The following is a 140289-nucleotide window of genomic DNA, read 5'->3' as shown; positions in this document are numbered from 1 at the left end:
TAATTTCTTCACGAAAGAAAATCTTGAAGGCTTGAGGGCTTCAGGTTCAGCTGCCTAATTTAAGGCAGGTACTACAGTAGTACGAGCAAGGAGGGGGTATAATTCTAAAAACTGGATAAAATGCACTTCATTGAGAACTAATTGACAAGTATGCATGCAAAATTGCAATATACTAACATTTGCTAACAATATACCAAGTACAGGACACAATGGATAATTTCTAGAGAAGAGAGTAACAGAAATTTGAAGGTTAAAAAAATACTAGTCTAGTTATGGGTGATGGGTCATCAGGGCGAGGTGTCTTGAGCAATGCAGAGTCTGCTAATGAGACAGTGAGCTCGTTTGAACCTTTAATTTTATATAAGCTACTTACCAAGTAATTACACAGCTATTAGCTTCTATTAACTGGCAGCTAGAATTTTGAAATTCGCACTAGCGCTACTTTTGTTTTGGCTATGCAAGTGACCCCGCCCACTTTCGGGGTAGGAGAGGAACCAGCTCAGCAAACGAGCTCAGTATTTTTCTGCCAGCTGATGGCTGTGGTTACAGTGATTGGCAGCAGCGGTTTTTTGGAATTTCTCTTCTCTTTTGATCTTGGAATCATTAGTGAAGTATTCTCCTTATGGTAGCCTTTTTCGACACAATTAGATACTGTCAGGTTTTCACAGGAAGACCAGTATTACCGATTTTGAGAATTTTTCAACTCGTGACTTGTCAACAATATCCGATTCAGGCTCTCAAAGTTTTAGGTATTGAAGTAAAGGCTGCAAAACGTCACTGACTAAAGCCTGCTGTGACCCTTATACTCTTTGTACATCTTACAGGGGTCAAATATGTTCTCCTGAATTGACTTGAGGAATGTGTTTCATGGGATCCTAAAATGTGGAAGACTTTGAGTAGTCATTTGACCAAATTAGACAGGGATAAAAAGAGGAAAGTAGCGGCTAGAGCTGGTAGTAAGAAGACTTTAGCTAGTCAGGTGTCTGCTAAATCTGTTTCTGATGAAAATTCTGATTCCTTGTCTGTTGTTCCACCTGATCCATTTTCTCAGTCTGTACCAATCACTCCACACCCTAGCTCCCTTACTCCCGATCCCGACTCCATTACCAGCCTTGAATCTAGGATTAACCTTAAGTTTGGATTATTAGTTAATACGATGGAGAAAATTGGTGCTTCTGTTAAGTCCTGATGGACAAGGTGAACATGAAAGGTGATGGTGAAGTGGTAATGGAGGAGGTGGCTGTCTGTCCCGCTGATTCTCTTAGACAAAGGTCCCTAGCAAATTCCCCTAAACCTGGGAGGAGCCAAACTGGCAGCCCAAAGGAGGTTGATGGGGTCTGCCCACAGGCAGTTGCCCCCTCAGTCATACCTGTTGCCGAGTCTCAGGTTACGACAAAGCGCCGCTGGAAAGGCTTCTCTATGGCAGTGGATCGTCTTTCATCTAGTGTTGCTAGCAGTGATTCTAGTCCTAGGCACCAATGGCGTTTTCAAGGTAAATCTCACCCTCTGAAGAGGCGCGTCCTGGGTGTATCTCAGCCTCCTGCAGTTCCTGTTAGGAGGGTTAAAGAAACATCTCCAGAACGTCTGCTGTCCTGTAGCTCTTGGGACAGTCTGGAACGTTTCTCCCAGGATCATCCGGAGTTAGTGGGACAATTTCCATCTACTAAGCGTGCTACTACTCGTAAGCACTCTTCTGCATATAGGACCTCGTCTTTTTCTAAGCGCCCATCCTCAGTTTCGGAGGACTTGTCTGGGCATATAGTGATGTGCCCAGCTCCTGTTCCTGTAGCTCCTGAACTATCAGCTTTACCTGAATCTTCTTTGGCTTCTGAGAAGCAGTCTTTGGCGCCAGTGCGCCCAGTGGCGCCAGAACTTCTTTTGCCAGTTGAGTGTGCTGCTCCTTGTTGTGTGGCTCTTTCTGAGTGCCCTTCGTCTTCTGTGTGCCCATTGGCTCCCGAGCACTCATCGGTGCCCGAGCCTTCGTTGACTCCCGAGTGCTCATTGGCTCCTGAGTGCCCATTGGCGCCAGTTCACCATTTGGCGCAAGATAGTCTGTTGGTGCCCAGGTCCATTTCTGCTTCCGAGCGCCCAATTTCGTCGGATCCTTCGGCAGCGCCCATGTCTTCTTTTGTGCTGCCTACTCCTGCTCTGTCAGTTGCAGCTTCACTCCCAGTTATGTCTTTTTCTTTTCTTCTGCAGGGCAGCAGGCACCCTCTATTATGGATCCTTCTTTTTAGTCGATCCAATGCGAATTGGATAATAACCTGGGCTTAATTAAGAAAGCACTATCGGCTCCCCAGTGTACTGCAGAACTATCGTCCATTTCTTCTTCTGAGGAGGAAGAAGTGGATCCTGTTACCCCTCCTTCGGCATATGCCTCTTTATTCAGGTTTCTGCTGGTGACTTTTCCAGACTTCTTCTCTCCTGCAGCTCTGGTGTACTTAATGGACAATCAGACAACTTCTTTGAGGTTACCCCCTCAGCTAAGAAAGCTCCCTGTGAAGTGGAAAGCTGGCTCTAGAGCAAAAGAGAGCAGGGAAGAGCCTCTTTTAGTTGTCCTCCGTCTAAATTGTCGCAGAGAAGATACCTTTCTTATGCATCTAGAGAGGCCCCATCCCTGGGAGCCTCTGCCTCCTCCCAGGGAGACTTCTCCGGGTTGATTGACTCCTCCAGAAAGTCGGTGTTCAATTCAGCTAAGATTTCGTTCTCAACCTCAGAACTGGACCACCTTATCAAACACTGTTTAAGGTCTTGGAAGTTCTCAGCTTTCTAGACTGGGCAGTAGGAGCTCTTGCCTGCAAATTAAAGGATTGCCCTCATATTCCAGAAGACTTCTCTTTGGATTTTTTGGGGGTCATCTCATGCCTAGACAAAGGTAATTGAGACAGTTCATTTGAATTATCCTCGCTATTTGTGATGGAAATTCTCTAGAAAATGCTTTGGTGTTCCTACACCACGAAGGTAGTAACACCTTCCCAGAAGTCCACACTCTTCTCTCCTCTTGACAAGAAGCACCTATTCCCTCAGGCGACTGTGCTGCAGATTGCTCCTGATCTGCAGAAAAAGTCCACTCAGGACTATCTTGCACAATCAGCGAGGCGACCTAGAGAGTCTCCGGCCTTCAACTCTAGGACAGTCTCTCCTGTATAACCTCAGCCCTTTCGGGGTGGAGGCAGACAAAGAGGCTTCCCCAGACCTCACAGACATGCCGGTTTCACCCCATTGGCAATCAAAAAGTCCTCTGATAAACCACCTGCATGTAAGTGAGGATCTAGTCCTCCAAACACCTGTGGGGACAAGACTCTTCCACTTTTGGGAGCATTGGGAAGTTGTAAGAGACCCATCCATCGCACTGATAGCGGTCTCTTTCGAGCACACGCGTGTGTGTGTTCGTGCGTCATATCTTCGGAGGGACCCAGACAAAGAGGGAACAAGAACATTCTGTTTTCTCTCAAGGAACGCAACTTCTACCATACAATATTTCCGTCTGTTTCTCCCTAACAATTGTTATCTTGATATATGTACAATCACCATTACTTGCATTGCCATGCAAGCATTCTAATCATGTACTCATAATGTTCCACCGAATCTTCTGTATCAAACTGTATGTTTCTGTTTGTGAAGACGCCAAACGTCTCGCCATTTCACATATGTTATGCTACTGCATTGTATTCATTAATCTGTCTTGAATCTCATGCAATTGGCCATATGTAGAATTTTCTGGCCTTTCCATTGATATATGTTTTATCACTGTACGTTTATTATGTCTCTCACAATCGCTCTGTTTGTCTGCCGACAAACACAGATGTCCGAAACATTACCTCTGTTTTGCTCTGTCTGTGTGTAGATGCTTCTTTGTGGCTCGCACAGGCCAATAACATCTTCGAAGATTCTGTACATTCATTCAGTAAGGAACCACCAATAAACCAGTCAACACCCAGCCAGTATGTCACTCAATCCCGTCCTTACAAAGTGAGAGGAGCAGAGAGTTGGGTTGTACAAGTCCTGAGAGAGGGCTATGCGATCCTGTCTCTGAAGAAACCCCCCTTAACCAACAAGCCCGTCTTATTGATGGCCTACTCGGCAGGCCTCCGAGAGGTTTTCAGCCCTCTCCCAAGAAGTGTTAGCACTCCTCGAAAAGAAGCAGTCGAACTAGTTGACGACACCTCCTCTCCAGGGTTCTACAATCGGCTATGTGTAGTCCCCAAAGCCTCGGGGGCTGGAGGCCAGTTCTGGAAGATTTGTCTGGAAGATTGGATGATTCGATAGACATGAAAGACGCCTGCTTCCATGTCCCAATTCATCGGGACTTGAGGAGGTTTTTAAGGTTTGTTTCCAGCACAAGGTGTACCAGTTCAGAGCCCTTTGCTTCAGCCTGCCTACGGCCCCGCAGGTATTCACACATGTACTAGCCCTAATAGCAAAATGGTTACACTTGATGCGGTCAACATTTTGCTGTATCTAGACAAGTGGATCATTTGCTCCCAGTCAAGGGAAAAATGTGCAGAGGACCTTCATAAGACCCTTCTTCTTGCCCGGGATTTGGGCCTCTTGATAAAATTCCCAAAGTCTCAACTGACTCCTTCTCAGGAGATAGCTAATTTGGGGATGAGAAACTCTCAGATTTTTCGGGTTTTTCCCTCCCCACAAAGGATAGACTCGTGCCTTCAGAAGGTAGACAAATTCCTTGCCATTCAGTCCTGTTCTGCGAACAGCTGGATGAGCCTTTTGGGGACACACTCGTCCATGGAACAGTTCATGTCCCTGGGAAGGCTGCACACGAGAAACTTAGAGTTCTTTCTGAAAATCAGCTGGAACAGAAAGAAATACCCGGATTCTTTAACTTTTCCAGTGATGAAGGAAATAAAAGAGGACCTTGTTTGGTGGAATTCAAGAAACAAGCTCTCTCAAGGAAAGTCACTCCTCCTTCTGAATCCCGACCTAGTGTTTTATTCAGACGCATCAGACCTAGGTTGGGGAGCCCTCCTGGGAGACAAGGAAGTTTCAGGCCTTCGGTCAATTCTTTCACATCATTGTGAAAGAATTGATGGCAGTTCACTGGGGATTGCAAGCATTTGCATCGGGGGTGTCCAGGAAGAGAGTCTTCCATGACTGGTGCAGGAGACACATCTCGTCTTCTAAGATATCTGTAGCGGAGATAGGTGATTTCCTTCTCTATTTAAAGTCTTCCAGGGTTCTGTCTACCTCAACCAATAAAGGCTACAGGGCAATGTCGAGCTCTGTATTCAGACATAGAGGTTTAGATCTCTCTGCTAATCAAGATCTTTCTGATCTCATCAAGTCATTTGACATGACCAAACAGAAAGAAGATAAGCTAGCAGCCTGGAATCTAGACATGGTTCTTAAGTGGCTGTCACAACCACGTTTTGAACCCCTGCAATCTGTCTCTTTGAGGGACCTAGCTAGGAAGACTGTGTTCCTAGTAGCGTTAGCTACTGCCAAGCAGGTAAGGGAGCTACACGCTTTTGATAAAAAGATTGGATTCTCTCAGGGTAACGCAATTTGCTCATTTGCCCTAGGATTCTTAGCTAAGAATGAGACCCCTTCCAATCCCTGGCCTTGCTCATTCATTAAAAGCTTAGTAGATATTCTAGGTCCGGAGGACATAGAAAGAACTCTTTGCCCTGTAAGGGCGTTGGAATACTATTTGCTTAGAACAGAAAAGATCCTTGGGTCTTCGGGCAACCTTTGGTGTTCAGTAAAGAATCTCTCGCTCTCTTTCAAAAAAGCTTTGGCATTTTTTATGAAGGATCTTATTCTAGAGGTGCACTCACAAATTGAGGAGGATGTGTTGCCATAGTGAAAGTTAAAAGCTCATGAAGTGAGGGCCGTAGCCACATCCCTGGCTTTTAGGCATGATTTGTCTATCACCTCTATTATACAAACAACGTTTTGGAAATGCAAATCAGTGTTTGCATCTCATTATTTGCGTGAAATTGAAACTGTCTATGAAAATTGCTGTACCTTGGGTCCTATTTCGGTGCTGGTATGGTGTTGGGAGGAGAGTAGGGAGTCTTCCTTCATCCTTCCTATTTTCTCACCTTGATTCATGGTGTCGAGTTGTAGGGGAGCTTGGGGGTACTTTGTATTAGGAGTGCTCACCAGTTTTTTGTCTATTGATGGTTGGGTAATGGTATTTTTTAACGTTTGGCAATAGGCGTTGTATTTTATTCTCTGTTCTTTTTCTTTTTTTGGTACTGTGCCCAGGGCAGAGGCAACTTTAATTCTTCGTGTGCAGTCGGACACTGCTTCGCAACAAAGAATCACGCTACACCACCACGCCGCTATATGTTGAGATGAGCGCCATCCATAGGCAATACTTTCCTGCAGCAGCTCTCTCAACAGGTAAGGAACCAGCAAGCATTTTTACCAATGCTAGCAATTCTTCTATTTCGTTTACATTACAGTTTTGATGTATTAGCATAGACAGTCCATGCATCCCACCTCCTACAATGTGGGATCAGCTATGTAATTACTTGTAAGAGACCGCATTGGCTGTCTTACGGGGGCACATGTGTGTGAATCATCCATCGGAGAAAACAAGACAAAGCATCCCGCTTTCTCTCTCTCCCTCCCTTGCGTCACCTGTAGGAGACCGCTCAAAGGAACGCAACTTCTACCATACATATTTCTGTCTGTTTCTCTCTAACTATTGTTGTCTCGATTCATGTACAATCACCACTACTTGCATTGTCATACAAGCATTTCAATCATGTACTCATAATGTTCCACCGAATCTTCTATGTCAAACTGTATGTATGTTTCTGTTTATGAAGACGCCAAACGTCTTGCCATTTCACATATATTATGGTACTGCATTGTATTCATTAATCTGTCCCGAATCTCATGCAAATGTCCATACGTGGAATTTTCTGGCCTTTCCATTGATATAATTATGTTTTATCATTGTACATTTATTATGTCTCTCACAATCGCCATCTGTTTCTGTCCACAAGCACAGATGTCCGAAGCATAACCTCTGTTTTGCCCTGTCTGTGTGTAGAAACTACTTTGCGGCTCGCACCAGCCAATAACAACTTCGAAGATTCTGTACATTCCTTCAGCAAGGAACCACCAATAAACTAGACAACACTCACCCAGTATGTCACTTTCTCTCTTGCCCCTTCACACGTTCCAGAGGACCTGCCTCCAACAGCCCCTTCTCCAAAACCACCCTTGAACCTACCTTTCATTTCTTCCACACTTTTCATCATTCCCTCCAACTTTTTATCCACCCTCTCTTCCATTCTCTCTTCTGACTCTTTCATCTCCCCTTTCATTTCTTCTTTCGCACTTCTTAGCATTCCTCCCATCTCCTCCAACTGACTCCTCAATCTCTCATTCTCACCCCTCAACCACGTATTCTCCTCTCTCAACCTCACCAGTTCCTCTTCCATCCTTCTCTTCAGTCACACTACCAGCCACCAATCTCAATTGCAGCTGCAATACCAGCTGCCCCACGTTGGGTGCCAAATATTATGTGGCGGGATTTTAAAACACAAAAAACAATACACAACACAGATACACCGAACATATAACCACATACAATACTCACTATGATCCTCGGTTGCTGGGAGATGGTTGAGGGTGTCCACGGTCGCCAACACAGTAGACAAAATTACACAAACAAAACCGGAAAACAGACTTCCAACCAAAAAAACGAGCAAAAAGAAAGAGACACATGCACAGACAACAATGACATCCAACAGAAAACACTCGACTCACGGAACATACAATAATCTACCATCAATGTCCGCCTTGCACAGAACTCAGCTCAAGACTAACTGCTTCCAAAACTGAAAAAATCCTCACATATATTCCACAGACAGACAGCGCCGTAAACAAACTAACGACCTCATCCCTCTTCCAACAACCGAAACACTCACTAACGACAATTACACTCTCTCTCTCTCTCTCTCTCTCTCTCTCTCTCTCTCTCTCTCTCTCTCTCTCTCTCTCACAAAATGTTGGGAAATGCTAAATAAAAACAAATTTATTCATCCCTCTATACCACGTACATTTTCTTTCATACAGTTACTATTCAAGCCGCCCCATTTTCTTGTAAAAGGAAAACATTGGTAGAGAGAGAGAGAGAGAGAGAGAGAGAGAGAGAGAGAGAGAGAGAGAGAGAGAGAGAGAGAGAGAGAGAGAGAGAGAGAGAGAGAGAGAGCAAAATATCTATGCACATAAAAAAAATTTAAAATTTAATACTACTGTACATACATATTAAGATTACATACGTAAATCATACAGGTACTCACCAGTGATGAATGCTGATTAAAGATGATGATGATGAAGTAGCTGTGCAGCCTGATGAATGATGATGAAGATATGACTGCACAGCAAAGCAGAGGAGTTACATCTCCTCTGAGGGTGCATCTCACCTAAAGGAGGCACTTCATCAGGGGTTTCGGAAGGCACTTCTTCAGGTGCTTGGGGAGTCACTACTTCTAGCGATTGGGGAGGCACTTCTTCAGGTGCTTCGAGAGACACTGCTTCAGGTGACTGGGGAGAAGCCCTTATTATCATGCACAGACTCCAGCAATGTGTTGGCTGATAATCAGCAAATGACCCAGCATCTCAGTTCACTGCTATCTCTTGGTTGTGCGTGTTTTGTGTATGGTACTACAGACTAAGCATAGTTTTTGGAATCGTGCCCTATGATGCCTCCTAAACACCCTGCTTTTTCTAAGGCTTCTGGCAAAGAGCCTAAGCGCCAGAGGAAGATCATGACACTCTAGAAGAAGGCAAACATTATTGCAATGTTACATTAAGGTAAAAGTCACAGAGAAGTAGCAGCTTGTTATGGCGTGACTTCAAGTGCAGTCGCCTTCATCGAGAAGGAGTATGAAGAGGGTAGAATACCTGGGAAAGCCATTGCTGGAGAAGAACTCGCTGCCCTTTCTATCCCACCAATGGATCAGGATTTTGAAGAATTTCATGGTCTGTACAAATTTCTTAAAGCCAGGCAGCTGCAGACAGTGATAAAGGCAAGGGGTGATAATGAAGAAGGGTCACAAATGTTTCCAATGTCATTAATGATCTCATGCAGCCCTACCATACCACCTTGATTGCCGTGTTCAAATACCTTAACATGACGGCGCCTCCCAAAACCCCTGACAAAGCACCTCCTGAAGAAGGTGAAGAGGTGCCCTCAGAGGAGATGTAGCTCCTCTACACTGCTGTGCAGTCATATCTTCATCATCATTCAACAGACTGCACAGCTAATTCATTGTCATCATCATTAATCAACAATCATTACCGGTGAGTACCCGTATGATTTAATATTATTATGTATTATTATTGCAGGTAGTACCCAGTGTATAGTATTACGTATTGTTTTTTAATCTTATTATTTAATATTACTGTACTATTATTATTTAATCTTATTAGGCTACTATTATGTACTGTAGTATTATTATTACTGTACATTATTATTTAAATTTTATTATACAGTAGATATGAAAATACAGAATATTGCTCTATGAAAAAAAGAAAAAATCCGCAAATAGCAAGTTTCCCACGAATAGTTTTAGGGATATGTTCCACAGAAAAACCCGCGAATGGGCGAGTTTTCCCACAAATAATTTTTAGATAGGTTCCACAAAAAATCCCGCAAGTCGCCGAGTCCATGAACTGTGAGAACCCAAATCCAGGAGGTTTACTGTATTATTCTTGTGGTTCGAAGGTGGCTTAACTAATATGTTGGGTCTGGCTGTGGGATTATTGCGCCTTCCCCAGCAATATCTCAGCATGACCACCACTCTCATGGCAATAGTGTCAGGAATTTTATATTTACGGTAAAGTCACAGGTTATCAACAGCTCCTTTATTCCAGATACCCATTTGGGTCTGGCAATAAGGACCAGGAGACACATGAACCTATAAATGCATTATCCATTGTAGTTCTACTGTGACTTATTGAATTGTCAGGTCTGGCTGCAGGATTATTGCGCCTTCACCAGTTCAGGAATACTGTCTCTAATTACCACTCCGTGCACTTGAAGACTTCTTCAAAGGAAACATTTCCAAAGAAAGTTAACGATGTACTCGCCTCTTGAATGTCATGCGACTTAGGAAAGGAATGAGGTTCTGCCTTTTTAATGAGGGCCACTAAAATAATTCTCAGCCCATGTAAAGAGAGTGGTTTGTTTGTGCTAAGGTGTAGGAAAAATAGAACCACCTGGGATGTTTGCCATGGCATCTAGATTAATCTTAAGTGCTTGAGCTGGGCATAATATTTTATATGAAATACTGAGCTCCTTTATCAAAACAGGGGATTTTCCCTTTAAAGAGGTCCTCATCTTGACCAGGAATGCTAGGCCAGAAAACAACAGCAATTGATGACTAGGTGTACTGTATATAAGTGGTGAAATATTGTCCTTGTCTAAGAGAGCCCAGTACGCTAATCAGAGCTTCTGTTGGCAAAGCAGTCAAGAAGACTGCCTTTTGCAGCATATGAGTAGTAGCTGTATTGGGCCCATGAATTGAGGGGATGATAGAAGTCTAAAAACCTTATTCAGAGACCAGATAATGGGAAACCTTGCAAGAACTGACCTTTGCAGTGCAACGACTGGAGAATGGAATTAACAATTTCTATATTAGAACAATTCCAAAACCATAAGGCAAGGTTTCCGCCAATGTTGCCTTGTATGCCATGATTGTTGGAATAGCAAGGTGCTTGACCTCAAAAGATAATCAAATGTAGAACTGTTTTAAAAGATTTCAACTGGGCTCTCAGTATGGAGGTAATCTAACCACATTTCCCATATGGACTGGTTAGGAAAATAATTTTCACAGTAGACTAGATTTAAAATTCCATGTGAAGGTCACGGCTCAGAAAGGAGGATGCGTAGATGACTTCCCCTCCTCCTGTCTGGGATAGAACAATGGACGGCAATGGAATCTATTCTTTTGCCTGTTGTGGAAAGAAATAACGAATGATTTACCGTTTGGCTAATTCAGGGCTACTAGGCAAGCAGTACCATTGAAAGCTAGTAGATTGTTCAAAGCTTTCGAAATCTGGGACAATATAGGAAAAAGGTATATAGTCCTCCATTTGCTCCAGTCTTGTAGGAATGCATCTCTTGCTATTACCTGAATGTTCAGGTTTAGAGACACATGCACTGAAAGGTGATGGTTCTCGCATGTGGCAGACCGGTCCACTTCTGGATTATGGAAGCATGTTAGAAATTACTGTCTTGAGAGGAGCTCAGCAAGAGCCTAACCTCTTAATGGAAGACATTGCAGTAATACTGTCTAGAATGAACAAAATGAGAGTCCCTTTTGGAGGTTTCAATTTTCTGAGATGGAAAGACAACCAATAGCCCCAGGAAGCTGGTATGACACTCCCTCCAAGCAGGTGACCATCTTCCCCCTAACTGATAATCTTCCCAATGACCTCCCCAACCTGTCAAGAAGGCATCCATATGTATTATCACTCTGTGGTGGTAGTATGAAAAAATGGGTTTGTGTGATTAAATATTTGTTTTTGTTTTTTTTTAATTATTTTATGTTTGTTAGTATATGATTGATTAATTTTTTTTTTTATTTTTTTACTTGGTTTGCTTGAGAGTGGTAGGGTAGAGTGGACTCCCCTTCACCTAGATGCCCATAGTTGAAGGCTTGCCCTGCTTCGCAGCAAGTATTAGCTATAAATTGCTGTTATGTGGTCATTAATTGGGTAACTGGGCACATGATGAATACTGGTGTTTTACCAAACATTTTTATTGGAAATATGGAAAACTTAGTATGCAAATCAGTTGTGTGAACTGTATTATAAATTGTCTTTAAATCAGTTGTGGGAAACTAGAGTCAGATTTATTCTAGTTCCAGTATGAATTGTTAATAGAAATCATATCAAGTGATTGTTGAAAGAGATATATTCCAAGGAAATCAAAACCATTGTTGGATGAATCAGTGTAAGTCAGGCTGCCAGTAAGGTTGTATACTAAATCAGTGCTGGAAAATTCCAAGTAGACTCGATAAAGATTTATCTTTTAACTATATGTACCAGACTATTAATCTGATATCTTTTGTATATACACTGTTTGTTTGATACCGTAAGCAGTTGAAGTATTTTGCTGTTTTTTTTTTTTTTGTGGTATTAAGATGGAATACAAGATAGGTTTTGATGAACTATAGTATTAAGTTAGGCTAAGTTAGGTATAGTTCTGTTTGAAGGTCTCAGACCACTGTAATATCAAGGTAATATATTAGGTTAAGGAAAGTCAGAGATTCATTTAATAACCTTCAAATTTGTTCCTAATATCTTGCTCCAATTGTGTAAGAAAAGAAACCCCCTACAACTCATACAAATGGAGGAGTCAGGTTGGCCTGTTTGCCAGAGACCCCTTCCAGGTCCATGGACAGAGTATTTTCCCAGTCTCAGATGAAGGTGATCACAAAGCCTTTTCCTGGCATGTGAGAGCCAGACTCTGTTAAATCCTACAGTCAATCTTGGGATTAGACCTACCATGGACCCAAACTAACAGGCCCTGACTTTGTTCCAGTTGTCATCTGGAAAAGCTGGGCTGTGCAAGGAATCTACTAAGCCCTTCCTTATTCTGGTTTGAGTGCCTCACAAAAAGTCTGCTGGATATAAGGTGGGACTTGTTCCCATTAAGAAACCTTTTGACTGAAGTCTGTCAACTACCAGTCTCAGGTTTCGTCAGCACTTTACTCTGGTGGCTCGCCAGATTAGCCAATCATCTAGGTAGGCCACCAGTCAAGATCCTTCATTCCTGAGCTCCCATAAAATAGGTACAGTACATATAAAAATTTATGCAAATATAGTTTGTTCAAATTTCATGAGTCAAGGATCACCCTGTTCGAAGGAGTGCTTCTTGAGGACGCTGAAGAGTAGTGACAAATAAAGCCATCTTTCTCTATGGTCCCCTTTTAAAAGGGGGTCTGGTTTTTGGAAAAAATTACTTTAGAGGAGGGGAAGGGTGAGACCATCTCTATCCTAGCCCAGTGTCAATTATACTGTGCCCCCAAAGAGGAGGACTTCCACTGCATGTTATGCTGTAGAAGACAACCCCAACCATGCAAGTCCTATGAGGCTCCACCTCTTCCCTTCCTTGTAATATTTAGCTTGACTCGTGTCAAGTGAGCGAAAGAACGCGTAGTTGAACGCAATTTCCAAAGGCACACCCTGGGGACTAGTGAACTCTTGGACAGACCAAAGAGTAATGGAAATGGCACCAACTTATCTGTGTAAGTAAAACAGAGCCTAGGCAGTCGTCTTACAACAAGAGAGAGCCCTCTATCCTGAGTCCTTTATATTCTGTCACTGTGCCAACAAGCACTATTCTGGTCAAGACCAACTATAAGAGAATTCTTTGTAATTGGCTGGTCTGTCTTTATGGAGCCCTGGGAGGACCATGAGAGTGTAACTCCTTTGAGGATGAACAGTGGCTATGCTATCAAAAAAATAAAGTTTTGTGACTGATTATGGGCCTTTTCCTGGATGACCTATTTACAGAAAACTAGACTAGCTTTCTCATCTGAAAAACAGGAATACCAGAAGGAATTAGATAAAGGAACCCAGAGTAAGTTCCAAGATCTCTCCTTAGTATGAGAATTCCTAAGGATGGTGTGTATTTCCAAGCCTATGGGATAGCCAATCTACTGTGCTTCATTATGGATAGGATTTTTTTTTTTGGAGAGGGGGGGGGGGGGCTTTTCATGCCAAATTAATCAATTGTTTGATGAAGCATGAGAAGCAAACAAAAATAAATGTATACTAAATAGAGTAATAAATCAGCTACCGATATACTGTATATTACTGTGATATACACGACACCCTTACGATTTTCCATGTTAAAGAGAGAGCTTGGAACTAAATCTGGCTTCACATAATCATCTCAAATAATTCCTTTTACATAGACGAGAAAGGTTGTTTTATCTCAACCTGAAATGTTTGAAAACATTCAAAATAGAGATAACAATAATGACATGTAATTTTTCAGTTGATTGAGTAACTAATAGGAAGGCATGAAAGCTCTAAATACATTTTAAGTTATCTGATCTGTAAATACTCTCTACTTCTAAAACTGCTGCTCATGGATGACATTTGCAATTTTGTATAAATTAGTTTTGTGCTACTAAAGAAAATCTGGATGATGATAATTTAACTGAAGCTACAAGTTGCTGCAGGAACACTAAGGATATTCAAACAAATACTCTAGTCAAAGTACATTACCAATTATTTTTAAAATATCACAGAACTACTAAACACACAATATACACACTAATTTCCAATCCATCAACAATATGTGAATAGACAAAAAATGGAACCAATCCTAAATGATACCATCTCATTTACTAGTTGACCACTGAACTAAAATCAAACCAAGTCTGTTTTTCCAGCTTCCTACCTAATGTATAAAACAGATACAAAATATATACACCTATATAATAGAAAACTATGCTTCATGAAACTACTTTTCTGGTTATTTTCCTCTTTCACATTAGCTATAAAATGGAAGAACATGAATGCAAGGTAAATGCTTGATGTTAAACAGACTACCAATTTACTTTCAAGTTTACAGGCACATAAACACCGATCATAAAAGTGAAGGGGTTGCTACTTTGAAAACAGTACCAATTATTAATTCCTAAAATGCAATACTCATTACCAGACTTTGAGACTTGAGGGGCCCCAAGTTCTAAAACTGAAAATAAATCAGATTAATTACCTATGCAACAAAAAATTATGGACCCCAACCATCAGAGTTCAATTTGACACTGAAATTGAAACAGTATATCTGGCAGTTAATTGTTTTCAACATTATCCTACTTCTATTTTATAACAAGTTGGTCAAGTAAACTAACTACAGCAAATTCTCATTGCACTGAACATACAGATGAACATTATGGGCCAACTATTCAACGATTAATAGTGCTTTTTAGGTAGAAAATTTAAGAGATTCTTAAAGATAAGTAACAGGTTAATCCAAAGTATGTATGTACTTTCTGACTCAAAAGTACTTACAAGCATCAAAAATAAATATTCAAAATACTACTTAAAACATAAAATATAAAGATATACTGTCCACAGAATTAAACTGTAAATAATCAAAACATAAATCCAAAATGACAGTGATAGACTAAAAAAATAGAATTAACCTACACTATACAAAATATGAAAAAATAAGCGTTGTACACAATGACTACAATAAGGAATATGCACTGCAGTATTAACAACTTGACTGCAACTAAAGTCAAGACGATATACACAACCTCTAAGAAAAACTGCATTAATATTTGATAATCAAGAGCTACAAAGCATTTAAATTTCATAGCTACTTTACATATCTTAGATTTTATTTACTTAACATTTCACACACACTAGATGTATAATGTGGTTTTACTTGGTTAATAATGCTACACACTACTTGGTTTGCACAAACATACTGAAATTTAGATTCAAAAATAAAAATCCAATAATTCTGATACAAATTAATTATACTGCAATTCACAACAAAGTTACAATTTACTCAATGTAATTTTATGGCAAAATCCATATTAGCTGGTAATCCTCTTCCTAGCTAACAAAAGATTACGACATTTTGGTCAATGTTTCTCTAAGGGCACAAAACAATCAAGAGGCAAACAAAAGATTGAGACATTTTGGTCAATGTATCTCTTAAGGGCACAAAACAACCAAGAAGCAAACACAAGATTGAGACATTTTGATCAACATTTCTCTAAGGGCACAAAACAATCAAGACCAAAGTACTGCAACAGGAAATATATGGGCATAAAATTCTTAAAAACAGTGTAACAAAAACTATAAAGCACAATAATATGTATACATAAATTACAAGGTCTTTTAATTTGTAAAAAGTTACTATAATTATTCATGAATATGTGATTCACTTCACTGAATTACATTTTGTCAAGTCACTACTATCACCCTCTGTAAGCTATCCATGCTGACCTTTTAAATATACTGTAATTACATCTGTGTTCTGATGTTCTATATTTGCAAGCTTACACTGTTCCATAATTATGGGATAACCCACATGTCATTATAAACAAAGGGGTAGACAAAAGGCACAGGGAAGGAAGAAAGTAGCAATTTAACCTTGCAGCATTAGACAAATAGTTGCTTCTGCCAATTTTTATGTGAAAATTCAAACAGCTCAACTTCTTATGAAAGTGAAACACAAATAATCCTATAATTTAAATATTAATAATCTGATTACACTTTTCACATTTCTACTAATGAATGGCTTCCAGACTTTTATGCTGTAGGAACCTATGACAAATGGTCCTAGAGAAATAAGTGTTTTCCATGGTAATGTGAATTTAAAGGATTATAGAACTGCTCAAACAGCTAGCCTTAAGATGCAGCACGTTATGTATGAGCATCAGCTGTCCAAAGGATTAGCAAAACAGTTTTGGCAGCTACATAACATTTACTAAATTAGCAAAGAAAGAAAATATACTGTGTAAAAGGAGAAAACTGCAGATCCCTTAAGACTATATATTGCACTAATGTGACTAATGTGTAGTTCAAGGTAAAGGCACAAGATTAATGTAATCAGTAGCATATAGTACTGATGACATGGGAAGACAGGAATTTTCCTATAAGAACTCTGGACACACAAGGAAATCTTATCAAATGACTTAAGAAAAATTATATCACCTTACTATCATTAACTATGGCTTTACCTCTAGCTCACACATATTTATGCTAATTTTTGTTGACAAAGATTCTGCACTACAGTACTTCATGATTAACTAGCTAGCAATGATAAAATCCAGCCTCATTGCACTTAACTTTCCAATTCAGAAAAATGTTTCTTCATAAGCTAACAGGGCTATTCAAGGTAAATTAGTGTATAATGTGCAGAATGCATCAGTCAAGTGTATAAGAGGTTCTTGTGACCTTGGCCAGTAATGGTAAGGACCCTGTAGCCTATATTCTGTTCTAAGAACAAGTAGAAGTTGCAGGTAAGGATGGTAAACCTATGCTCTGTACAATTTTGTGGCATACAGTATACAAGTAAGTAATCAAAGCCTTGGGGAAACTAAAGTTTTCAGGTTCACATATCTTTCAATATATGAAAACTGTTATTAAGCTAAAGAAATAAAGATATGAACTTCCAAATAAAAGTTTGCCAAAAGGAAAAAAGTCAAGAGGAATAAAGACTGATACCTGTACCATGAAATAATTTTTAAAATATACAATGCACTCAATTTCCTTCAGTAATTTGTGTGAGAGTTTGTTTATATATAATACACTGCATATTCTCTGAATGAAACTAATCTAGAAAAAGAAAGGAAGCTTGTCCCAGTACCTTGTACAATGCAGAATACAGTCATAATTGTCAGATAATTACACTCATTGTGTACTGGTTTGTGCCAGTGGCATAATGATATATAAAAATGGATATCCAGCTGCTTTCTGTAGTAACAGTTTTATCCCAGATCTACATCAATGCTCTTTTAAATAAAAAAGAGGGATCCAGCCATGTCAACTCCTTTTGGACAATTTTTTTTACATCACAAGAGTTTAAATCTATATTTGTAATAAGTGTGTGAAGTTAGTTTATGTGTGATGTGTGGAACAATGGTAATATACAGACAGCCAAGTGTAAAAATATATTAGCTTTTAAAGCACAACAAAATTTGCAAACACTATATACATTTACTTAGTGGAGTTTACTGTATAACAAAATCAATTAATGATTGTAAAATCTTGAGACATAAAGCACATTGAAGAACAAAATATAGGTTATCAAATACCTAATGCTGGATCAATTTGAAAAGGAAGACTGCACTGAAAACAAAACTGGTTAATGATGTTGATTAATAGAAGTGCACAACGTGAGTACAAAACTTTCACAAATACCTAAGTAGTAAGAGTTAGAGAATTTTTAATATTTACAACCTTATTTCTGATAAATACAGTAAGCCACAAGTAAATGCTTAGAGGTGCAAATATCTATAACTTAAGTATATGCTATGATAAACAAATTCCTGCCATTTGGAACTGATACATAGCACTAATATGAATAAGGAAGTTACGTTGTTGATTAAAAAAAATTTTCCTGAGTGACCAGATTCAATTACTTTGGTTTCCCACCCATACTTCAAATACACAGCTTATTTTTTTTTTTTAATGAAATAAGCAATTAATTAGAGAGCCGGTAATCACTTGTCCAGTGCAGTATAAGCAATCTCCACTGGTGTACCTCAGTGCAGTTGAGAACCTGTTTGTCATTACAATTTAAGTAGCTGAGAATTTCTTACTAAACTGTGCCAAAAAACTGTAAATTTCCCCATACCAAGGATGATAATTTGATAAAAAATTTTTGAAGCTTTAATTTCCTAGTTATTTCATACACCAATTGCAAAATGCAATCCCTCAGACCTAGTAAAAAAATTCATTATTAATTCATCACTTTAAAAAGCAAATTATTCAAATCCTTTTACTAGCATTCTATTTTATACTGAAAATTTAGAATCCCAAACAAATTTGTTTTAGACTTTTTTTTAATGTAAAATACACCTTTGCATGGTTTGTTATTCAAATTTTATCACTGCTATAACTTTCATCCTCAATAACTTATTCAAATTCTGGAATCCTATTCAACAGATTTTTTTCTCTGCAAATTAATTCAAGAAAACATAATAAAAGATAACTATGTTTCCAATTAATTTTCAAAGCTTCCACTAATAGGCAAAATGTACCGCATACAACTTGATATAATAAATCAACTAATATTGACTACTTTTATAAAACACAGTACCGTAATGCTTTTACCCTTTTCAATGGAAGTATTTTTGTTATACCATACATGATCACATGATGACACAAAAACCAAAATGGATAGCTTACAAAGAGATCTTTGTGCTATATACGGAGACATTAAGAACTTGCCTGTAAAATAAAATAAAAGTTTTTATCACATAAAACTAGTTTATCATACTAATCCATCAATCATATTACGGCCATATCTCAATATATGATGATCCCAGATTGCAACAAGGGTATAATAAGATTGACAATGTTGTTATAAAGTCAACTTTAAAGAACACTACATTAAACTGAGGAAATAACAAGAGTACATATTTCATTTCATAAACAGCTTTGAAACTGCAATTTTCTGGGGGGGGATCATAAATGGCAATGTTAGTTACCTGAGATGGTAATTCTACAAGTTAAGCTAGAAAAGTATTGTATAACTATTTACAACCAAACACTTAAATAACACTTTCAGATGACTTAAACATACCCAATCACCAGCACTATTCTTACCTAGAAATAAAGTAAAGAATTTACAACTTAAAACTAGGTTTTCATAAACTTACCAATCATGGCCACATTGTTGTCTGCAATTATTACAGACCACAATATGAGCATATCAACACTGGGTACAAACAATGTCAACTTTAAAATATACACTGAGAAGAAATAAGGAGATTACATATCTGACCGATACTTTCAATGCTGCATTATTTCTCAGTTACCTAAAAGTGGTATTCGACAAGTTACGGATGCTGGGAAAGTACACTATCTACATCCACATACCTCGATGAAATGAAACTTTCAGAATAGTCAAACAACTAGTCACCTACACTGTTCACAATGCACTCTACTCTTCAATACATCATCAACTCACCAAGAATCAAGCACAAATTACCAGCACAAGTGAACTCTCGACAGAAATTAAATTACTTATAAATCATCATTTATACTCGAGCACCTAAGAGATGCGAAAGTACATATATTATTACACAAGAAACCTCTTGCACCTTCTTTTTCAAGTAATGCTAACTGTCATAACTAAATTTTCTTTGCATTGTGATCAACCAGATTCCCAATAGTTTCCCACTTTGTCCTTGTGGTATCTAACAGGGTTAAACCCTACCTCAGAGAACCATCCCGACTCAGAGACATGCATCAGATCCCCTTCTTGACAGTCTAAATGAAGTAAATAGCAGTGTTTGCATCTGACAGCCATTCTTAGCACCTGTACTGACAATCTGCTTGTATTATCTACCACCCAAAAGTCTTCTCAAAGGCCATATAAGCTTTGCATCCTCACTGGAGTTGCTGTCCCCAAAAGTTATGCTTACTACTATCCACTGAATCTATCATTAGTTCATGACTCCTAGTTAGAGGGTACAAACAGGAATTTTGTTTCAAAAACCTCTATACTGCTTTAAGTATACCCACAAACTATCCTGCTTCTTAATTCTTTCCTGAATTAGAAAGTTAATGAACCATGGTCAGTAATGATTACGACATCAAGATGATCCAATCTCAAGCAACAACTCATTAACTCTGCAACCAGTCAGGTCGTTATCCAGAGTTTCCATCTCTAGTTTTCCAAAGAAACAAGCCGGTTTATACCAATTTTTCAATTGCCCTCACTTCTTAACTGCCCTGTGTACCAAAATGAACAAATGGGATTAATGGTATGAGAAGTCAAAATTATAATAAAATATTTGTGCAGTATCTAGGAATAATTACTCTTCTAGTTTTGTGTTCATGTGAATTGTAAACATCTTACTTTTACATAAACCAAATACAGTAGCTACTTAGAATGGAAGCAGTCAGTCGCCAATACACTTAACTGTTACTCACTCCTGAACTCAACTGCTTTTTACATCTGACTGGTAATCACTATGAAGCTGATATATGGCAGATGTGATATTCTGCTGAAAAACTCTGGCACAATGTCCTGAACCTACTCTACTGATATTTTTGGCAATTGGTCACTCCCACATAATATATACAATAAAGCAAATATTTAATGTCTGGCTGGCAACTCTTCAGCACTTGATTTCTCCCTTATACCACAAAAATAAGAATGTTTATAATCTTCATTAAACCTTAGGCATTTCTCATCAATATTACATGCTACAGAAAACATCAAGAGGAAGGAGTGATAATCATCAATGAACCCTGACGAAAAAATATAAAATGTTAAAAAGCCTTATGTTTAACAAAACCCCCCTTTTTTTTTTTTTTTTTTTAACAAAACCTTTTTTTTGTGTCCAAAAATTGCATACCAGCAGACAAACCAATAGGTGCTTAGAAGTGATGCAGTAATCAGATGATAATTGAACAATACCCACAGAGAAAGACTTCCATCTGTCCTATAAAAAGCTGTTGGCCATCGGTTCACCTTCAGGATCAGAAATATATACTGTACAAACAAAGTGGATGACATGAGGATACTTAATGTACATACTTACAGCAAGCAGTTTGTTGTAAAGAAGTAATTATTTTCAATCTTGCACACAGAATTATAAACTTCCTTATTTCTTATATAAAATCATTATTGAATAATTCTGACTCCCCTTGGTTGTGCTTATATTTATGCAACAATTCCTCCCTCCCTAAAAACCATGTTAACGTCCTTTCTTTCTTCATGATACAGTAATTTAAATAATCTCTTATAAGCATAAATCAGCAAATGGTGAAATTGTAAAACTATAGTATTTCCGTAGATACAGTAATTGTTATACAGAGCAGTGGATGCCTCTATGGTTAGCCATGCCACACAAACTGGTCCTTAGTTACATGACTAGCATGCAAATAATACTGTAAGCTACAGCCCAAATGCATAAACTTGACGCTAACATGCAGCAACAAAATTATAACCTCATTAAAGTTCTTACATCATTTACTTAACTACAGTGTTGTAAAATAATAAAACACTTACTTGCAACACAGAAAATCGTGCACTACAGAAAATGGGGCTTGCAATGAGCACTAAGAAAACATGTAAACTCTGCAAAAACCATGTCAAGAAATAAGAGAGTTTGACAAATCAGGAATCCAATTTCCATGACATGAACCTCACATTCAACTAATTCATTTGTTTTATATAATTATTCAGCACTCACTTTGTCTACCACAACTAAGGATTTAGGGATAAGTAAAAGTAATGTGATTTATAACCTGAATAAACACAGCAGTTTCGTGAACTTCTGGATACTATAACAGTTTCTGCCGCCAACATGTAAATCATTATTTACTTTAATTATGGGCCCAAGTATCATTAAACTGGAAATATACACCGTATTTTTTACAAAATAAAGTTCAAAATCTAAAAATGCAGTAGAAACTTGCTTCAACAGACTTCCCAATGATGGACTGAGATAGGTAATAAACCCAAATTGCTGCTGGGCTTCATTCCCTAATACAAAATGTGAATGTTAATATGAATGTTAATATTACTGCAAAACATACTAAATTAGCTTGGATTTACAGTCACTTGTAAAAATTGCACAACAAATAGTAACATCAGGAAAACCTACTTTATTCAGCTACAAAGTAATCATAATCTACATTTTATTTTTTGTAAGAAATACAATTGAATCAAACCCTTCAAAGTATATTGAAGCAGGGTACTACTACTGTTACCAGTTAGCAAAAAGCCCAGTTTGCATTAATATCATAATGTAAGCTCCATTATTAAAGAATTAGCCTTGAACCTTCGTTCAATATCACTATAAAGTGATAGAAAATCAGACAGTACGAGGATACTGTATATGCTGAACAAAAATTTTATGACTTGAATAAAACATATCACTAAAACTTACTATAGGTTATTGTAGACATTAGTAGATGAGATGATAAGTCTATAACCTTTGCAATAAGATTAACTTACCCAGACTGTAATCCTTGCTTTAAAAATTTAATTTCAGTTCTTCACCAGAAATTTAAAACAGATAAATATATTTCTAAATATCCAATAAATATTAGTGGTAAATTACTAAACCATAACAGGCCCAGCTTGGCATAACTGGGACATCTAATTAGGTTTGCAAAATTCCTCATGAAAATACCTTATGCCTCCAATCACAATGGGCTCACACTGATTCACTTGAACTGCACTTCAGTACTTTGAATATCCATAACTTTTAAGAAACTGTTATAAGAAACTGTTATAATATCTCAAGTTAACAGCCATGGAATGACAAAAATTCGTTTGTCAGATATTCTGGATTCAGTCGCCATATTCAATAGTGTATCAAAACAATCTTTTACGGAAAAATAGGCAAAGATCTATCTTTATACATAATCTTGTACATGTATATGTCACTTAAACTATGTATAATACTGCTTCACTTCATCTAATAATCTCTCAATATTATCCTCACTTATATCCACAAATTTCTTTTGTTGTCTACTAAAGTAATAAATGTCTCCTGTGTAAATATCAAACCACAAGGCATGAATGTACACTCGACCTCGTACTAAACCATCTCGCATGAAGTTATAGCTAGCAATATTCTGAAGCTGTTGGAGAGTATTAACTTGAGATAACTTATCTTCTTCACCAAATTTATTTTCTGGATCTATATAAGCTACAAAACGTCTCATCGGAGTTTCAGCCTGAAAGAAGATGGTTCTTTTTAGTGCAATAAACTTTATATGACAGCTGGTTCTTTTTAGTACAATAAACTTTATATGACATTTTTAACTAAGATCTGTTATGATACAGAGATGAAATTAGAAAAAAACAGGTTTTGACATAGGAAAAATCTATTTTTGGCAGCTGCTGTGAGTTCTCAAAGGAGTTACCCTTATGGTCCTGCCAGGGTTCTCCATAAGACAGACCAACCACCATCAAAGAATTCTCTCATAGTTGGTCTTGGACTGACTGTTGACAATGATAGAGCATAAATGGACTCAGAGCAGGAAGGCTCTTTTCTCTGCCTACAGCAATGACCACATTCTTTCCACTCACTCTTCTCATACAGATGTGGCAACAGTGCATGAGTTAGCCATGTTCACCACTGCTTGCCAAGTCTGTGAAAGAAAACACCCACCGCAAATTCTCATGCCTTTTGGTCAGGGAAAGCAAGTGGGTTTGAGGACTCATAGTGGCTACCAAAAATAGGTTTTTCCTACATCAAAACCTGTTTTTGATACCCAAGCCACTGTTCATCCTCAAAGGAATATATAAAAGAAACTGACAGGCAGCAAAATGGTCTAGATCCCTGATTAAGGAATTCCACCGACCCATGCAAAAAACCGGTCCAAGGTAGAGTCAAACAAGTGACAATCAACCTTCTATTATTCAGGATTACAATTCAGAATTAATAATGAAGAAGGATGGAGAAGGAACCTATATACTGTATGTGCTACATGTATGGTTCTAGGGTAGCATATTTGAATATGTCTGGGTGAGACGCAGGATAATCTTTCTGCCTTGACAATTAGCGTTAATGTAAAAATGGATGCTCTCGGAAAGTAGCTGACATCTAGATACCTGGATTGACCTGACCAGGCATAATGTTTCATTGTTAATATTAACCCTTAAACGCCGACTGGACGTATCATACGTCGACTAAAATTGTCTGTTGGATGCTGAGTGGACATACCGTACGTCGACTACAAAAAATGTCAACCTTCGGTCAACTTTGACTCGACCGAAATGGTCGAAAAACGCAATTGTAAGCTAAAACTCTTACATTCTAGTAATATTCAATCATGTACCTTCATTTTGCAACAAATTGGAAGTCTCTAGCACAATATTTCGATTTATGGTGAATATTTGAAAAAAACTTTTTCCGTACGCCCGCGCGGTAACTCAGCCGAAAATTTCAGAAATTCTTTCGTCATTTTGTCGTAAGTTTTGTACTGTTTTATATTAGCCGTTACATAAAGTTTTATATATGAAAATGTGCGCAATTTCATGTAAAATACAGCAACATACAACCCATGGTTGTAGCTTTTGTCAGTTTGGAAATATTTTCATATAAACCACGATAACTGCCAAAATTTCAACCTTCGGTCAACTTTGACTTGACCGAAATGGTCAAAAAACGCAATTGTAAGCTAAAACTCTTACATTCTAGTAATATTCAATCATTTACTTTCATTTTGCAACAAATTGGAAGTCTCTAGCACAATATTTCGATTTATGGTGAATTTTTGAAAAAAACTTTTTCCTTACGTCCGCGCCAGAAATTCTTTAAATCACGTCGTCGTCGTAATGTTTGCACCGTTTATATTAGTCGTTACATAAAGTTTTATATATGGAAATGTGCGCAGTTTCATGTAGAATACAACAGAAAATAACTCATGGTTGTAGCTTTTATCAGTTTTGAAATATCTTCATATAAATCATGATAACTGCCAAAATTTCAACCTTCGGTCAACTTTAACTCGACCGAAATGGTAAAAAAACGCAATTATAAGCTAAAACTCTTACATTCTAGTAATATTCAATCATGTACCTTCATTTTGCAACAAACTGGAAGTCTCTAGCACAAAATTTCGATTTATGGTGAATTTCTGAAAAAAAAAAAACTTTTTCCTTACGTCTGCGCGCGGTAACTTGGCCGATCATCTCAGAAATTCTTTAGTCACGTTGTCGTAATGTTTGCATCGTTTTACATTAGTCGTTACATAAACTTTTATATATGAAAATGTGCGCAATTTCATGTAGAATACAACAGAAAATAGCTCATGGTTGTAGCTTTTATCAGTTTTGAAATATTTTCACATAAATCACGATAACTGCCAAAATTTCAACCGGTCAACTTTAACTCGACCGAAATGGTAAAAACGCAATTGTAAGCTAAAACTCTTACATTCTAGTAATATTCAATCATTTACCTTCATTTTGCAATAAAATGGAAGTCTCTAGCACAATATTTCGATTTATGGTGAATTTTTGAAAAAAAACATTTTCCTTACGTCCGCTCGGTAACTCGGCCGAACATCTCAGAAATTCTTTCGTCACATTGTCGTAATGTTTGCACCGTTTTATATTAGTCATTACATAAACTTTTATATATGAAAATGTGCACAATTTCATGTAAAATACAACAGAAAATAACTCATGGTTGTAGCTTTTATCAGTTTTGAAATATTTTCATATAAATCATGATAAATAAAAAAATTCTACTTTCGGTCAACTTTAACTCGACCGAAATGGTCAAAAACTGCAATTGTAAGCTAAAACACTTACAGTCTAGTAATATTCAATTAATTAGCTTCATTTTTCATCAAACAGGAAGTCTCTAGCACAATATTTCGATTTATGGTGAATTTTTGAAAAAACATTTTTTTACGTCCGTCGTTATTTAATTCATGCATCATTTTGTGATAATATTTTCTTTGTGTTGCTTTGATCGTTTTACAATTTGTTATATACCAAAATCATCGCAATTTAGTGTACAATACAAAGAAAAAAAAATAACCCGTTAGCTTTAACCGTCTTGCTGACAGCGTGATTTGTATAAAATTATATATGAAAATTTTTTTTGTGCTGTCATATATTCCAATATTTATATATGATAATGATATTTTTTTCATTTCTAATGGTTGCATACTAAACTTCAGGCAATGACAAAAAAAGGAGCCAAAAATGAACTCTTAATCTTAAAAACTAAGCGTGCTGTGATTTTTTGAAAAAAACTTTTTTTCTGCTTCGGCGCTAACTCCCAAACGCCGCCGGCATACGGGAGACGTTTTTGTAAATAGAGGCTCGGCGTTTAAGGGTTAAATTCATGCAGTAGAATAGGGGATTTTCTCTTTAACAGGTCCCCATTCTTGGCCAAGAAGGTTGAGCCAAGGGACAATAGCAAAGATGGCTGGTGGTGTGAGTGATGAGGCTTTATTTATCTAAGAGAGCTGAGTTTGCTGACTCTGGCTCCTGGTGTGGTCTTTGCAGTGCAAAGGACCAGAGGGTGGTGCTCAAGATTTTAGTATTGGATTCTATGCCAAACTCATTGAGCAAGTGCTCACACAGCACAGCCTTGTGCATTATCATTGTGGTAATGGTATGTGCATGCCTCAAACATGTGGATCAGAAAAATTTAAAACTAATTGGATCACACTTTCCACCTGGCTCTGTGTGTGCAGGTAATCCAACACACCTGCCATACAAACTAGCATTGCCTGATATATAAAACCTGTAGTTTCTGCACCAAGTGTCTAATAATGCTAGATGCATAATTTTCACAGCAGACTAGCATCAGATAATCTACACATGAAGGACATTGCTCAGCATCGGGAATGGAGCAATGAAACTAATATCCTCATCTGTTGTTTTAGCAGAACAAACTAATAACTGATGGGCCATGGGGGGCCACTATGTAAGCAGTTCAATTAAAGGTTAACAGACTGTTCATCTCCAAAAAACTGGGACAATGGATGGAATAAGTAGATTACCCTCCATGTGTTTCAGTCCTGTAAAAATGTGTCTCTTGCTAATGCCTGAATGTCCAATTTGGGAGACATAAACTGGAAGCTCACAGTTCTCTTGTACAGCAAACAGGTCCACTTCTGGATGTGGAAGTAGGCTGGCAATCACTTGGACGGAGGGTTTGTTCAACATTCACTTGGTCGAAGATGCCATCTGCTTCAACAGTTGTCTGTTGTCACATTGAGTGATCCCGTGAGGTGGAATAATGGCAAATGACACTTCCTTGCCAAAGCCATCTGTAAGATAGACATTATGTCTGTACTGAAAGGAGCTGCACTTCCTGATACACACCATCTGTAACAAGTTGTCTAGGATCAACCAGATGTGGATCTTCCTTGGAGGCTTCAGTTTTCTGAGAAACAGGAAGAGAGCCATCAACTCTAGGAAACTGATGTGTCACCTCCTTAAGTTGACATCTAATGTCTAGCTTACCTACACCAAGGAGGCCCCCATGTGTTTAACTACCTGCCAAGCAGGGCAGTCAGAATGATCTGTTTGGCAAGAGCACCCCTCCAATTCACAGCAGGATGGAGGCTATTACAAAGCCTTATTCAGGTATTTGAGAGCCAGACTCCGATCATAATCCTGAGTTGCAGTTTGAGGAATAGGTTCACCACAGACTCAAACTGTAATAGGCCCAGGGTCTGTTCCAACTGCTGTGGGGGCACCATGGACTGGACCTTTCCTTATTCTGGCCTGACTCTAGCTGGAAAGTAACAACCAGCTAAAAAGCACATTCCAAAGAGGTCCCAGCCAAGCAAAATGCCAGTTGGGTGTGAGCAGGGACACATTTCAATTAATCAGGAAACCTATTGACAACACTATTGCTTCCTAGTCACAGGTTTTGTAAGCACTTCTCTCTGGTGGCTTCTTAAGTATGCCACAAGGTGAAATCCCTCTTGCTCAGCTCTGACAAGATTAGGATCATTCTTCATTTAGAGAAGTCCTTCTTGGGGATGCTGAAGAGATGTGCTTAATGACAAGTGAACACATCTTTCTCTATGGATCCGTTCAGGGGAGCCTTCTGTACATACTTCTCCAGGGGTGGGAGGGGAGAGTGGGACCATTGTCGCCCCAGACCATTGGAGATAACGCTATCCCCAAGGGGAGGAATTCCACTGCAAGAGGTTCTGTAGAAGGCAACCCCTAACCTAGCACATCCTATTGAACTTCATCTCTTCCTTAGCCCTTACTGGGCATTCCAGGAGTTGCTTCTCCTTTCCCTCAATAGGCATGTCAGTGTCTTCCTCTACAGGGGTGTTGTTGCTACAGTTGCTGCTCTCTTCTGAAGCTGGACATTACCCTAGGGATGACCAGAGGTCTATAAGGTTCAAGGTTGCACCAGGGCTTCTTGGGTTTAAGGGGAATGGGGTCAGGGTAGGTCTCCTCTGAATACAGCATCCCAGGTTTCTTCATACCAATAGAAGTGGGTATTATACAATTCTGTTGACGCTTGTCCAACGAGATCCATTGCAACCGTCATCAAAGAGATCATGCAGAAGGGAGAGGGATGTAACAGTAGGGGGACACTGGGGAGCAACATGACGGGGCCCACTAACGCTTCTTTTCATGCCTGGGGTACTACTCTATAAAACTGAAGAGCACCCCAAAAGGGTCCATATAAAGGTCTTTGCAACCGCAGCCTAAGCAGTGCTAGAAGACTTAGGAAGCTCTCTTATGGACACTTCCAGAAAATCAGACAAGGTTAGAACAGAAAGGAGATGGGGCCTTGAATGGAACTAAAAAGTGGCTGTCCCATCTGAGATTTTGCTCCCATGGGCACCAAACTCTTGGGTAGCCACACTGCGTGGTAGCTTTTTCCATTCAAAACGAAAGACAAGTGTTGTCCATCATTTTGTGGAGTTGTTTGATACCTGGATAGAAGAAATTTGTGGCTTTACTTTTGCTATTTTCTCATGAATCCTAGTAACTGCAAAGTTCTGAAATTCTACCTACATGTGATTAATCATTATAAGGCAGTTCCCGGTTATCAGTGGGCTCAGTTATCAGTGATCTGGTTTTTCGGCACTTGTCTAGCTATGAAAATCAGCAATTTTCGGAGCCGATACGCACCGATTTCCACTTAACAGCCCTGATAATTGCATATTGGTGCCAATGCATACCTAACAGAGGCACTGATAGCCAACAGTTGCCGAAAAAGCGCCGAAAATAACCAATTTTTGGTTATCGGCAATTTTAACGCCGTCAGAATGGAACCCCCACTGAAACCGGGAACTGTCTACTGTAGAAGTGCTAGGACAGAAAGCTGGTGCCACCCAAAGGGGGTAGTGGTTCTCCAGGAATGTTTTATGTACCATAATTTTTTTTAAACTAGAAAAAAGACTGCCTCAATGGCTTTAGTTGCCCTGCTAGCAGGGAGGATGACTATCTCGTTTGGTGATGTCTAAATTCCTATTGACAGAAGGGACCAAATGCCATTTCGTCATATAAAGCAATATCTCCCAAAAATTCCACCTAAATCATTGTTTTCCTTTTGTTTGATAAGGTATTTGCTATCTAGTGAAAGGACACACACTGCAGTGTCATGCCATGACTTATCACTACTGGTATTAGGGGCAGATACTGGTGTCACTGATCCTCCTGGCTTCAGGGGGGGTTTACAGTCCAAAATGGAACTGGAAATAGGAAGTTCATACCTCAGTAAGTTTTCTGACTCTCATTGGATCCAGACAACTGACTTGGCTTCTTTTTGGCCTTGGGTTTTTTGTTACCTTTCTCCCAGGACCTAAATTCTCTGCAAGAGAACCAACCTCAGCACTAGTGGCTTTTCAAAGCTTTCTAGTCTCTCCCTGGTGAACTTGAAAAGTCTCAGAGATAACATCCAACACAGTGTCCAGAGCTGTCTCGAATTCCCTTGGGGAATCCTCAACAGCATCTCTGATATAGTGGTACTCAGTTTTGAGGGCTTCCTTGATACTATGTATTATCACCTTCAGAAACTTTAATCTAGTCTCCGATGGAATCTCCTTATTGTGAATCACTGAGCAGATTGGGACAGGGCAACCATAATGTCACTGCCTGGCAAAGTTGTGGGAGTCTCTGATAAAGAACTATAATCCCTGTAAGGAACAAGAACTTCAGAGGGATGAGGGTGGGCCCTACCAGGGTCCTCTCAACATCAGGTTATTGCATAGGAGAGCCAAGGTTCTCTTTCAAAGGATCACCCCCCACCCACTCATGCAAAATCAAAGGCAGTGCCCCTGGGTCTTCTGGGTTCAGGAGGGAAAGCTCAGTGGCCAGGTCCACTTCATTGGGGGCTTCTATCCTAGTGAATGATTCTTGATCTCCATCAGAGGAATCATACAGGGTGATCTTGGATTCCAGTGTCCTGGCATATTGGCCAGGATATGGAATCTGCTTGGAAAGGGAGGGAAATGCTCTTTACTGGAACTCATCAGGAAGATGTACTCTCCATTGAAACCTTGGACCCAAATAGCTAGTCAAAATCAACCTTTTCCATCCAGGTTCACTGGCAAGGGCATGTTGATTAATTTGCACATTCCAATAACTAGTATGTCTGTGATGGATGGTACATGCTGTTCTCCTCTGGCAAACAGCAGATTATACAGTTTGCAGTGGGGCAAGCAAGCTGCATATAACCATCAGATAAGCAGAATGTGCACTAGTATGAAACAGACCAACACTCTTTTATGAGTACATGCCTTAGAACACCAACTAAGAGACAAACTTAGTGGGTGACATTTTTTAGGGGTAATATGTATAATCATTGGTGTCATCCCTTTAAATTATGATGAAACTAGAGGTATAGTACCATTACAAGGTTCAACTAGTTTAATATATTAACAATGCAGAAGAGAAATCTATTTTTCCAAGAAAAAACCATGCATATTTAAGAAATGGGTGTAACAAATGTGAGACCTAGGCATCTGAATATGCAACAAACACAAACGGCTGATATGCATGATCCTAGTTGTGTTGCAATAATAATATAGCCTCTTAATGACCTGGTAATCTATTAAGAGCTAGCCTAGCAAATTTGATTTAAAATACCACATATATGAACTTACATTGAGTGGTACTGTATTTTAAATAATTACCAACTACAGGTATCAGTGTTGTGGCAAATTATTTTTATTTATTTTTTCTTTTAATTTACAGAAGCATGTCCATACCTGTATGCTAGGATATTTTATATTGAAAGCTAACCTAGCATATCTAAATTAAAGTACCCCTACCACATATATAAACTATACTGGGTGCTACCATATTTTAAATTATCACAGACTATAAGTATGGTACAATTTTGAGTTTAAAGAGTATTTCTGATGCTTGTAGACTAGTATATTTTATAACGAAAGCTAACCTAACAAAAACTAAATTAAAATGCCAAATATATAAGCTATATTCAGTTACACTTTAAGCTGTTACACACAATCTGGCTAGTATTCAGCAAGTACTTGAAACCTGACTAAAAAATCAACACTAAAATACCGCCCATGTAAACTAAATTTGTTGGTACTAATTAAGCATTAGTCTTGCAAGTATTATGTGAGTATGGCTCCTATTTTTACACTGGTAACTCATGCATCATTGAAACTATTAGTTTAACCCTTACAGGCCGGGCTAAATATATTGTACATTAACAACACCATGGGACTAGGCAACTTTAAAGTTGGCCAGTTTAAAAAAAAAAAAAATCAATGGAAAGAGGAAGTTATGCAAATGCATATGGTATAAAAAAAAACTCTAACAAATTTTTTGTACCTTCCATAGGAAGTTGAAAGTGAATTTTCCAACCCTGTGTGGGCCCTCTTTTACAAGACACTCAAAAAAATATCCAACCCTGTGTGGGCCCTCTTTTACATGACACTCAAAAAATACATTAATTTTAGCAAGACATACATGCCTTTTTAATAAATTTTAATTTTATTTTGCAAAATTACCATTACAACTCACATACGACAGCAGCGCACCGAGATAATGGACCATGGTATATTGTACTTACGGATATATCAGTGTGATATGGAAATATCGATTTGAGGGTTTTTGCCCCCGGATTGAGCGCCAAACTGTTTTTTCAAATCAGGCATTCTGAGTGGGTGCAACACTCGCTTACCAGCATCCCTTGCATTATTGTCACTTGCATTATTGCTTTCAACTCTAAAAATTATGCTAAAGCTTTTACTGTTCTGCAGTTTATATTAATAAACAGCTGTTTGCCAGTTAAGTATATCTTAGTTTAACCAGACCACTGAGTTGATTAACAGCTCTCCTAGGGCTGGCCCGAAGGATTAGATTTATTTTTACGTGGCTAAGAACCAACTGGTTACCTAGCAATGAGACCTACAGCTTAATGTGGAATCCGAACCACATTATAGCGAGAAATGAATTTCTATCACCAGAAACAAACTCCTCTTGTTCTTCACTGGCCGGTCGGAGATTCGAACTCGCGACCAACAGAGTGGTAGCTGAGAACGGAACCCGCTCACCCAGCGAGGAGTTAGCTACCATAACTAACATGTTTACTAAGAGTTGCGTTACACTTGTCCTGTTAAAAACTTACTTATTTTCAATGTAATTCCAAAAATAAAAATCAAATACATTTTTAATCATCTGTCCTGCAGTGGAGAAGGTGTTAAGAAAGAATGCCACTGACTTGAAGCAGCAGGTATTATAGCTGTGGCTAAAGAAGCGAATAATGAGCAGACTCCAAAACAATTTGGAGGCAAAAGCAACACCTGAAACTGACAAAATCACACATGTACTTCATTTAATTTACTGCATTAATAAATAAAGTAGTTGCAATTTTTAAACCCAGATTTGATAATTTACAAAAGAAATGTCTCCCTGAATTAAGTTTCATTTGGCAACTAAAGGCAGTGATGATGTCGGTAAAATGCAATCAGCTGATGATTTTAACAGTGTAAACAAAACCAGAATGCAAATGGCACATGATCACTCTGTTCAAATTTTATAATACAATAATATGACAATAATACATGCAATATGATTAGATACAGTAAAACAACAGTTTTACTAACATTATTCTCTCTCTCTCTCTCTCTCTCTCTCTCTCTCTCTCTCTCTCTCTCTCTCTCTCTCTCTCTCTCTCTCTCTCTCTCTCTCTCTCTCTCTCTGAGAAACAGCTGATTGCAACATCATTTACCATAATTATCATTTTTATAGGGTTGAAGGTCTTTTAGAAGTTATCCTAGTATAGCTTTGTAAAGAAATTAGGATAGACTATTAAGAGATTCGAACTCTTGTTGGGTGCTTTCAAAACACTTGTCTTCCTAAAGATGAATAGTCAGTCTATGAGTTTATCTCATACAACCATTGCTAGCGGGTTAATAATGAAGAATGAAAAATATAAGACTGTTAAGATCTGTCCTGTGAGGATGTATGGGTCTTCTACTGGGCTGAGCGCCGATCCATGTCAATAAAATTACGATTCTAATTATAGATCAGAATAAGATTTTGCCTGATCGGGTAGAAGGCTAATCTCCGAATTTGTTTTTGTGCGTGAACGGTAAGATGAATAAGATAGCTACCGACATCACTAGGCGATAACTCCTCCCAGTTTATTGGGGATTGATCGTAGTAAGTGCGTGAGGCGAATAGGAAGTACCATTCTGGTTGAATGTGGGCCGGAGTGACTAGGGGGTTGGCTGGGATGAAGTTGTCTGGGTCCCCGAGGAGATAAGGATCGAGGAGTGTGAGGATGATTAGGGCGGCCAGTGTGACTACAAATCCCTACGATGTCTTTGAATGAGAAGTAGGGGTGAAAGGGAATTTTTCTAGTTGTCTGGAGATTCCTAGTGGGTTGTTAGACCCTGTTTGATGTAAAAATAGAATATGGACTATGGTGGCAGCTGCAATAATGAATGGGAATAGGAAGTGAAAGGTGAAAAATCGTGTTAAGCGTTGCGTTTTACTGCGAATCCCCCCAAATTCATTGCACTAGGGTCTGTTCCTACAAATGGAATTGCAGACATTAGGTTGGTAATTACAGTGGCCCCTCAGAATGATATTTGTCCCCAGGAGTACGTACCCTAGAAAAGCTGTTGCTATGGTGAGAAATAGAATAATTACCCCAACTGATCAGGTGTGCATATATAAGAATGATCCGTAGTAGATTCCTCGACCGATGTGTCTATATAAGCAAATAAAAAGAAAAGGAAGCGCCATTGGCGTGGATTGTTCATAGGAGTCACCCATAGTTTACGTCTCGGCAAATGTGAGCTACTCTTGAGAATGCTAAATCTACGTTTGCTGTGTAGTGTATCGCTAAAAATAGTCCTGTTGCGATTTGAACTACTAAGCATATACCTAGAAGAGAGCCAAAATTTCATAGAATAGAGATGTTAGCTGGGGTGGGTAAGTCAACTAGGGCTCCGTTGGCGATTTTAAATAGGGGGTGTGATTTTCGTATTGGTGCTGTCATTAGGATGTTCGGAGGGGTCCAGAGAAAGTTGATCTTAGTTTGACTACAACGATAAGGGTTAATAAAAGATATAAGATGATTATACCTGTAAGTGAAGCTGTAGTGGGTTGTATATGTGCCTGATTGTTATTTGTGTTGATTGAATATCTTGGAGGCTCCTTAGGAATGAGAGTTCTCATGGAGTCTTTAGTAGGAGTTATTATTTGGTCTGTGAGAGGTAGGATGAGTGCTATCGATAGGGGAGAATAAAGGCTGAGATTATTTTAATTGATAGCTTGAACGTTTCTGTTTGAGGCAAGGGAGGCTACGTAAATAAATAAGACTAGTGTGGCCCCAAGGAAAATTAAAAATAGAATATAAGAGAATCATATGAATTTAGATAAGAGGCCCATGAGATACGCAGATTAAAATAGTTTGGAGGATTAGGGTCAGCCCCATGGCGAGTGGGTGTCATGCAGTGAAGCAAATTGAAGAGGATATTAGCAAAAAAAGACGACAGAATGAGTGTGTTGATGCAGAAAGTAGTTTATGCAAAATATTAGTTTTGGGGACTAAGGATGGGAGTGATTTCTTCTTTCTGAGCTTCAAGAACAAGAATTCATCTACGGTTTACAAGACCATTATTTTATTTAAACTATTGAAACTAATGACAATTTTCAATTTTTGACTCTACGTTCCTTTGTTTTGTTTGTGTTGTGGCTTGTTGGCTTTTGTGGGCAAGCGGAAGCATTTATTAAATGTACTGTTGAGTTTAGAGTTTATTATAGTAAATATTTTTTGGTTTATGGCCCAGGCTTTCAGTCATCTAGGAGGAGACTTGTACTTTGTGTTGTTTTTTCTTACTCTTGCTGCTTGTGAGGGGGCTTTGGCTCTTGCTCTTCTTGTTTCTATCGTTCGGAGCCATGGCAGCGATAATTTTGGGAGTTTTAATGTTTTAAGATGTTAAAGTTTATTTTGATGGTTTTGTTGATAATTTTGGTGACTGATAGTTGGTTAGCTGTGCAGGTGTCTTTGTTTGTGGCTAGTTTTGTATTTGGGGTCTATTCACTTAATGGGTTCTCTTTTTCTTGTTTAGGCCTCGGGCTTGGTTTGGATTATATTGGGTACATTTTAATTTTACTGAGGTTTTGGATTATGGCTCTTGTTGTCAGAAGGAGCCAGAAGGTTGAAAATTTTAAGGATTTTGATAGAGTGTTTCTGTCTGTTAATGTGTTCTTGCTATTGAGTCTGGTGTTAACTTTTTCTTGTCTTGATTATTTAATATTTTATGTGTGCTTTGAGAGTTCTTTAATTCCTACTATAATTTTAATTTTGGGATGAGGGTACCAGCCTGAGCGACTACAGGCAGGTGTGTATATGTTATTTTATACTTTGTTTGGGTCTTTGCCTTTGTTAATTTCTATTTTGAGTTTGTACAGAGGTGGGGGTTCTGTGACTTTTGGTTTGTCTTTGGTTCCTGATGGCAGGATGAGGCTGCTGGGGGTTTGGTATCTTTGTAGGATTATAGCTTTTATCGTAAAGCTTCCAGTTTATTTAGTTCATTTGTGGTTACCTAAGGCTCACGTGGAGGCCCCTGTAGCTGGATCTATGATTTTGGCTGGTGTTCTGTTAAAATTGGGGGGGTATGGTTTGGTGCGTGTGTGTCCTCTTTTGTTTATTCAGCTTTGACTTTCAGGTGATTGTGGGTCTCGTGGGCCTGTTAGGGGAATTTTTGTAAGTTTCATTTGTCTCCGTCAGACTGACATCAAGGCTTTAATTGCTTACTCTTCTGTGGCACATATGGGGCTGGTCTTATGCGGCCTTAGTGTTTTCAGGTGGTGAGGACTATCTGGTGCTGTGTCTGTAATGGTGGGCCATGGTCTTTGTTCTTCCGGTTTATTTTGTTTGGCTAATATGGTGTATGAGCGTCTAGGGAGACGAAGGTTGCTAGTTAGAAAGGGCTTACTTAACTTTATGCCTACTATAGCTTTGTGATGATTTCTATTGAGAGCCGGTAATATAGCTGCTCCTCCCTCAGTCAATTTATTGGGTGAGATTAGTCTTATTTTAAGTGTAGTTTCTTGGGCGTTGCTGGCGATGCTTCCCGTTGCTCTCCTCTCTTTTTTAATCATAATTATCAAGTAGACAAGGTGTTAAAACTTGCCAATTCTCAATGGTGGCTTCCATAAGTAAAAATTATATACATTTTTATTCATCTTTCATAAATTAAAGCTGCAGTTTATAGCTAAGGCTAAATAAAACGAATATAGGGCAGGCTCTAAAACATTTTGAAATATGCGAAAGTGATGCCCGGAACTAGTGAAATCACTTACTGCTTTTACAATAAAGTAATTCACACATTTTAAACCCAACTTTGTTAATTTACAAGAAAAGGTGTCTCCGAATTATGTTTCTTCTAGCAACTAATAATAATGAAGCTGTCAGTAGTGCCAAGACCACCGGTGGTCTTGGTAGTTTTCAATCAGCCAAGATTTTGAGAATGTCAACATTATTGCAAATGGCATACGATGGCAATGTTTACATTCTGTAATACAGTAACAATATGATAATAATACATGCAAAATACTGAAATTGGATGCAGCGGACAAAACAACCTTTATTTAAATCATCATTATTATAAACATAGTTGTACTATTTAACCATTGCAAATTATTACTTTTCTCCAGAAAATATTTTGGTTTTTAGAGCTTTTTGGTTTTTAGAATTAAAACATGAGATTGTAACCCTGTATAGATATTTTGCAGTGCTTCCATTAATATTAATATTTTCATAGTAGTAAATCATTGTTATAAGTGTTTTAAGAGTAACAGTTGTAGGACAGTAATGTAAGATGACTTTAAATATTTTGGAATGATGGTTTGGGGTGCACTGTATTTTTGCTGGAAATGATATTAAATTGTTTTAGTGTGATAATTTAAAGTATATTTTTGTTTGAACTATTAAATTAGGCAGTAAACTGTTAAAATAGGCAGTTATAAGCATTTTAGTTTAAGGGGTACAGGGTTTATATAGATATACTTTACAGCAAAAACACACATTCACATATATACACAATGATATATCAGAGTTTCTTTTATATCAGTGTAGGCCTGGACACTTTGATACATTGTCTCGGTGAGCCACTGTATCTTAAAAGATAAGAACTAAAATTAGCAACAATCCTTGAGTTTATTTATGGACAAATATTTACCAGATGTACTGGGATGAGGAGATGCAGTAGCTTTTAGTGAGTTATACATGCTCTTTCTAATATTCTTTTGTGGAGCACTTTATTTTGAAAAATTACATTTACAGCTGACATACTATCATACAAAATAAATACTACTACCAGCAAAAATCCCTGAGTATTTATGGGCAAATATATTCAAGATGTACTGGGAAGATGAGATGTAGTACCTTCCCCTGTGAAATCTCTAGGGAGATTGTTCTACCTCATATCACCAGCTGTGGTGTAAGTGTTGCTACAAGAGTTGCCATAAGTAATTTATAGCCAATTCAAGTGATTTGAATATTTCCCAACATAGTTTATTCAAATAGCATGGCACGAAATAATGATTCTCATGTGAACCTATCCAGATTGAACCAAGTTTCCATTATTATGCCTCACAGGATCACACCCAGATGCAAGGGGGTTAATAACACTAACCAGTACAGTACTGGAAAGTATTTGCTACATCCTGCCAAGGAGCCATAAACGATTCATGTAAACAAGGTTTCAACACACACATCTGGCTGAACACATTGTCTATTCATTTATAATACATAAACTTCCAATATTAAATATAACCAGGGGATAGTTGTATAGTAATAAAAAAATTCTTTATGATGTTTCTAAATATTAATGAGAAGAGAAAGGGCACTTGGTTTAAAACTAAGTCACAAAGTTAAGAATACAAGGGGATGGCAAGTCAAGGCTACCACTTCTGTACTGGGAAGGAATATTAGGCTATAACATCGTTTCTTTACACTGTAAACTCAAATTATCTAAGTATAATGTATAACCATTGACTAATGATTTTAAATAACAAAATTTCTAATAACTGTAATTTTAAAAATCATGTCACAGCTAACTGGAAGCACAGAACGCATAACATTGCCTAGTAGCATAATCCAGATTCCCCACCTTGAGGGATGTACCAGCTAGCAAATTTAACAATAATGCCTAACCGCTAAAATATTCAAGAACTAATTTTTTTTACAGGGGCTTAAGACTAAGCTGCAATATCCCGTCAATAAGGCACTAGGAATAAATAAGATTAAGTGTGGTAATCACTGTAGGCAGGAGAAAGAACCCTCTGGCCTTAAATCCATTTATACTCTATCACTGGCACTATTCTGACCAAGAATTCTTTGAGAGAATTCTTTGAAATCAGTTGGATATCTTATGGAGCCTCTGGAGAACCATAAGGGTAAATCCTTTAAGGATAAACAGCGACTACACTATCACAAAATACCAATATAAGCATCATGATTTTGACACTACAACAGTTTTACAAAATCACAAACATGACTATATCGCCACCATCATCACGACTACAATCTGTAAAATATGAAACATACCAACTAAAATGGTACAACATAATCAGATTTTGCAAGTGGTTGCTTTAGTTACTCCCTTACCTAAGTAGGATGGTGCATTATAACCCATTAAAAAAGTTATAGTTTTGTTTTACTATTACATAAATGATACAAAAATACAATGGAAGATTTATCACATGAATTTTGAAAGGGCATTTGGCAGAGTACTAAGACAAGCAATTAGAGGTACATTATGAAGGCAAAGACTATCAGAGAGACTTACTGAGAAACAAAGTACTATAATTTGACTGAAGGTCTACAGTAATGGCAGTGGCATTACGCCAGATGCAGCTAAGATAAATGATGGCGTCCCTGAAGGAATCACCCAAGGACTTTATTGCTCACTGCAGTAATCGATAAAGCTACTATGAATGCCTGAAGGAAGGACTCTAAGAGCAGTTACATGCTGATAAATTTGTGTAACAAAAAGAAATACAAAAAAGATCTTCAAAATATTTAAAAGATAAAGGATCCAGGAAGAGTGAGTAAAAATAATATAATAAACTAAGATAGTGATGCAAAGATATAAATACTTATTCTCCATTATATAGCTTTACCTTCTGCACCCACAAAGTTATGAAAGATAAGAAATTCAAAGGTTCTCCCCATTTTCCATAAGTACTGTACTGGCTTATATCCATCTACTTCCCCCACCCTCCACCAGGGACCTGTAAGTACAAACACTAAATGGCAGGCAGAATCCTTTGCATTTGGAACGTAGGGAGGATGCGAAGGTCATTTTATAATGGAGAGGTAAGTATTCCCACATTAATGAAGAGGTGGGGAAAGTAAAATCAGCTATCCCTATAAGAGCCAGCCCTTACTATATTTAAGTACAACCAACAGTGTATAAACAATAGTGTTTATTTACCTAATGTAAAAAAATCCATAGGCTGTTTCTGACGCTATTAAGGATTTTACATCAAGTTGAGACCCTCATTATATGGTGATTGAGGTATCATGGAAGATGACACCTTAAACTGCATTGAGTAAGGTGGGGAAAGTCTTGTGCCATGACTCTGCTAAGCATCAGCATATATACAACATCTCAGAAAGCACCCATGGATATGAAGATACCCCTATACAATGCACTGTGTACCTAAGAGCTTTCCATAACTTGAATGGGTTTCTGACTAATAGAAAGACAAGCACGCTACTACTATTTCAACTCAGAGTAGTACTTCACCTGCACAAACTAGGGGCACTAAAGCTCTGCAAGAATTGTATTACAATTGATATCCCTTAAGAAATCGAAGGTAAAAATCTGAATTACATTTCAACTAGGAAGCTTCAATAACTTTGAAAGGTTTTCCCAGAAATTAAATGTGTTGCAAATGCATGAATATCATGCAACTTGAATCTCAAGGAAGACATAAAAGTAGAATACTCGAGCAAATGTGCTCCGTAAACCAAGTACCTCCCAAAAACAGACATTGCATTTTCACTGAGAGGAACATTTGGATCCATTATACTACAAAACAAATTCTTAATATTCCTATGAATGTTATTAGTTTTAAATAAGTAAGCAACAAGAGCTCTTAATGGGCAAAGAACAGCAATTTCCTCATCAGGAGTAACCCTGGATCATGTTTTGCCTTAAACATGAGCAAGAAAGACACAATTGCCTTGACTCTGGAAAAACAAACTCTGAACAACAGGGCTTATATTTTGCTAAAACACTTGGAAGTGCTAGTGCTAGCAAGAACAGTCCTTTCATCATAAGCTCCTTTAAGGGGATTGTCTCTGGCTGTCTGAAAGGAGCTGAAGAGAGATACTTAGGAACAACAGTTTGGAGAGAAAATCCTGGTCAGATATATCAAACAATGAAGAGACTCTGGAAATCAGACCCTCCTTATCCACCAGGGTGTAAACCATGTCATGCAACAACATACAGTCGTCTAACTTGTTGGTAACCTCTTGCATCATAGCACAGGAGAAAAAAGTCACAGCAATCCAAACTTCAGCAGTCTACAGCATACCATCCACTATTCAAGCCAGAGGATCTTGAACTGGCGATAAAGCAGCAGAATATGATTCTTCCTGGTTGCAGACAGGTTGGAATCACATACACAGCTCCAACTGCTTGCCGCAAATCTTCAAATGTAGAGCCCATTACATCACTAATGCTTGATCTTTGCAGCAGAGTACTGTACATCTACTAGAAATGTTCATTATGAACAATTTACTTTAGCAAAGGTAACAGATTAGGATTAGGCTTTTCATGCGCTAACAAGCAAGCAGACTCAGGGTGCATGACTGGGCATGTTGGTGGTAAGGCTAGACAAGAGTGGAGGCACAGGAGAATTACCCAAAAACAAGTGAGCTTTGAGAGAGGGTAATAAGGATAAAATACACTATACTGAGTCAAAAAGGAAGCTTGCAATGGAGTCAGAGAATGAGAATACATAGAGGAAGCCCGATTGAAAGACAGAGAAGTAGGGGAAGGTTTATCCTGTCTCTCTCACTCTTACCAGCAACATTATGCTTCACAGAAGCACTCTTTTGCTGCTTCCTCTATCTGTCAGTTTCCCTCCTCTTATGGTATTAACATAAGAAAGCATATCACTTTCATTCTTGCTCTTGCAAACATCACATCTGTTGACAAAAACACAGTCGACATCCTTGCACTGAATGTACAAGTCATGTTGAAAACTGAAAGTCAATATATCCTATTATGTCAGCCACATACCTTGCATACTTCATTATTACTGGAATTCATCAAAATCCAAAACCAAAGAAATTCCAAGACAAACTTTAAAACAGCAACAAAAATCTTAGGAGTAATTTCACTGCCTACAAGCTGGCATTTGTACCTATAGGCCCCTCGGTAGAGGGTGGGGGAAGTAGATGAATACAGATCAGTACTAATAGAAAATGGGGAGAGCCTTTAAATTTTCCTATCTGTCATACCTTCACTGGCTCATAAGGTAAAGCTAAACAATAAAGAGGTAAGTTTCATTTTAAAAAATAACATTGAAAACATTACTGTAGTCCAGTGAAGGGATAAATGCAATGCAGTATGTGCATATATCACACAATCAGAACTGAAAAATTATATAAGTATGGGATTTTCAATGTCTGGAACATATAAAAAAGTTAATAGTAGTATCAATGATGCCAGAGTTTGTAAGTTTACAAAAGGCCCTAATACTACAATACAGTGCTGCTTGGTTTTCATGACTTTTGTTGCTGTTTATCAGTAAATTTATTGATCTGTTTATTGATTTGTCTTTATTCACTTGGATACTACAGTAAATAGATTATGTAAAAGGTTAAATAAAATGGAATTCTATGAAAAACATAGCACTATAACAAATACATTACCTGAAAAATAAGAGGTGCTTGAAAATCAGCAACTTCTAGCTGGGCATATTTTGCGATGGATGAATGTCCATGACGAACAAGCCATGCCTTCAATGGGGACTGCTTTATTATTTCTTGTGACGTTCGGTCAGAATTTCGCATCATATGTAACATGTTCATAGCCTGCATGGGTGAAATATCTAAGAAATACATCCATTTATTCTGCATACCTATCATAACTGACTGTATTAATGAAAATAAAACAAAAATAATTCTTTGAGTAAACCAGTGGGCTTACAAAATTTCAGATCCCTTTCAACAATAATATATAATATTCAATATACGGCAACTGCATATTTCCATTACTATTCAATACTGTAAATGAAGCAAAATCACTGTAATTAAAATAAAAATACACCATGATAATTGGAAAAACAAGATTTATGTTATTTCTCCATACAAAACCATGATTACTGTATCTAACATCCTTATTAAGAGGATTAAACTACTACAATATATATATTCTATAGTACTAAGGGATACTGTACTGAAAAAATTATGGGATTTGCAAGCATGGTAGTACTTGATGACACTATATGAATATTCTTAATACATTTAACTACCAAATAATGGTCATACCATTGTTTATCAAAAGAATTCTCTAAACTCTGATGCCATTCATGGATCTGCTACATGGTTGTAGCAATCAAATTATCTCCAACTACTCCAGTCATGAAACTGCACTCCATGCAGCAACACCTTGTATGTATGAAACTGTGGTAAATTACCGTAATACATCATACATTCATTTCTCTGTACTGATTTTTATACTTATCTGTTTGCTAGGTTTACACTATACAACCTTTCTTATATCTTTTCCCTTAACCCTTTAAGATTTTGATGATTACAATCATTATTCCTTTTTCAACTACAGTACTTAGATTCTAACAACTACATATATATGAAGGGAGTAGGCCCTCTTTTAAACAGGTCTTATTAAAAAGGATGGCTGTATTATGCGAATTTATCTTATATAGTGTCTTTTCTATCTTCCTTATGATTCGCTTTTCAGGCTCAGCGATGTTAGTCAGTAACTGGCCGATGTTCATGTTGGAAAAGGATAGTGTGCGGAATATGGGAAGCCTTTTATTAAAATATCCAATCAGAAATCGTTCCTTGACGTCCTTGTGGAACAGAGAGAGGCCTCTTTCTCTACGAGGGTCTACACGAAACGCATGAACCTGGGCATGTGTATGAACGGGGTGAGCGAGTGCCCCGAGAGGTATAAGCGCTCCACCATCAGCACCTACGTCAGGAGGGCCCTCTCACACTGCTCCTCCTGGAACGACACCCACGGAGAAATAGAACATGTAGCCCAAACCCTCATTGACAATGGACACCCAAACCAGGATATAGAAGAATCTATCAAGGCAAACATCTATAGATGGTACCGTCAGGAACCTCGCCCCGATGCCCCTGAACGCATAGAGCTCTTCTATAAAGGACAATTTCACCATAAATATAAAGAAGACGAACACGCCCTCAAAAACATCATCAAGAATAATGTCAGCCCTGTTGACTCCAACAAAAATATACATCTGGTTATTTATTACAAGAGCAGAAAGACGAGCAGCCTGGTTATGCAAAGAATAACCCAGGCCCCCTCAGCAGGACCCCTTGAAGAAAACCAACGTGGTATACCGGTACTCATGCCCCGTCCGAGGATGCCTCGGTTCTTACATCGGTATGACCACCATGCGTTTCTCCAAGAGGATTTCCTGCCACGCCCAAGAGGGGGCTATCTTTAATCATGCCAGGACCGTCCATAACCGGAGAATAGCAAGAAAAGACATAATCACGAACATCGAAATAATTGACCGAACTACCGACCACCGCCGCCTACGCCTCTTGGAAGCATTGCACATTGGGAAGGAGAAACCAACACTCAACATTACGCAAGAAACCTTTCTCCTCCCCACGGCAGCCAGGAGACATGCACCGAGCGATCCCCATAGCGAACGAGCGAATCAAAATTCGGCATCTGAGGATCGAAATTCTTCTCTTCATCCCCAGCACTACAACGCCTTTCGACGCAAGACGAAAACCGAACATCGACTTGGATGAGTAGGCTCCACCGAGGGTGCATGGCCCGGGCAGCCAATCATAATTCAGCACCAATCAAGACCCCCCCTATAAATACCAACCCGAGCACCTCGTTTCTTCAGACCTTCTGCAACCACGTCCAGAGGATGACCAACAAGCTGGTCGAAACATGTTGACGGTACCTAAAATAGAACCTGAACCCAGACGAACGATTTCTGATTGGATATTTTAATAAAAGACTTCCCATATTCCGCACACTATCCTTTTCCAACATGAACATCGGCCAGTTACTGACTAACATCGCTGAGCCTGAAAAGCGAATCATAAGGAAGATAGAAAAGACACTACAGTATATAAGATAAATTCGCATAATACAGCCATCCTTTTTCATAAAACTACATACATAGTCATCACTGAAAAACTTTTTTAAAATAAATTTACCATAATTCACAAAACAATGCCATAACAAAGATATCTGAATAATGTATGTGTGGCTGCTTGTTGTCGTCATATGACTGGCACGTATTCTGATTTAAAGCAAATTTTTTAGAAAAGCTGCACGAGCCATCATTCCACTCAGTGCATTTATGCCACTTAAGTATATTTTGCATTTCTTTCAGTGCACTTTGTGTACATATGCGTTCAAATAGTAATGAAATGCATATCATTGGAAAGGTAATTTATCATACTTTTACACTGTATAAAAAGAAATTAGATGTCACTTTTCTATGATTTATTGTGAATTTCTTTTAAAATTAACAAAATTTTTTTCATTATGGTAACTTTTACTTTTGATAGTTTTTTCTGGAATTTTTAAACATAGCAAGAGAAAGTTCAACTCTTTAGCTTTAAGATAAACCAAATTCATTAATTTAGCATGAAGTATAATGTTACACAGAGTAATCACAAACGTTATTGCTAAGCATTTTCACTCAGTGAAGGGGGAGTGTTCTGGCACAGACAGATTTTGATCTCCCTCTCACCTTCCGAATCCTCAGAGGATTAACTGCACAGTAATTTTAACTGCACCATGCGAAACTAGGGCTAATCTAGGTACAATAGGAGCTCCTTAGCCCAGGCTATCGTAGTCAGGAGTTTTTGAAAAGTATTGTATGCACACATTTTGACATTATACTGTAATAAATTATTATCATGCACAAAACAAAAACAAAGTATAGAAAAAATTAAGTTCAATTTTCTTACTCAAAATGAAGCATATTTGTGACAGAAGAAGGCTAGCCTACGAAGCTCAGCCACAAATTATGATATCCAGAAGAGAATTAAGCAAATCAAGGAAATGATTTAATATATTTGAGTACAGAAATACTAAAGTGATATCTATTAAATTTACATCTTGAGATCAGTTAAAAAAAATAGACATCTCTCTAACTGAGACGTTATCTTGTAAAAAACAGGTTTTGATGTAGGGAAAACCTATTTTTGGTAGCCACTATGAATCCTCAAAGGAGTTAGACTTTTATAGTCTCCCAGGGTTCCATAAGACAGACCAACCAATCTCAATGAATTCTCTTATAGTTGGTCTCAGCCATAATAGTGCTTGGAGGCACAGTGATAGAATATAAAGGACTCAGAACGAGAGCTCTATCTCCTGTCCACAATGATGAACTCAGTTTTCCCTTCATCCTACTCACACAAATGTGACAGCAGCATGTATATATGTCAGCTATCTTCCTCATTATACGCCAGGTCTGTGCAAGATAAATGCCCACCCTAGTCCCATGCCTTTTCATCAAAGAAAGTGGGTGGGTTTCAGGTCTTGCAGCGGCTACCGGAAATAGCAAATTTTTAAAGTAATTTTTATTTTTCCTACCATACAAACCTGAAGTTCTTTGCATAGGATTTAGCTTGCAAATGAGATGGAACGGCCATTTAACTTTCAGACAAAAATGTTAACTATCAACAGATAGGGGAAGCCCCATCCCCTGTCAGTCTGTACTCCACTTTGCCTTCTAGCCCAGGTATCATAGCGAGGAGTGGCTGAAGTTGGATGTGAATGCTAAGAACTTCAGGTTTGTATGTTAGGAAAACTACAAATATCTTTACAAATTTGCTATCTTTTCCTACACAAATACAAACCTTCATTCCCTAAATAGGAGACTTACTCATTGGTGGGAGGAGTCTGGGCAACTCTCTGACCTGACTGGTTGGTTCTACCCATCCGGGAATACCTTTCTGGTCTAAAAGAGCTGAGGAAGGAATCCTCCACCTCTAGCTTGTTGGACATATGGGATGTTGCAACTTCTAGACTTCTGGGCATGAATTAATGAGTTTGCATTCATTACCTTTTTTGAAGGCTTGAAAGAACCAGTATGTGCCGGGGACAATAAAACTTGCTATCAAAAGCCACCAGGTTTGTTTCATTGTCTATCCCACTCTTCCCTTGTCTAGAGAGAGGGGACATGCATCCAATTAATCTACAACAGAATGAAGGATAGGGTACCCCTGTCATGTGCTCACCTGCAACCCTCGTTCATCCAGCGTGTGAAGGCTCGCTACCTGACTCCCTGACATACAAGAGAGAAAGGTAAAAGAGAAAAGGGAGAAGGAGATCAGTCACTCACACACACACTCTCTCTTGCTTACTGAATACCTTAAATATGATGTTACCTGTCAGCTTAGGGGAACCAGCTGAGCTACACAACTTGTTGGGCATCCACCACAAGATCCAAGGAAAACGTGTCCAAGGACTTATGGGCAATATCCCAAAGGCAAAATGAGGTGAATGTGGTCTGTCATGACTACACACCTGCCCGTAGTACCCGATGAACCAAAAGGTTCTTTTGGAATGGCAGGGACAGGGAGATGCCCCTAACTTCATGAGCTCTCACCCAAACTGTACTCCCATCTTCCTCACCAGACATAGTGTACTCCCATTTGAGTCTCATGAAGCCAGAAAGAGATCATATCCTTGGACACCTGTTTCTTGGCCGAGCCAGTACTAATAAATAGGTGTCAACACTCAGGCCTGAGATGCCAAGTTCTCTTGAGGTAGTACCACAGCATCTGAACTGGACAAAGTACCATCTCATCCTGATTGCTACCAACAAAGTCCTCTGGGGAGGGAATTGAAAAGGACTTGAATCTAGTGTCAGGGGCCAACGGATTCTGAGTCTTTGTTACAAATTCCTGGACAAACTCAAGCAAAACAGATCCCCATCCCTCAAGTGCTTCACACCGAAATAACAAAAGTAAGGCCATGAAGCTCGCCTTCTCTCTATGCCAGTGCCAGGAAAACCAAGAAAACTGTTTTCAGGGTCAGACCCCTGTATGATGACTCGTTCAATGGTTCATATGGAGTACAAGTTAGGTTCTTCAAAAGAATCATATCCCACTTGGGAAGCCTAAGTTTCCTGGGTGGGCAAGACTGCTTGAAGCTTCTCAGGAGCACAAACATCTCCCATAAGGACACGAGATCTACAGTCAACCCCAGTATTTGCGGGGATAGGGACCAAAAACACCCGTGAATAGCTAAAATCCGCGAATATTTGACATCCCCCTATAAAAATGCTTATAACTGGCTATTTAAATATTTCAAAAACCAGCCCCCCCTCTAAAAACATTCATAACTGTTTATTTTAATGGTTCAAACACCAAATTTATACCTTAAACTATCATCCTACTGTTATATAAGAAAGCAAATTTGTACGAATGGTTTCCAGCATAAGCGTAGAATAGTTTGACTAAATGATTGTTCAGAAATTTTAGACTCCATTTAACTGCTTGTTTCGACTCTTATCATTCAGAACCGAAGGGTGTTGGAGGTCACGCCACAGCGACGGCAGAAATGGTCGAGAGTGAGAAGGTGTCTGTCTTCAGGAAGGCCACTGGTACTTTTAGAAGATACATCGCCGGAACCGGCGCAGCCACAAAGCTGAAGCATTCCGTTCCGATGTGAGTTTGACTGTCGGAGGAGCAGTGTTGGCCCATTCGTGTTATGTGCGTGTGGCCTGTGGATTTTGGGAATTTCAGGAATGTGGCTTTTTTCCTGGATTTTTGGTGTCCAGGCGTAGGGATCAGTGGTTGAAGAAGAACCTCTCGCTCAAGAAACTGTTTCCGAATACTGCTCCCTATTCAATCGGAGACCACTTGAACTGCTTGTTTAATGTCAGATAAGTTTTGGGTTTTTATATTTATTAATTATTTTTCCATATATTACTAGAGTTCTTAGATACCGTTCGATCTGCAAGTTATTATTTGTTTAAGCATAATAAAGTGCTAAGAAGTGTCGTTTTGGGTATTAATTCTCCTCCTCATTATTAAACCTGTTCATAAATATGTGCTATGGCTGTTCATGGTGTGGACGTCGTAACATATTTGGGGGCCTGACCGGGATTGAATGTGTTTGAACAAAACAGGTTTAAATGAGGAGATTATTTGTTCTATAGTTATTGTAGGTTTAAGTGAGATTAGTTTTGTAGCTATCGTGAACTAATCATGAGTGAGCCAGAGCTCAAACAGGGTATTTAGGAAGTGAATTGATGTCAAGAAATTTCAAAGAAATTTCTGTCGTCCTTGCTGGGGTTGCAGCTTTTTGTGGTTTGTGTAAACGAGAACTGGTGCTAATTGCAATTATCTAGACCTAGGTTTTACTATGGATATGAGAAAGGATGATTTAATAAAGGGCTTGATAGGACATTTAGGTATCGAGAGGAGAAGTCTGAAGTTTCAAGGGTAAAGGAAGATGATAGCATAGAAGCTTTGAAACTCAAAATACAGCTGAAGGAGTTAGACATAGTTGTTGAGCGTGAAAGAGCAGCAGAAAAGAGAGAGAGAGAGAAGAAAAGAGAGAGAGAGAGGACTTGAGCGTGAAAGAATGGAACACTAATTAAAGTTAGAGGAAATTAAAGGGAGACACAGACAAGGTAGCGGAGATTTGATGTAGCTAAATACATGAAGATGGTTCCTCTTTTGATGAAAAGGAAGTAACTAATTATTTTATGACTTTTGAGAAAGTAGCGAAGGGAATGGGCTGGCCTAAGACCTCATGGTCTATTTTGTTGCAATGTGCCTTGAAAGGTAGGGCTCAACAGGTATTCTCTAGTTTGTCTGAGGAGACTTGTGGTATTATGATGAATTGAAGAATTGTATTCTCAAAGCATATGAATTAGTGCCAGAAGCTTACAGGTTGAAGTTTCGTAGGCTTTGTAAGACAGGAGATCAGACTTACGTGAGATTTTCCTCGGATAAAGGCTAAAATGCTTGAAGATTGGTTGAGATCTAAAAATATAGAAGACTTTGAGGGATTTAAAACAGCTGATATTGTTAGAAGAGTTTAAAAATTGTTTGTCTAAGGATTTGAAGGTACATTTAGAAGAACTGCAGGTTGAAAGTGTAGAGAAGGCTGCTATTATGGCTGATGAATTTTCACTGACGCACAAAATTTTTGACGGGAAATGTTATTTTCATAATAAAATAAATTTTTGAACATACTTACCTGGTAGTTATATATATCGCTTAAGTCCCTGACGTCACGGCAGAAATTTCAAAACTCGCGCAATCGCCGATCGGTAGTCAGGTGAACCACCTGTGCGCCCTCTACCCAGGTACCTGGAACCATTCCAACTATTCCTCAGATCTCCCATGCCCTAGTCTCTAGAGGGGAGGAGGGTGGGAATATAATTATATATAACTACCAGGTAAGTATGTTCAAAAATTTATTTTATTATGAAAATAACATTTTTAAACATCTAACTTCCTGGTAGTTATATATATAGCTGATTGACACCTTTGGTGGAGGGTCAGAGACAGCTAACATCGTTGGAATTATAATTAAAGTTGCAAAACAACTCTAAGGTTCCTACCTGTTAAGGAAGCTGACTTCAATGTTTTTGCTCATTATGTCTGCATTCCTTAAGAGATCCAGCGATCCACCCAGGGGCTGAAAATCTCTAGGGCTGTCAACCGTGTATAACCTCTATGTGACTAGACCTCCTCTCAATACCCTTGTTAGGCGCTACCAAGGAACTTTCATCCCAATGATTGTGGAAGACTGTGCCCAATCTTCACAAACAACCATAAAATTTCAACCATTCCAAGGCAAGAACAAAAGGTATTGTTTTATGGAATTGGATTAAGGAAACTGACTTCAATGAACTCGCCCTCATTATGTCTGCATTCCTTAAGAGATCCAGCGATCCACCCAGGGGGCTGAAAATCTCTAGGGCTGTCAACCGGTGTATAACCTCTATGTGACTAGACCTCCTCTTCAATGAACCCTTGTTCCGTCACAAACAACCATAAAATTTCAACCATTTCAAGGCAAAGAACAAAAGGTATTGTTTTATGGAATTGGATTAAGGAAGCTGACTTCAATGAACTCCCCCTCATTATGTCTGCATTCCTTAAGAGATCCAGCGATCCACCCAGGGGCTGAAAAATCTCTAGGGGCTGTCAACCGTGTATAACCTCTATGTGACTAGACCTCCTCTCGATACCCTAGTTCCAGGCGCTTCCAAGGAACTTTCAAAACCAATGAATGCGGAAGACTGTGTCCAGTCTTCACAAACAACCATAAAAAATTCTCCATCCCAAAGTAAGAAAAAAGGGTATTGGTTTATGGGATTGTAGGGGTATTACCTCTCCCACTAGTAAATGCTATAAACGGACCCAGTGTATAGCAGTCTTCGATAATGTTTGGACTTGTTTTAGACAGTGAGAGGTAAATACTGACTTGTTTCTCCAGAAGGTCGTGTCCAAGATACTCTGCCGGGACCTGTTCTGTTTAAAACTACAGAGGTTGCTATTGCCCTGAACTCGTGCGCTTTACTTTCAGAATCTTATGTCCAAATCGCTACATTTCATATGAGCTTCTTTTATCAACTGTCTGATAAAATAAGACAGAGCATTCTTCGACATTTGTACAGAGAGCTTTTTGACTGAGCACCAAAGCCCTTCTGAATTCCTTCTTAAGTCCTTTTTCCTGTCCAGGTAGTGCCTTAGAGCCCTTAACTGGAATATGACTTTTCTGCCTTATCCCCTGTAATGTCCGTTAGATTTGGAATCTCGAACGTTCTGTGTCAGGGTTGTGATGAGTATTCATTTTTGCAAGGAATCCTAGTTGCAGTGAGCAGATTGCCTTGTCTTGTCTAAAGTCCATATTTTGCTGAGAGCATGTATCTCACTAACTCTTTTCGCTGTGGCCAAACTGAACAAGAAAAGAGTTGTCATGATGAGGTCCTTTAAAATGTTCTCTGTAAGGGATCGAAGCTATCCCCATGAGGAACCTCAGGACCACGTCTAGGTTCCATGCTGGTGAGTTCTGTACTCTCTCCTTAGCAGTTTGAAGAATCTGAGAAGGTCCTGAGATTCTTATTGTTTTATAGGTTTAAGTTTTTATGTCTAAAAAACTGCTGCCATCATGCTCCTATAACCCTTAATGGTAGAGGTAGGAAAAATTAAGCTTCCTCTTAAGTGTAGAAGGAAGTCCACAATTTGAGTTACAGAGGTACTGGAAGAGGACACATGGTTGCTCTTGTACCATCCTCTAAATATCTCCCACTTGGATTTGTATACCCTCATGGTGGATGACCTCCTTACTTTTCTATAGCACCAACTGCCTCTTTCGAAAAAACCTGTAGCTCTTGTAAGTTTTTTGATAGTCTGAAGGCAGTTACTTGTAGTGCTTGGGGTTCTGGTGATATCTTTCCAAGTGAGGTTGTTTGAGTAGATCTACTCTCTGAGGTAGGCTCTCGGGATGTCCACTATCCATTCCAGAACCTCTGTGAAACAATCTTTTGTCGGCCAGTAAAGAGCCACAATGGTCAATCTGGTACCCTCATGTGAAACAAATTTTTTGCAGTACCCTGTGTATTATCTTGAAAGAGGGAAATGCATACACGTCCAAGTTGGACCAGTCCACCAGGAACGTGTCTATGTATATAGCCCGGGATCTGGAACGGGGAGAGCAGTAAGTTTCCATCCTCTTCGTTTTGCTGTGGCGAAGAGATCTATGCAAGGACGTCGCCCCAAAGTCACCACATGCTACTGCACACGCCCTGATGTAGCATCCATTCTGTTGAGAGGACTTGATTTCCTGCTCAGAATGTCTGCCTCACATTTTTTTTCTCCCTTGGATAAAGCGGGTTACTAGTTTGACATTCTTTCTTTTGCCCAGAGAAGAAGTTCTCTTGTTGTCTCGTATAGAGACCTGGAGTGAGTGCCCCTTGTTTGCTGATGTAGGTCAACGCTGTTGTGTTGTCGGTGTTGACCTGCACCCTTTGTTGTTCCCCACTGTGTTCGAACTCACTGAGAGATAGAAGGATTGCAGTTAGTTCCTTCTAATTGATGTTTAACTTCTCCTGCTCTCTGGACCAGGAGCCCGAGACTTGTTATTTCCTAGTGTTGCTCCCCATACTGAGTCCGACGTGTCGGATAACAACACTAGGTCTGGGTTCCTCTAATATAGAGAAGGGACCTCCTGGAGCTTGATGGGGACGTTCCACCACTTTAAATACGGCCTTATTGGTTCCGAAATGGGGATGCACTTGGTCTCCAGTTCTATTTCCTTGTCCCAGTTCTGATTTAGATGAAACTGTAACGGGCATAGAATTAACCTCCCAAGGAGACAAACTGTTTCAGCGAGGAAAGGGTCCCCAGCAGACTCATCCATTCCTTCACCGAGCATGTCTGTCTTTATAAAGTCCTGAATTTTCTAAGGCTTGTCTGTCCCTTGCAATAGACGGAAAAGCCCGAAAAATCCTGACTCTGAATCTTCATCCTAAGGTATAGAACCTCTTGGGATGGGATCAGCTGAGATTTCTATCTGTTTATCAGTAGACCTAATTCTTCTATACCTAAATGTGGTCTGAAGATCCTCCAGGCAGCAGTGGGAAGGAGCTCTGAGGAACCAGCCTTCTAAGTACAAGGAGATTCTGATGCCTCTCGAGTGAAGAAAAACCTGCTACATTGGCAATCATCCTTTGTGAAAATCTTTGGAGACGCTTTGATGCCAGTGCATCTTGGCGCCCTGAGCTACCTCCACGTTTGGCTTCCAATATCTTGAAGCCTGACGATCCTGACGCCCAATGCCTTGACGCTGACATCCAGGTTTCATTGACGCTTGTCATCATGATGTTTCACTCCTAGATGCTTTGCCACTGCATCCAGCGTCTAGAGTTTCATTCACTATGTTCAGCATCTTAAACTTCTGGGAACCAGAAGCTTTAGTTGGACGTCTATTATCCTTCTTCTCTTTGCCTGGTTGTCACGCTTGTACCAGGGAAGACAAAGTCTGCTGCATATTTTGTATTAAAGCTATATGTGGGGCTTCCTGCTGTTGGGGACAGGTTGGGAAGCCTCAGGAACGGCATCTTTATTTCCTCCTCATCGTCAATAATGGATCATGGAGAGAGGGTTCTCAGACGAGTACCAATCCTAAGGAGGAAGAGGAGGATGTACGAAAGGCAGCACAGAGTCCATTACGCTCTTGCAGCCTGGTATCCTGACTGAACAGGACTGTCTACGTTTGTTCTTAGTAGGAAAGCTACCCTGGGGCTGGAAGGAAGAGCTCCGGGCTGCTCCAGTGGCTACAACCTGAAGTCTATGAAGTTTTATCATGACGTCCCTCAATATTGGGTAACTTGCTTTTGAGAGATCTCGGCTCCAGAGCCAGACGTCATCCCCAGTCTGCTTAGGCTGAAACAAAGAGACCGAAACTGAAAAACCTTTCCCGTGGACGAACTTCAGAAAATTCCTGGAGTTCGGGTGCATGGGGATGTAAAAATACGCATCCTGGAGGTCCAGTGAGGCCATCCAGTCATGCTGTCCGATGCTAGAACCGATTTTGTCGTTTCAATAGCGACCTTTGTTTATTGCACAGAAAAGTTGAGTGCAATCACGTCTAGCACCGGTCTCTAACCCCCAAGCATTTGGGGATCAGGAATAACCAGAATGTAGAATCCTGGGAATTCGGATCTTGAACTCTCTGTCTGGTCTCCTTTTGCAACATCATAGACACTTGTTGCTATAAAGCCTTTGCCTTTGTTCTGTTGTTGCATTTGGCAGAAAAGTCTAATTGCCTTGTTATATAGGGGCCTCCTCAGGTTGGACAGTCTGGCTCCTACCTCAGTCTGCAGGAAAAGAAAGGCAGGTTCTCTTTCTTCCCTGTTTAGAGCCTCTTCTGAGTTGCCATTCATCTACCCGCCTAGAGGAACCTCTATCGGAGGGTCGATGGAGGAGAAAAGGGCTGAGATACCTGAAACACAGGAACCTCAGCCTTACTCTTTTAGCGATGAAAGTCGTTGGTGGACTTTTCTTGCTGTTTTTTAGATATTAAATCTTACCTGGTTTTCTGGGCCAAGGATGAAAAGTCCTCTTTACCAAATCTTGAGAGAAGAGGTGAGAGGAAAAAGGGGTATAAATCAGTTCTGATTTTGATTGACGTGACCCCATTAGCCAGGAAAGAGCAAAGCAAAGATGGGCTCTTTTCTTCAGGATTTCCCGCTGAGAAAGATGCAGTAGATTCGTTGGAACTATATGTCCAAAGTCCTTTATCCATACACGACATCAGATATATGAGTTCTTGGTGTCAGTCGTGTTGAATAATTCCATCTTCCTTCCTGGGAAGGGGCAGGTATTTCGAGGCCGAACGATTCTCTAGTTTGATACTAAAAGCTAGACCTTGAGCTAGTTTGGTTGGAGGAAAAACAAAGGCTGTCTTTCATTGTTTCTCCTTCGAAAGTATCCATTCTTCGTAAATGCTGCCCTCTTAGACGCTTCAAGAGTAAATTCTGAAGGCGGGGAATGAGGAGCAGTCAGGTTAAATTTCTCTGGAAAAATTTTGAAAATCGCTTCATAAGTCTTTTCAAGTCTGATGAAAGCTGATGGCCTTTATATTGTCTACGTCGGAAATCTCTACAATAGGATTCACAGGAGAATGCAAGATATTATCGTTCTCTTTTTCCGATTTTCCTTGAAGACGGAAGTAGAGACGTCTTTCAAAATATCATCTTGACGCCTGGCGCCCAGTCTCTTGACGCCTGCAGGGCGTGTTGGCATCCATTTTCTTAAAGCTTAATGTCTTGGCGCCCAGCTTAATGACGCCCTGACATCCTGGTGTCTAACCTCGACACTTGACGTCCTGGCGCCCAGCTTCTTCGCCCGACGCCCTGGCGCCCAGCTACTTGACCCAAGTCCTGGCGCCCAGCCTCTGACGCTTGGATGTCCTGGCGCCCAGTTTCTGACGCCTGACGTCCTGGCGTCCAGCTTGAAGCCTGACGTCCTGGCATCCAGCTTCTCGACGCCGATGCCCTGGCGTCGAGTTTCTCGACGCCTGACTCCTCCTGGAGTCCTGGCACCCAGACTTCTAACATTCGTTGTCCCGCCAAACCTAGAGGTTACTTGAGAACTGGTCGCCTGTGCGACATCGGTCAAAAGTTTCCTCCGGTTGACGACTGACAGCAACTGGTGGACGAAAAAACACTTTAACCTCGCCTTTCCTATGGCGAGGGTGAGCGCCCTGGGAAGCGTCAACAGGTACGCTCGAGGGGACGACCGCTCGGTAACCAAAGCCTCTCGCCTCCCTTCATCTTTCGACATTCCTTCTCACAGGGGTTGGTGAGCTTGGAAGAGGTCCAGGACTAGGAGCGCAACAGGACCGAGCGGCCGCACCTCCACTGCACTTGCACTAACAACATATTAACACTTTTATTTTTTAGATCTCTTATTGTCGATCACATATTATCCCTGTCTTCTGAGAGGGATTTTACCTGTTGGGGCAGGGTCTGAATGGCCGCCAACAAAACATGAAGTGTTGGGTCCTTACCTGTTTCAGTAGGGGGGTTCAGAGACTACCACTACGGAGAAAGATCAATAGGATAGTTAGCAATGGGGCAAAAGAATTAACTATTCCCTTGAAGGTTATATCAAGAAGAGTGAGATACAGTACTCGGTTTGGCTCTTCTGAGCCGGTCTTCCATTCCCGTTCTTCAGACATACTGAGTGGGGATCCAAGGAGACTTTAGCAAGCCGCTTGCATCCCCACACACATTTTCACACTCGATGAAGATAGATATGTTATAAGAAAATCCAAAAGCTCACCAAACCAACAAAAAGCCAAGCCAAAGTGTACTTCACCAAAATAAGTAACTGAAAAACACAGGCTACGAGCGAAATTCCATCGATGTTACCGACACAGCGGCAGGGAAGATCTGAGGAATAGTTGGAATGGTTCCAGGTACCTGGGTAGAGGGCGCACAGGTGGTTCACCTGACTACCGATCGGCGATTGCCGCGAGTTTTTGAAATTCTGCCGTGACGTCAGGGACTTAAGCGATATATACTGTATAACTACCAGGGAAGTTAGATGTTTAAAAACAAAGTTTAAGTAAGGGTAGAAGCAGCAAAGAGGATTTTCAGGAATTAAAGGGTAGTAGAAGCAAAACGGAAAATGTAAGTGATTTAGATAGAAGTGGTGTAGCTGGATTTGAAAAGGTAGCAGTTTACTTAGTGGGCAGAGGATGCCAATTAAATGTTATAACTGCGGGAAATTGGGCCATAGAAAGGCAGACTGTTGGTCCTTGAGGGACGGTAAAAGAGAGCAAAAACCAGTTGCTTTTTAAGCAGGGTAAGTGCTGGTAGAGAGGCTAGTACAGTAATTGAGGGCGAAGGAAGCATCTGGGCTCTCGGATTTGGAGGAGGTGAGTCATTTGTGTCCTATGGCAGTGTAGCTACAGGAAGTGGTAGGGGCAAAAAAGGATTGGTTATCCTCAGAGATACAGGGCCCTGCAGTCATTGATTTTGGAAAGGGCATTGCCTGATTGTGTTGAGTATGAAGGTAAGGAAAATGTCTTGATTAAGAGTTTTCCAAAAAGAGGTAATCTCTTGTCCATATGAGACTATATTTTGGAGTTCTGATTATGCAACGGGTCCGGTTAAGGTCGCGTTGTGGAAGAAATTCCTGTTGAGGAGTAGATTTAATATTGGCCAATGATATTGGTGGTAACAAGGTTTTAAGTAACCCACAGTTGCTTAAATATCCTGAGATTCGTGCAAGCACGGAAAGCTTAGGACGAGAATTTCCCGGTATTTTTCCAGTGTGTGCTGTCACACGAGCAATGAGGAAAAGGGAAGGTATTAGTAATGCTAAAATTGATTTCTCTACATGTTTTCAGGAGAAATTTGGTGAGTGTTCTGAGCAGGGTAAGGTTTTGGCCTAATCAATCTAGAGAGAAATTCATCAAAGATCAAGAAAATGACATCGAGCTAGCAGAGATAGCTGCTGAAGGCCTTTTCAAATAAGGAAATTGATAACATTCCGGTAGGGTATTATGTTGAAGATGGGTTATTGATGAGAAAATTTAGACCCCTAGAATAGCTGCTAGTGAAGAATGGGAAGTTAATTACCAAATAGTTGTTCCTCCAAATTATAGACCTCTATTTTACATTTAGCACATCAGAATCCATTTAGTGGCCATTTGAGTCAATAAAACTTTTCGTAAAGTCACTAATCATTTTTATTGGCCAGGGATTCATTCTGATGTTAAAGAATTTTGTAAGACCTGCCATGTTTGTCAAATGATAGGAAAGCCAAACCAGAAATTAATGAAAGCTCCTTGAACCCATACTGGCCATGGAAGAGCCATTTCATAGAAAGTAATAGTAGACATTGTTGGTCCATTGCCAAAGTCAAAGGGGGAAATCGGTATATACTACTATTATGGACAGATCCACTAGGTATCCTGAAGCCATTCCATTGCGGAATGCTAGCTCTAAGAATATTGTAAATGGGATGTTACAATTTTTCACCAAGTTTGGATTGCCTAAAGAGGTTCAGTCGGATCAGGGTTCAAATTTCTTGAGTAATATTTTTAGACAGGCAATGCAGGAACTAGGAATCAGGCAATTAACTTCATCAGCGCACCATCCTCAGAGCCAAGGGGCTGTAGAAAAGGTACCATCAAACATTGAAGACTATGTTGAGAACATTTTGTTTGGAGAACAAAAGTGATTGGGATAAAGGTTTGCCATTCCTTCTGTTTGCCTCCAGAGAAATCCCCAATGAGTCTTTGGGGTTTTCCCCTTGAATTGGTATTTTGTCATCAGGTTAGAGGACCTCTGAAATTGATTAAAGATCAATGGCTTAAAAGTGTTGAGGATTCTAATTTGTTGGACTACGTTTCAGATTCCAGGGAAAGAATCAGGAAAACATGGGACATGGCTAGAGGTAACTTGATTGAAGCCCAGCAGAAGATGAAAAAATACTATGATGTCGGAGCTAAAAAAGTGGACTACAATCCAGGAGATGAGGTGCTGGTATTCCTTCCAGTAGCTGGACAGCCATTACACGCTAAGTTTTCAGGCCCCACATAATAGAGAAGAAGGTAGGAAATACAGATTATGTTATTCTTACTCCCGATAGGAGAAGGAAAAAGAGGTTGTGCCATGTTAATATGTTAAAACCTTATTTTTCAAGAAGACCAAAGCCTGTCATGTTGAATATTGATTTAAGTGGTAATGGTTATCAGAGAAACTTAAGCTTGAGAAGAAGTTGAAGATGGCCTATTTCAAATTCAGAGGCTTTGAGGAATTTGAAGAATAAGTTAACTCATCTTGGGAATGTCAAAGTCAGGAGTTGAGAGATTTACTCAACAATTATAAAGATGTATTTTTGGATGTTCTGGCAAGACCAGTTCATTACAACATGATGTTGATGTTTGTAATTCAGATCCCATTAAACAGCACCAGACGCTTGAATCCCCAAAAAGACAGAGATTGTTGAACAGGAAGTGAAATATATGCTGGATAATAAGTTGATTGAACCTAGTAACAGCCAGTGGAGTTCCCCTGTAGTACTTGTAAAGAAAAGTAATGGTCAGTACTGTCTATGTTTCGATTACAGGAAAGTGAATGCAGTCACCAAAACAGATTCATTCCCAATTCCTAGGGTGTGGATGACTGTATTGGAACCGTATTGGAAAGGCAAAGTTCATCAGTAAATTTGATATCTTAAAAGGTTATTGGCAGGTAGGTTTGACAGACAGAGCTAAAGATATTTCTGCCTTCGTTACACCCACTGGTTTATATTCCTGCAACGTCATGCCATGTTTGGAATGAAAAATTCAGGTAGTACTTTTCAAAGACTCATGAATATGATTACCAAAGACCTTGAAGGGTGCACTACATACATAGATGATGTGGTCATTGTAAGTGATACGTGGGAAGAGCATGTCGAGAAAATTGCTGCATTTTTACAGAAACTCAGAGAAGCAGGTTTGGTAGCTAATTTAAATAAATGCGAATTCCCCAAAGCTAAAGTAGTTTATTTAGGTCATGAGGTTGACATGGTCAATAGCACCAAAAGATTCTAATATTAAATCTATTTTAGACTTTCCAGTTCCTAGAGATAAAAAGGAGTAATGAGATATCTGGGTCTCACTGGATATTATAGGAAATTTGTAGCTAATTTGCAGATATAGTTTCACCATTAACAAATTTGTTGAGGAAAAGGTTGACTTAAGTGGGATAAACCAATGTCAGAAGCTTTTGACAAAGTAAAATCCATTTTGACTACTTCCCCTGTTCTGAAGGCACCGGATTTTTCTATTCCTTTCAAACTAGCAGTAGATGCCAGCGATATTGGCATTGGGGCAGTATTATTGCAGGAAGACGACAAGGGGGTAGAGCATCCTATTGCTTATTATTCAAAGAAATTGAATGATTTTCAGAAGAAATACTCAACCATTGAGAAAGAAACATTGGGTTTAATTTTGGCTTTGCAACATTTTGAAGTGTATACCAGTACCACCTCCCCATTAACTGTATATACCGACCATAACCCATTGAAATATTTGAATAGCTTCAGGAACAATAATCAGAGGTTGACAAGATGGAGTCTGTTTTACAGCCTTATGAGTTGAATATCCCACACATTAAAGGAAAGGAGAATGTAATCCCAGATGCATTGTCAAGGATGTGACCCATTTTAGTTTTGGGATGAACTCTGTTGTTTGATTCAATATATACTTATATATATATTTGTTCCTTTTAGGGAGGTGTTATATAAGAAAGCAAATTTGTACGAATGGTTTCCAGCATAAGCCAGAATAGTTTGACTAAATGATTGTTTAGAAATTTTAGACTCCATTTAACTGCTTGTTTCCGACTCTTATCATTCAGAACCGAAGGGTGCGGAGGTCACGCCACAGCGACGGCAGAAATGGTCGAGAGTGAGAAGGTGTCTGTCTTCAGGGAAGGCCACTGGTACTTTTAGAAGATACATCGCCGAACCGGCAAGCAGTGCCATAAAGCTGAAGCATTCCGTTCCCGTGAGTTTGACTGTCGGAGGAGCAGTGTTGGCCCATTCATGTTATGTGCGTGTGGCCTGTGGATTTTGGGAATTTCAGGAATGTGGCTTTTTTTCCTGGATTTTTGGTGTCCAGGCGTATGATTAGTATCAGTGGTTGAAGAAGAACCTCGCTCAAGAAACTGTTTCCGAATACTGCTCCCTATTCAATCGGAGACCACTTGAACTGCTTGTTTAATGTCAGATAAGTTTTGGGTTTTTTTATATTTATTAATTATTTTTCCATATATTACTAGAGTTCTTAGATACCGTTCAGTATCTGTCAAGTTATTATTTGTTTAAGCATAATAAAGTGCTAAGAAGTGTCGTTTTGGGTATTAATTCTCCTCCTCATTATTAAACCTGTTCATAAATATGTGCTATGGCTGTTCATGGTGTGGACGTCGTAACACTACACAGAATATAACTTAAATTACCATCTAAAACACTTTAATATCATTTCAAAGTCATGTTACAACATTATATGGCTTACAGTTAAGTGTGAAAACTGTTCAAGTTACCCGTATTTTCAAGTACATCCATTTTCTCTCATACCTTAAACTATCATCCTATGCAGAATATTCCTTAAACTATTATCTAAAATACTTTACTATCATTTCAAAGTTATCTTAAAACATTATCTTTAAAAATATATGGCTTACAGCTAAGTGTGAAAACTATTTAAGTTACCCCTATTTTCAAGTACATCCATTTTCTCTCAAACAGTATTGAAGCAGTTCCATTTTATCTTTACAGTACATGGGGAAACACTGGGAAGTTAAGTACTGTATACACTACTTTAATATTTAATATGCATTGAAAAATAAATACATTTTATTGATAATTTGCTGGTTTTACTTTAATATTAATATTTGAAAATTAGTATATCATTTTTTTATCATAAAAATGTATTTAGTCATGAAAATAACATGAAAATACAGTAATTAGTTAATGTTTCTCAATTAAAAAATCTGCGAATTACCAAATTTTTTGCAAAATAATTCAGTGATAAGCTCCACAGAAAAATCCACGAATAAGTGAAGTCGTGAATCCTGAACTGCGAATAGGCGGGGGTTGAATGTACTCCTTTAAACTGAAGTAGCTGGCCATGGGCAGCTCTATAGCCCTCAATGGCTGATACAGAGAGAAGCCTCTCTCGGCAAAGAAAGACAAGAAAGTCCGCTACATGCTGAAGAGTAGCTCTGACCAGAGAAATGCCCTGTCAACGACACCAACTATAGAATATATCCGTTTCCCTTGGTACACAGCCGCTGAGGATTTCTGCAAGTATCCTAACATCTCCTTTGCTGTGTGTCAAGAAAACCCTCTCGCTCACAGGGGATGCTGGATAGGCCCCAGACATGAAGTGCCTGCACTTCCACTGCCTGGTGGTACATACTTCTCAACGTACGACTGCCACAGCAGGTTCTGCCACGAGGGAATCTCTCTCGGAACCTCAGATAACAGAGCCAACAGGTCTAGATACCACTCAGTGTGCAGCCACTTGGGAGCCCCAGAGTCAACCTGAGATTTGGGGTGATCATCACCCTGTTGATCACCCAGTGAACCAGACAGAACAGAGGGAAAGCATAAGCCTCTAAGTTGTCCCATGGGTACTGGAAAGTGTCCTCCATTGCAGCCCATGAGTTCGGCACAACTGAGCAGAAAACCAGTAACTTCTTCTTGTACATCAGGTTGTGAACAGGTCTATGTTTGGGACTCCCCATAACTCGAAGAGTCTCTCAGCAATTTCCTGGTATAGGGACCATTCTGTCCCTACCACCTAACTCTGGCGACTAAGCTGGTCCCTGGAATCCAGGACCTGGAATGGCTGACAGCTCTACCAAGTGCGCTACTGCCCACTCGAGCACCTGCACCACCAACCTTTGCAGCTGGAAGGACACCAGTCAACCCTGCTTGTTGGTGTATGTCACTACCTTTCTGTTGTTGCTCATCAACACCATGGAGTGTGCCATAACTCAGCTCTGCAACCTGCAAAACTAAGAAAGCTGCCTTTAGTTCCAAGAAACTGATGTGGAGGTGTCTGTTGTTCTGGTCCCAAACACCTGCAGCCAACAACTCCTCCAGGTGTGCGCCCCATCCCTCGACCAATGCATCTGAGAATATAAGTACAGTAAACCCCCGTATTCATGGGAGATGCGTACCAAAACGCCCCCGCAAATAGTTAAAATCCATGAATAGTTAACAGCCCCCTCTAAAAATGCTTATAGCTGGCTATTTTGAAGGTTAAAATACCAAATGTATACCTTAAACTAGCATCCTACATCAAATATACCTTAAACTATTATCCTATTACTGTATTAATCTTTGAAATGATATTATTAATATCATTTCCAAGTCATCTTACACATTTTACCCTTAAAAATATATATGTACGTACTTCTAACCCTCTCAGCCAATAACAGAGAGAGAGAGAGAGAGAGAGAGAGAGAGAGAGATATGAAATACAAAGAACATAATCTAGATTAGTAGATGAGAGAGAGAGAGAGAGAGAGAGAGAGAGAGAGAGAGAGAGAGAGAGAGAGAGAGAGAGAGAGAGAGAGAGATGAAATACAAAGAACATAGAGATTAGTAGAGAGAGAGAGAGAGAGAGAGAGAGAGAGAGAGAGAGAGAGAGAGAGAGAGAGAGAGAGAGAGAGAGAGAGACTTTTTGGTCAAGGTGCTAACCCTTTTTTTTATGATGACAGTTATGCCTTCACCCCTCCCCCTGGGTCGGATACAGAAAAAGATCAGGGATTGAACTAAATTCTTACTAATTCACTGTATTTTCTTTAAAGAATTGATATTTTCCTGTGTTTACATTAATATTAATATTTAAAAATTAATAAATCGTTTATTTATCATACAAAACAAATAAACATACATATTACATATGTATGCATAAAAATTCTTTCATCTCAGTAAGAGAGAGAGAGAGAGAGAGAGAGAATTATTATTTTCATTATTTAATGTCATTATTTAATCTCATTAAACTTAATATTAATATTTGAAAATCAGTACTGTAAATCATTATTTTATCATAAAATGTATTTTATAATAAAATGTATATGTACACACCGTATAGTATTTAGTCACGAAAATAATATAAAAATACAGAATATTGCTCTACGAAAAAATCTGCAAATGGGTGAGTTTTCCCAGAAATAATTTATATATAGGTTCCACAGAAAATTCCACAAATCGCTGAGTCTGTGAATTGCAAGCCCGCGAATCCGGAGGGTAAAAGTGTACTGGGATAGCAGAGACGAATGGCTTTATTTCTGCTATGAACTCTTGTTTCTCTGTCACAACAAAATTCTAAAATTCTGTCTTCTTGAAAAGTGAAGGAACAGAAGGCTGATGCCTCCTGGAGAGGGTATTAGTTCTCTAAACTTGTTGTTGTGCTATATTTCCCATTAAACTGGATCAGTGAAGGCCTTAGAAGGAACCCTCTAAGGCCTTCACTGCTATATTAATAAGTAGGATAAACATCTCTTTTGGCAGTTTCTGAATTCCTATTGAGGAAGGGACCCAACTCCATTCAGTACAGGCAGTCTCCAGGTTATGGCAGGCTCAGGTTACAGCAGTCAGACTTTACAGCGCTTGGCTAATGGTGCTGTTGACCTGATTTTACAGGGCTGTAAGCAGTTTTATGACACCGTAACCCGGTTTTACAGTGCTCACTTTGCCATAAGCACCATATTCCCATTATTCTTATGATGTTCCAGTTAACAGTGTTTTTCGGGTTACGGCGCGCCGCGGGGAACAGAGCCCCCACTATAAACCAAGGACTGCCTGTATTTGGAAAGGCAATTCTGTCCCAAAATTCTATAAGCTCAACCTCAATCATAGTTTTCCTTTCATTACTGAGGTATTTTCTATTTGGTGAAAGGATGCATATTGTATTTTCCATCTGGTGAAAGGATGCATATTAAGACATCATTCTCAGGGGTGGATAGTACTGGAGCCCATACCAAATTCTGATCTGAGGCTTTAGAGTACAACCTGGTCAAATTATTGTTAATGGTTGGAGCTCTAGGAGTGAGAAGACTGTCTCTTATCACCCAATTTGATTTTAGCAGGGATCTAGACAACTAATTCAACTTCTTTCTGGGCTTAGGTTTTTTATTGCCTTGGTTCCATGACCTTCTTTCTGGGCTTAGGTTTTTTATTGCGTTGTTCCCAAGATTGTGACAGATTGTGCCCACTTTCCTCTAGCTTAAAAGATGAGAAATTTTTACACATCACATCCAATTCCATATCCAAGACAGACCTGAATTCCTCTTGGGAATCATGAATAGCATCTCTGATATGCTGACCCTCAGTGGCAAGGACATCCTTGATACTGTTTATGATTTACTCCTGGAATTTTGAAAGTACAGCAAGTGGAATTTCCCTATCAGAGAAGCCAGCATGAACTGATTGAACCAAGGCAGTTGCTTGATATCACCACTGCCAGGCAGGAAAGATGTTCCGGATAAATCACTATACCCACTAGAAGGTAAAGACACTTCAGATGGGGTTAGGTGGACCCTAACATGGTTCATTTCAATGTCTGATTGCTGCATAGGAGAGGCAAGATTCTCATCTGAGGCATCTCTCTCATGTAAAGCAGACGAATGTTCCTTGGATCTTCCAGATTCATAAGGGAAATTTCAGTGGCTATATCCACTTCATGTTGGGCATTAGTGTCATCTCTACCAAGGAAAGACTCTTCATCTCTATCTGTTAACTCAACGTGGGAGTTCCTAGAATCCACTGCTTTTGGAATATTGGCCCAAACATGCATTCTGCTTAAAGAAGGGTGGAAAAACAGTGGCGGGTAATAAAATCACAGGAAAAAATTCACAAAAAAGTAACAATTTTGGCTAAGAAAAAAGTCACAGGGAAAGTCACGTTAATTTATGGTGGCCGGTAATCATTAGATTAGATTAGATTAGGTTAGGTTAGGTTAGATTACGTTAGGTTAGGTTTAGGTTTAGGTTTGGGGATACGGACCTATAGAATTTTGAGAAAATCAAATCTCTGCTTCTTGTAAGCAGATAAACTGCTAATTTTTTCAGATTTATCAATAAAAGTGGCTGCTGAAGAGCAAGAGCCCATGCTAGATTCCTACCTGGTTCCTAAGAGTTCACCCCACAAACACAGCTACAGGCACACTACACTATTCGCATGAGGTGCAGAGCTTCATTCCCTCTGTTTTTTTTTACAATATCTGCTTCTGTAAGCAGACAAACCATTCATTTTTTGGCAAATGTACTTCTGTTTGCAGATCTGTCAAAAGAAAAAATTGAAAATGAAAAAACTTAAACACACAATGGAGCAGTGAAATTGGACCCTTAAACTGAAGGATTAGCAGTTAAGTTGGGTAAAGTTGGGTCAGGTTAGGTTAGTTAATGTTTTTCCTGTGACTATTACTGGCCACAATAAATTATTGTGACTTTTTTCCTGGAATCGAAACACACTGCTAGAGTTCTGCTGGAACAATGTACTGCAGTCTCCTCCATCCATACTCCTACTGAAACCTATGACTCATAGTGACAGGTTAAGTTGAGTTCTTTCTTCATTTTAACTTGCTGCCTGGAGTATGTTGTATATTTCACAAGTTCTTTCTTCACTTTAACTTGCTTCCTGGAGTATGTTGTATACTTCACACATGTCCAGCAACCAACCAAATTCCCCTTTATTCCTACAGGGTCTGGGCCCAGCTGGCTCATGGTAGTCATAAGCCGCCTTCACAGGCGAAGAGCAGATTACGCAATTCACTGCTGTGCAGGTGATCTGTGGGTCCTGTGTAATAACAGCCCAGGAGTAATAAAAGGAACAAGTGTTCATTAAAAACTACCTAGTCTTTGCTACCCACATCTCCATAAAGGCAGCAAACACTCCAATTAGAAACAGGCTAACATGGCCACACATACATCCACAGTACGTTGTTTGGTTTCATGATCAATGGATCATATCCATAAAATAGCAGTACAGTACAGTATTTTATTAAAATATTAATTCACAAATACTACAATACACTGCCTTAGAAGATTTACTCACAAATGCTTCTAAACTCAGTTAAGACAAAACTAAATGAATATTCAGAAAATGTATTTCTATAAATTTTATAACTTAGTTTACCCTGTCTATTCCCAAGCACCAGGCAAAGGTTACAAGCTATGTTAGTTGGTACATAATTAAAATCATTCTTGGAATTATTGTACGTACCAAATTTATATAAAATCAGTATCTCTAAGATTTTAATTTGTTAGACAAAGCTTACCATTACAAAAAAGGACTTTTTATATTCCCATAGGAAAAAGAAAAGTGTGACAACAATTTTTCTTAACGCCTGTGACATCACTATTGGCGAAGTAATACCCGTTGGAAGTAGATCCCCATGAATGTATTTCCTTTAACACTTGGAAAGAACCCCAATATTAAGGTTAACTGGGGAACTTTCTATATTGCAAAATCTATTTAGTTTGATTATAAAATAGTACAAAGGAAATACTGTACAGTACTGCCCTTTAGCAGACACCAAGGCTTGTAAGTCAAGCATTAGAAGGAACTACTATCATGGCTATATTTTGTGGACAAGAAACTAGGCTAATGCATTTCACCCTTTTGGTAACCTTAAATTATCTATCAGTTTAAAAATTGACATTTTTAAGATAAAATAAAGTTTTATATATACTTACCAAGTAATTACATTGCTTACAGTCTCACTCGCTGGCAGCTTACAAATTTTGAAATTTGCGGTAGCACTTGTGTCGGTGTACATGACTAGACCCCGCCCACTTTCAGGGTAAGAGAGGAACAACTTCAGCAGAGAGCACAATTGCTTTTGTCCTTCTGTCCATATGAGGGAAAGAGGGAGGGCTTTGATTTGTAATTACTTGGTAAGTATATATAAAACTTTATTTTATCATAAAATGTCATTTTTTATACTATATAACTTACCAAGTAATTACATTGCTGAATCCCAAATTGACACGGAGGTGGGATATGTGGATTTTTCCTACACCAGAACATTATGGATGATAATGAGTTAGAGAACATAAATGATTAGCATTGGTACAATGCTTGTTGTTTCTTACCTGGTAAGAGAGCTGTTGCAGGTAGATACTGCCTCTGGTCGGCACTCATTTTAACCATGATGCATCTCTACATCAGTGGGGGTTTTGTAGCAAAAGGATGAACCCCGTAACTAACAAAGCATACAAGTAGCCAGCTGCCCCTGCCCTGGGCACAGTACTGACAAACCAATCAACCAGAATTAAAAACACAAGCATCAACTACACCATAAAACAAAAAACCACCACCCATCCAATAAAACTAAGACTGGTGGGCACTCCAAGTACACAGTACCCCAGGTTCCCCTTACAACTCAACACCTTAGTTCAAGGCAAAGAGAAAAGAAAGGAAGAAAAGATTCCTATGCTTCTTTCCCAAACACCATATCAGCCACGGACAACGGCCCTAAATTATTACAATTATTGAAAATGGTTTCCACATCATGAAGATAATGGGTCGCAAAAATAAACTTACACTTCCAATAAGTCACTTGAAGAATTGATGATAGAGATAGGTTGTGCTTGAAGACTAATGACGTGGAAACCGCTCTGATCTAGTGAGCCTTGCTCTGATGGATGATAAGACCTCCTCTCCAATCTGTGAATGGGCTTCGATGATAAGATCCCTAAAGAAGAATGACAAGCCATTTTTCGACAGGGAATGAGATGAATTCCTAATCAAGCACCATAAATTACTCACAGGACTTCATCTTCTCCGTTCTGTGCAAGTATTACCTCAGTGCTCTCACTGGGCACAGAACTCTCTCCTCCTCATCTGGGCCCAGTACAGTATTTCCATCAGGCTTTTAAAAGTGAAGGAACGAGGCCAAGTTTGGTTGCATCTTCATTTTTAGCTAAAAAGCCCAGGGTGAATGAACATAAGGCATCACCTTGGGAAAATCTGACTCTCTTGTCGAGAGTATGCACCTCACTGACCTGTTTGGTGGTTGATAATGTACGAGAAAAAGGGTTCTCCTAGTAAGGTCTCGTAGCAAAGCAGAACGAAGAGGCTTGAAACAGGGTCCCAAGAGCCACTTCAGGACTACATCCAAATTCCAAGAGATGGCCTCTAGGACCTTGGATTTGGAGGTATTAAAAGATTTTATGAGGTCAGACAGGTCTTGATTAGCAGAAAGATCCATTCCTCAGTGCCCAAACACCAAACTCAGCATTACCCTGTATCCTTTGATCATGGAGGAGGAAAGGCCCCTAGATGTCCTCAAATACAGAAGAAAGTCTGCAATGTCTGCTACAGACATCTTAGAAGACAAGATGTCATGTCTTCTACACCAGGCTCTAAAGATTGTCCACTTAGCTTGATAAACCTTGTCGGGAGAGGGGCTTCTACACTTTGCAATTGCCTCTGAAGCTACACTTGAAAACCCCTTCTGTCTGAGGAGTTTCCTGATAGTCTGAACCCTGTCAGGGCCAAAGTGGACAATCCTTGGTGGAATCGCCTAAAATGGGGCTGTCTGAGCGGCCAGAATGGGGCCACTAGAGTCATCGTGACATTTGTATGGTTGCAGAACTTATTGAGAACTTCCCGTATCATGCAGAACGGCAGAAAGGCATAAAGATCTTTGTTTGACCAGTCTTGTAGCATCCGTTGCCCATGCTAGAGGGCTTGGGACTGGTGAACAAACTATTGGAAGACACGATAATTCTTGGACATCGCAAACAGATCAATAAGAGGTTTCCCCCACAGCTTCCACAAATCCTCACACACCTGCGGATGAAGAGTCCACTCTGTGGGGAGCACCTGACTGCGGCGACTCAACCCGTCTGCAAGGATGTTGAGTTTGCCCTGGATGAACCAAGTCACCAACTTGGTTTGGTTGTGGTCCGCCCATAAAAGTTGGGATCTTGCCGCTTCCCAAAGGGAGAACAAATGAGTCCCCCCTTGCTTCTTTATATACATCAGAGCCACAGCGTTGTCTGAATGCACGGTCACTATTTGATTGTAGACTACTGTTGCAAAATGTTGCAGGCCCAGCCAAATTGCTGCCAGTTCCTTGAGGGTCCAATGTTCTGGACAGTTCTTTGTTGCCTAGAGGCGGCCCCCAACCTAGATCCGATGCATCTGCATGAAAATCTAGGTTAGAGTTCAATGGGAGGTTAGGTTGGGGTTCAGTGGGAGAAGGGACTTCCCCTCTGACAGCCTGTCTTCTGATCTTCACCATAGGAGATCCTCCTTTATTTCTTGTAAGATCGGAAAGACAAATGTGTCTGGATGGGCTCTCCTGTCCCAGCTGGCCCGTATGTAAAACCAGTTTTCATATGGAGCCTTCCTAGGGTGACAAATTGCTCCATGGAGGCTAGGGTACTGAGAAGGCTCATCCATTGGTTGGCTAAGCAGGTTTGATGGGCGAGGAATTCATTGACTTTCTTTAAGCATGACTAAATTCTTTTGGGGGACAGAAAAACCTGAAAACTCTAAGAGTTTATCATCACCTGTGATGGAACCAGCTGGGGCTTCTGGAAGTTGATTAGCCAGCATAACTCCTGTGCTAAGTGAAGGGTCTTCAGAAGGTCCTCCATGCACCTCTCCTTCAAAGGTGATCGAAGGAGCCAATTGTCTAAAAAGAGAGAGATGTTTATCCCCATAAGATGTAGCCACTTGGCAAGTGGCACAAGGACTCGAGTGAATACTTGCGGAGCGGTCGAAAGGCCGAAGCATAAGGCTCAAAATGGTACACTCTGCTGCAAAACACAAATTTTAGGTACTTCCTGGACTCCAGGTATACAGGAATGTGGAAACAGGCATCCTGCATGTCTATGGTTGCCATCCAATCACCCCGATGAATGGATGACATGACAGAGGGACTTGTTTCTATCTTGAATTTTGTCTTTTCGACAAAGAAATTCAAGGCGCTTACGTCCAGTACCAGCCTCCACCCCCCTGATGCATTGGGACTACGAAGAGACAGCTGTAAAAGCCGTCCAACTTGACTTTGACTTCCTCGATGGCTCTCTTCTTGAGAAGGGATGAGACTTCATTTGAGAGGGCTGAAAACCTCTCGGATCCTACCAAGTAGGCGGTCAAAATAATGGGTGTGTTGACTAAGGGGGGCTTCTCCCTGAATGGGGTGGAGTAGCCCTCCTTCAGCACTGACACTATCTGCTCCTCCTCTCCCCTTGCACTTCATCCTTCGTAGTAATGGAGGAGCCTGGCTCCTACCAGCACATGGAGGAAAGGATCCTCACTTCCGAGCAGAGGGTGTTAGAATTATCTAACTCAAATCAATTTTGGAAGTCTCTATCTCTCAACTTACCTGCACCATCTTCTAGATCAATTTCTTTACATGTCCTTTGAATTTTTAAAATTCTTGAATTCAGTAAAGAACACCCGTTCTTTTGTCCGACTGGTACCATAAGACTAAAGACTCCTTGTTCAACAACTCCGTTTTCTTTCACTTTGTCCGAAACTCTCGAACAACGTTGAAAAATAAAGACGGGAAAACAAAACTGTTTTTATAAGGAATACATTTAACATTAAATTAATTAATTCAATTAGAATATAAAAATGGGAAAGTTAAGCATTTACATTTAATATTAACAAACGGCAATCATTCAGTTTCTTTCCGTCCATAAACGAACACCAAAAATGGGGACAAAAAGTAAGAACCAAACGAACTAGTCAAGACTATTCTCCCACGAATGAAATTACCATTCTCCAATCAACTATTTCTACAAGGGTTTGGAGGAGGACTTCTTAAATGGTCGAGAGGAGAGTCGCAGGTTCGTCCTGGGTCTTGATTGGGTGCTTGTTCTGCTACCACAAAAGGGCAGTGGCTGAAGGGAGAAATGGTCCTGGTACTCGCAGTCGAAGGATCCCTGGAGTGTCTAGATGAATGAGCTAAAAGGTCTTGCGTGCTTTTCTTCTGAAGCTCTGAGGTGATGTCCCTGACTGTAGATTGAGGAAAGAGGTGCTACCAATTGAGAGGTTTAAACGGGAAGACTTCTGTAAAGCCGTGACGTTCTTCATGGTGAACGAGCACTAAAGCCCTCTCTTTTTCAATACTTCCATGGCATAGATAGAGGCTAACTCTTGAGAGCCATACCTAATGCTCTTATCAGTGCATGGCAGGACATTCATCCAATCTGCCACGACATCCTCAAATAACAAAGAGCAGTTCATCTTTTGGGGTAATGGACCCACTGACCAGTCTAAGAAGCTTATCACTTCGAAAACTAAAACATTCTTCAGAAGGTGGTCGAGTTCTGTAGGAGAAAACATCACCTTAGCGACAGTAAAGGCTGACCTTCAAGACGAGTTGCTAAGTCCAGAGAAGTCCCCCTAGGAGGAGGCAGCCACTCCCAGTGAGGGAGCTTCCCCAGTCATATGCAGAATACCTCCAATGCAAAAGACTTCTTAAGAAGGAGGATAACTAAATGAAGACTTCCCCTCTCTTCTTCTCTGAGAGCCAAATATCCATCTCACTGAGAGCCTTCCTAGCACCATCTTCGGCAGCCTAGAGGAGTCGGCAGGCTTGTCACTTAAGAAGAAAGTCGAAGCCAAGGAGGGCAGGGCCGCAGGCGAGAAAAATCCCAGGAAGTTTTGCAGAAAGTACTTCAATACGGCCGACGGAGGGGAGCTCTGATCCACATCACCCTCTTCACCTTCTTCCTCCGATGAAAAAGAGGATCGATGCAACTCCTTCGGGGCCTGAGCAGACAAAGGCTCTCTCTTAAGAAGACTTAAGATGTTAGCCACCTGCGCTGAATAAGTAGTATCAGCAGCGGGACACAAAGGACTAGCTGTCACCAAGCGTTTGGCATCTGGCGCCAGATGCATCGGAGATTGTGCCAGGCAATCCAAGGAAGGCAAAGTACGTCTATGTACTGAATTCTTGGGTACTGTAGGAAGCTTGGGTACTGAAGGGTGCTTGTACGCTAAAGGGCACTCAGGTGTAACTAGAAGCTCAGGCGTTACTGGGCGCTTGGGTGCTACTGGGCGCTCGGGCGCTGCTGGAGGCTCGGCTGCTCTTCAGCACTTGGGGGCTATTGGGCGCTCGCGAGGAGAAGGAGAGCACTTGGCGTACCAGGAATGTTTTAGCGCAGACAAACACCTGGGTTCAAGCACAGGACATTCTGGAGAAAAGCATTCTGGGGAATCCCAGAAACTACACAAAGGTTGCTGCAGGGGCTCTGTATCTCTTGTAAGGCACTGGAGGGGAGAGGTCCGCATCCACTGCGAGCCTTTTCGGTGGCCGTGATTCATCAATAAAGCACCACTGGTGCCTCTTCTCAGGGCTGGAAGCCTTGGAACTCTAGGACAGCCTACTCACTTCCATCTGGATGCCTTTCCAACAGCCATCCTTTGTCGCGACCTGGGACGCTGCAACAGGTCCAACTGACCTCCCTTGGGCCTCTGGTATGACTGCTCCCATGTGTAGGGGAGTACGCCACTGACCTTTGCCTAGGAACGTCGGTGGGATGAGCAGCAGCCTCCTCCACTGACACTTCACCAACACTTTTTCTCTACACTTTGTCCATAAGGACTCGCACTGAATCCCCTAACTGGGTCACTGTAGCCACTATTAACACCATCGTTGCATCAAAATTACTAACAATCTTCAACTCAAGGCTGGCAAGGGGATCGGGTTCGGAAGCGAGGGAGCTGGGTAAAGGAGCAGGTTGAATAGTCGAAGGACTGGGAACAGGAGACACAGTGGGAGCAGGCATAGATAGAGCAGGAATATTATCATCAGAAGACTTTGCAGAACTATCTACAGTCTTGCTATCTACTGTCTTACTCTCGGCTCTAGTGGCCGCTTTACATTTTCTATCCCTACAAAGTTTTGCTAAATGAGACTCCAAAACCTTCAATTTTTTGGCATCCAACTCTGAACATTTGTCACAGGTTAAATCAATTGAACACTCTTGTCCCCTACATTCCATACACATAGTGTGAGTCATACTTCGCTTTAATGAGTCTCGTATTGCAGCCTTTGCTGCAGTAACGTAAACTAGTTGCATTAGAGTCACACATACTAAATCTGACAAGTCAACAACAGGAGTCTTAATCAATGTCAAATTGAGGAAAAAATTCCTAAATTGTGAAAAAATGGTCTTCCTAAGAGAACCTAGCAAAAATACGAAGCTGTAGGCTACCAATACTTCACCACAAGAAGAATCATTCTCGTTTCAAGATCGGGTATCTTATAGGTTCTTTCTTTTGTTTTTTATGCTGAAGTCTCGTATTCCCATGACTTTGCGAGTCATGGCATGAGCTAATTTCATAGTGAGGTTAGGCCCGGGTGTTATTATTTATAAGAATATTATGATGTGTACAGTAGTTGTTGTCTGGCACAATATCTTTGAATACAGAGTTTCAGAATAAAGTTCTGTTACTTAGGATTTTTTTTTGGGGTGAGTTGAATATCGGATGGAATCTGTCTGATCTGTTATGGGGTCTAACCAAACTTAATGCTACAGCAGTTAGGGTTCAGGATAGGATTAGGAAGACTTTAACATGGCTTCCAAATCTGGGTGTTTCAATTTTTCAGTTCTCTTCTGGAAGAAGTAAGAGGGCTGCGCCACTGGTAATGGTAGTCATTATGATTAGAGGAGCGATTGTTAGTATGTCAATTTCTAGTTTGCTGAGAATTGAGCAGGTATCAACAGTATTTGCTAACCAGGGTAAAACTCTAATGACTTTAATGACTTTAAGGGATAGTTATGAGCAATTACGGGAAGGTTTTGAGACCTCAATGACTACTTGAAATGGGTTATTGGTAACAAGTTGATAGGATGGGAGGGGAGATTTAGATGTTACAGTATCTTTGTCGTCCTGTCAAAATACCTTGTTGAGTATTGAATAAAGAGCAGGATAAGTGTCATCGGAAATTCAAACTCAGGTTAAGGCAGTGGTTGCCGCTTCTAAAGGGAATTTTGGGAGATATTTTACCTCTCGGATGTTTGGAATCGCCTTTAATGAATTCAGTGTAAAACCCCTGTATTGGCGTTCTCAAGATTTGCGGACTCATTTATTCGAGGATTTCTCAGTGGAACATATCTACCCATTATTCGAGGAAAATTCACCCATTCATGGTATTTTCCACCAAAAAATATTCACTAATTACTGTATTTTCATATCATTTTCATGACTAAATGCACTTTTTGTGATAAAACTATTAAAATACTCAGGTATAAGCATTTTTAGAGGGTTTTTCTTGTGTTTAAACTACCAAAATAGGCAGTTCTAAGTGTTTTGAGAGGGGTTTTAAGTATTCGCGGATTTTAGCTATTCACGGGGGGGGGGGGTGCAGTACGCATTCCCCGTGTATAAACGGGGTTTACTGTATATTTGTATGATTCTCAGGTAATTTTTTACTGGGAAGAATTTGTATGAGTAGTATCTTAAAGTTAGTATATCTGATAGGGGGTTGATTGTGGAAATTCCAGTTAGTGGTTTGAATTGTTTCATAGTTTTATCGTACGACCTTTCCTTTGTGGTTTTAGTGTTTCAGCAATAGTATGGGATACTGAGGAGACTAGGTACCTTTTGGGTTGACTGTTGACATGACTGACTTATGTTATACACCACTTCCTCTCAGCAGCACCTTATGGAATGACTTCTGCGAGCCTCAACTGATACAAGTTAGATATGGGGGCCATCTACGTTACGCCTGCAGGTTTCTATGCCTGCACTTTCATGGGAGGATCCATGGTTTTTTGGAGAGATGTTGGGCAGGACATCTACGATTTGCCATCATTGCTGGGAGACATCTGTTTGGCGCAAAGGATTCATGGGCGCCGCATTCAACATGGGCTTGTGCAGTCGCAAGCTGTTCAAGATAGTTGGATCGTCAAGAATTCAAGATGTGAACAGAAGCATGGGCTTGTACAGTTGCAAGCCATCCAGAATATTTAGATCATCAAGAATGCAAGATATGAAATGATTGTTCTACAATGAACTGTTTATTGGAATAACAATCGTGCATACAAGACAAGTAACTTTTGTATCTAGTGCATATGGTTTGCTATGATTGTTGAGCTGGCCCCTACTGAACTTTCGAGGTAGATATTTGCCGTACCTGGACGGGGGCGCCCAGGGGTAGGTGGACCGAGCTCCTATTAAGTCTTTTGATGAACTACATGCTGTCCTATGAAAGGCATATCTGGTGCAGGTGGCATTTGTGTTAACGTTGGAGGTTTCCACAGTTAGAAACAGTGGGTATCTGATGCGCTCATTTGTGCTTTCTGATCGTGTGACAGATTGATGGAAGCGTTGTGATCTTTCGAACATTGAGCCGGTGTTGACATGCTTCCAGGGAGGGGTTATTAAGTGTGTGCGTGCATGTGTGCACTCTCTAATGGTATATTATGAGAGGAACATACAATGGCTATGGACTTGGGTTTGGGGCTGGGTGTGATTCACTCTTTGAGCAGTTTTAGTGAATAAGAACAGCCACTGTGAGAAGCATTTATTTGTGGCCATAGGAAGTGAGTAAGATAATTCATTAACACTTCGATCTTTTCCAGACATTATGTGGAAATACTCTGTTTGTGTCACAGTGAAACTCCTCTGTTTCTCCATTATGCATTTTCTTGTTCTGCTCTCCATTATGCATTTTTCTATTTCAAATGTCTTTTCTTTAAACACCATTTCAGGTTTTAATATATGATATGTTTCTTTTAACAGGAATTCTGGGTTCGTTCTGTGAGGACGAATATTTTGGAAGTAGGTGTTCTTTTACATACTACAGTATATGACATTTATTTTGGTCTAGAATAATTATGACCTGTTTATTTTATTTGGTGACCAGGGTGTTAGTCACTAGTATTGGTTGGTCTAGAATCATTCATTCGATTGATTGTGAATCTGAATTTCCTCTAGTTATGACTTCCATTTTTAGGGAGTGTGAGTCACTTCTTTTCATGACCGTAGCTTTTGCTGAAATACTTTCGTTTTGTAGCACAGCGTTTCATTCCAGTAGGCCTTTGTCTGAGGATAGATTCAGTGAGAGGAGTCGCCGAGAGAGAAAGAATGTGCTGACCCAGGTGCCAGCCATTGCTACCGGAGAATCTTAGGGATGTAAGATGAAATGACACTATTCTTAAAATAGATGCAGTAAGCAATTATGACCCTATCTGACCTGGGTATAGGGTCATAACAAATGTAATTACTTGGTAAGTTACATATACAAAAAAGTAATTAATTAATGAGTTTCAATAACAAAAATGTCTAATATTATTGCATTAATGCTAAGTATCACTTTCTCCTACTGGCTCCCAATTTTAATACATATAAGCCTACCCATTAAATTTTGTTGAACTAAACCTTTCACTCTGTCTTAAAACTATGTACTTAGCTTGAAAGTCTTTGAGTTGAAATATTATTTGGAACATCTCCTGAGGTTAAGTGAATTTTGGGACAGACCAGAGTGTTATGAGGGCGATAAAGTCACATGCTGGTGTCACTTCTGTGTGAACTGAGTAGGATGAAGGGGAAACCAAGGTAGTTGCCATGATCAGGAGATAGAGGCCTCTTGTCATGAGTCCTTTATATTCTATCAATGTGCCAACAAGCACTATTCTGGCCAAGACCAACTATAAGAGAATTCTTTGAGATTGACTGGGCTGTCTTAAGGTGTCCTGGGGGACCAAATTAAAGGATGAACAGCAGCTACCCTATCAAAAAGCCATAGAATCAAACATATCATCAATCCACTTAAGAATGTAAGACTATTCAGGGTTTGGAACTACTAACCATAAGTCTTGCAATGTGGTGGGTATGCACTGACAACAAACTGACTTGTCAAAGAGGAAATGGCTTTTTACTTAAAAGATGGTTGAGAGATCAGGGTGATACCAGCTTACGATAACTCATGCCTTGTAAGAAAAATTATTTTCTTCTTTTTTGGTAAGTTCTTATTCAGCCTTCCCTTCATTCAGAAGTGAAAGTCTTCAGTAAAGCAATAAATATGAAGTTAGTTTTTTAATTAACCCAAGTTTTGTTTGTTGTCTTGATACAAAATGTATGCGATAAAAAGTATGATGAAAACTACCTTGAAAAGAATTTTTCCATCCCATCACACAAAACTTTAGTTGCACCAGTCACCAAAAGACCATCACAGTCATACATTCTGACATTCTAAATTTTTTCTTGTACAGAAAATCTATACAATAATCATCAACAAAATAACCTTAAATTACCTTGCAATCTGAGTGACCACACACAATTACATGCCTGATGCCATTTATGACACATCCAAGCTCCAAGGCAGCTGGTTCAGTTGTTATTTCTTCATGGCCACTAAGGTTGGCATGAGGGACTAAGTTGCCAGCATTTCGAACTGCAAATAAGACAGGTTAATAGAATGCTAGCTTGTCAAAAATGAAATAAAACTGAATGAAATATGATGCACAATACCTGGAAAATGTCACTTATGTCTGGTATAATTAGGTATATATGGGTTATATTTAATTTGACGAGACTGGAAGTAAAACCTAAACCACAACCATTGGTTGAGTACTATGAAAACAGCTATAAGTTTGACATACAAAACCTTTGAAATATAAACAAGTAAAAAACATCACAACATAACAGTAGCAAAATTACATACAGTAAGAGTACTACATAAAAAAATAAATTAATGCTTTAAAGACTCAAAACTCTTACTTCAATATTTCTCATAAAGGACCAACAAACTGGATTAGAACAGCAGCTAAACTGGATAAAGCAGCAGCCCTATCTATCCTGGGAAACACTCTCATCCCTTAACTATCTGTAAGGGTTAGTCATGAAACAGGCATGGACCTAATAGAGGTATATGTTACTCATAAAAACAATACCTAAGCACAAGTATTCAGGTGATATACTTGTCTATCCAAATGGAGTTGCGTGCCTACACAACTTGTTGAGCAACTACCACAGGTCTCAAGAAGGTATCTGGGGACTTGTTGGCAAAGTCCTCCAGTAGAACAGAATAAGGAATGGGATATCCACCAACACCAGACACCTGAAATCACTGCTCAGAAAAATAAAAAATTCCTCTCAGGTAGTATCTTACGTCCTGCAACAGTCACAAGAAGCATTTTGTCTGGATAACCAGTGAGAGGGGTTAAAAGAACTCACAAATACCCATTCAGGAACTGGTAAGTCCTTAGATTTTATCACAAACAGGACAGACAGGCAAGAGACAGACCCCATCCATCCAAAGACTGGACAAGAAGAGATTCCTTGCCATGTTTATCTGAGAATAAGCTAGCCAAAGGGCAGTCTTGAGAGAGAGCTCTCAGACTAGGCTTCACCCTAGGGCCTGTAAGGCACTTGGGCTGGGCTGTGAAAGACAGGTCCACCTCTCACTCTAGAGAACAGAGCTGCAGAGGGGGAAAAACAAGACCAGTACAAGTACTAGTCAATAAACTAGAACCTTTATTGCGAGCGTAATACTACAGACAATCGTACCACAAACATACTATTTATGTGCAGATGATAAAGCTTACATACACACAAACAGAGAGGTTATAATAGCTATGAGTTTTGGGAAAAGCATAGGCTAATGACAGCCACTCAAGAGAGGGGCAAAAGGCACTGACATGTAAAGCTCTCAAGGTCTGTAGCCATCCATTAGTGTACTTAACTGTAACACAATTGCACATGAAAAGATCCTCACAGCACTCAAAAGTACTGAAAAAAAAAGAGGTCTGTCATGCCCAACCAGCATCTCATATCCTAGCAGTCCAACAACTGTATGCACACTAAAGGAAGGCTGCAGCATTGACCCGACTGTACTTGCCCCTGAGAGCATGGGTGAGGAGCCAATGCATCTGCATAGAAGGAGGGCTGAAGGTCACTGTACTCTTCCCATACCTGATTTACTGCTGTTGCTTTGTTACTTGCAAGATGGACACAATTACCTAGAGCATTATCAAAATTGCAGCAATACTGAACAATGAAAACAAATACTATGCCTCCTTCTCCTCTGTTTCCTTAAACATAGTACATAAAAGACTGCCATCAAGATGCTATGATATACAAAATCACATCAGTTAATAACTTTATCAAGAGGATGGAAAATTAAGAGATATAGAAAGAAGCTAACTCATACAGTAACTGATCAGCTAATGACATAAGTGACATGAATATCCCTATCAGTGGAATAATGAGTTGGTTTTTTCCATCTTGCAAATGACTCAGGTCAGCACTCTAACTAAAGTTAAATAAGACTTACACACTGAGTAACAACTGTTTGTGCTCAATTATGAATAAACATACCACTGTACTATTAAAAAAACATTATTTTGGTTAATCATTTGTTCCTACTGAAAAACAGAACAGAAAAATCACTTACCAAATCTCATTCAGATATAAAAGGAGAAACTGGGTAACAACAAAGAATGACTGAAAAAGCATACTTAATGAGAGCACAAAGCAAGGGTAGTTCAGTGACTGTATCAAAACAGACAGAAGCATGATGAAAACTATTACATGGCATACCACACTTCATGGACACTGCATTCCAGCCAAGGTCGTGTCACATATCAGAATACTGTACAAAATATTCATTCTTAAAAGTTAAGGGAATAATAAAAAATGTTATTTTCATAATAAAATAAATTTTTGAACATACTTACCTGGTAGTTATATATATAGCTTAAGTCCCTGACGTCACGGCAGAATTTCAAAAACTGCGGCAACGCCGATCGGTAGTCAGGTGAACCACCTGTGCGCCCTCTACCCAGGTACCTGGAACCATTCCAACTATTCCTCAGATCTTCCATGCCCCTAGTCTCTAGAGGGGAGGAGGGTGGGAATATAATTATATATAACTACCAGGTAAGTATGTTCAAAAATTTATTTTATTATGAAAATAACATTTTTAAACATCTAACTTACCTGGTAGTTATATATATAGCTGATTGACACCTTTGGTGGAGGGTCAGAGACAGCTAACATCGTTGGAATTATAATTAAAGTTGCAAAACAACTCTAGGTTCCTACCTGTTAAGGAAGCTGACTTCAATATTTCTCATTATGTCTGCATTCCTTAAGAGATCCAGCGATCCACCCAGGGGCTGAAAAATCTCTAGGGGCTGTCAACCGGTGTATAACCTTTATGTGACTAGACCTCCTCTCAATACCCTTGTTCCGGCGCTACCAAGGAACTTTCATCCCAATGATTGTGGAAGACTGTGCCCAATCTTCACAAACAACCATAAAATTTCAACCATTCCAAGGCAAGAACAAAAGGTATTGTTTTATGGAATTGGATTAAGAAACTGACTTCAATAAACTCGCCCTCATTATGTCTGCATTCCTTAAGAGATCCAGCGATCCACCCAGGGGCTGAAAATCTCTAGGGCTGTCAACCTCTATGTGATAATCTATGTGACTAGACCTCCTCTTCAATACCCTTGTTCAATCTTCACAAACAACCATAAAATTTCAACCATTCCAAGGCAAGAACAAAAGGTATTGTTTTATGGAATTGGATTAAGGAAGCTGACTTCAATGAACTCCGCCCTCATTATGTCTGCATTCCTTAAGAGATCCAGCAATCCACCCAGGGGCTGAAAATCTCTAGGGGCTGTCAACCGTGTATAACCTCTATGTGACTAGACCTCCTCTCAATACCCTAGTTCCAGGCGCTACCAAGGAACTTTCAAACCAATGAATGCGGAAGACTGTGTCCAGTCTTCACAAACAACCATAAAAAAATTCTCCATCCCAAAGTAAGAAAAAGGGTATTGGTTTATGGGATTGTAGGGGTATTCCCCTCTCCCATTACTATTAAATGCTATAAACGGACCCAGCGTATAGCAGTCTTCGTATAATGTTTGGACTCGTTTTTAGACAGTGAGAGGTAAATACTGACTTGTTTCTCCAGAAGGTCGTGTCCAAGATACTCTGCTGGGACCTGTTCTGTTTAAGTACTACAGAGGTTGCAACTGCCCTGAACTCATGCGTTTTTACTTTCAGAATCTTATGTCCAAATCTCTACCTTTCATATGAGCTTCTTTTATCAACTGCCTGATAAAATAAGACAGAGCATTCTTCGACACCTGTACAGAGAGCTTTTGACTGAGCACCAAAGCCCTTCTGAATTCCTTCTTAAGTCCTTTGTCCTGTCCAGGTAGAGTGCCTTAGAGTCCTTAACTGGAATATGACTTTCTCTCTCCTCCCCTGTAATGTCCGTTAGATTTGGAATCTCGAACGTTCTGTGTCAGGGTTGTGATGAGTATTCATTTTTTGCAAGGAATCCTAGTTGCAGTGAGCAGATTGCCTTGTCTTGTCTAAAGTCCATATTCTGCTGAGAGCATGTATCTCACTAACTCTTTTCGCTGTGGCTAAACTGAACAAGAAAAGAGTTGTCAAGATGAGGTCTTCTTAAAAAATGTTCTCTGTAAGGGATCGAGCTTACTCCCCATGAGGAACCTCAGGACCACGTCTAGGTTCCATGCTGGTGAGTTCTGTACTCTCTCCTTAGCAGTTTCGAAGAATCTGAGTAGGTCCTGGAGATTCTTATTGTTTTATAGGTTTAAGTTTTTATGTCTAAAAAACTGCTGCCATCATGCTCCTATAACCCTTAATGGTAGAGGTAGGAAAAAATTAAGCTTCCTCTTACGGTGTAGAAAGAAGTCCACAATTTGAGTTACAGAGGTACTGGAAGAGGACACATGGTTGCTCTTGTACCATCCTCTAAATATCTCCCACTTGGATTTGTATACCCTCATGGTGGATGACCTCCTTACTCTTTCTATAGCACCAACCGCCTCTTTCGAAAAAACCTGTAGCTCTTGTAAGTTTTTTGATAGTCTGAAGGCAGTTACTTGTAATGCTTAGGGGTTTTGGTGATATCTTTCCAAGTGAGGTTGTTTGAGTAGACCTACTCTCTGAGGTAGGCTCCTCGGGATGTCCACTATCCATTCCAGAACCTCTGTGAAACAATCTTTTGTCGGCCAGTAAAGGGCCACAATGGTCAATCTGGTACCCTCGTGTGAAACAAATTTTTTGCAGTACCCTGTGTATTATCTTGAAAGAGGGAAATGCATACACGTCCAAGTTGGACCAGTCCACCAGGAAAGCGTCTATGTGTATAGCCCCGGGATCTGGGTGGGAGAGCAGTAAGTTTCCAGCCTCTTCGTTTGCGCTGTGGCGAAGAGATCTATGCAAGGACGTCCCCAAAGTCACCACATGCTACTGCACACGTCCTGATGTAGCGTCCATTCTGTTGAGAGGACTTGATTTCCTGCTCAGAATGTTCGCCCTCACATTTTTTCTCCCCTTGGATAAAGCGGGTTACTAGTTTGACATTCTTCTCTTTTGCCCAGAGAAGAGGTTCTCTTGTTGTCTCGTATAGAGACCTGGAGTGAGTGCCCCTTTATTTGCTGATGTAGGCCAACGCTGCCGTGTTGTCGGTGTTGACCTGCACCTCTCTGTTCTCCACTGTGTTCGAACTCCCTGAGAGCTAGAAGGATTGCAGTTAGTTCCTTCTAATTGATGTTTAACTTCTCCTGCTCTCTGGTCCAGGAGCCCGAGACTTGTTATTTCCCTAGTGTTGCTCCCCATACTGAGTCCGACGTGTCGGATAACAACACTAGGTCTGGGTTCCTCTAATATAGAGAAGGGACCTCCTGGAGCTTGACGGGGTCGTTCCACCACTGTAAATACGGCCTTATTGGTTCCGAAATGGGGATGCACTTGGTCTCCAGTTCTATTTCCTTGTCCCAGTTCTGATTTAGATGAAACTGTAACGGGCATAGAATTAACCTCCCTAAGGAGACAACCGTTCCAGCGAGGAAAGGGTCCCCAGCAGACTCATCCATTCCTTCACCGAGCATGTCTGTCTATAAAGTCCTGAAATTTTCTTAAGGCTTGTCCCGTCCTTGCAATAGACGGAAAATCCCGAAAATCCTGACTCTGAATCTTCATCCTAAGGTATAGAAACTTTTGAAATGGGATCAGCTGAGATTTCTATCTGTTTATCAGTAGACCTAATTCCTTCTATACCTAAATCGTGGTCTGAAGATCCTCCAGGCAGAGTTGGGAAGGAGCTCTGAGGAACCAGTGTTCTAAGTACAAGGAGATTCTGATGTTTCTCGAGTGAAGAAAACCTGCTACATTGGCAATCATCCTTGTGAAAATCTTTGTTAGATGCTTGATGCCAGTGCATCTTGCGCCCTGAGCTACCTCCACGTCTTGGCTTCCAATATCTTGAAGCCTGACGTCCTGACGTCCAATGCCTTGACGCTTGACGTCTTGGGTTCATTGACGCTTGTCGTCATGATGTTTCACTCCTAGATGCTTGACGCCACTGCATCCAGCGTCTAGAGTTTCATTCACTATGTTCAGCGTCTTAAACTTCTGGACGTCTAGAAGCTTTAGTTGGACGTCTATTATCCTTCTTCTCTTTGCCTGGTTGTCACGCTTGTACCAGGGAAGACAAAGTCTGCTGCATATTTTATATTAAAGCTATATGTGGGGCTTCCTGCTGTTGGGGACAGGTTGGGAAGCCTCAGCTACGGCAATTATTTCCTCCTCATCGTCAATAATGGATCGTGGAGAGGGTTCAGCAGACGAGTACCAATCCTAAGGAGGAAGAGGAGGATGTACGAAAGGCAGCACAGAGTCCGCCACGCTCTTGCAGCCTGGTATCCTGACTGAACAGGACTGTCTACGTTTGTTCTTAGTAGGAAAGCTACCCTTGGGGCTGGAAGGGAAGAGCTCCGGGCTGCTCCAGTGGCTACAACCTGGAGTCTATGAAGTTTTATCATGACGTCCCTCAATATTGGGTAACTTGCTCTTGAGAGATCTCGACTCCAGAGCCAGACGTCATCCTTGTCTGTTAAGGCTGAAACAAAGAGACCGAAACTGGAAAACCTTTCCGTGGACGAACTTCAGAAAATTCTTGGAGTTCGGGTGCATGGGGATGTAAAAAATACGCATCCTGGAAGGTCCAGTGAGGCCATCCAGTCATGCTGTCCGACCGCTGCTAGAACCGATTTTGTCGTTTCAATAGCGACCTTTGTTTATTGCACAGAAAAGTTGAGTGCAATCACGTCTAACACCGGTCTCTAACCCCCAAGCATTTGGGGATCAGGAATAACCGAATGTAGAATCATGGGGAATTCGGATCTTGAACTCTCTGTCTGGTCTCCTTTTGCAACATCATAGACACTTGTTGCTATAAAGCCTTGCCTTTGTTCTGTTGTTGCATTTGGCAGAAAAGTCTAATTGTCTTGTTAGTATAGGGGCCTCCTCAGGCTGGACAGTCTGGCTCCTACCTCAGTCTGCAGGAAAAAGGCAGGTTCTCTTTCTTCCCAGTGTAGAGCCTCTTTTCGTTGCCATTCATCTACCCGCCCTAGAGGAACCTCTATCGGAGGGTCGACCATTTGAAAAAGGGCTGAGATACCTGAAACACAGGAGCCTCAGCCTTACTCTTTTTAGCGATGAAAGTCGTTGGTAGGACTTTTCTTGCTGTTTTTAGATATTAAATCTTACGTGGTTTTCTGGGCCAAGGATGAAAAGTCCTCTTTACCAAATCTTGAGAGAAGAGGTGAGAGGAAAAAGGGTATAAATCAGTTCTGATTTTGATTGGACGTGACCCCATTAGCCAGGAAAAGCAAAGCAAAGATGGGTTCTTTTCTTCAGGATTCCCGCTGAGAAAGATGCAGTAGATTCGTTGGAACTATATCAGAGTCCTTTATCCATACACGACATCAGAAATATGAGTTATTCGGTGTCAGTCGTGTTGAATAATTCCATCTTCCTTCCTGGGAAGGGGCAGGTATTTCGAGGCCGAACGATTCTCTAGTTTGATACTAAAAGCTAGACCTTGAGCTAGTTTGGTTGGAGGAAAACAAAGGCTGTCTTTCATTGTTTCTCCTTCGAAAGTATCCATTCTTCGTAAATGCTGCCCTCTTAGACGCCTTCACAAGAGTAAATTCTGAAGGTGGGAATGAGGAGCAGTCAGGTTAAATTTCTCTGGAAAAATTTCCGAAAATCGTTTCATAAGTCTTTTCAAGTCTGATGAAAGCTGATGGCCTTTTATATTGTCTTCGTCGGAAATCTCTACAATAGGATTCACAGGAGAATGCAAGATATTATCATTCTCTTTTCCGATTTTCCGAAGACGGAAGTAGAGGCGTCTTTCAAAATATCATCTTGACGCCTGGCTGGCGTCCAGTCTCTTGACGCCTGGCGTGTTGGCATCCATTTTCTTGAAGCTTAATGTCTTGGCGTCCAGCTTAATGCGCCTGACATCCTGGTGTCTAACTTCGACACTTGACGTCCTGGAGTCCAGCTTTACGCCCGACGTCCTGGCGTCCAGCTCCTCGACGCCCGAAGTCCTGGCGTCCAGCCTCTTGACGCTTGATGTCCTGGCGTCCAGTTTCTCGACGCCTGACGTCCTGGCGTCCAGCTTTGAAGCCCGGCGTCCTGGCGTCCAGCTCCAGCGTCTCCTCGACGCCGATGCCCTGGCAGTTTCCGGCGCTTCGCCTGTGCCCTGGCGTCCTGACTCGACCCTGCCCTGGAGAGCTTGCGCCCAGACTCCCGGAGTCCAACTTTAACATTCGTTGTCCCGCCAAACCTAGAGGTTACTTGAGAACTGGCCGCCTGTGCGACATCGGTCAAAAGTTTCCTCCGGTTGACGTACAGCAACTGGTGGACGAAAAAACACTTTAACCTCGCCTTTCCTATGGCGAGGGTGAGCGTCCTGGGAAGCGTCAACAGGTACGCTCGAGGGGACGACCGCTCGGTAACTAAAGCCTCTCGCCTCCCTTCGTCTTTCGACATTCCTTCTCACAGGGGTTGGTGAGCTTGGAAGAGGTCCAGGACTAGGAGCACAACAGGACCGAGCGGTCGCACCCTCCACTGCACTTGCACTAACAACATATTAACACTTTTATTTTTTAGATCTCTTATTGTCGATCACATATTATCCCTGTCTTCTGAGAGGGATTTTACCTGTTGGGGCAGGGTCTGAATGGCAGCCAACAAAAACATGAAGTGTTGGGTCCTTACCTGTTTCAGTAGGGGTTCAGAGACTACCACTACGGAGAAGGATCAATAGGATAGTTAGCAAGGGGAAAAGAATTAACTATTCCCCGGTTATATCAAGAAGAGTGAGATACAGTACTCTTGGCTCTTCTGAGCCGGTCTTCCATTCCCGTTCTTCAGACATACTGAGTGGGGATCCAAGGAGACTTTAGCAAGCCGCTTGCATCCCCACACACATTTTCACACTCGATGAAGATAGATATGTTATAAGAAAATCCAAAAGCGAACAAGCGAAAGCCAAGCCAAAGTGTACTTCACCAAAATAAGTTGCGAAAAAACACAGGCTACGAGCGAAATTCCATCGATGTTACCGACACAGCGGCAGGGAAGATCTGAGGAATAGTTGGAATGGTTCCAGGTACCTGGGTAGAGGGCGCACAGGTGGTTCACCTGACTACCGATCGGCGATTGCCGCGAGTTTTTGAAATTCTGCCGTGACGTCAGGGACTTAAGCTATATATATAACTACCAGGGAAGTTAGATGTTTAAAAAAATAATTTAGCATTTCTTCACAAACTTTAGATCTTTATCATACCACTAACCAATGAACATGTCACCAACATTTGTCTGAGTGAATCTTGTGGGTAACATACGGCTGTCCATACAACTGAAAAATACCGCCTTTGGCTGAAAGGTAAGAAGAAAAAAGATGAATTCATTACAAAAATGCTAATTCAGTACAATACGACAGAGCAAAAGACCAAAAATGTCAACAAATAATTAAGATAAAATATGAAGACCACTTTACAGCATGTTAAATATTAAATGATAGCACTGTACAGTACTTCAGTACTATATATGAAAGCTATTGTTATCTCATAATGGAAATGATTTAATGTGATTACATTATTCATCTGGTTTAAAATACAAAAGTGAGGAACATCTGAAGCACTGCAAATTTAGGAAAAATCTCTCAAGACATTATTAACAAGATGGGTGATGCATCTGGAGTGTCTCATAAGAAAGGGGGGTCTATTGATCAGGCATCTTCCTTGTTAGTGTGAGAAAGGTCTTTTGATAATCTACATTTGTTAAAAACTTGAAAAGCAATAAATTTCAAATGCTTCACAATCCACTAATACCAATAGTGAAAATACAGAATTCTTCCTTTACTCCTCATCACCAAAAACGTAAAATATTGCAATACACTCCCTGAACACCTGAATTAGCCCTGGTTACCACCAGCCCGAACTATATAATGATCTTTGACCCACTAATTGGGTAATTAACTTTCAGCGTTACCAACGCTTACAGGAAATCTTGTCAAGATGAGTTACCTTGAACACCGTAAATGAAATGCTGCTGCAAGTCCCAGCCACAGGATCAGGTTCCCAATTGCTTTTGTTCGCCTTGCTGCATGGATGTTTCCTGCTTCAGGTGAACTTTTGGTTATTGCCCGACCCCCGTATACTGACTTTATTGATATTGGATAACGACTTGGACTGGTTTTCGCCTTTTTCTCCTGGACTGTTCTGTCACCTAGCATTGGATTTTTCTCTCCTGTTTGGACTATGGCTCGTTTTGGACTCGCGATGGATAGATTGGATAAAAAGATGCCCCCCTTGGATAGTGCAACTGCTTCAACCTCAGCTACAACTACTGCAACCAACACCGCAACTGCTGGAGACGCTGCCACTCACCAATCGTCCACAGCTTGCAAATGGGGGATGAGTACCCTCAAACACGATAGACATTCAGTTTGTACAGCTTGTGGGAAGGTGCAATGTAGCTTAACTTTAAGATGTGATGAATGTAGGCCATGGTCAAAAGATCAGATGGAGGATTATGTTAAGCATAGAAAATCTCTAGCTTCCAAGAGCAAACACAGGGAACCAGCTGTAGAAACTCAGAGTTTAGATAAAGAAGTTATAGAATTGGAGTTATTCGGAAGTTGGAAGATAAATTATTGGCTAGCATGACAAATTTATTTTCTAGTTTTATGACTAAGTTATCAGAATTCAAAGAACAAAATATAGGTAATAGGAAAACAGAAACTAACCATTCTTTTTCAGCTCCTGCCTGTTCCAGAACCAGCCCTAATGGGTGCCAGGGGTCATGGAGAAGGAAACCTCGAAGGTAGGATCTGCAGGCCCCTGCACGGAGAAAAAGGCCATTCAGCAGATGTCCCCTTTCTTTGGATAGTGTAAGTCCAGAGGTAAATCTAGAGATAGGATTGACACTTAGGCTAAATAGGGATAGTGAGGTAGCAGAGTGTAGGAGAGAAATTAAAGGTGCAGTCTTTTTCGGGGACAGGTGTAATTAAGGCTCCGGGATCTCTGTTAGATCCAGCAGCGGTTCTTTTTTACACTGTCTCCTTGCAACAAAATGTTGCTAAATTAGTTGAATAATCAAAGAGGATGTCGATTTAGTAGTAAGTTTGCCAGGTTCGGGAAGGTCAGAGGATTTCCCTTCCTCTTCGAGTTCCTTTTCCTTCTGGGGATAAATTTTCATTGGTTGGTGATGGTTCACTTGATAGGACATTGAATGTAGCAGAATATAATGCTAATTTACTGGGTCTTTCCAAAGGGTATAGGTCATTGGTCAGTGTTTTAATATAGGGTATTCGAATATCCATGATCATGTAATGAAGAATTTCCAGGAATTCACAAATGATGTATTGCAAGATTATCAAGGAGGACCGGAATCTGTATGTTTTCTTTCTCTAAAATCTATGGCTTCTTCTGTAACCTCAGATTTCTCCCTATCCTCTACAGCTTCCAAACCTTCTTCTGCTACTCTTTCTCAACCTTCCCTCTCTAGCCACCTTTCGAGGAACATTCCGGGTGCTTTAGTAGCTCATCCAGCATCTATGCCATTATGGGTTTGTCTTCAGTTAGGAGGAAATGACTAATAAAGTACCACTGCAGCCTTCTGATCTAGTTGCTGCAGCAGTTGGCAGTGCACCTGCTGCAGCATTTAATTCTGTGGTTCCGATAGTTTCCGCAATTCCCCTGGTAATAGGATGCCTGGTGTTTCGTCTTCTCCTGTTTCTTTGGGTTCGGTACCTCGTAATCTTCCCTTCGAAACCCTTTCAAGTTCGGGGCCAGTTGGATCGTTCTCTACCTGCCCAACATCACTGACAGGAGCTCCGGTAGTACCTCCGAGTGTGGCATATTCCTTTCTTCTTCCTTCAGTTCCTCCTTTTTCAACTTTTTTGACAGGTTCCTCTGTCCCTCCGGCTAAGGTGGTCTATGTAGGTTTGGGTTTGATTTTGGGTAATCAGGGACCCTTTCCCTCTTCTTCTTTAAGTAGAGGGCCTTCTGTTCCGGATCCCCAGTCTCGTTCGACCCTGCTGCATCCGAGTTTGCGTGGTGCGGGAGTTGCGGTCTTTCTGCTCTCAGGAGTGGATTCGTTGTCCGCCCAGGTGTGACCGACCCAGGTGTTGCATCATCATCTTTGGAGGGTGCGGGTTAAGGAAATAAAACTATTTCGGTGACTCCCAATTTTATGTTTGTCTTTTGATTCATCAGGGGTCGTATTGAGCACCCAGGAGTCTTCATGTTCCGGATCATCAGGTTCAACGAAAAAAGGGGTCAGCCTGTCTCATTTCCGATTTCAGCTCAGTCGGACCAATTCGACAGAGACTGTTCCTGTGAAGAAGAGGATCAGATACCAGAGGCTAGTTTTCCTTCGGCCAATGAGTCTGAATACAGACTGATGTTGGACTTTATCCACTCGCTGTATGCAACAGTCCAAGGCTCCGGAGGAGCCAAAAAGCATAACCAAGCGATGTTCGAGTCGCTTATGCATTAAAGCGGGTATTAACACAGTCACCAAAGAATCTAGTCTGGTTTGGCAGGGTCGATGCAGGCTTTGAGAGACATTGACAATAGGTTGGCAGTAGTGATAGGATCGGGTAAGCAGGATTCACCCTTGCTTCCTATTCGGAAGGGCTTTTACAGGGTGGCGGGTAACCCTTCTGTGGGTGTTAGGGTGCAGCTGAACAAGTAGGTAGAGGCTCTCCTATCTCGGGTTCCATCATTGAACCGTCTTGTATCTATCTCAGCCAGGGAAGCCAGTACAGAAGTATCTTAGAAGACACTTTCCGCAATCAGTCGGAGGCGTTATCACATACTATGGGGATGTTATCCGGTCTGATGGGGTCCCTCAAACAGGGACGGTTATTCTCCGTCTGACCCAACACTTTTCAGCAACCTCATCACGTCGGTTTCCATGGGGCTTGCACACCAGGCAAACGTTTCTGCAGGATGTACTACATTCTTAGGGAAGAAAAGGAGAGACTTCTATCTGAACCACCTGCCTCCTCATTTTCCTGACATCCATAAGAGGGCACTGTTGAGGGCTCCATTGGCACTCAGCAGCAGTTTGTTCAGAGAAGAAGACGTGTCGGCAATGGTCAACTTTGTGTCGTCTACTTCTGCAATGGAGTCGCAGCACACAGTGCCAGATCCCCGAAGGGGGCTACAATGTCTTCTGAAAAACAGCGCTCTCGCTCTAAGTCAATTCAGGAATTCTCCAAGAGAGTGCTGTCGATTTGCTTCCAAGCTTTCTAGTTCTGCCTTGGATCCAAAACCTTCCAATCGTAAGAAGGATTTTCAAAAATAGGAGACACTCCCTTCATTTGCACCCATAGGAGGTTGCCTTGCACCGTTCTGGGACATCTGGAAGGATTGAGGTGCGGAGAGTTGGGTAGTGGAGGTCTTAAGGAGGGGTTACAGAGTCCCTTTTCACTCTCATCCTCCGCTATCCAAGTCACCAGTGCATCTTCCCAGTTACTCCCCTTCTTCCATCAGGGAGTTAGCTTTGGCGGCAGAGATCCGAGCCCTTTTAGAGAAAGGAGCCTTAGAGCCAGCTCCCCCTTCTCTGGGGTTCTACAGCCGGATCTTTGTGGCCCACAAAGCAGGAGGATCTTGGAGACCTATCACAGACCTCTCGGGTCTCAACAAGTTTGTAACCTCGACGAAGTTTCATATGGAAACTTTCCAGTCGGTGCTGCGGTCGGTCCGGAGGGAAGATTGGGTGATTTCAGTGGACCTCAAGGACGCTTATCTCCAGGTTCCAATTCATCAGGAATCTCGGAAGTTCCTTTGTTTCTTGGGTCCAACTGGAACATTCCAGTTCAAAGTCCTCTGCTTCAGTCTAACCACAGCACATCAGATATTCATGAAGGTGATGTCTCCTGTTTCAGACATCATGCATCGTTGGGAGCTTCGAATGAGAAGATACCTTCGACGACTGGCTTGGTTTCCACGGAAGATGGAGGATCTGCAGGCAAGGGATTTTCTTTTGAACCTATGCCAGAAGTTAGGCATAAGAGTCAATTTCGAAAAGAGTTATCTATTTCCAACATAAGTAAAGACGTACCTGGGAATGACAATTCAGACGCGTCTTTTGAGGGCTTTCCCGACAGAAGAGCGGGTTCTAGCAACTTTAAGCCAGCTAGAAACTTTCATGTCAAACAAAGTGCAACCTGTGAGCTAATGGAAAAGCCTGCTGGGCCGGATGGCCTCCCTATCCCTTCTTGTTCCAGGGTCTCATCTCCGGATGCATTCTCTGCAAGTGTGTCTCAGGAACTGCTGGGACTTTCAGGAAGAGAACGCGTCAATAATCTGGGACAATTCTTGCCTGAAGGATCTTCGGTGGTGGTCAGAAGAACATCATTTGACCACCAACGTAAGGTTGAACTCCCCCTTCCAGACGTACATCTGTACACAGATGCCTCAGATCAGGGTTGGGGTGCAACCCTGGAGAAATCTCAGGCCCAGGGCCTTTGGAGGGATCTGGATCGGGAGGAGTCCATAAATTACAGGGAATTAAGAGCTGTCGAGGAGGCTCTGAGTTGCTCTGCAGAACAGGTAAGCAACAAGACCGTACTGTTGTTCTGCGACAACGTTACAGCAGTATCATATCTCAAAAAGGAGGGGGGAACAAGATCACAGGTGTTGAACGAGGTAGCACAGAGAGTTCTCAGTTGGTGCGAAGAACACACAGTTTCACTCATTCCCCAATTCGTGTTGGGAAAACTCAACGTCTTGGTGGATGCTCTGAGTCGGTCTCAGGAAGTTCTCGGAGGGGAATGGACATTAGTGCAAGACGAGGTGCAACTGCTGCTCAAGAGATGGCCAGCGACAGTGGATCTATTCGCCATCAGGATGAACCATCGCCTTCCAGTTTACTTCTCCCCTGTAGCAGATCCCATGTCCTGCATTTCCTCCCTTCGGGATGATACAGGAAGTACTAGCAACACTCAGGATCTGCAAGAACACTCAAATGACCCTGATCTGCCCATTCTGGCCCCAGAGACCTTGGTTTCCGGACCTCCTGGACCTGTTGACAGAAGTTCCAGTATTCCTCCCAGAGAGGAGAGATTTACACAAACACCCGCACTTCCACTACTTCCACTGGAACCTCCGCGTGCTGAAGCTAGCGGCATGGAGACTGTCCAGCGAGTGGCCTGTCATGCGGGACTCTCTAAAGCAGTGTCTAGACAACTGTCTTTCTGCCTAAGGAATTCAACCAGGAAATTATACCAGGCCAGGTGGGCAATGTATTGTGGATGGTGCCGGAAACAAGGACATTGTATTTCACACCCGACAGTTGTGAAAGCAGCAGACTTCTTGCTATTTTTTGGAGAGACCAGAGACTTTCTTACTCTACAGTTGCTGGGTACAGGTCACTGCTGAGCAGTACATTCCGCTTTCATCTCCTGGAACTCTCATCCAGCAAGATTCTCCATGATCTGTTAAGATCTTTTAAAATAGAGCGCCCAATTCTTCCGCTTCGGGCCCCCTCGTGGGATTTAGTGGTGGTATTGAATTTCCTATGATCAGCAGCTTTCGAACCTTTAGTCTATGCCCCTAAAGCAATTAACTAAGAAAGTTCTTTTTCTAATTGTGCTGGCTATGGCCAAGAGAATCACAGAAATTTGGGCAGTATCCAGGACAGTCTCCTTTTGGGGAAAGATATTTTTCTTTCTTACTTACAGGAATTCGTGGCAAAGTCCGAATCGGAAATTAATCCTTTGCCAAGGGCATTCAAAGTCACATCCTTAGAGGACTTTGTAGGAGGTAACGCTTCCGAGATGCTATTATGCCCAGTTAGGGCTTTAAAAGTCTATCTGTCTCGGACGAGAAACTTTTGCCTCGCCCAAGAACATTATTCGTCTCTCCTAAATGCCCTTCGCGTTCAATCTCCAAGAACGCAATCAGTTTCTTTCTTCAGAAGGTTATTCAACAAGCGTCAGAAGGCTCTTCATTAACTTTGGAACCTTCAACTTCATTTGCGCATCCGAGGGCGCACAGTATCAGAGGAATGGCAACATCTTCAGCCTTCCTTAGGAATTATTCGGTGTCGGCGATTTTAGAAGCAATGTCGGTCTTTACGACCTTTTACCTCAGGGACATCCAATTTTTGTCGGAGAAGTGTCCTTTCGTGGCGGCCAACACGATCTTGTAAATGCAGGATAAGGTTGGGGGGTGGGGGGGCCAGTTAGGTATTCAAGATAGGCTAGGAATTTGGAATTCTAAATTGATCAGAATCCATAGGGGAAGCACTAGGCAGGACATTAGCACAATGAAACTAGGCTGAGCCAGACTGATAGGATCTTTCTCCAAAACCCGCCCCCCCGCTTCTGCACAGGTGTTGGCTGCATCATACGGCGAAGAACCCGAAGAGACTGCACATTCAACTTCTCCTCCATACATGAGAGGCTACAATAGCCACATGGGAGGTTCATCATACCCCTCCATACATGAGAGTGCTTTGATTAGCCACATGGGAGATTCATCGCCCCCTCCATACATGATAGTGCTTTGATTAGCCACATGGGAGGTCGTCGTTCTCCGCCACACATGGGAGGCTGTGATTAGCCGCATGGTAGGTTGATTTTGCTACCCTCTATCCATGAGGAGGTTTGAATACCACATGAGAGGTAGCTCGACTCAGACAGTACTGAGACTTGAGACTGGCGTCGAGGGTACTCTCTCTACAGGCATCCTCTCCTGCCGAGTGGATAACCAGGTGAGGATACATGCATATAGGCAAAGTAGGTGTATAATGAGTTACCTGCCTTCCCATGTGGCAGGTTGGGCTGATATTAGATTGATCCCACCTCCTTAAAATTTGTTAATCAGACTAATTCAGGTGTTCAGGGAGTGTATTACAATATGAAGTTTTCATAATAAAACTAATATTGTGATACTTTCCTGAACATCTGAATAATTCCCACCCTCCTCCCAACTTCAATTTGATTAGTGAATTACGCAATTGGGGAACCCAGCCACGCGCAGCTGGGACTTGCAGCAGCGCTGCCAACGGTGCTTCAGGTAACTCATCTTGACAAGGTTTCCTGTAAGCGTTGGTAATGCTGACAGTCAATTACCCAATTAGTGGTTAAAAGCTTTGGGGATATAGTTCGGGCTGGTGGGTAACCAGGGCTGATTCAGGTGTTCAGGTAAGTATTACAATATTAGTTTTATTATGAAAACTCCATTTTTTTTTTCTATGTCTTGCCAAGACTTAAGTTATCATATTTTTATTGATTACCTTTGCAACTATACTCATATGTGTTCCTGTTATCTCTAAGCTTGAACATGTGGTTAGATATCAATAAAATTTATTGCAATACAAACATTTGGTGTAATCACAAGGATCCTTTACCTGTTGAGATTTCACAGTATTGTACAAAACTGAAAGGTAGACAGAAGAGTAACTTTATCCAAGAGGGGGGAAGATATGTCTGTTACACCCTTATAAAGGTTAATTTTAACAAAGCATATCTTTATATTATAGGATGAGAGATTTCACTGTTAATAACAGGATGGCATGCTGTTGCAAGTGGAACTATAAATCTGACCTTTTAACATGATCGCACTGGTGTACCATATGTTGACATCAATGGACACTATACATAGCTAAGTTTCAGAAGTCCCTTAGTCTGTTGCAAAAAGCAAAGGTTGTCTTAGCATTACAATGAACATAGCTACTAAATGTATAGGTACAGTATCGATTCTACCCTGCAATAAGGTCTGGAATAAACAAGATACTTGCTTATGACCTGATAGGAATCCAACACTACTATTCCTTTCTATGAATTACAATGATTAAACATATTTTAAGATTACTGATGAGTTTTTATTTCCAAATGAAATATTTCACCAAACCTACTTTTACCTAAATTATGGACTGTTATATCCCCAAGGCTACTTATTTACATCAACATTAGTCAATGTAAAAGCTTACTCTCAATATTGGAGTAACTATTACCTTGAAAAAATGATATTTTAATGATAAAATAAAGTTTGTTCATACTTACCTGGCAGATATATATATAGCTGTATTCTCCGAAGTCCGACAGAATTTCAAAAACTCACGGCACACGCAGTGGGGCCAGGTGGTTAGTACCCATTCCCGCCGCTGGGAGGCGGGTATAAGGAACCATTCCCATTTTCTATTCAGATTTTCTAGTGCCACTGTCTCCTGAGGGGAGGTGGGTGGGCACTATGATTATATATATCTGCCAGGTAAGTATGAACAAACTTTATTTTATCATTAAAATATCATTTTGTTCATGAGACTTACCTGTCAGATATATATATAGCTGAATCCCACCATTGGAGGTGGGAAGAGACAGAATAGGATTTAGGAAACAAATATATGTAGGCGATTGACGCCTTGGTTCCTTACCTGTTAGCATAGCTGACTTCGTGATACTGTCACCCAAGCCTGCTTCTGCTTTACTAGAGTCTCCAGCAAGGTAGTGACCTATATAGCTGGTGAGTTCTAGATGATCTGTCCACGGGGGCGTGACCACAATGGGACTAGATCATAAGACCATACTGTGAGGGCAAAAGGAGCAACGACCAACCACCTGACTGAGCCTATCTAAGTTATTAAACTTAGTATAAGCTAAAGACTGGGACGTCCACCTCGGTGGCCAACCCAACAACCATAAAACACAAAATCAAGATTAAAAAATACTAACCTAACCTCTAAAGGATAGGATGAGTATCGCTCTCTGCCCCCAACATTGTGCGGGAAACGTATGGTCCTAGCGAATAGCAGTCTTCATATGTCGTCTTCACATCCAGCAAGAAATGTGAAGCGAACACGAATTCGCTTCACCAGAAGGTGGTACCCAGAAGATCATTAAGGGACATGTTCTTCTGGAAAGCCACCGAGGTCGCAATGGCTCTCACTAAGTGAGCCTTGACTTTCAGGAGTCTCATGTCGCTGTCTTGGCAGGTAGAATGAGCCTCCTTGATCGTGCTTCTTAAAAAGAATGTCAGAGCATTCTTGGACATCGGCAAGTCCGGCCTTTTGACAGAACACCACAGATTGTCCGACAGGCCTCGACTTCCTTTCGTCCTGTCTAAGTAGAATTTGAGAGCCCTGACAGGGCACAGGACTCTCTCTTATTCTTGCCCAAGAATTTCTGCCATACCCAAGGGGTAGAAGGATTCTCGTTCTTGGCGAGAAACATAGGGCCAAGGGAGCATATGGCATTATGCCCTCTAAAGTCTGTGTGCTTGCTGATGGCTTGAACTTCACTAACTCTCTTCGCTGTCGCCAGAGCAGTTAGGAAAATAGCCTTCCTTGTCACATTCTTGAGCGATGCCAAATGAAGAGGCTCGAATGTATCCGACATCAAAAAATTCAGGACGACATCCAGGTTCCAGGAAGGCGTCCTCGGCTGAGGTACCTTAGCAGTCTCAAAGGACCTCAAGAGATCATGAAGATCCTTGTTGTCGGCTAAATCTAGACCTCTATGTCTGAAGACTGCCGACAGCATACTTCTATATCCTTTAATTGTCGAGACTGCCAGCTTTTCCTACTCCCTAAGATGAAGCAGGAAGTCTGTTATCTACGGCACAGAGGTCGTGGTTGAGGAAATCCCCTTGCTTCTGCACCATTTCCTGAAATTGGCCCACTTTGATTGGTATACCACATTGGAGGAGGGTCTCCTGGCGCTGGCGATAGCCCTTGCCACTTCTCTTGAAAAAACCCTCGCTCTCGCCAACTTCGTGATAGTCTGAATGCAGTCAGACTCAGAGCGGGGAGGTTTTTGTGGTACCTATCGAAGTGGGGCTGCCTGAGCAGATCGACTCTCAGGGAAGCGTTCTTGGGAAGTCCACCAGGAAGGCCATGACCTCTGTGAACCATTCTGCCGCTGGCCAAAGGGGCGATCAACGTCATCCTCGTCCCTTCCGACTCTGCGAACTTCCTGATGACCTCCCCCAGAATCTTGAAGGGAGGAAAGGCGTAGAGATCCATTCCCTTCCAATCCCAGAGGAGGGCATCTACTGCTACTGCTCCTGGATCTAGCAGTAACGGGGAGAGCAGTATAGAGGAAGCCTCTTAGTCCTGGACGTCGCGAAGAGATCCACCCAGGGACGTCTCCATAACCTCCACAGCTCCTGACACACCTCCTGAAAGGGTCCAATCGTGTCGGAAGAAGCAGGATCGCTGCCGACTGAGAAGAACAGGAACGGACATTCTCCCTGTTTCTTGCCACAAACCTCGTGAGGATCGTGGTCCCCTGAAACATGGGCCCAAAGCAGGATTTCCTTCACTAGGACAAACATGGGACCAGGACACGAGTTCCTCCAGTTTCTTGAGGTATGCCAGGGCTAGTGGGTGTTGTCCCCATCCCTCCTTTACCTGAAATCACTCGGCCTGAAACCCCTTCTGGCTCTCGGGAAGAATTGCAGGGCCAGCAGAATCGCCCTAACTCTTTGAGATTGATGTGCCAGGACACCTGTTCCCCTCTCCAGGTGCCTGACACTTCCTCCCCCGCTAGTGTTGCTCCCCATCCCCTAAGCATTGCTGCTGTCGTTCCTGGGACGGAAAAGCTTGAAAAGCCACTGAATCCATCTGAATCCCCAGATACACGATGGACTGCGTCGGGATCAGATGGGACTTTTCTACGTTTACTAGAAGTCCTAGAGACTTCGTCAACTCCAAAGTCGATTTCAGGTCCTCCAGGCACTTTGACTGCGAAGAGGCTCGAATGAGCCAATCGTCCAGGTAAAGCGAGATTCGTATGCCCGCTAAGAGAAGCCATCTCGCCACATTCTTCATGATGATCGTGAAGATCATAGGGGCTGTGCTTAGCCCGAAGCAAAGAGCTCTGAAATGGAACACCCGTCCCCCGAGTACAAACCTCAGGTACTTCCTTGACTGGGGATGTATGGGGACGTGAAAGTAGGCGTCCTGAAGGTCCAGAGAGACCATCCATCTGGTGAACTCCTCCTTCACCACTTGAACTTCTCCTTCACAAAAGCGGTTCAGTCTGCTGACATCTAGGACTGGTCTCCATCCTCCCGAATGCTTCGGAACTAGGAACAGTAGGTAGAAGAATCCTGGGGAGTCCAGCTCCAGGACTTGCTCCACAGCTCTTTTCTCGAGCATTTGCACTAATAGCTCAAAAAGGGGCTGTTGCTTCTCTTGATGGTAGGAGGGCGACAGATCCCTGGGCGACGTGCACAGAGGTGGCGTGTCGAGAAAGGGGATCTTGTACCCTCTCTCGATAATTTGGAGGGACCAGGTGTCCGCCCCTCTTGCTCTCCAGGCTCCTGCACACGAAAGAAGCCTGGCTCCTACAGGCATCTGGAGGCGCTGCAAGTCACTTCTTGCCCCTAGGTTTAGGCGGGGCTCCGCCTCTGGAAAGACCTCTTCCTTGGGGAGACGATCTCAAGGAAGAAGCTCCTCCACGAAAGGGCTTCTGCTTCCTGGAGGTCTGACCTGACGACGACAACAAAGGGACTGCCGGGCGTCTTGACAAGTGGGCCAAGAGGTCTTGAGTGGCCTTCTCCTTCAAGCTGGCGGCGAGATCCTTGATCAAGGACTGGGGGAAGAGATGGCTCGACAACGGGGCGAACAGCAATTCTGCCCTCTGCGACGGAGAAACTGACTTAGCTGAAAAGTTACAGTACAAGGCCCTCTTCTTCAAGAGGCCCTTACAAAAGTGGGAAGCCAGTTCCTCCGAGCCATCCCTGATGGCCTTGTCCATGCAGTTCAAGACGCTGGACAGCTCCCCCAGGCTGATCGAGTCTGGGACTTTTAATCTTGACATCTAGAGCCCCCAAACACCAGTCCAGGAAATTAAAGACCTCCATGGTTCGAAACAGTCCCTTCAAATGGTGATCCGTCTCCGACAAAGTCCACGACACTTTGGCTGCAGACAGGAGGGACCTTCTAGAGGCGTCGACAAGCTAGCGAAGTCTCCTGGGAAGAAGAAGGAACACTTGAGCCGGCGTCCTCTCCGGTCTCAGTACCACAAACCTGCCTTGCCACTCAGCTTGGACGGAGGCAGGGCAAAAGAAGTCTTGCCTTGGGTCTTCCTTTCCTCCATCCAGGTGTTAACCTTCTTGAAGGCCTTCTTCGTCGCCAGAGACGAAGTCATCTTAACAAACCCCGGCACTCTCCTCGTCTTGGACGAAGCTAACTGCGAAGGAGGAGAGAGAGGAGCCGAGGGTTTGAACTTGTCGCCAAACAAGTCCTTGAGAAGACCGGCTAACACCTGGTAGTCCGTAGAAGAGGAAGTAGGAGGCTGCTCAAGGTCTGCAGGCTCCGACTCACAAGAGACTTCTCCCTCTTCAGTGGGAGAAACCAGAGAGTCTCCCAAGACCTTGGGAGAACGAAGGCCTGCGAGGTCCAACACGGTGAAGGGACATGCTTCCCGCAGTCTTTGATTGCTCTGAAGCGCCACGTCGAGCAACCAAAGAGGCGTCCTGATGAGCGTCCTGTCGAGCGTCCATCCGAGCGTCCAGCGAGCGCCCTGCACGGCAGCGAGAGGAGCGCCCTGACGAGCAGCTACAGAAGCGCCCAGGATAGCTGCCTGCGGAGCGTCACGCTGCAGCCGAGCGTCACGATGACGATCCTGCGGAGAGCACGACTGGGAGATGAAGCAGGTGACGGAGAAGACGAAAGAGGCGCAGGAGAGGGGAACTTCCTGGACCTCTTGACAGGCAGCCTCGAGTCCTGCGAGCGTCGCAGAGTCCTTCGCAGCGAGAAGCCGCTGCTCTGCATTCCCCCTCTCAGCAAGGAGAGAAGACGAGGGGGGGCGCTCAAAAACTTCCTCCTCTGAAGACGTCCTGGTCCTCTTCTGTGGCGGGAAAGCGTCGAAACACTCAGAAGAAGACGAAAATACGCCTTGAGAAAGAGGACGTGAAGCGTCCTCTTCTCTGAAGCTTCTCTTAAGCGGGCGAGAGTCCTTCCGAGAGTTCCACCCCTTGCGCGGGGAGGACGCCTCGGAGGACGAGAAGCAGTCCTTCAGGATACGTGCACGCGCACGATCCTTGGCAGCCTGGGAAGCGTCAACAGGTCCTGCCGAAGGGACGCCAGATTGGTGGGAAGCCCCCGTAACCCTCTTGCAGCTTTCGACTTGCCACCTCCCTGAAGTCCTGGGAGTCCGTTATAGGGCCGATCTGACGCCCCCTCCACTGCACTAGGGGGATCACTACACTTAACTGCACTTTAAAGAGAAATCACTTTTGATTCGAGAGCACAGATGGTGTTCATAATCTCTGTCAGGGCCATACCCTCCATAGACAACCTCAGCGCTCGAAGGCAATACCACAGGGTTAGGTGATACTACGTCTACAATAGGGTTATCAGGAGAGAAAATAATACCCTGACTCTACTAGCACTCCTGGAGGAAGACCTCCTGATCCTATCACGCTCCAACTTGCATACATAGGCATCAAAGACCTTCCAACTTGCATCCGGCAAAGTCTCACACTCCTTGCAGCGATCATTTATCAAGCAAACATGCCCCCTACACCTCGTGCATACAGTGTGAGGATCTACCGAAGCCTTCGGTAGCCTCACCTTACACTCATTCACACAACATACTCTGAAGCTAGCAGAACTAGATCCAGACATCATCCAAAGAGCAATCAAAAGCAAATCCAAAAACAGTCCACAAAAGCGTATGCCAATCCACAATCCAAAGAAAAAAACCAAAAGTCAAAAAGAATACTTAAGTGGAAAATAACGAGTTTACGAAATCCAAAGACGGAGGTACTGAAAACAGATGTTGACAGTACCGGCGACAGAGAAAATCTGAATAGAAAATGGGAATGGTTCCTTATACCCGCCTCCCAGCGGCGGGAATGGGTACTAACCACCTGGCCCCACTGCATGTGCCGTGAGTTTTTGAAATTCTGTCGGACTTCGGAGAATACAGCTATATATATATCTGACAGGTAAGTCTCGTGAACAAAACTTAATATATGTAATCTACAACTTTATATGATCTCCAGAGAAATATACACAAAGCAAATCCCATTGCTTGGTCTTCTATCTGAAAACATGTCACTTGCTTGAATGGTAATTACAGTTTCTATAAAATTATTGCAGACAAAATGCTAATAAAATAAAGAAAGGGGGCTCTCTTCTGAACATATAATGCAAGAATGATAAAAATTAAACAGCAGCAAGTTGAACAGAATATCTAGTTATATATCATTATAAAAACGAAATTTTGGTCCTCACATGCCATAAATACAAACATCTTTTTCTTATGCCAATAATGGGTCGACAAAGTACTGAATAGCTCTTAAAACAGCAAAGCAGTTTTCAGAGGATAGTCAATACATCCCTTGGAACAGAGAGTTCTCATGTTACACTTTAACTATGTCTGTCCACCAAAGGACAGCATTCTCTATTCTATTTCTTCTTTGACATAACAATTACGTAGCATTTTCAGCCAATCAAAACTTCATAAGATTTTGCATCAGATTTCAGGTATATTTTCAATTTTCCCTAATATTTCCTTACTTTTCAGCATCCACTAACAGAGGCTGTCAATCCAGAGGGATATTAAGAACTACATAAGCCGAAATTTGAAAAATTTACATTAAAACTCATGTTGGGTATCCACCATCTCAGTCTTCTTAGTTGCTTTCCTAGTTTGCAACCATAAACCACACTTAATTCGCTGAAACCACAGGTGAACATCCTCAAAAATAAGGCTAACAAGTATTGTATGGCAGTATGAGGGGAGGGAGAGAGATACAGCACCCACCCAGGCAGGATGCAGTGCTGTAGTCTAGGTTATGTTTACCCTGGGTCATGTAGGACATAATCCCTTAGGCCAGGGTAGGTTGGTTGTGTTTCTATAATGATTAAAGCCATTGTTTGATCCATTTTCTACTTCTTTCCCCCTTTGTCAGTTACTGACTGAATATCTTATCATTAGTACTGGTACACATAATTTTTTTTTTGTTTCTGCCACTCAAAAACCCACAACCAAAATATAAAAGCAGGGAAAACACAAAAACGAGTGGTTAGCACCAACAACAATGATCAAAAATACATAAAAGACAACATGGGCCTGCAGAGGAATGTATAGTTTATGTATGGATAGAAATTCTTTTATAATTAACTGAAAAATTAACCACTGACTACAGCACCATTTGAACTTAACCTTAGTTTGTCATATATTAACCTAAAACTATGACTAGCTTTATTTTAATCCCCCAATAACTGGACAATAAAACCCTCTTTATCAGCATAAAATGTGTTCATGACATGTTCCTTTAGGGCATGAGAAATACACCACAGCAGAAAAGAGAAAAGGGAGTGACTGAATTTGATGAGTAGACATCATGCCAAGTACTTACCAGACAAGCATACACTTTTAGACCAGACAAGCATACACTTTCCTAGATGGTGGCCTCACCAAAGGGACAACACTAGTCTACAGACTATGATTCTACTAAAATATGAAACAGGATGGAATGGAATGATTGCAGGTGAAGTAGAATGAAGTTATGGTGGCCAAGAAACACAGATTCCCTCTTTCCATCAAAATAAAAAATATATGATAGTAAATTACCATACCTATACTTCAAATTTTTTGTTGTTGTTGCTGACTACCATCATACTGTATCTCCATAGGAAATATTGACATAACTTTTGGTCATAGTTATGGGGGATAAGAGTAGTTGAACCCCAAGATGGAAAGAATAAAATATGGTGCCCTTGATTAGGTTAAGTTAAGATCTGTACCTCCGATTATCTCAGCCCCATTTTCATACTATCATGTTAGGCTAGTCACTAATGTCAAATGACACTGGCTTACTGTTTGCATATGTGAATTATGAAGTACTGTACATTTAGGATGTCAATGCAAATTTAAGCATTAGAAGTCTAACCTATGATAATTCTCTATTAGCACCACCAGATTGCAGCATTTTCAATAGTGCAACACATTTTTATGCATTTTAAGCATGTCCTCAATTTTGTATGTTATGCTTTTTTATATTTAATTCTTACAAAATAAAAAGAAAGTTCTATTCAAAAATAAATAGACCATTTAGCTCTAAAACTACTTTAATTTCGTTCATAATTCTCCATTTTGTACCTAAATGGGTCCATAGGACCCCTCAGGCTAAGGTAGGCAAACAATGATTAATCTAGCCTACAGTGTCCTAGGCTATGTTAGCCTAGAGACTACGAAATAGCATACCTTACAAAGGAATTGAGTCTCGTACATTGATTACATAATCAACAAGCCTTCTCAGTAGGCTAAGCACTGACCAACCTCAACTAGTTTTGGTTATGTAATAGATCAAGTTTAGGCTAGAGCCTAGCTACCTAACAGGTAAGGCTGGCCTATGTTGGGGTTTCCTTCTAATTACAGGACCTGTTTCATGTTACAGGCCTCATTATATAATCACTAAGTAGCTTTACCAAAAGAAATCTGTGACTTTAAGACTGTACTTACATGGGGATCATCTCGCACTACTTCAAATTGCTTCACCATCCCGGCCCTGTAATTCTGTCTGTATTTCATAACACCAAGCAAGATCCTCGACATCCCCATGATGAATAATTTAAGTAAAGGAACTTGTGTACAGCTCACGAAGGTGGACACTCACAGAGAGCACAGGGCCTGAGTCCTGACTAGATATTGTTGCCCAAGGCCAAGGAGCCTGGGTTGGTTCGGCCTTGTGAAAATTCGTGGTTTGTTTACTGCAGACGATGATTTTGGCGTTCTTCTTCTCTCTGTTCCTGATAGTAAGGGAATTTATACAACATGAGCTGAAAAATGGACAAGGGAAAGAGAACCTGAAAGGCAAAGAACTGACGTATAAATGATTCTGACACCAATCCAGAGTGGACAAAGTCAGGTGTTTCGCTATAAATAGAATGATTATGAAATCGAAGTAAAGTGCTTAACTATCTTAACAGTCCGCATTTTTCTCACTTATTCTGCATCTTTTCGTTAGCTAATCGTAAATTCCCCATTGTTTTTACCCACAAAAAGAAGGGAAGGTCACAAGACCCGAATATTTTGCTCTAAAAATATATATGAAATTGTAAACCGAAGGTAGTGATTAAACGAGCTGACACAGTATGTAAAAAAACTTGCCCTCGTTGTATATAAGATATATATATACTATATATATATATATATATATATATATATATATATATATATATATATATATATATATATATATATATATATATATATATATATAAAGGCAATGCATTTTCATTTATTTATTCAGTTATACATACGTGAGTTATATATATATTTTATGTGATTCAGTTATATATATATATATATGCATATATATATATACTGAAAATCTACCCTATTTGGTGTTTTTATACAACCTTTATATATATATATATATATATATATATATATATATATATATATATATATATATATATATATATATATATATATATATATATATATATATATATATATATATATATATATATATATATATATATATATATATATATATATATATATATATATATATATATATATATATATATAAAGGCAATGCCTTCATTTATATATTCATCGAGTTCCATATTTTCGTGATTCAGTTATACATACATGCATATATATACTGTAAAATCTACCCTATTTGGTGTTTTTATGGCCAACCTTTATATATTATATATATATATATATATATATATATATATATATATATATATATATATATATATATATATATATAATGTGTGCACGCACCTGTGTTTCTATTAGTACGCTCTGGAGCATTTTCAGTTACATCGAACAAGAGCGACATAACACTCTAAACATAATTTTTATCTCGGTTATCAGTGACATTATCAAGAAGTAAGTGGCGCAGAATATGTTACCTCGGCAACATTAAGCAGATAAGATGAATTCATGGTAATACGCAAGCTGCTCCTAAGACAAGTGAGATTGCAAATTTTATTCACAGTGTGCAGTGAATTAAATTTCTATATTGGTTCAGGACAAGCCGTTTGAATTCAACATTCTCATTATCTTTGTTAATGATATACTCTTGTGTGAGCATTATCTTTAATTCTGAATTCTATTATAATTACAGTAATAGCAAGTCGCCTACTTGAAACACTATCTGTTATGTAAGATCATTTGCTTTTTTATCCTTTCGTCATGCAGCCAAACTATTTTTTTTTTAAACAAATGCAGTCTGTGAGTGTGTGTGTTCCCCGTGAAATAACGAAGAACAGAGGCAAGGAAGAGGCTATGTGTTGTCACAATGTTGTAATGTTCCCAATGCCCTTCTTCCCCCAAAGTTATGACCTCGGCGAACCAAGCAGATGACTACTGATTCAGTATTCACCCATAGAGCTATCATTACATAGATTCATGATATGACATAGCTAAATTCCTACTGTACAAATTGAGCTCATTACTCTCACAGATCATTTGTAGAATTTTTTTAGGTTCATTCCAAACACAATGAACCATTCACTTTAACACCAACCTTAATCCCTTCGCATATGAAGTTGGATGAGGGCAGTAAACTTATCTTGCTGACAGCATTTTTCATGCTCACGTGCACTCCGAGCATTCCTCCTCCACCCTAATGTATTGACTCTAACATCTATAAAAGCAACTGCAACAGCTGACTTTCCTTACTACCAAGCTCGTGCGGTTGAACTTTCCCCTTTCATACCACTTCAGCATCTCATAGTAAGTATTTATTCTTGTCACAGAGACCAAATGCAAGAGTTGGATATGGAACAAGACATACAGTAATGACATTTATTTTAGATTTAAGAGAGACAAGATATTCTCTTCATACACTTCAGTTATCAAATAAGAAAAGTCACCTTCCATTGTACAAAACACTTTCTGTTTTCGAACGTGAAGCGTTGCTTCTTGCTTTAAAGAAACTGCAGTTATGAACCTTCCTATAACAGTGTAGTACAGCGATGAAAATGTATAAAAGAGGCGTTCAAAGGTTGTGTTTCTTATACATATCAATAACTTCTTGCACTTCAGCAGGCGAACCCAAGATGATTGGAGTGCGTTGGTGGATCTCAGTTGGTTGAATATCTGTAAAGTACAAGGTACTTAGAGTTGGCTGAAATGATAAGTTATTCAAGGTCAAAATTTGGATGCTAATAAAAATTATAATAAAAATTGCGCCAAAGAGAGTATCTACCTGATGTACTTTTGGATAAAAATCAGGAACATCATTTTGTCCTGTCTATAAACCATAATTTTTACGGAAGCTTAACGAAGAAATCCACAAGAACTACTTACAAGGTTATGATTATATCTTCCACTCTCTATCCGTCTCTTCCCAGTCTACAGTTCCCTCCCTCTCACATAATCTTGCTATATAAAGCACAATGTACAGCGTATCCTTATATTTATTTTTCCCGTGTGCAGCTTCCACTGCCACCAACATCCAAAGGTTGTGGCAATAGTCTCTGAGTATTCCCAACCAATGCCAGCCTCTCTCACCACTGGTTTATAAAGTGCTTAGAATCAAAGTCCTCAGTCTGGACTTTAAGATAGTGTCAGGACGATAGTTTATGGGTATTCCCGCCTATAGTCCCAGCTTCTCTCTCCATTGGCCTGACCATAACATATGAAGAATAAAGATCCCTAGACCCGGTGAGCCTAATCATGGAGGTAACATGTACAGATTGCAAGTCCACCCCTCTCGTCTCTCTCCTTTTTAATCTTCAGGTTTGATGATGTGGGTATACAGGTAATGCCAATCACGGAGAAATAAAATCCATAACTCTTACAAGTATCTGAATTCAGAATTAAATGAGTGAGAGTTTTCGAGAGCCTGCTCTGTTCTTAAATCAAAAATACCAGTTATAGGAAAAATGAAACATAAGTGTAATTGAATTGAATATAGAATTTAGGCCAAAGGACAAGCACCGGGACCTATGAGGTCATTCAGCGCTGAAACGGAAAGTGGCAATAAAAAGGTTTGCAAGGTGTAACAGGAGGAAAACCGCGCAGTTACACTATGAATCAATTGTTAGGAGAGGGTGGAAAGTAAGATGGGAGAGAGAATATGAAAGGAGGCACAGTAATAGGAACGAAGGGGGTTGCAGCTGGGGGCAGAAGGCACACTGCAAAGAACCTTAAGTGCGCCACATGAGGTGCACTGATGGCACTAACCCCCTACGGGTGAAATATAAGTGCAGACTACAGTGTCGGTTGTTAGCGTCAATAACAAGAATATGAGTTATAACTGCATAACCCTACAGTTAAGATGGAGTGACTAAAATATTCATAAGGATCTGAAATATTTTAGACCTACGGAAGCAACGCTGATACCTCAAAGTACTGGCATATAGTTTTGAACAAATAATTGTTATTGCAGCTCCACAGCCAACGAGGATGTCGACTGTGCCTTATGATGAACTCCTCGCAAGACTACTTTCTCCTAATTATGTCAAAACATTAAGGCTTTTTTCCAGTAATATAAACAAAATTCTTATTCCACAAGGCATACCATATTTATTCCTTTATTAAAATTAATGATGGTGGCTAATGATGGTGGTTAGAGAAATTTGTAAGGAATACTGATGCACCACAATTTAAGATGAAGCATCCTGAATATTCTCCTGTTTCCTTTTCTATGCCACAGGACTGTATTTCTGGTTTCGTAGCGTTGCATATTGTTTCATGTGAAGTCATGAACATAATTATTATGTTCGAGACCGGTGAAATTATTCAAATGATACAGTATCAAGATATGTTGAATGTCAGATATATTACCACAACTCTGGAAGTGAAGTAGTACTTTACCGAGATGACGAATTTTCGTGATGCTCTACCAGGAAATATTGAACTGACGTAATACGTTACCAAAGAATGTTGAATTTACGTACTACATTATCAATAAATGTTGCAATGACGAGTAAAACTACTAGAAATGTTTACTTGGTGTGATAAAAGATCAAGGAATGTTGCACTTGCGAGATGCGTGACCCAGAACTGTTGGAAGCAGGTTACAAATCAGAGAATAGATTTAATTTAGTGGATTTTTTTTTCCAAGAAAAGTTGAACTGATTTGATACATTGCCCAGATATGCAGAACTGAATGCGGTATTGACGTGATACATGATAAAGCAGTGTTGATTCTGTGATATACCTTACCCAGAAATGTTGAATTTGCCCTATACATCACTAAGAAATGTTGAATTTGCCCCATACATCACTAGGATATATTGCATTTGACACATACATCTCAAAGCAATGTTGAATTTGCCCCATACACCACTAGGATATATTGCATTTGACACATACATCTCAAAGGAATGTTGAATTTGCCCCATACATCACTAGGATATATTGCATTTGACATATACATCTCAAAGGAATGTTGAATTTGCCCCATACATCACTAGGATATATTGCATTTGACACATACATCTCAAAGGAATGTTGAATTTGCCCCATACATCACTAGGAACCGTTGAATTTCACATAAATCTCTAAGAAATGTTGAATTTGCCCCATACATCACTAGGATATATTGCATTTAACATATACATCTCAAAGGAATGTTGAATTTGCCCCATACATCACTAGGATATATTGCATTTGACATATACATCTCAAAGGAATGTTGAATTTGCCCCATACATCACTAGGATATATTGCATTTAACATATACATCTCAAAGGAATGTTGAATTTGCCCCATACATCACTAGGAACCGTTGAATTTCACATAAATCTCTAAGAAATGTTGAATTTGCCCCATACATCACTAGGATATATTGCATTTAACACATACATCTCAAAGGAATGTTGAATTTGCCCCATACATCATTAATATTGCATTTGACATATACATCTCAAAGGAATGTTGAATTTGCCCCATATACCGTTGAATTTCACTAGGAAATATACATTGATATTTGCATTTAACACATACATCTCAAAGGAATGTTGAATTTGCCCCATACATCACTAGGAAATATTGAATTTCCTCCATACATCATCAAAGAAATGTTGAATTTGCCCCATACATCACTAGGATATATTGCATTTAACATATACATCTCAAAGGAATGTTGAATTTGCCCCATACATCACTAGGATAATTTGACATATACATCTCAAAGAAATGTTATACATCACTAGATATATTTATTTGACACTGACATCTCAAAGGAATGTTGAATTTGCCCCATACATCACTAGGATATATTGCATTTGACATATACATCTCAAAGAATGTTGAATTTGCCCCATACATCACTAAACCGTTGAATTTCATAAATCCTAAGAAATGTTGAATTTTACATCACTAGGATATATTGCATTTAACATATACATCAAAGGAATGTTGAATTTGCCCATACATCACTCGGATATATTGCATTTAAAATATAAATCTCAAAGGAATGTTGAATTTATACATCACTAGGATATATTGCATTTGACATATACATCTCAAAGGAATGTTGAATTTGCCCCATACATCACTGAGCTTGAATTTCACATAAATCTCTAAGAAATGTTGAATTTGCCCCATACATTCAAAGATATATTTTAAACGAAAGAACCATCTCAAAGGAATGTTGAATTTGCCCCATACTTGATATATTGCATTTGACATATACATCTCAAAGGAATGTTGAATTTGCCCCATACATCACTTATATTGCATTTATGACATATACATCTCAAAGGAATGTTGAATTTGCCCCATACATCACTAGGATATAGCCTATTTGACATATACATCTCAAAGGAATGTTGAATTTGCCCCATACATCACTAGGAACCGTTGAATTTCACATAAATCTCTAGAAAAATTTGCCCCATACATCACTAGGATATATTGCATTTAACACATACATCTCAAAGGAATGTTGAATTTGCCATACATCACTGTTTTTATTGCATTTTACATATACATCTCAAAGGAATGTTGAATTTGATACATCACTAGGCGTGAATTTCATAAATCTCTAAGAAATGTTGAATTAGCAGCATACAGCTAGGATATCTGCATTTAACAGAACATCTCAAAGGAATGTCCATTTGCCCCATACATCACTAGGATATTGCATTTCCATCTCAAAGGAATGTTGAATTGCGACATCACTAGGATATATTGCATTTAACATAGGCATCTCAAAGGAATGTTGAATTTGCCCCATACATCACTAGATATATTGCATTTGATACATCTCAAAGGAATGTTGAATTTGCCATACATCACTAGGATATATTGCATTTAACGTACATCTCAAAGGAATGTTGAATTTGCCCCATACATCACTAGGATATATTGCATTTGACATATACATCTCAAAGGAATGTTGAATTTGTATACATCACTAGGTCGTTGAATTTCATAAATCTCTAAGAAATGTTGAAGGAGGACATCACTAGGATATGTGCATTTGATATACATCTCAAAGAATGTTGAATTTGTCGGCATCACTAGGATATATTGCATTTAACATATACATCTCAAAGGAATGTTGAATTTGCCCCATACATCACTAGGATATATTGCATTTGTTACATCTCAAAGGAATGTTGAATTTGCCCCATGAGGATCACTAGGAACCGTTGAATTTCACATAAATCTCTAAGAAATGTTGATTTTGCCCCATACATCACTAGTTTATGATTTTTAACACATACATTCAATTGAATTTGACCATACATCACTATATATTGCATTTGTACATCTGGGAATTTTTTGCCCCATACATCACTAGGATATATTGCATTTGACATATACATCTCAAAGGAATGTTGAATTTGCCCCATACATCACTAGGAACCGTTGAATTTCACATTTTAAGAAATGTTATTTTACATCACTAGGATATATTCATCATTTGTAATGAATTTGTCTACATCACTAGATATATTGCATTTAACATATACATCTCAAAGGAATGTTGAATTTTATACATGAGGGATATATTGCATTTATTATAAATTCAAAAATGTTAAACCATACATCACTGAACCGTTGAATTTCACATAAATCTCTAAAAATGTTGAATTTGCCCCATACATCACTAGGATATATTGCATTTAACATATACATCTTTTTGAATGTTTGTTTGCTCATACATCACTCATATTGCATTTGACATATACATCTCAAAGGAATGTTGAATTTGCCCCATACATCATAGGAACTACTTGTTTCACATAAATCTCTAAGAAATGTTGAATTTGCCCCATACATCACTAGGATATATTGCATTTAACACATACATCTCAAAGGAATGTTGCGACCATACATCACTAGGGTTATTGCATTTAACATATACATCTCAAAGGAATGTTGAATTTGCCCCATACATCACTAGGAACCGTTGAATTTTCACATAAATCTAAAAGAAATGTTTTTTGCCCCATACATCACTAGGATATATTTTTTGACATATACATCTCAAAGGAATGTTGAATTTGGATACATCACTAGGATATATTGCATTTGACATATACATCTCAAAGGAATGTTGAATTTGCCTCCATACATTGTTTTTGCATTTGTTTTACATCTCAAAGGAATGTTGAATTTGACATCACTGATATATTGCATTTGACATATACATCTCAAAGGAATGTTGAATTTGCCCCATACATCAGCAACGAACCAGTTGAATTTCACATAAATCTCTAAGAAAGAACGACCGATACATCACTAGGATAGCATTGCATTTATCACATACATCTCAAAGCGAATGTTGAATTTGATACATCACTAGGATATATTGCAGACATATACATCTCAAAGGAATGTTGAGTTTGCCCCATACATCACTAGGACCGTTGAATTTCACATAAATCTCTAAGAAATGTTGAATTTGCTCATACATCACTAGGATATATTGCATTCGTCATACATGAATGTTGGATACATCAGTAGGTTTCATTTGATATACATCTCAAAGAATGTTGAATTTGCCCCATACATCACTAGGCTTGAATTTCATGGTCTCTAAGAAATGTTGAATTTGGACATCATCACTAGGATATATTGCATACATCTCAAAGGAATGTTGATTTGCCCCATACATGAACCGTTGAATTTCGGCATAAATCTCTCGGAGAAATGTTGAATTTCCTGATATATTGCATTTCCATACATCTCAAAGGAATGTTGAATTTGGGCTGTTTCACTCGACTATATTGCATTTTCATCTCAAAGGATGTTGAATTTGCCCCATACATCACTGAACCGTTGTTCACATAAATTCTAAGAAATTTTGAATTTGCCCCATACATCATTAAGAAACATTGAATTTGCCCTATACGTCACTAGGAAATGTTGAATTTGACACATACATCTCTAAGAAATTTAAATTTGTTCTAAGAAATGTTTTTCCTCCATACATCATTTAGGTTCGTTGAATTTATACGTCAAATGAAATGTTGGGTCTTCATGATAAATGGTTTTCACCAAGATATATTTGACCAGAACTCATCAGTCTTACCTAATTGGCATTTTGTTGAGCGCCTTTCCTCCAGCTTGTTCAACTACAAAGGACATCGGGTTGCACTCATAAAGCAATCGGAGCTGCGAAATGAAAAAATAAAGAAAAGCTCATTTATAGGTCCCTGAAGATTCTGAACTTTCGCTGCGTTACCCTAGCAGCAATGAGAGCTTACACCATAAAGAGATGACACACTTTAATTCAAAGACAGTTTAAACGAAGAACCACGTCTTCTCAATTCTCGTTACTTGATTTATTTGAGATTTTATTAGGAATGATTTAATCTTATGGGAAAATCCAAAAGGGTATTTTGTTTGGCAAAAAGCCTCGCAAGAGGGTCAAAGTAAACAGAATTTCGAAATTTTAGAAAACTGAGGAATGTTTACGTGAAAAACATTATTCTTCTTTGCATATAGAAATAGAAAGATAAGTAGATTAATAATAATATATATATATATTTTTTTTTTATTTATATATTATATATATTATATAATTATATACATATATATATACATATATATATATATATGTGTGTGTGTGTGTGTGTGTGTGTGTGTGTGTGATAGATAGGCTTGCAAGAGTGCTGTAAATATTACTTCCCTTTTCAGACAATACACTAGAACACACACAAAAAAACTCTACATATCTTAAGTGTTCAATTTATTCCTTTCATGATTATCTGACAATCATTCAGTGAATGAATATGATACATAACCCTTACCTTTCCCTTTGGAGCATCTGCTGTTGCCGGATACATAAAGATGCCTCCATATTTTATGGTTCTGTGAACGTCAGCTACCATAGATCCTATATACCTAGCCCCAGCCTTTTGTGCCTGAAGAAAGAGTGGTGTTGTATAGAAATGCAAAAACAAAATATACTTGAAGGTTAGCTTGTGAAGAACCGTGTGCAAAGCTTTATAATACAAGAGATTACCAAAGAAAATTAATATTCTGACGAAATGCCCAAGTATGATACGAAAATATTTACCAGATTAGTATTTAAAATATATTCACTAAAATCCAAGGCGGCAAAATTTTTCAGCAAATCCAAAGGTGAAATCTTGCAGCTGGAGCGATGAGCTCGATTATTTTTTCTCCTCATGAACCAGCAAATATTTTGATCTGAAACTTCTCTCCTTATCATTGTCATTTTAATACTGACATATTCATTGTAACTGATGGTACCAAGATACCACTGATTATTCGTAAACCGGCAAATTTCTCAACTCCTGGTAATCTTACCTTTTTGTTCTGGACATATTCGGCAATAGCTGGATCCCACAAATTGGCGTAGCCTTCGTTGAGACTGTAGATTTTACCTTTCTCTTTTATTCTCATGTTTGGATCTGTCAAAACAAACTCTCCGATACTCTGAAAAGGATGATGGAATGACTCTGTAATAAAAAATATTAAGCAAAGGCTTATTATGACTAAAAAACACTATAAGATATATCTGCTGTTTTCAGCGACTTAGGAAGAGACCTGGACCTTTCAATACTCCGTACTTTTTGAGTAGGTCGGTATGACAGGGGGTCAAAAGGGGTCATTCTACGTAAATCTGTGTCTTTTCATTCTGAATAAACATTTACCTATAGCATTTATGGAAAATATGTAAAAAAAAATAAATGGCATAAAGATGAAGTTTATACCTACTGGATCGAGCATGAATCCGTTGACGCCATTGCCGGTGGAGAACACCATCATGGTTGCAGAGCCGTACAAAGCATAACCTCCTGCGACCATCTGGTTTCCAGGCTGCAGAACATCGGCTTCGGTAGGGTCTCCTTCGGAAGTTTTCCTGGCGGAAGAATGACAGAGAGGGAGCGTGGCTCAGTTCCCAAGAAGGAAAGGGAATTACTTGCATGTGCATTGGCTGAATGAATGGTACCTCATTGCATATCAAAGGGACACCCTAGCAGAATAATACAGCAAGGTTTATTACGAATAAATTGGGATGTATTTCAAGTTGCGTTTCTCTCTAGCACCCTGGAAGACCGGGGGTTTTCTGTCAGTGTACAGATACGTACTGCATTACTCTGTCCAAGTGTTATTTCACCTCCTTTGAAGTGGAATGCTCAAAACCTCCAAGAGACCAAGGACTTCCAAAACAAGCTTGAATAACACTTTGTGAATGGCTCAGATTTTACGTAAATGATTTTATGTTCGCACGGATGGCAAGCACTCCATTTGAACAGTCAGAACCTCACATGAATAACTAAAACACACACGCGCGCGCGCGAGCGCGCAAGCGCCTACCAAAATCAGTTTAAAATTAAATCATTCGACGAGAAAAAACACATATATTTGCATTTTCCTTTAGCCATTTTTTATACGAGGCATGTTCAATAAGTAATAAGAAAATGTCAGGTGAGACACTAAATATGATTTGATAAAAATACTACTTCATGGTGAAGTACACATGCATATATTCTATAAAATGACAAACTGGCAACTTTCTATATTTGTAGGCCTGAGTGCAGCGGTGAACGTGGTGGAACTAGTCTGATCCGGTTTGCCGATCTGTGAACACTTGTCAAAATGCAGGGAAACATGGAGCAACGTTACGCCATCAAAGTTTGTGTTAAACTTAAGAAAACCAAACAAGAAGCTTATGGAGTGTTAAAGGAGGCCTATGGGGATGAACAGATGAGCCAAGCAAGTTTCCATCGGTGGTTTAACAGATTTTCTGACGGAAATGAACAGGTTGAGGATGAACCCAGATCTGGAGCACTCCCAGGGGCTCATTCACATTGAATGGGTTCCTCAGGGTCAAACCGTCAATAAGGAATATTACCTTACTGTTCTGAAAAGGTTCAGGGAGAAGATGAGGAAGAAGAGGCCTCAGCAGTGGAGGAGTGGTCAGTGGTGGTTCCACCAGGACAATGCCCCATGCCACAAGTCAACACTGGTGACCACCTGGATGGCCGACAGGGGAATGAAAGTGGTACAACACCCACCCCACAGCCCTGACCTAGCCCCCCTTGTGACTTCTCCCTGTTCCCACGCATGAAAGACAGCCTCAGGGGAACCATATTCCAGTCAACAGAGGAGCTGAAAGAGGCATCGGAAAGTTACCTGAAGGGACTACTGACAAAGGACTTTGAGGAGGTCTTCCAGGATTGGGAGAGATGCATGCACAAGTGTGTAGCTGCGAGAGGCAATTATTTTGAAGGAGACAAAGTTGTGTAAGCTTACGAAAATAGTGTTTCTCCTGACATTTTCTCATTACTTATCGAACATACCTCGTACATAATTGTATGGTCAATAAAATTCCGAAAAAGATCGAAACAAATAATCAATTACCAAATTTATTCCTGAATTTATATGAATGCTCTGAAACTCCATTTCAAGAAAAATCTTTTGCTAACTAATCGCTCTGAAAACGAGAGAATTTAGCACAGCTTTCGAAACCAAGCCGTTAATCCAATGTGAGACCAGTTTCGTAGGGGCTGAAAACGAACTTTTTATCCCATGAGAACATTAATTCACAAGATGGATGCCTGGCGTTGAAATAAATCTTCAACTTGAAAACCGGTTTTCAGGTTAGATATCTGAAACTGGAGTAACTCCTGTAACGTGCTTTGTACAAATGCTTTTCAGTCAACACGGCATTGACAGTGTCTTTAATATACTGGAAAAAGATTTGAACTTCGTACGATGAAAGACATGCTTAGTAATACCCACCTATAAATGCCGAAAATAGAGCCAATTGACACCAAGCAGTCTATGTTGGAAGAGCCATCCAGAGGATCGAAACACACTACGTATTTTCCATGACGTTCCTTGTCGACCTGGAAATAGTTTAGATATTTTGTTTACTGGGAAAAACAAAGGACAGAAGATATTTAAGGTTTTAACTTATTAATCTTTTCGTCCTAAGGCCAGGATGGGTTTGCACAGGAAATGCAAGATATCCTAAGAGTTTCAACTTCACGTCATCATAGATGGGGTCCAGGGTAACAGATCCCTGGTCAGTCAGGACGCTGCAACCTTGGTTAGGTCGAGTTAAGTCAGGTTAGAGTGGGCCAAGTTAGGATGTATATGACGAGGTATTCTTACCTGATTACCGGATTATCATTGTGTGGATGGCTTATCTACAAACTAACTACTGTCATTACTACTGTTAACGCTATGACTTCATTGAGCAAGGGATCCACTCCTCTCCTCCTCCAGCAATCTTACCTCAATGACTGTCTTGTTTTCCTCTGAAACCATAAGGCAGGTCGAGTACGAGGATGACAGCATGTTGATGAAGAGGTCATTCGACAGAACATCCAATTTCTTGACGTCTTCTCCTTGAACGTTGACACTACCTGCCATTCCATACCTGCGCCACAGAAAATCTTTATGTAGCATGTATCTTAAATTGTCAGAGAGAGAGAGAGAGAGAGAGAGAGAGAGAGAGAGAGAGAGAGAGAGAGAGATTCTTAGCTACTGAAAAGCAAGCGCAATCGTTTTTTGGCAACTGATAACTTTAAAGTTAGACGCCCTGAGTATATTAAAGTTGATATTTCCCCTTCCCCTGAAACAAGAAAGCTAAAAGGAAGTTTGAAGAATTTATGATGAGTGAACCAACTTTGGATAACTGTCGTCTTATTTATCGACTTTAAACAGGGATTTAAGGGATTAACAAAATTATAAAGGTAAGTTTGATTGGTTGATTTGCACTAAACCGACCTTACGGTAGTGCGGGCCCTTGCCTCAAGGGAACGGAGAACCTCAAAACTCCACAAACCAACAGACTAAATATAATAGCACCCTCAACCAACAATCGTCTTTTTTGCGCTAGTTAACTTTAACCGTTTATAAATGGCTTTTGATTTTATGATACTGATTAGTTGAAATATTTCATTTTTGTCACTCGAGGGAGCTGTTGTATGGACGTAAGATGACGGACAAGTAACGAAGGGAAGAAACGACTCACAAAGAAGCTATGCCGGCTTTTCTGACAGCGTTCGATATGCTCTTGACGGCTGTCTGGATGCCCATCATGAGCATCGTCAGCTCTCCGGTTGCGTGGGGATGCTTCCGCTGCTCGTTCAGGATGAACCTCGTCAGCGTCATGCAGTTGGTGTCGATGGAGGTCTGGGTGGTCATCCTGATCTGCAAATGAAGGCAACGAGGTTGATTTTGAGGCTTCATGTTTACTGGAGATAGCTTCATTGTTATGTGTACATTTTTTTGTGCGATACGTTTTCCTTACATACACACACATACTGTATATATATATATATATATATATATATATATATATATATATATATATATATATATATATATATATATATATATATTAATCTTTGACGAACTACGTGCTGGCCTGTGAAAGGCATATCCAGTGCAGGTGCATTTATGTTGACGGGTGGAGGTTTCCACAGTTAGATACAGTGGGTATCTGACACGTTCATTTGTGCCTTCTGATCGTGTTACAGATTGATGGAAGAGTTGTGTTCTTTCGAACATTGAACCGGTGTTGACACGCTTCCAGGGAGGGGTTATTAAGTGTGTGCGTGCATGTGTGCACTCTCTAGTGGTATATTATGAGAGGAACATACAATGGCTAAGGACTTGGATTTGCGGGTGGGTGTGATTCGCTCTTTGAACAGTGTTAGTGAATAAGAACAGCCACTGTGAGAAGCGTTTGTTTATGGCCATAGGAAGTGAGTAAGATAACTCATTAACACTTAGATCTTTTCCAGACATTATGTGGAATACCCATTTTTGTGGAACTCCTCTGTTTCTCCATTATGCATTTTCTCGTTGTGTTCTCCATTGTGCATTTTTCTGTTTTAAGTGTCTTTTCTTGAAACACCATTTCAGGTTTTAATATATGATATGTTTCTTTTAACAGGAATTCTGGGTTCGTCCTGTGAGGACGAATATTTTGGAAGTGGTGTTCTTTAAACATACTCTGTGACATTTATTTTGGTTTAGAATAATTATGACCTGTTTATTTTGTTTGATGACCAGGGTGTTAGTCACTAGTATTGGTTGGTCTAGAGTCATTAATTCGATTGATTGTAAATCTGAATTTCCTCTAGTTATGATTTCCATTTTTATGGGGTGTGTCACTCCATTTCATGACCGTAGCTTTTGCTGAAATACTTTTGTTAAGTTTGCAAATGAAGTCTAGTTCTGTATCTCGGTGTTTAATTCCAGTAGGCCTTTGTTTGAGGATAGATTTAGTAAGAGGAGTTGACGAGAGAGAAGGAATTTGTTGACCCAGTGGTGGTCATTGCTACCAGAGAATCTTAGGGATGATATGATGCTGTTCTTAAAACACAGTCAGTAAGAGATTATGACTTAAATTGACCTTGGGTAGGGTCATAACATATGTGTATGTATATATATATATATATATATATATATATATATATATATATATATATATATATATATATATATATATATATATATATATATATATATATATATATATATATATGTGTGTGTGTGTGTGTGTGTGTGTGTGTTATGCCCTCGAATAAAGTCAGATAGGTCATAATCTCTTTCTACATCTCTTTTAAGAACAGTGTCATATCATCTTACATCCCTAAGATCCTTGGTAGCAATGGCCAGCACTGGGTCAGCACATTCTATCTCTCTCGTCGACTCCTCCCCTGTATCTATCCTCAGACAAAGGCCTACTGGAATAAAAATGCAGAGATACAAAACAAGACTTTACTTGCAAATTTAACGAAAGTATTTCAGCAAAAGCTATGTGGTCATGAAATGGAGTGTCTCACACCCCATAGAAATGGAAATCATAACTAGAGGAAACTCAGACTCACAATCAATCAAATTCATGATTCTAGACCATCCAATACTTGTGACTAGCACCCTGGTCATCAAACAAAATAAACAGGTCCTAATAATTCTAGACCAAAATAAATGTCATATAGTATGCTAAACAACACCACTTTCAAAATATTCGTCCTCCCAGGACACAACTAGAATTCCTGTTAAAAGAAACATAGCATATATTATAACCTGAAATGGTGCATAAAGAAAAGACATTTAAAACAGAGAAAATGCATAATGGAGAACAAAACTGAAAAATGCATAATGGAGAACAGAGGAGTTTCACTGCAGTGCAAACTGGGTATTCCACATAATGTCTGAAAAGATGTAAGTGTTAATGAGTTACCTTACTCACATTCTATGGCCATAAAAACCATTCCTAGCTGTGGCTGTTACTATACACTAACACAGCTCAAAGAGCGAATCACACCAGCTGCAAATCGAAGTGAATAGCGACTGTATGGTTCCTCTCATAATATACCATTAGAGAGTGCACATATGCATGCACTCACTTAATAACCCTTCCCCGGAAGCATGACCACACCGTCAGGTTCACAACGCTTCCATCAATCTGTCACATTGTCTCCATGCATTTTGGCCATGAACAGAAGCACAAATGAACACGTCAGATACCCGCTGTATCTAACTGCAGAAATCACCACCGTCAACATAAATGCCACCTGCACCGGATATACTTTTTCACAGGCCAGCTAGGCCGGTCAATAGAGGGTCGAACCCGAAACTAATTACTATAAAGCTGGAACCAATTTTAAAGTGTTCTTTCAAATGTACATATTTCCAGAAAAAACCCCACCGGCCAACTCCTTGAGCGTTTTACAAAATTTGATCCTGAAATTAACATCTTTATACGTAAAAAGCTGCTCGAAATGCAAAGATTTGGATTGAATGGTAACTTCAGCATTGTTTATTTTTTAGATATAACTAAGTTCATTTTCAATTAAAGGACTTTTTTAGACCAACAGATTAAAAATTCCATTGGATTTTGCAATTTATGGGTCTATTTTTCTTGTAGGGGGCCCAAAAAATATAATATAATATAACATAAATATCTTATTTTTTAAGGGATTAGATGGTCTTTTGCGTTGTGATAATATAGAGTTAATCTTATATTACCCTGTGTAATGATATCTTATTGACACTGCAAAGGCCTTGGGTAATCATATATTAAACCATGGAATGACAATGTCGAATTTTAAAATGTCTCTTAAGAGGACAGCAATTTCCATCTTGAAGCTTTGGGTGTTATTCAGCATATATATATATATATAAATTTATAATATATATATATATATATGTATGTATATATATATATATATATATATATATATATATATATATATATATATAATGTATGTATATATATATATATATATATACTTCCCAGAATTATGAGATGGAGTTGTTTGCCTAAAATATGACTAACCAATATAAATTCAGTAAACCAACTTTTGTTTAGAGTATCATAGAGATTTTTTTTTTTTACATTTTCCATACAAATGTTATGGATACCTTTTTCCAGATATGATGCCGTGCATAATTTGTAAGAAGTCATTTGTTCCTATTGTTTAAGTAAAAGAAAAAGGACTACTTAGTCTTATATATAGCCAATAGAGAAATGAGGAGACAATCTACCAGCAACTGCTCACCAGTAAAAATGAAGGGCTTGATGTTTTGGTTCACGAACATTGTAGGAAATGGTTCAACAATAAACGTAGAATCTCAACAGAATCAGAAAAGTCTCAAAGAAGAAAGACAAGTTTGTTTGACTGGAAAATTAATTGTTTTTTTATGTAATTCAACCTGCAAGATAGATAAAAAGAATCCCTCGAGACGGGATTGGCATCGTGCTTCGACAATTCAAACTCGCGAGAAAATCTTGGAAGCTTGCAAATTTAGACTTGAAACTGACGAGCATGATGGCCAGAGCACTTGATTGCATTGATTTTATTGCTGCAGAAGCTCGATATCATAGAAATTGTCAGCTTCGATTTGAAACGATTCAAAATCTCTTACCTGATAAGCAAAAATGTTTAAGAGGTCGGCGAAGTAATGAAGGAATGAAGAACAGTTTTAACAAGGCTTGTGAATGGTTAGAAGTTGACACTTCCATCCACTCAATACCAGAGATCAGAGAAAAGGTTATAGAATTTTCAGATAATGATGAAGCATATGATTCTAGGCATCTAAAAAAACTATTGAATGACCATTATGGTGGCCACACATCCTTTTCTGAACAACCTGGAAGAGAAACACTAATATATTTCCTTGATATGGCCAGCTTCATTATAAATAAGAAATTCCGAGAGAAAAGATGACATACAAGAGGAAAGTAGAAGGATCATGGAAGCTGATGCAAACGTAATCAGAGCAGAAATTCAGGAAAAACAGTATGACTCATCATTATATCCAACTACAGAAGAAATAACAAGTCCATGGATTCCTGATAGCCTTAGAATTTTATGGCTGGCTTTACCAAGTCCACACTTAAGCAAGAATGTATAGGACAATGTATTGTCCAGTTATCTTCTCCTATGATAATACCACCTATCTTATTTGCCTGGGTGTTGAGGTAGATCACATTTATGGATCAAAGTGGCTCAATGATGAATTGTTCAAGTTAGGATTTTCTGTTTCCTATTGTGAAGTCACTCGTTTCAAGCAAGCTTCTCTTACCTCACAATCGTTGAATGATATCATCAAGCAAACATCGACAGAAAGAGCTTCACACAATTCATCGCAGACAACGTTGAAAACATTTCTGACATTTAACATATTTTTTGTTTCATAACTGAAGACTTGCAGATTATTTTTTTATCATGCATTCTTGTGTCTTTTGTGTGTGAGCTCAATAGGAAAATGCCTACTTCAGAATTAGCATAAGTGAAAACCATATTTGATGAATTCTTAACAACAAAATAAGTGTTCCAAAGCAATGAAGTACTAAAAGATACGTCTCCCGTTTATTAACCCTGAGATGGAAAACTATTGGCAATAATTTTATGCAATAATGCTTTTCCATAGTTTTGTTGGTGTAACAAAGGTATGCCCATCTATTAATGAAATCCATTATCCTTTATAATTAGGATTTTAACAGGTTACATTCACACTGTATCTCATATGAATTCAGTTTAACGGGGGTGACTTTAGGAGCACATTGTGAAAAATGCTCAAGGACTTAGCTGGTGGGGTTCTTTTCTGATAAAATATAAGTCTTAAAGAATACTTTAAAACCATTTCCAGCTTTATAGTATTTATTTTCGGGTTGGCCCCTTTTTAAGCCTGAATTGACCGGCCTAAGCACATAGTTTGCTAAAAGTCTTAATATCTATCTATCTACCTATCTATCTATATATACATACACACACACACGCACACACACACACACACACACACGCACACGCACACACACATATATATATATATATATATATATATATATATATATATATATATATATATATATATATATATATATATATATATATATATATATATATACTAGCTGACCAGCCCGGCACTTCCTGAAAAACTCTGAATGACATTCAATAAACTCTCTCTCTCTCTCTCTCTCTCTCTCTCTCTCTCTCTCTCTCTCTCTCTCTCTCTCTCTCTCTCTCTCTCTCCCCAAACACCCGCTCTTCTCTCTCTTCTCCTCTCACTCTCTTTCTCACTCTCCCGACGCACCCATTCACTATTATAGAATTCAACAACTTAAGGCCATGCATTCACGATCAAGTTTACCCGTCATTTCTTCTGTCAGTTCATCGAAACTGCCGTTAAAACTTACAAGAGTTTGTGTGCGGAGCCAGTCCACTCACCAGAACGGATGAAATGATGGTATTTTACCTAGATATCTTCCAACTGACTGACAGGTTAGTGCCAATTTCGTGACAATTTGCCGCTGTATTACATCTGGGAAGCATCTCAGATGCCCTCATCAGAATATTAATAAATTATGTATAGTCTTATTCATTTCAGTGTTAGTCCCTTCAACGCTATTTGTAGGCCGTTATAAGTCCAAACCACGCAATAAAAATCTAAAACGATATTTCCATGTAATACACATAATTTGGTATAGGCCTAGGCCAATGATGTCTTTTTATGATATGTGTTACTATAATCAAAGTAAAGTTCAGTCCAATTCATAAAAAACTGAACCAATCCCTCACCTCAGTTCTAATTTAAACTCATCCATTAATATTGTATGAGAATAGATGTCTTTTTTAAATAAGAAATATTTAGTCTATACTCTGTTACGCCTTTTTACTTCTTTCCCATTATTAAGCTGCCAGAGTTTGCCTTCCACCCCCTCATCATATTAAGAAAAAAGTGGCAAAACACTTTGCTATACGGCTAACTTCAACTCGTGATACATATTTTTTATATTGGTTTTAGGTAGGTTTTTAACATAACATAATAAATTGCAACTCATTATCTTTACAATGACATCAAATTCCTTAATGTAGAATTGTGTATAAAGTTACACGTATGGCATCTATAAACTTGGTAAATTCATAAAATAATGTAATCATGAATCAAACAAAATCTTTCCCTTCTTGGAGGAATGTTAGGCAATCAGTTATTTATTGTTTTGAATAAATATGCATTGATAAAAGATAAAAATGAATATATATCATTCTAATATATAAGCATAAACAATAATTTTATTTTCCTAAATGATAGAAATACTATTCCTTACTATGTATGATTAGATCAGCATAAGGTATGAATTGACTTGTTGTGTAAGCTGTGAGCACTTCAAGTTACTCGAAGTTTAGCAGTTGCCATTTCTCAATTTAATCCCTATTTGCATCTAATACATTTACCCTCCGAGTGCCTTTCGGAAAAGATTTCCAAATGTAATGATCTACATTCCTGTAAAGTTTTAATCTAGAATTTTCAGTCATTATCTTCCGAGTAATCAGTGCCAAGCAACGTGAAAAGAAACTTATCTTCCGTATGCATTGAAGTTTTTCACTAATTCACACGATAATTAATTCCAACCGTCAACTGCTTCTACATTTTTGCATCGTAAATTGTTGTTGTTCTCTCTAGGTAATAATTCAGTAATAGACCTCATAAACAGAGATAAATTTCGGTCCAAAGTGTTTGAGTGACGCCCTGTGAGAGAGAGAGAGAGAGAGTGAGTGAGTTTGGAATAGGCTTCTACTGGCTGAAAGCGCATTTTAGCCACTACTGCGCATGTGCAGACTCAGCTCCGCTTACTACGGAAAGAAATTACCTATTTAGGTTTTAATGTAGATTTTATCGAGGTAATAAACAATTATGTTAATTATATTATCATAAATTATGATCAAAATTCAAGTAAATTCTAATCAAAAATTGATGTTCTATGGGATTTATCGTTGCAGGTTAATCATACTTCTGGCAGTGCCAGAAGAAAAGGTGAAGTGTCAGGCGAAAAATGAGAATAAACCCAGAAAACTGAAGGAAAGGTGATGTAAAAACGAAAATTTCATTTGTTTTGTCTTTGTTTGTATGTCTCTCACTTGGTAGGGGTTTGATTTTGAGTGATAAACCTTTCTGGGCTGACACAGAGTCCATGTGCAAAATTTTGTCTGGGTCTGTCAAGCGGTTCAGGTTTCTATAGTGGACAAACAAATATACAAACATTCACTTTATATATATATATATATATATATATATATATATATATATATATATATATATATATATATACATGTATATACATATACATACATATATATACATATTAATACATATATACAGTATATACATATATACATATTATATGTACACATATATACGTATGTATATATATGCGTAATTGTAATGTCTGGTGGTCAGGTTGGCAACGTGACCCCATTGTGATTATGGGACCCAGGTTCATTTCCCGCTACCGGACATCATATCATCTTCATATTTCTTGCACTTGGATCTTAAGTCTTTGTAGTGACAAGCGTATGCAAAAAAGCGTGAAGAATTCAAGAAGTTAAGAGGGCATTGTGGCTATTACAATTACATATGTATCTGGTAAAAAAGTGACCAGTAGTTTCTACATACGTAGATACATATGTATATACACATATACATATGTATATACATATATATACATATATATACATATACATATACATATATATATATATATATATATATATATATATATATATATATATATATATATATATATATATATATATATACATAGAATCTACTGGTCACTTTTAACCAGATACGTATGTAATTATAACAGCCACAATGCCCTCTCAACTCCTCGAGTTCTTCACACTTTTCGGATAGGTTATCACTACAAAGACTTATATTCAAATGATGTCCAGTTGCGGGACTCGAACCTGCCAGCAACGTGACCTCGTTCTGATTACTCAGGATGTGGGTTCGACTTCAGAATTACTTCATATTTCTTGCATTTGGAACTAAGGCTTTGTGGTGACAAACGTATCCAAAAAGTGTGAAGAATTCGAGAAGTTAAGAGGACATTGCAGCTATTACAACTACACACACACACAAAATATATATATATATATATATATATATATATATATATATATATATATATATATATATATATATATATATATATATATATATATATGTGTGTGTGTGTGTGTGTGTGAGTAAAACCAAAATATGATTTTACAAAACGCGCGAGCGCACGAGAATTCCTTTAAGACAGAATAAATCGTTGTTTTATACCATATTAGACAGACTCCATATGGTAAAATTTTCGAGAACTGCTGTACATCTTCAGTGAATATACCAAGATTCGAAAACCAGATTTTTTATCTGAAATTCTTATTTAAGATTCTGAGAAACCAAAAAGGAAAATAGGAAATTTTTGAGAGCATCCGAAACGGGTAATAATGGGGAACGATTTATGTTAACTATGTAAAACGGCACAGCAGACAAGAAAATTGAAAAGAATTAACTGGATATGAATTTGGTGTAACTTGATAAACAAGGAGCGCTTTTTACTTGCAATTTGGGATGTTTTTCACTAAGGATCCCAGCTGTCCATTTTAGTTCACAATTATTACGCTATATATATATGAGAATGTAGGGAAAAGACCGTGTCCTGAGGATTTCACATCTTGATATCCTTTCTGTTTTAGAAGTTGATTGTAACAAGTGGCGTCATAACAGAGTGGGCGTCGACATCGAAATGAATGAATCCCCGAGTCCCATGGCCAAAAGTTCAATAGGTAGCAAGTTATTCCTGAACAACTCCACCACAATTTAACAGACAATTTGTATCTTGGAGGGTTGAAAATTAACTGACTGGGTTAAGTTACTCTGTATTTTTGTATTGGTAAGTTTGCGCTACTTCATTCTGAATATAAATTTTGTTGATTCACTAAAAGACTGAATCTCGTTGGCTGAAGATTCATTCATGCCCTTGAGCAGACTGAAAGTTATGTAATGGAAATATAATCAACCAGATTCTCATCTTACACACTCCATTCATAAGCTCAACCTCACTTTCCGTATCTGGGAATAAAAATACTCTTACTGTTAAAAGAATGACGATAACAAGAGAGGAAGTTAGTGAGGACATGTAAATAAATCAGATTTTGATATGACACTTCATTTTAACGCTTCATAAATTAGACGTCAATTCACTTGAAATACGTGATTTTACTCTAAACTATTTTCTAACATCTTGGTCTTATTTGAATTTAACGATGTTATTCAACCACAAGCGGCTTGTTCCTATAAGCTTCTTTGACCTCTAGCGCTCCCTGTTTGACTTTGAGTACCCGTGGGACAATTCAAAGTGCAAATGGCGAGATAGTATACTTCATACTTACTTTGTGCAGTATTTCAGTTCGATGCAAGTGTTGTCGCTGTTGGTAGTTATCGTCAATGTTACAAATAACGAACGATTACTGTTATTACCACTTTTCAGGTCTTTTCGCTTGCCAAGTTCAACACAGACTGAACGCTGAGCGCCCAACTGTTCGGTACTCTCTTCACAAAGTGCGGGCTTTGGTGGCTGCGTTCACTTCCAAAAGAACAATTATTCTCTCTTCCGCATTATTTCACCCACCAAGCAAAAATGTCAGCTGTTCTTTTGAAATTCGGTGTTGAAATGTTTGTTTTTCTTTTGATTAACTGGTGAGTAAAAGACTCATCCGATGTGTATTTGATTCGAGATGCTAACAACAGGCAAAAGTTGAAACTGTGAATGTCATCATCCGGATGCTTCAGAGAACACCCCTAACTCCTCGGTAACAGTGCGGGCGTGAGCTGGGTTGGTGCCAAGCGTCACGTGGCATTAGTGCCAAGGGAATGATTACACCACCCCGACACTCAGTGGATGCTTGCCAGAGTCTGTCTCAATTGGTTTTAAAGCCCTGTAAGGAAAGTGTTGTTAACTAGACATTCAAGCTGGTCTAACAGTGAGCTAAGAATGTAAGAGAGGAAGAAAAACGACTAATCCATCCTGTCATCCCATGTACGACAAACTATCACTGACCATAGTTTGCTGGCCACCAAATGACAGGTAAAGCAAGAAACTACACTATTACTGTGTTGTGGGTGAACAGGGACAAGATTTTCTTACTACTCCTGTTGCTACGTTAACCATCAGTGATAAATGCTTTACCAGCCAGAAAAATAAGTGTTGGGTATTAGGCATATTGATAACCAATATTTATAATGAAATGGTAGATGAAAACTGGGATGCTTCAGTCAATAAAGTTAAGGTAAAAATAAATATGCTTTCGACTCGATACTTGTCTCTATATCAAAAGGCTATTCTTGTAAATTCTCTTATTTTAAGTAAAGTCTGGTACATGTGTCATGTATTTCCATCAGGGAAAGAAAATAAAAAATTATAGAACAATCTATTTTCCGGTATTTGTGGTGTGGAACTTATCAACCAATTAAGAGGATTCCTTGTATCTGCCAAAAACAGAGGTGGTATTGGGGTTATTAATGTGTTTTATAAAGCAGCAGCTATTTTAACAAGTACGTTCTTGAATATTATGTTATATGTGATAGTTATGGACGAGTTAGCCTTATATTACACGTGTATTAGAATAAATTTGTTGTGGGCTGTAGAGGATTGCCCTAATAATGTGTCTTATGTTGCTACTCCCTATTATAATATAATTATTGGTAATGTAAGGAAATTATTGAGAATGCCTAAATTTCCACATGTCAAAAGTAAGAATATTTATCAGTATTTGATGCCAACCCATAAGCCCATTGTAATTGAGAGGTACCCTTTGCATAATTGGGGTAATATATGGAGTAACCTTTCGTGCAAATTTGTTGACTCCTATCAAAGAAGTATTATGTATAGATTTTTGTATGAATCCTTGGCTACTAAGGAAAGACTAAAGATATTGAATATTGCTGATAATAATTTCTGCAATAAATGTACGGAAAATTAAAATCATCTACATGTTGTTTATTTTTCTAAATATGTTTAAAAAATTTGGAAGTGGTTCCAGAATTTGATTGAAGAGGTATGTGATATAAAAGTTCAGTATCCAATAAAAGTATTGATGTTGGATTTCGATTATAAAGAAAAGAAGAAAAATACATTAAGTATACTTATTATTGAGTATGTAAATTGTATGTGGTATAGTAGAAAAGAGGTGTTACCAAGTCAAATCATTTCAATATTAAAATGTAAAATAAAGTACACAAAATGGGTATTATCAAATGCATATGAACTTGAAAAACATTTCACAAGTAAATACGTGAATAATATTTGAATTCATGAAATTAATGCACTTCAATTCCAAATTTTTCTTATTTAGGTTATGTTGAATTTTTATGAAAATTTGTGCATATTAAATTAATGTTATTTGTAATAATATTTGAAATTATGAAATATACTCCATTTCAAATATCTTTCTTATTATGTTATATTGTTGATATAATTGTTATGTAAAACTTTGTATAAAATTAATTGATATTTGTAATGAAATTTTAATAAAAAAAAAAAAGTTGCTATGTGAAGTTTCTAAGAATCACAGTTATCTCTAACACTTGCCATCGGCTTCCTACGCTGCTGGCTGTCCGATCAGCGAAATGAAGCATTGTTGCATGGCCAGCTCCTGAATGGAGATATACCGGACCCCGTAGTTATATGAACCTCATGTAAATCAGTGTGCTGCAGGACATGAGGCTTGCACTCTCATTCCAGAAAGGCTTGCTGATAACCTAAAAGTAGCACCTGTTTGGTGAGATATATATATATATATATGTATATATATATATATATATATATATATATATATATATATATATATATATATATATATTATATAATACATTATATATATATAATATATATATATATATATATATATATATATATATATATATATATATATATATATATATATATATATATATATTATATACATATAACATACATAATGTAGGTGTTTCGAAATTAGACCCCCCCCTCTACAGCATAAACTAAAATTGATATGGACAAAAACAAAAGTAATTCAGAACAGGTATTTATAAAAGTTTCTCTCTGAGTATTTAATATTTTGTGTGGCCTCCATCTGCCTGTACCACAGCCTGCATTCCTGAGGGGTTTGATGTCTTTTGACTCCTGAGAAAGGACTTCAGGCCTTCCAAGATTCTCACTCTTTTCGCGATGACAGTCATATGGATTTTTGTTCCAGTTTCTTTTAACAAAGGATTCATCTCTTTTAATGTATTTAGCTATCCAGGAACGTGAAATGAAGGATGTGCCAGCATCCCTGGCCTCTCTGAAGGTTATAGCCCGGATTTGGTCAATCCATCTGATTTCCTCCGAGTCGTTAGCCATGGCTGTATCTAACTCCGTCACTCAGTCTGAAAATACAAAAAATGTAAAATGAAAAATATCTTAATAGAAACTTAAAATAATGTACTTGGAGATAGACTATATCAGAAAACTTCATAACTTTCCATTTGTTCTGTGGAGGGGGAGGGCCTCTAATTTCGAAGCAGGTGTGTGTGTGTATGTATATATATATATATATATATATATATATATATATATATATATATATATATATATATATATATATATATATATATATATATATATATATATATATATATATGTATGTGTGTGTGTGTGTGTGTATGTGTATATATATATAATATAAATAATCTATACATATAATATACTATATATGTATATGTGTGTGAATTTTTATCACATCACCAGGGTTTATATACATGCATTAAGCTACAATTGTCGTTTAATATCCAATTCGCTCTACCTCGGAAATAATATATGTATATACAGTATGTGTGTGTTTACCTAAGGAGAATTAGAGTTGATAAGTTCGCCGTCTCACGGAATCGAGCCGCCGAACACGAGAACTTAGCAACTATAATTCCCCTTCGGTAAACGTATATATACATATATTATTTTCCCTTGTAGAGCGAACTGGATATTAAACGACATTTGTTTATATATATGCATATATATATACATATATATATATATATATATATATATATATATATATATATATATATATATATATATATATATATATATATATATATATATATATATATATATATATATATATATATATATATATATATATATATATATATATATATATATATATATATATATATATATATATATAGAGAGAGAGAGAGAGAGAGAGAGAGAGAGAGACTTAAGAGCATGGTGATCACAACCGTTTTCGAAAGTGCAATCAGTCAAGTAGGTGCAATTGGCGAGTGATACAGCACTTGAATCATGTTTACTAGGCCTGTGGATCGCTCTCAGCCTACCTTTCACCAGTCTACCCAGCTGTAGGAATATAGAATTCATGCTAAAGGCCAAGCCCTGGGACCTATGAGGTCATTCAGCGCTGGAAAGGAAATTGAAAATAGAAAGGTTTGAAAAGCATAACAGGAGGAAAACCTCGCAGTTGCACTATGAATCAATTGTTAGGAAAGGGTGAATAGCATGATGGAAGAAAGAGAATATGAATGGAGGTACAGTAAAAGGAATGAAAGGGGTTAAAGCTAGGGGCCGAAGGGACACTGCAAAGAACCTTAAATAAATGCCTACAGTGCACCGTCTACCCAACTGTAAATGGGGACCAGCATCTGCTGAGGGTCAAGAAATAGGTGTAGGCCTAGCAATCTCGTCTTGAAAAACATCCTGAGAAACGAAGACTGCACTCTTCCTGACACTCTCAGAAAGGGGATATATATATATATATATATATATATATATATATATATATATATATATATATATATATATATATATATATAAATATATATATATATATATATATATATATATATGTGTGTGTGTGTGTGTGTGCTTACATCTTATATATAGGCACAATGAATGAGTGAGACCGTATATAATCTAACTCAAAAGAGGTAAAACACAGGGCAGATCTTCAAAAGCAGACTGTCAATATATCATCTGATTTTTCTCAGCTGGATCATCTGCAAGTTTCTGTAAGTGAAATGTTAAGTGCCTTAACTCAGACTTACTTTTATATCCATATATTTAAACCTCTCAATAGGCATATTAACGAATGATCCAAAATACAAAAAATAGCAGTAATCCGTGCAAGTCATTTTAAAAAAGCTGGGAATTACAGAATTTATGGCATACTAATTGGAAAAGTAGGAGGCTTCCAATCGAATCCGTATTTCAGTTTAGTCATATCTTTAAAACTAATTTGCGAAGTCCAAGGATCCAGTAAGGCATCTCTTAATCGAAAGGTGCCTGTAGTCCCATAGTGATGTACGAGAGATGTATTTAGGTTTCCCAGGGTGGCATGATTCATTGTAAATGGTACAGGAAGGAGAAGAATTAACTGGGTGAAAAGATGAATGAAAGGCTTACCATAATCGACCGATCATTCATTGATATTCTTGGGATCCAGTTGCCCTACGTTTCAACTGATGGGAAAAAAATGAATCGAAAAAGAACCCCCTTTTCATGAGCTCCCTTGTTAGTTTGGATTGTGTCTGTTAGAACATGAAATTCTTAATGACTGAAGTTTCCTTTTTAACTTTTTTATGAAAGGAATCTAATTTTTCAGGCTGTATGAAATTCTAGTAATGTATATCTTCTAATCTAGATTCTTTTCTTATCATTGCCTTATTTTAAAGGGGTATTGCCATTTTGAGACTTTCTTTTTAGAGCAAATTTTTTGGAGTTGTCCTACTATGGTACTGGAAGACAAAACAAGTAGAAGCAGCATTTTCCTTCTTCGAACGGAGCGCGTAAGCTTTTAATTTCAATCTACCTATAAATCCGGAAACGCGGTTGGTTACTACACATTTGCATACGAATGAAGACTTAATGGCCCATTGAAATGTCTTTTGATTAACTTTGTTCGGTCAATTAAGCTTGCACCAGAATAGATATATCAAAGTAGTAACGATGACATGGGAATTATTAATCCAAAAAGATGATCAAATCTGCTGTATATGCAATCGCGTTACCAACTGCGCATTTCTCAAGAAACCTGAAGGATGCATAACGAAGGTAGTTTAAAGTGGCAAAGTAGCACAGAGGAGGAATTTTGGTTGGGAAGCATAATTTTCCCTTCCCTTATCATAATATAGAAAGTAAATTGCACAGATTTCTCTTATCAATAATAGAAAATAACCCGGGCAATCTAAATGGAAACTTGATGGAAGGAGGCAAATCCTCACTCAGTCTATAAATAACAGGTATTACCACAATTCAGGGTTCATTCTAACCAGAGATCAATCAAGGTAGGACCGTTGACTAAAGAACCTCAGGTGAGATTTAGAATATTGTTGTTAAGTCATTCTAAATTCTAATTGTATAATATATATATATATATATATATATATATATATATATATATATGTGTGTGTGTGTGTGTGTGTGTGTGTGTGTGTGTGTGTGTGTGTGTGTGTGTGTGTGTGTGTGTGTAAAGAAAAGCAATACAAATATTAACGAATTATCCAACATATAAAAAATAGTAGTAATCCTTGTAAGTCATCTTAAAAAGCTGAAAATGACGACCTGAAAATTGTAAAGGAAATGATAGCCAAAGATGACAAATATAAACACTATACATCATCAACTGCGCACCACAAATACGAAAGGTTATTTATGAATGTGCACACTGTATAACCGTTGCAAAATATACGACTGTTACATGCCCTATCAATGTTATAAATGTCAGGAATTTGGTCATAGCGCAACAAATTGTAGAAATGACCAAGCTTGCCCTAGATGTGGTGAAAATCACAAATCAAATGAATGTGCCAGCAACATCTTTAAGTGTAAAAATTGTGTAAAGAAAGGCCATAGTGATACTAAACATAAATCATATGATGGCAATAAGTGAAAAATAATAAGGATCATGGCTTTGACCAATAATCTTCTGTGCAATTTAATAAACATACAGTCCGTAGGAAATAAAACTAACTATCTGAACCTAGAACAAATTGTAAGTTAGGCGAGAGAGCATTTATACACTGTGCACCAAGACTATACGGCAAAATACCGCCAGAAGTGAAGAGCATTCAAGAAGAAAGTAAATTTAAAAAAGAACTAAAGACTCTCCTATTCTCCAGAAGCTACGATACCGACGAGAAAACACTGAAAGACAATTATAAAATATAAGAAGCACCTTATTTTGAAAGCGTACAAGGGCCGGCCAGAGAGGGAATTATCCCTGTGGAGGGCTGTACATAAAACCAAACAAATTGAACAAAGTGAATAAAGTGAAGTGGTTAGAGTGTTGGCCTTACCGAAAATAAAAGCCTATTAAGACTTATTCAATCGATTTTTTAAGTATACTACAGTAGATAATATTGATACTGTACAAGAGTCCTAAAGGGAAACTAACAGTAGTTGAAGATGTAGTCATTGACCCAAGAACCCGACTATAAGACACTTATCCTTTTCTTTCTTTGCTTATCTGCTGCAGGAAACCCTCCAGCGATGAAATTCACTCTGTCAATGGTAGCGCTATCAGTAGCGGGAGACATTACTCATGGCGGATTTTTTGACAAGGACTCGGAATCAGTTCTGAAATGTCTTCCAGAAATCCCTTGGACCTTGCTGCAGGTGCCACAGGGTAACGGGTAAGAATCGGCATCAGTGTTCTTGGAAGGTTATTTGCTGCGGTTGTAGAATGAGTTGGTCCTACTCCTGCATGGGCTTTTGGTTGCTCTTGGAACAGCTAGTAAATGGTCATTTGCAGTCATAATACTTTTATCAGTGAGTTCTTCATTACTTGGGTATACCACTCATTTTCCGTATGTGTTAGCCATTTTTATTAGCAAGCTCTTCTTCATCCCCACCGCTTTCTCTATGCTAAGGGATCGGTGCCTTGGTGAGTCTGCTCCAACTATTCCTGTTGAAAGCGTTTTGCTCCACTAACCCCTTCTTCCCCAAATCTTTCAATTTATCACTCACTCCTCACTCATCCATACCATATGCCCATACCATCTCAGTCTCGACTCTTATTGTATCAGTGATCTTTACCCCCTCGGCATTTCTAATTACTACAGTTTCCAGCCTCTCATGTAGAGAGATCCCCAAAATCGACTTTAGCATCATCATTTCTGTTTGCTGTAGCCTCTGTTCCTCTCTCCTGTATAGTGCCCGTGTTTCTGAACAAACGTCATCACTAGCCTGATCAAAGCGCAACAGATTTTTATTTTCAGGTTATTCAGCATTCTTTTTTCACACATTACCCCTGCCATCTCCACCCATTTACCCCAGGCTGCTTTTATCCTACTTTCAACCTCAACTTTACACCCTCCTTCGTGCTTTATTCTAGGACACTCCTATCCTGTATAAATAACATTTCTCCTCCCTGTTTGCTGGATACCATAACCTCGGTTTTACCCATATATTTCCTTCTAACCACCGCATTCAAGAGATTCCAGCCACTCTCTTACCATTATTTGTTATGCTTCTTCAGTCTCGGCTGTAATCAACAGACCGTCTGCTTACTGCAAGCCCGAAAGTTTCCATTTTTAATCCCTTCACTCACTGTATCCATAATCAGGGAAAACAAGGATGGGCTAAGTGCCGATCCTTAGCTTCAAACTCTTCTTTTTTTGGGGGGGGCATTATTTCAAACAACCTAACCAAGTTTTCTGTTATTTCCCCTTTCTTAAACACCAAAACACCGCCTCACTCGATACTCTATCAAAGACCTTCTCTAGGTCTATAAATTTATTATAAAATCCACGTCAGAAGGTGTGTGAAAACCGGGGCTTTGAACAAATACTTTCGTAGTTTATTCTACATTTTCAAGTCCACACTGAATACAAAAGAAGTTGACAGAGCCTTAAATACAAAAACAGAAGGGAGGTCGGGGTTACGGTTTGTTAATCTGGGTAGCATATTCTTAAAAAAAAAAAAAAAAAAAGACAGGGACAAAGGATCAAGGGATAATCCAGGGTGGAGATTAACATTCCTGGTGGAAGGAGCTTCAATAAACACAGTTTCTGATATAGCAGATTCCTTTCCCGATGGTCGTTGACCTTGTGATTATCGTTGACTTATCCCAGTTCATCGCATGGCCTGTCTTAAGCCAATGATCCGCAATGCCATTATTTGATAAGCCTCTTGAAATAGCATATTTGTGTTGGTCAGCTTCTTACCTTTAGTCCTTTTGATGTTTGACCGATATAAATCTTATTATATTCTTTGCAAGGAATACTGTATACAATATTGTTTGAAATGGGCGGGCTATTCTTATTTAGTTTTATTTCTCAAAATATTATATTTAAATACTAAGTTAATATCAATAGTTTTGAAAATGGGCACTGCAGGAATGAAATAGGATGAAATGTTAAACAGAGAATATTAAGTTCTTTGTTAACACAAGTTGGATTGTAATGTCTTTTTTGCTTCATTTTTACAAAGCTCTAAAAAATATGGAGGGTAACATAATGAATCTCATATTTTATCAATAGTTTTAAACTGCTCTTCCAAACATTCAGGATTACAAATTCTAAGAGCTCTAAGATACATACTGGAAAATGTTGACACCTTAATTTGTTTAGCATGGTTAGAGTAAAAATGAATACATGACAAATTATTTGTGGATTTCCCATATACTTTAAAAACAAAAATTGGTGTTATTTCTAATAACTAAGACAACCAAAAATGGTATATAGTTATTTTCTTCATATTCTATTGTGAATTTTATGGGTGCTATGAGATTATTAATTGTTTGCAAGAAATCAGGAATATTTGCATTTTCTGTTACTATACAAAAACAACCATCTACATATTTAACCCAAAACACCTTAGAGAATAGATTTCTTGGAAATAGTCTAGACTCAAAGAATTCCATGTAAATATTAGACAAAAGTGGCGAAAGAGGGTTCCCCACGGCCATACCAAATGTTTGTTCATAAAAATTACCAATGAAAGAGAATTTACAATTGTTTATACAAAGGGATATCAAATTAATAATAACGTTGATAGGTGATTCTCGATTATACAAGTCCAAATGTTGTGACAAATACTGAAGTCATCAGTAGGAACTTTAGTAAATAAAGATGTCACATCAAAACAATTTAATTTGTCAGTACTGGATATTTCAATATGGGAAAGTCTAGCACAGAAATCAGCAGAGTTTTGTAAATGGGAATTTGAAATAGTATCCAAAATAGGTGAAAGTAATATAACTAGATATTTAGAAAGTTTATAACTAATAGAACCGGTTGAACTGATAATGGGTCGAATAGGAAAATCTCTTTTATGGGTTTTGATTAATACGTACATGTAAGGTAAGGAAGGGCCAATCGTTGACACTTTCTCTTTTATGGAACCGAATTCCTTTTGTATGGTTTTTATTTTAGAATTGAAACTTTTTATGACATCAGCTAATGGGTCGTTCCGTGTTTTTTTGTAAGTACTAGAATCAGATAAGTTTTCCATTTTTTCAACATAGCTGACTTTATCCATTATTACAAAACAGCTGGATTTGTCACCTTTAGTAATGTGCAAGCTTTTATCTTTCTTCGTTTCGTGAATTACATCTATAAACCTTTTTGGGAAATTCACTTTTTATTAGGTAGTTGAAGTAAGCCGAATAGAAGACTTTTAATTAAATTCATTGAAGGTGATACAAGTGGTTTTTTTTTTCAGTTTGGATATCTCTGAGATGATGATGTTTTTGCACGAAATGTCATCGCTAACAGAATATGATAAGCCATAGCCTAAAGCACATTTAAGATTCTGGTCCAGTTCTTTGTTCGAGAGGTTTATTACACAGTCGTCTTTATGTTTGTTGTGATTTATGTTTGTTATTCCAATCACTTATCTCAATGAGACTTTTTAATTTATGATCCAGGTGGTGAACTAGTTTGTTTAGCCTAAATCTAAGTCTATGAATCCTATTCATGAAATGAAATCTATCTGTTCTCAGTTTCTTAAAAACATTGAAATCGAGCCTTCTTGTCTTTTCTACGTTTCTTGAGGGAGATTACACACAATTCATTGAAAGGAGATTCACTGTTCACTCGCAATAGTCTAAGTAATAATGACTTTGGGATCACTTGTTCTTGTAGACATTTTTTCAGGAATTTCCATCGAAGCCGAATACTGTGGGTTTTCACCAACGTCCGTTGGAAGTCGAAAAGAACATCTGCCAGAAAAGGGAACAGGGTAGAAAGTTTCTCGTGGCATCTATATCCAATGCAGCATGAAGGGACGCGTGCTTGAGAATGTTGTAAAATCCACTTGGTTTTATAATATTCTCAAGCACGCGTCCCTTCATGCTGCGTTGGACTAGGTCTATATACAGAAAATTCTGGAAACTCAATATAATTTTAAGGTGGTGAAAAACGGAGGTTAAGTAAAATACGAAAACTCATTCAGTATTTTAATACAAAAAAAATTCAGTATGAACATCCATCTGAAACACCCTAATTCCTCTGAAGTTTCAAATGACCCTTCTGCTCATCGAGCTACCGACTCTGCATTGTAACCCGTAAGCCCATACCGTTGCTATAGTAACACGAAAACTTTAAATTAGATACTCGAAAAGCAACAACTTTAACTTGAGAACTATAACACTCAAATAGTCTATGTGTAATACACAAATATCCTCAGGGTGCGTAGCCTACACACGGTCGAAAAGTGTTCGTCGGACAAACACTGTTACCAGATAATAAGAAAAGTAAAGGTGTACTAATGACGTCAGAAGCGATCATTCCGGACTAACAGGCATTGCATGTATTCGTGGTTCGCAAGGATCTCCATAGTACGGGTCAAGACTCAATACCCAGTGGGTCGCCCCATCCTGAACTAAATCAGAAACAAGTGTTAATTTATATACTGATAATACTGACCAATTACACAGAGAGAGAGAGAGAGAGAGAGAGAGAGAGAGAGAGAGAGAGAGAGAGAGAGAGAGAAATTATTCACATTGTCTTTATTATGCACATAAAGTGTTCAGTTTGTTGCTTCTGGGAAGCAAAAGCATCTACAAACATGCAATAGGGCCGGGTATGTAATAAACAGAATCAGTCTGTTGCAAAAAAAAGAGAAAACAGTTGAAGACCACAACACTAATGTTCGGCTTAAGTTAAAACACCGAATCTTGACCAATGGCGTCGGTTTCGAACTTTGTCTGCCGGACTCTGACCGGCGAACGGAGTAGAAACTATGATATACATCAATATTTGGTAGCACTGTTTGCCGCTATTCACCATACTATACAGTACTAAATGGTAAATGTTTGTCCGACGAACACTGCTCGACCGTGTGTATGCACCCTTAATTACCAATAGAAGGCAAATCAACGT

General features: G+C 39.4%; 2 protein-coding genes and 1 pseudogene across 3 annotated transcripts; all 3 read right to left on the bottom strand.

Moving 5' to 3' along the window:
- Nucleotides 1-19722: 19722 nt before the first annotated feature.
- On the bottom strand, nt 19723-105052 carry CAHbeta (carbonic anhydrase beta). The gene is made up of 5 exons (XM_067125275.1): nt 104692-105052; nt 87542-87626; nt 78152-78291; nt 42546-42707; nt 19723-23391 (listed from the first exon to the last, which is right to left on the bottom strand). The coding sequence occupies exons 1-5, from the start codon at nt 104788-104790 to the stop codon at nt 23104-23106; spliced, it is 774 nt and encodes a 257-aa protein (XP_066981376.1). The 5' UTR covers nt 104791-105052; the 3' UTR covers nt 19723-23103.
- Nucleotides 33509-34556, bottom strand: LOC136851286 (cytochrome b-like; annotated as a pseudogene).
- A 1932-nt stretch (nt 105053-106984) lies between the features above and the next one.
- Nucleotides 106985-128852, bottom strand: LOC136851284 (fructose-1,6-bisphosphatase 1-like). 2 transcript variants are annotated; one of them, XM_067125270.1, is made up of 9 exons: nt 128325-128852; nt 118616-118794; nt 117874-118018; nt 117376-117482; nt 115345-115489; nt 114934-115062; nt 114411-114524; nt 113690-113772; nt 106985-107292 (listed from the first exon to the last, which is right to left on the bottom strand). In XM_067125270.1, exons 2-9 carry the CDS (start codon nt 118786-118788, stop codon nt 107277-107279), a joined length of 912 nt encoding a protein of 303 aa, XP_066981371.1. In that variant the 5' UTR covers nt 118789-118794; nt 128325-128852; the 3' UTR covers nt 106985-107276. The 2 variants fall into 2 exon arrangements, with proteins under 2 accessions (XP_066981371.1, XP_066981372.1); XM_067125271.1 differs by having other exon boundaries at nt 107046-107299; nt 113695-113772; nt 128325-128463.
- Nucleotides 128853-140289: the final 11437 nt, after the last annotated feature.

This window comes from Macrobrachium rosenbergii, chromosome 23, assembly GCF_040412425.1.
Source record: "Macrobrachium rosenbergii isolate ZJJX-2024 chromosome 23, ASM4041242v1, whole genome shotgun sequence".
Lineage (NCBI taxonomy): Eukaryota > Metazoa > Arthropoda > Malacostraca > Decapoda > Palaemonidae > Macrobrachium > Macrobrachium rosenbergii.
Note: the sequence above shows the minus strand (reverse complement) of the source record. Positions and strands in the feature narration are given on the sequence as shown.

Coding starts and splice junctions, on each gene's coding strand:
- LOC136851284 (XM_067125271.1), bottom strand. CDS start 118,788: ATGACCACCCAGACCTCCATCGACACCAACTGCATGACGCTGACGAGG. Junction 115,490..117,375: donor TCTATTTTCGGCATTTATAG/GTGGGTATTACT, acceptor TTCTTCCGCCAG/GAAAACTTCCGAAGGAGACC. Junction 107,300..113,694: donor AGGCGCTCAACAAAATGCCA/ATTAGGTAAGAC, acceptor AGTACCTTGTAC/TTTACAGATATTCAACCAAC.
- CAHbeta (XM_067125275.1), bottom strand. CDS start 104,790: ATGGGGATGTCGAGGATCTTGCTTGGTGTTATGAAATACAGACAGAAT. Junction 78,292..87,541: donor TGTTGGTGACATGTTCATTG/GTTAGTGGTATG, acceptor TCTTATTTGCAG/TTCGAAATGCTGGCAACTTA. Junction 23,392..42,545: donor AAGCACCTCTTATTTTTCAG/GTAATGTATTTG, acceptor ATCTTCTTTCAG/GCTGAAACTCCGATGAGACG.